General features: G+C 38.6%; 9 protein-coding genes across 14 annotated transcripts; 6 read left to right on the top strand and 3 right to left on the bottom strand.

The window, feature by feature from the left end:
* Positions 1–478: 478 nt before the first annotated feature.
* dnmbp (dynamin binding protein) lies at positions 479–22,322 on the top strand. Of its 2 annotated transcripts, none has more exons than XM_062442057.1 (14): positions 479–2,464; positions 13,028–13,236; positions 14,279–14,378; positions 14,711–14,858; positions 16,110–16,127; positions 17,260–17,459; positions 17,572–17,702; positions 17,793–17,897; positions 18,080–18,208; positions 18,293–18,625; positions 18,782–18,970; positions 19,059–19,257; positions 19,361–20,028; positions 20,922–22,322. In XM_062442057.1, the coding sequence occupies exons 1-14, from the start codon at positions 658–660 to the stop codon at positions 21,105–21,107; spliced, it is 4,422 nt and encodes a 1,473-aa protein (XP_062298041.1). In that variant the 5' UTR covers positions 479–657; the 3' UTR covers positions 21,108–22,322. The 2 variants fall into 2 exon arrangements, with proteins under 2 accessions (XP_062298041.1, XP_062298040.1); XM_062442056.1 differs by having other exon boundaries at positions 18,293–18,628.
* A 924-nt stretch (positions 22,323–23,246) lies between these two features.
* Positions 23,247–28,735, top strand: LOC134003109 (hyaluronan-binding protein 2-like). Its single transcript, XM_062442241.1, has 13 exons — positions 23,247–23,333; positions 23,621–23,645; positions 23,729–23,821; positions 24,069–24,176; positions 24,662–24,778; positions 24,906–25,022; positions 25,158–25,329; positions 25,940–26,031; positions 26,119–26,380; positions 26,501–26,643; positions 26,788–26,925; positions 27,709–27,854; positions 27,958–28,735. The coding sequence occupies exons 1-13, from the start codon at positions 23,247–23,249 to the stop codon at positions 28,114–28,116; spliced, it is 1,659 nt and encodes a 552-aa protein (XP_062298225.1). The 3' UTR covers positions 28,117–28,735.
* A 1,130-nt stretch (positions 28,736–29,865) lies between these two features.
* LOC134002984 (hyaluronan-binding protein 2-like) lies at positions 29,866–35,696 on the top strand. The gene is made up of 13 exons (XM_062442062.1): positions 29,866–30,011; positions 30,131–30,143; positions 30,828–30,917; positions 31,032–31,142; positions 31,423–31,542; positions 31,948–32,064; positions 32,371–32,542; positions 32,934–33,025; positions 33,445–33,691; positions 33,781–33,923; positions 34,299–34,436; positions 34,649–34,791; positions 34,903–35,696. Exons 1-13 carry the CDS (start codon positions 29,946–29,948, stop codon positions 35,056–35,058), a joined length of 1,608 nt encoding a protein of 535 aa, XP_062298046.1. The 5' UTR covers positions 29,866–29,945; the 3' UTR covers positions 35,059–35,696.
* Positions 35,616–54,010, bottom strand: nrap (nebulin-related anchoring protein). Of its 3 annotated transcripts, none has more exons than XM_062442054.1 (43): positions 53,945–54,010; positions 53,071–53,165; positions 52,867–52,954; positions 51,583–51,687; positions 51,014–51,121; positions 50,743–50,850; positions 50,470–50,574; positions 50,246–50,353; positions 50,037–50,144; positions 49,748–49,855; positions 49,180–49,296; positions 48,274–48,378; positions 47,922–48,029; positions 47,594–47,698; positions 47,409–47,507; positions 47,151–47,255; positions 46,908–47,015; positions 46,655–46,762; positions 46,359–46,556; positions 46,090–46,194; positions 45,898–45,996; positions 45,706–45,810; positions 44,741–44,848; positions 44,474–44,631; positions 43,559–43,712; positions 43,354–43,458; positions 41,971–42,069; positions 41,748–41,852; positions 41,511–41,618; positions 41,177–41,290; positions 40,796–40,993; positions 40,218–40,322; positions 39,840–39,938; positions 39,533–39,637; positions 39,329–39,436; positions 38,707–39,018; positions 38,495–38,599; positions 37,743–37,841; positions 37,473–37,577; positions 37,264–37,371; positions 36,650–36,961; positions 36,393–36,548; positions 35,616–36,297 (listed from the first exon to the last, which is right to left on the bottom strand). In XM_062442054.1, the coding sequence occupies exons 1-43, from the start codon at positions 54,008–54,010 to the stop codon at positions 35,995–35,997; spliced, it is 5,427 nt and encodes a 1,808-aa protein (XP_062298038.1). In that variant the 3' UTR covers positions 35,616–35,994. The 3 variants fall into 3 exon arrangements, with proteins under 3 accessions (XP_062298038.1, XP_062298039.1, XP_062298037.1); XM_062442055.1 differs by having other exon boundaries at positions 35,616–36,228; XM_062442053.1 differs by having other exon boundaries at positions 51,014–51,144; positions 51,588–51,687.
* A 2,398-nt stretch (positions 54,011–56,408) lies between these two features.
* Positions 56,409–66,498, top strand: casp7 (caspase 7, apoptosis-related cysteine peptidase). Of its 3 annotated transcripts, none has more exons than XM_062442386.1 (7): positions 56,409–56,529; positions 56,841–56,967; positions 60,833–60,984; positions 61,089–61,217; positions 62,373–62,548; positions 62,877–63,075; positions 63,228–66,498. In XM_062442386.1, exons 2-7 carry the CDS (start codon positions 56,852–56,854, stop codon positions 63,452–63,454), a joined length of 999 nt encoding a protein of 332 aa, XP_062298370.1. In that variant the 5' UTR covers positions 56,409–56,529; positions 56,841–56,851; the 3' UTR covers positions 63,455–66,498. The 3 variants fall into 3 exon arrangements, with proteins under 3 accessions (XP_062298370.1, XP_062298372.1, XP_062298371.1); XM_062442388.1 differs by having other exon boundaries at positions 62,937–63,075; positions 63,228–66,497; XM_062442387.1 differs by having other exon boundaries at positions 56,427–56,529; positions 56,858–56,967; positions 63,228–66,497.
* An 817-nt stretch (positions 66,499–67,315) lies between these two features.
* Positions 67,316–70,305, bottom strand: si:ch211-28p3.4 (E3 ubiquitin-protein ligase TRIM39). The gene is made up of 4 exons (XM_062442240.1): positions 70,213–70,305; positions 69,010–69,243; positions 68,091–68,223; positions 67,316–67,893 (listed from the first exon to the last, which is right to left on the bottom strand). Exons 1-4 carry the CDS (start codon positions 70,303–70,305, stop codon positions 67,316–67,318), a joined length of 1,038 nt encoding a protein of 345 aa, XP_062298224.1.
* A 2,828-nt stretch (positions 70,306–73,133) lies between these two features.
* On the top strand, positions 73,134–81,544 carry LOC134003107 (pleckstrin homology domain-containing family S member 1-like). Its single transcript, XM_062442239.1, has 14 exons — positions 73,134–73,158; positions 73,428–73,522; positions 73,618–73,736; positions 73,943–74,077; positions 75,191–75,266; positions 75,917–75,970; positions 76,503–76,586; positions 77,119–77,165; positions 77,362–77,412; positions 77,510–77,635; positions 79,101–79,220; positions 80,001–80,096; positions 81,261–81,387; positions 81,473–81,544. The coding sequence occupies exons 1-14, from the start codon at positions 73,134–73,136 to the stop codon at positions 81,542–81,544; spliced, it is 1,227 nt and encodes a 408-aa protein (XP_062298223.1).
* Positions 81,545–84,674: 3,130 nt separating this feature from the next.
* dclre1a (DNA cross-link repair 1A (PSO2 homolog, S. cerevisiae)) lies at positions 84,675–96,604 on the bottom strand. Its single transcript, XM_062442733.1, has 9 exons — positions 95,987–96,604; positions 93,489–94,868; positions 93,272–93,405; positions 91,843–91,961; positions 90,322–90,465; positions 89,800–89,945; positions 87,790–87,944; positions 86,678–86,819; positions 84,675–85,232 (listed from the first exon to the last, which is right to left on the bottom strand). The coding sequence occupies exons 1-9, from the start codon at positions 96,411–96,413 to the stop codon at positions 85,066–85,068; spliced, it is 2,814 nt and encodes a 937-aa protein (XP_062298717.1). The 5' UTR covers positions 96,414–96,604; the 3' UTR covers positions 84,675–85,065.
* Positions 96,605–97,124: 520 nt separating this feature from the next.
* nhlrc2 (NHL repeat containing 2) lies at positions 97,125–119,351 on the top strand. The gene is made up of 12 exons (XM_062443014.1): positions 97,125–97,287; positions 99,870–100,022; positions 103,821–103,870; positions 104,823–105,228; positions 106,588–106,709; positions 106,825–106,954; positions 109,603–109,696; positions 109,966–110,197; positions 113,608–113,730; positions 113,926–114,135; positions 114,442–114,655; positions 116,777–119,351. The coding sequence occupies exons 1-12, from the start codon at positions 97,125–97,127 to the stop codon at positions 117,037–117,039; spliced, it is 2,160 nt and encodes a 719-aa protein (XP_062298998.1). The 3' UTR covers positions 117,040–119,351.
* Positions 119,352–121,055: the final 1,704 nt, after the last annotated feature.

Here is a 121,055-nt window from a genome sequence, read left to right as displayed (position 1 = left end):
CGTTGAAAGTTAGAATACCAAAGTTACAGCTGGCTGTATACACAGACAGGAATGGGTTGCATTATTGCTTCAGCCACTGCAGCGAGCATAATTGACCTGTTGAACATGGCAGTGAACACTACAGGAAATAGCAAAAACAGAGGAAACAGGATACAAGGAAGGATGGAGGATTGTTCATAGCAATGAAAATGCTTTGGTGCCAAAGTCTGTAGCCCCTCAAAGGCAGATTTTAGTCTCCATCTTCCATCAAAGAAATATTTCCAGGCAGACTGTTTTCCTGCAAACAGAGCTACTAGCCAGTTGAAACAATGGGAGGGGCTGTTGGGCTAATCCTCCACTCATGTGACTCCACTGAATCATTAACCCAAGGAGGCCCCTCCCTACCCCCCCCTCCTTCCACGATTCGCTGAGATGGCTGCGGGGAGGGTACGATTCAGTTACACTGAGGTCTGGGAGGTGCTTGGGCCAGGCAGTCCTGCTGAGGCAGTGGAGAGGAGACAGAGAAAACAAGTGGGAGAGTTACAGGCAATATGCCTGACAGGTGGGGTCTCCCACAGCGCTTTGTAATGGAATGCAGTACTTTGGAGAGAGAGAATAAGCCACGTTGAACAAGAAACTGTATCAGCTCCGGGAAGGCTGATTTAAACAGCAAGGACCATGAGGAGCCCGGTGGTTTATGGCAACCCAGTCATGTTTGGACCCGTGGATTGGAACTATGCAGCTGGCGCCCCGGTAAGGAGAGGGAAGAGTGTGGAGGAGTTGGGGGATGCTGGTTGGGTCAAAGAGAGGGAGAGGATGGCTCATCTTCAACAGCTACAGCAACTGCACCAACTGCAACTTCAGCAGCAACAGGTTGGATATCCTGGGTATGCAGCAGTTCCTCCTGGCCAGCCACAGGGACCAGTGATGGTAGCAAGTCCTGGTCACTCAATTCCAGCTTCAGGCTGCCCTATGCCAGTACATGGCAGCATGATGCCTGTTCAGAGACAAGCAATGGTGGCTGTAGGGGGACCAATGCCACCTCCTGTGCATATGCCACCCCCATGGCCAGTACAATGGGAGAACCAACCTCAAATTATACAGGGCAATATCTGCCCCCAACCCAGCTGGGAGAACAATGAGCAGCACAAGGCAGCATTAAAAGAAAAGAGGCATCAAGGTCAGGACATTTACTTCCACCCGGCTTCAGAAGATGGTCACCTAAACTTGAGGATATCTGAATGGAAAGGCAAACATTGTTTTTACCAGGGCCCAGAGGATAACAGCCACCAGGACTACAGCCGAGTGCCACAAGAAAAGGACAACACTGACTACAGAAGTCAAGAAGGACCTGGTCATTTTGATGACGATAGAAGAAGAAGGGACAATTACGTCAGAGAAAATGACCATAATGCTGAGCGTTATGGTCATAGGAGTCACAGAGACTACACAGAGTATGACCATAAGGACAAATACAGATATAGGGATCATTATGACAGGAAATATGATCAACGCTATGATGACAGAGAGAAGCAAAATCATGACAACCAGAAACACCGGAAGCATGATCTCAGAGAACATGACAGCTACAACAGTGAGTATGAAGACTACTATGATCATAAGGACACATATACTCGCCGAGACAGGTACAGGGACAGTGATCACTCCTATGACCAAGATAGGGATTATTATGACTCTAAAGAGCGTAATCGCTTCAGAGAGAAGGACCACTACCAATGTAGAGAGGAGGACCGCTACTATGATGAGCGAAAACATAAGGACCGTTACTATGACCAGAATGCAGAAGATCGGAATGACCGCAGAGAACATTTGTACAGAGACAGGGATGTTTATAATCGAAGAGGTGAGGAAACCTACTCCAGTAAAGGAAGAAGCCAGTATGACTCTGACCTGGATGAGAACTATGGTTATAAGGAGAAGGACCACTACAGCCACAACAGATACAAGGATACAGGTGATGACAGAGGAGATGAGCAATACAACCACAGAAGGAGGGACAACTACAAAGCAAAGGAACACTATGAGCAGAGGAGCCTGGATCACTACGACCATGAAAGTGAAGACCGCCACAATCCAACAGACACTGAGCCCTATGAATCCAGGGAAGGGGGACGTTCCCACTACAAACCCAGAGACAGATATCGAGATTTACGTTCAATATCCAGTGATCCGCGATATGAGGAATACCCTAAAAAAGATAGCAAGACACACTGTGAGGAGTGGGTTGAGCAGCAGAACCAGAAGCTGGCATTAAGGGAAATGCGCTCCTTTGAGGATCCCGGTATATATAGGCGCAGCGACGAGCAGGAAAAAGGATATGAGTCCAGTACTGGGAGTACGGGTACAAAACGTGGTCGCAAGCCTGTTTATGTTGGCTCACTAGATCGCAACAGCTTCTACAGGAAGACTGCTCCAAGCGCCCTGCGAAAGTCACAGTTCGCCACTAACAGGAAGCAGAATCCAGGTAAACAGTGAGATTGTGTCATGTGAGACAAGGTACTCTACATTTTGTTTTCCCAAAGCATGAGGTTCTTACATCTGTGGGATCAATCCTAAATCTTATTTTTGGAGGGTTTACACCAGCCTTTAATCAGTAAGATGAAAGGCTTAGGTCGAATTTCACTTTGCTGAATAGATCTTGAAATTAAAAGAGGACATATGGTTCGAAAGAGTCGTGGTCATTTGCGACCCTAGAAGATAAAACAGGATAGCCACAGTCTTTGGTGTCTCTTATCATTGTTGACCTCCAGAGCTACTCTTCTAATCAATGCTGGGGGCTTCAAAGTGCTGACTAGCCAGACTATCACTCCCCTCCTTAGAAAGTGTGTGTGTGTTTGTGTCAGTATCACCTATCTCACAGGAAGGTGAACTGTCAGGTATTTGTAGGCTTAAGAACCTGCAGGACAGGTCTTGTGGGTTTTTGTTTTTCTCTGTCATTTTCTCTGTCTGCAGTTCTCCTGTTTGCTGCCATACTCTGCATCACTGATGCTTTGCTTTCCCATAACTTGTCTGTTCAGTTTCTACGTAATTGAAAGTCTTTCACAGTCTTGGCTGTTTCCTTCAGAAAGGCAAACACTTTAATGCTTACACAAAATACATCTACACCAAAGACTGAAGTTAAAAAGTTAAGGATCTAAACTTAGAAATTAGCTGATAGTGTACTTCATATACAGATCTTATCTTTATTTAATATATACAATTCAATGTTACTCTTCAAGTTCACTTGGAAAACTTAGATCTATTATTTTAACCTAAGTTTGGACTTTGTGATTATGAGGCATGTTTTAAAAAGCAGAGGATAAAAGCAAAACTTTACCAAAGTGTGAAATCTAGAGCTGCGCACTGTGTAAAATTTGTTGACTCCAAGTTTGGTCTTTTTTCCAATATCTATGTTTTGGGGAACATAAACATATTTGAACCCTTTATTTAAATAAAAAAAATACTCCTTGCTCAGTGCATCAATGCCTTTTAGACAACTTTGGCCAAGTTAAGTACAGTTTAAAGACGTTCTGTAGGCCAAGAAACTTCTTATCAAATTTGAGCCTAATAATCTGAACAAACCCTCAATTCGAGCTTCCAGTACTTGCCACAGACACATTTTATTCATTACTCAGTGTTAAGCCTCAGTAAAATCCTGATATCTCCTCTAATCGGAAATGGTCCAAAAGTTTGGACAAAATGCTTGAATGAATAGTAAACATGGGGTGATGGGATGATTAGGGGTTCATCTAGTACAACGTCTGAAAATAGGTGCGTGCATGTGTGCGTGTGTGTGTGTATGTCTTCATGTGTCTTCATAAGGAATCGAAAAAAGAGAGAGCACTACTCAGGCTGAGTTCATTGTGTCTGAGAAGAAGCAGGTGGCGCCCCATGACCCCTCCCCCAGTCAACTAAACACACACATACACACAAGCCACACACACACACACACACACTCACGGTCCACCTCGGCCCCCACCACACAACCAATTTCGGGAGTCCAAGTATTAATCCCTAGCGTCAGCATGGTGAGTGGATGGTGGGGGTCTGTCTGGTGCCAGGCGGTGGACAGCACTGCCCTGACTCCTTCACTCTGCAAGACTAGACTGATAATGTGTGTGTGTGTGTGTGTGTGTGTATTAGAGTGACCCTTGGAGGCTTATTTTGAGAGATGACGCCATTTTTCAAAAAACACACACACACACACATACATACTCACTTACTTCTGCAGTGTCTTGTCATCCTTTAATCGCGTTAAACTGTTTCAGCTCGGTCAGGGTTTTGCCCTGAGTAAATCATTTGATTGCACGGCTAAAAACATTAGGCCATACTGTTGCAGCGCTTATTGGGCTTACGCAGTGATTCAGTGACATTGAGGTGATGGTTGAGGTTTTTTGAAATGGGTCTTAAAGTGTGTATAAAGGTCTTTGTCCTCACTAATCCTGTATTAGATAGAGGAGCTCTCTGGACCTGAAAAATCTATAGAAGCTAGTAAACAGCAGCTGCTGATCAATGTTTTAGCTGACATGTAACTATTACAGGTGATATAATTATGTGCGTATGTGCTGCTGTCACAGACTAACATGTTATATGTCTGATATCAAGAGCAAAATGTATTTTTTGCATAAAAAGATAGCTGAACAGTCTGTGTTGAATCTATTTAATGTTTCAGACAAACACAACACTGGTTATGGTCTTTATAAGTCTTAAACTTCTAAAAAAAAGTCTTCCGCTTCAGTGTTTGAATGTGTGTGTGTGTGTGTGTGTGTGTGTGAGTAAAGTGTCGTCATCCAGCTATGATCTGTAGGCAGCGTATGCTGTGTTGTCCCCTGTAATCCTTGAGCAGTCATTGCTATTGGTGGGCAGCATGGATGGAGGTGGGGTTGGGGGGGGGGTTAGGAGTTAAGACAGGAAATCTTGGACCAGATCTCAAAACGTCTGACAGCATTGCTCTAAAGAATCTTATCTCACTGCTGGCAAGGAAATCAGTCATTTGGCAAAAAATGATTCAGCTTGTAAGTCCAAAAGTCTGCATGAGTCACTGATGGTCAGACTGACAAGTGTGAGATGTGAGTCCTTGTAGTTTGTTACACCTGCTAAGTTATGTATTTGAGGGTTTATAGATAATTTTCTACAATGGTGCAAATGTCATCTACATGTATTACATGAATACTGTTAAAATTCAATGCTAATCTGGTACATGGTAAATGATATTTCTCAGGTTAATGTCGAGTTTCACAAAAAGCTCTGTTCTATCATAGTGGAAGCTAATAATGTAAATAGGGCGTGGGTTTTGGCGAAAGTGTGGGTGTGTGCGCATGTGTACTGAAGCACAAATGTTAAGTCAACTCCATACGAAAGAGATAGAGAAATGCGGATAATATTCAGATATGATCAACTCAAATAGTTGAGTTTGGTTCATCAATCGGGTGTTACGCTTATATTTGAAATTCTTGTGATAGGTATACTGAAATGCAATTTGAATATAACCCCCTCTAAATCTAATATGTTTTTTTCATATTTACCACAGTCAGCTTGTCAGCAAGTCTTATGTCTGAAAATGGGAACATTATTGATGCAAACACAGTAACACTAAGGGTTAGGTGAGGCTGCTGGCACCTGCATAAATAACAAGACTGCTCTTATCTGTGTTTTTTCTTTAGATAGAAGTGTGAGAAAAGCCTTTTGATCTTTAACCTTTCCCATCAGAACTAGTTTCTTATAAGACATAAATAGGTGTTGGTCATATAGCCGGTTTGTGTATGGTTGTGGCTCCTTACTGTATTTGAATGTGAAATATAGATATGTTTCGATGCAGTTTAACTATAAATGAGGCTCACAATCAAATTCCATAAACAATGTCACTTGCTATGTTTTTTTTTATTGTTGTTGTCTAATTGTGCTGACCACACTGAACAACTAGTTGCTAATTACGTCACTGTATGTACGACAGTCTCTCTTCTTTATGCTGGCTGCCTGTCAGATAAGTGTGTTTTGTTTTTCTGTTGTGGTAAAACTCTATTGCCTCACCAGAGTTGTTTTCCCCCAGTTTCATCAGTATCAAACGCCTGTGTCAGATACAGGTATCAAACACCAGTGTATCAGTTGGTGTATCATAGATAAACAAAGTTAAGCCTTCAGTTGTTTTAATGTTAATGTGTGGTAACGACTGCCATCACTGTGGTTGCGAATGTTGATCCTGGCTATCATGAGATTATTTTAGGGAAGAAATGTATTTACATGTTCATACACACAATGATCATGTCACTGTCCTCTGCGGTCAATCTTAAACACTAGTAGAATAAAGCTAGTGTTGATCCATTTCAGTTTATTGAATATTACAGTTGCACAGGGCAATAAAACAGGAGGTTACACTCTAAACAAAGTCACCTCCTATCGTGGCTCATAGTCTTGTTAAAGCGTGTTTAAGATTTTATCAACAATAAAATGAATTTGATATGGGGTTGTATTTTTGAGGAATATAAATAAGTCTTTTTTTTTGTAACACTCAAACTCATGTCTCAGTCTTATTTCGTTATGGGAAAACACAAAAAGCCCCTAGGCAGATTTTTGTTGTAACCTGTCCTTAATTAACATGACAACAGATGTGGTTTCAAGGCAGTTCTCACCCACAGGTTTTACTCAAGGAACAAGTATTTTCCCACATCAGGAACCAAAGCCTCGTAGGCAATAGTTAAAATTTATAAAAAGAGATGTTATTCATTTACATTTACATAATCTGCAGTATTTTATAAATATGGATCTGTGACCATTTTAAGTATTAAAGTCTTTATTTAATACTATGTTTTTGCACCACTGTGTATCTCTGATGCACGTTACCAATAGCCCCATTGTCCTCCCCTTCTCCATCAACTTAAAGACTGTGCAGATTTTTCGGTGAACAGGCCTCTCACTAAGTGATTCCTCCTCCTCTGTGCACATATGCAAAACTGATGGCCTCTTGAAGTAATTACACATTGTTCGTCACTAAAATGAGAAATTCCAAAGAAGCTGGAGATCACAGTGTACCTTCCGTTTGGTACATTGTTGCATCTTATTTATCCAACTAGTTAATTAAATTGTAGCCTTACCCACCTGGAAACAAGTAAAGCTGTATCTCCTGGTGTCCAGCAGTGGACACTAAACACATGATTAGAGCAGGAGAAGTTTAGGGCCTGCTTTTCTTAATGACTCGTGTTGTTTAATTAGAGAACTGTAATTAGCAGAAATACTCAACAACATTACATGGAGTTACTGTGAGATTCTGCCAGAAGCTGGAATGTGACCTTTTGACATTTGTCCCTCAGAGATAAACAGGATGGTATGTTACTGAACAAGCTTCCCTATGTCTGACGCTGTGGTGGTGGTACAAAACAAAGAAAAAGACAAGAATATAGCCAAATAAAAGTCCCTATGTGCGTATTTAAATGGATATTTTAGTTGCTTGTAAATGTCAGATGTTTTTGGCGTGTGCAGAGAAATGTATTTAGAGATTAAAAAAACACCAAGCTATCATGTTTAAGTGCCACAGCCTTTATGAGTCTTGCTAATATTTACTCTGCTTGTGCTGACATTGTTTTCTTAAGCCAGTTACCAGCATTGTGGACTTTTTTATATAACCAGTATTAATTGCATGCCTTGACTTGCAGGTTGTCATGTAAATATTGTCGCAAGTGTTGGCATTTTCAGCTTTCAGCTTTTACTGCATGAACTTATTTTCAAGTAGCTTCATGTTCCAACTGAAAAGACACACACACACACACACACACACACACACACACACACACACACACACACACACACACACACACACACACACAGTTACCCATGTGATCATTTCAGTAAAGTCACTCCCTGCTCTCCAGAACTTGGCTTGATATGAGGAGGGCCCCCGCTATTCTTGTTGCCAGGGCGACTGTGCAGTCTGCTGTGAACTTTGGAGCAGAGCGCACACAGCGTTGATTGTGTCTGACCTTACAGCGCTGTGTGCAGGGCAAACTTTTGACTTTGTGTGGCTATTAATGCAGCATTCAAACTAGAGAACGTGAGAAGTTGTATTTGAAAGCTGGTTTTGCTGCAGCTGTGCGACAAAGCAACAGATCTTTTAAAGAAAGAACATGTATTAGGTTTTCTTGAATGGTTTTGTGGATTATAAGAGAGTTAAAAAAGTGGGAAAAGTGCAAGTTAACTGGGGAGGTTTGAGGGCTAGATATTGAATCTAGGCGTGATTATTTTGATAGAGTTCAGCCTGTTAGGGGTGGAGCCTAGTCAGGTGTCAGTAGATTGTGAAACATGAGGCAGATTCATCACAAAACTGGACTAGACTGAACTGGACTTAGCCCTTCCTACTGCATTCAGCACAACCTTCACTCAGCGTTACTGTAGCCAAATGGGAGCTCATGTCTCAAAAATGATTCTTTGTATTAGAAAAGCAGCACTAGAGGAAAGCTGGGCGGATAAAACATATTTTCCTCCACAGAAAGTGCATTTCTGCAGTATGAAATTGCAATTGGATGTCTTTTAAACTAACCGCAACAAATTCAGCGAAAATCATATGACATTTCACTTGGGACACACACACACACACACAGAAATTCAACATGTATAGTTGCTCACAATGTAACTGTGAAATAGGCTAACATACAACTGCATTTGGGCAACAAGCAGCGGTAGTCCAGCTCCAGGTTTTATTGTCTGTCTAAGTGGTCATCCTCAATGGTGTGTGTGCCTGTGTGACTGTGTGTTTGTGTGTAATCATGGTGGGTTCCCATCCTTTCTCATGGTAATTGGAGCTGTGGAATGGAGTTTTTGCAGCGGGACGCACAGTCCTCCACAAGGCTCAGGAGCTGAACTTTAGATTGACAATGGACTATCTTAGAATGGCTGTTGTTGGTTGAACTTCTGTGTATGTATGTGTGTGTGTGTGTGTGTGTGTGTGTGTGAGGGGTGGAGTGGGGGGGGGTGGTGCTTCTTTTTGAAGTGGTTTGAAGAAAGTCGCTAGCAGCAGGTGGGTGAAGCCTCATCATCTTCTCCTTTCTCCCTCTTGCTCTCGTTTTATCTATAAAACAATGTGAAAATTGTATTATACATTTCTCATGTTTTTTTTATGTTTCTACAGATGAAATTTCAGGTGCATTTACAGTAATTTCCATAAAAGACAAAAAAAATTGTCTGTAGTTATGAATGTGACCTCTTCCAATTTAAAAATAGAGCTGCAATGATTCCTAGTGTATTGGCAGAAAATGAAATGGCGTCTAAATTTGTTGTTTTTAGCTTCTCAAATGTGATGATTTAATGATTTTTTTCTTTATCATGCTTGATAGTAAACTGAATATCTTTGGGTTTTAGACTGTTTTTCAGATATTACATTTCAAGACCTTGGACTCTTGGAAATTATATTTTCACTATTTTCAGACAATAATTTCTCAGATAATCGAAGGAAAAAAATCTGCAGATGAATACATAATGATATGAGACCACAGTTCAATTGAAATTATTCTATATTTATGTCTATTATGTATAATATCATAGCATGCGTTAAGGTGGGCCAAGCAAAAGAAAGTATGGTCAAAACCTGAGCTGTAAAACACTGGATATAATACAAATTAAATAATGCATAAAAAAACATAAATCATATAGTGGGAATATGTGATATTCAGGAATATATCAACGATAATCACAGTCTAACTAATCTAATTCATTGTGAAATCTTCACACATTCTCTGAGCTGTCATTTGTTTGTTCCACCTGATGATAACACCTTGTCTTATGTGAAATCTTTGATGACCTGTGCCAATGTATGTGTGGTGAGAAATGAGGCTTGTTTATAGGGTATATAGTCATTTTATAGTGCTATAATACACTCCTTGTTGCGATTGATACAGAAATGTTGAACTACAAGCTTACTGTTGAACATGATTCATAAGGTGAAGGGGAATCAGGAAGTAATTCCTCCTTTTTTTTGAAAATCATTTACAAATGTTTCCCTAAATGTCAAGGATCCTGTTCTAAAAAGCAGGTTTGAATTTTCTTTGAGTAGCTTCGCCAAGAAAAGCACATAACCTCCCAAAATCTAAATCTAGAGCAAGGACTGGTGCAAAAAAAAAAAGAAAAAAGAACTGTTTCAGGGTTTACTCTGCAAAGGTTTCCAGATGACTCAGGGAAACCTGTTTTTTTGGGACAGGCCCCAGCTCCACACGAGACTATTTATTCCACCTGTTGAAGCCTGTGCCTTACAAACGTGACTTAGTGAAGAAAGAAAAAGCATTCAGTGTTTTAATCTTTTTTTTTTTTACCATCATGAACAAAAAACTCTCCCAGCGTTGGCAAAGCATGTGTTAGAGAAATGTTGTACTTTTGATAACCTTTGTACAATGCAACATTACCTCAAGATAGTGTGAGAACATTATGGCCTAATGTTAACACCAGAGCCTCACAGAAAGCCCTAACGTTTTACTCCCTGTGAGAAATGTTGTCAAAGTTACAGTATCCCTTTTTAAAATATTGTTTACCTTACGTTATTTCACTTCCTGTATATGCTGTTTGGTTCTTTTCAATAAGGCAGCTCAATTTTCAGTAAAAAAAAAATGGATAAAGAATGTAACAGAGTAGTGGCATTAGAATAATTAAAATCATTCTGCAAGTCCCATCCTTAATGGGTGAATAGAGAGAAAAGAGGTCTGTATCCTTTATTCTCTGTATTCATTAGACCATGTACATTTCCAGGGACATCAATTTGATATGTATTAACATTGTGGGAGGTTCCAATCTACCCTCCCCTGCAAATAACATTATACAAAGTCTCCCTGTTTTATTTTACAAGTTCTCTAATATGTGTAACCAGGTCAGCGTTTGAATGTAACTCATTTATTTACCCTCAAACCCCCTGCAGAGTTATGATCCCTGCCTCGCTATGTCTATGTGTTTGCTTCCCATAAAAAGTAGATCACGCCATAAACAAGTACTTTGTGTATTTAAACATTGTGTATAGGCCTTAGGCTTATTGTATGCTGTAGCACTTTATGTTTTCAAGGGCCAACACATGACAAACACACCTGTATTTATTTAAACTTGTTGAATGTTTTTGTGTTGAGTAGAGATTACAAGAAGATTTGTTGGCAAAAAGAAGGTGATGAATTACAGCTATTGAACGTATACTGGTTAACAATCAACAAGTGTTTACAGTCAGAGCACAGCTGTAAACAGTAATGAAATAGCAGCAGATTGAAATCATATGACTCTATATGATACCTGCTGGGATGGATAGAAAACTGAGCAGGTCCTAGTTCATCTCTGTGATACTCTGACTTTCTGTATCAGACTTCAGCAAGCATTTTTTTTCTGTGCTGGAGATGTACAAAAATAGTGTGTGTGTGTTTAAAAGACCTACATGTTTGCACTTCATACAACAAAGAAAAATGGAATTCCAATAGAAGTGGGTCAAAATCTGGTCATGCAGTTTCACAGGTTGCCTATGATGGAAATGGCTGCGCATTAAACCATGAGAATTGGAGCATATGATGTGGTTGTGTGTATGTGTGTGTATGTGTGTAGACTGTAGAGGATCAAACGTGGGAATGAGCCGATTGATTCTAATTAAAAGCAGAGTCTTTTGTTTTCCATCTCTCTTTTGTTTTGCATTGTGTGACTTTTAAAACCCATTAGTTGAACTACTTTTTCATCAGTGGGCAAAGGCTAGAGCGCTAGCAGTTGGAAGAGAAATATTGGTGCAGGAAAATATGGTGCAAGCGATGAGAAAAGCTCCTTTGAGTCGAGCTTTAGCCAAGTCACGTGAAGAGAGACAGAGAGAGGGTTGAAGTCAGGGTGGGCAGGAGACAAAAGGCAGGTGGCTCAAGGATCAGACACACACTTTTTCAAAATGTTAAAAAGCTGTGGTTTTAATTTTGGTCATGTTTTAATATTATTGTGAAAGTCTTGTATTTTAAACGGTTATTGTGGCATGAAATACGTAAGAAAAAACTGCTTTATGTAATTTACCTAAAACTGTAACTGTAAATTTCGTAGCATTGTGTTTGTGTGTGTGTGTGTGTGTGTGTGTGTGTGTGTGTGTGTGTGTGTGTGTGTGTGTGTGTGGGCATGTTTGCAAGTTCCTGGAGGGGGGTTACATGAGGGTAAGCAGAGTTAACTTGGTTAGCCTCTGACAGCATCTGTTCAAGAAGCGAGGGTGACGTCAGCCTCATCAGTCACTACAGCACAGTGTAGACTGCTAAAATATTACAGTTACCTTTTATACATTGAAATAAACACAAAATACCAAAGCAAAAAAACACTGCTTTATTTGTGGTACCACCTGTTAGCACCACAAATAACCTAAAATCTTGTTAGACCCACTGAGAACTAAAGGATCCACTCACAGATACAGCAGCAGTAGTGTTTTTTATAGTCCAGCTGTCTTTACGTTACATTTTATACAACATGTATGTGCTGCACACATTGGTCCTGGTTCTTTCTCATCACTCTCCAATACCGTTATCTCTCATCCCCTCTGTCCCTCTCTCTTACTGCCTCTTATTTAATGTCTGCCTGTCCCCTGAGAGCCTCTATGTCTGTAGTTGCTGTCACAGGCCATTGTGCCACACACAAAGAGCCTGAGTCCACTCCAGTTTTGGGTCCATTCATAAAAAGCACTGGTGCGTGAACCAGGCTCTCCCTCTAGCCCCAGGCATCCCCAGAGATCAGCCCTCTGCGAGTGATAGCAGAGACATTGATCAAAAGCTAGCCAGACAAGACGAGGAGTAAAGGCTGGACCAGGGTGGGTGGGCAAGAGTGTGTTCTGTTACAAATGAATGGAGATGTGGGCTGGCTTTTTTTATTTAACTCTCTCCTGTTTTAGACATTATCTTTATAATAACCACTTTTTCTGTCACTTCTTTGCTACAACAAGCTTCATATTTATGCCAGTATTTGGCAACTAATGAAAAGATATTGATAAGTTTGAGAGGAAACTGATACATTTGACATTTGACATTGACTTTTGGGGAGATCTGTTAAAGCTAAATCTTTCTCCTTTCCTGATATTTTTTTCCAGAGATGACGCTCCTGTCGTCCCAACCCAAACCATTGGAGCCGGCCTCAGTCTCGGACGAGACCCCCGCCGCCGGCACAGAGGACCCTGAGCTAAGGATGCTGGAGAAGAGGGCCAAGGTTATCGAGGAGCTGCTGCAGACTGAGAAGGACTACATCAAAGACCTGCAGATGTGTGTGGAGGAGATCATCGAGCCAATGCAGAAGAAGCAGGTGAGGACATGTTGTGAACATGATGTGGCTGAATTAAAACATGCAAGGGCCTCAAGAGAAATTAGTCAAAATGGATGAGCAAGAAAGGAGATGAGTGTATATATATATATATATATGTATATATATATATATATATATATATATATATATATATATATATATATATATATATATATATATATATATATATATATATATATATATATATATATATATATATATATAAAAAAACATGTGTATATATATATATATATATATATATATATATATATATATATATATATATATATATATATATATATGTATGTATATGTATATGTATATGTATATGTATATATATATATATATATATATATATGTATGTATATGTATATGTATATGTATATATATATGTATGTATGTATGTATGTATGTATGTATGTATGTATGTATGTATGTATGTATGTATATATATATATATATATATATATATATATATATGTATGTATGTATGTATATATATATATATATATATATATATATATATATATATATATATATATATGTGTATGTATGTATGTATGTATGTATGTATGTATGTATGTATGTATGTATATATATATATATATATATATATATATATATATATATATATATATATATATATATATATATGTGTATGTATGTATGTATGTATGTATGTATGTATGTATATATATATATATATATATATATATATATATATATATATATAGTGTATTTATAACTTATTTTAAAATAGAACAAACTGAAAATAAGATAAACTCCACCTATCATTAAAATATGAACATGGCAGAGACTTATCTCAAATCTGTTGAATCTTACAATCCCTACTCCAGCTAGCTTGACCAAGTTTCTGAAACCAGGAAACCAAGTTTCTTCACATGCACAAAACATAACAGGATACACCAAAAATAACATAATCATAACATTGATATGAGATGTTTTTGGCTTTGTCTGTATCAGCTCGCATAGAATAAATGTTAACACCATTTTAACACTTTAATATCTGTCTTTTCAAAAGGTGAATAATGTGGACTTTGATGGACTCTTCGGCAACATCAACTCTGTGATTGACCTGTCGCAACGCCTCTTTGATACACTGCAGGACACAGACTCTATTGGTAAGGAGCATGTTTTTTTTTTAAAGTGGATGTCCCGTGATGCAATTGTTTCACCTACAGTCCAGTCACTGACTGATTAAACATTTTATTGGTTGAGTAAAACTTTGAACGCAGATTGAAATGAGCTGTCGTTACAGGAAGCAGACTGAGGGGTTAATTATTTGAAGAAATGTTTGATTTATTGTAGTGTTTAGTGGAAATTTGAAAAAGAAATATGAAATAGTTTTGTTGATACTAATTGGTCTGACTTGGTCTATCTGATTAATTTTTGTATTAGTAAAACATCTTTAATTAAACACATGACATCACCTTTCTGTACCCTGTGCTCTTAGGAAAGGTATTTCTGGACTTCAAAGTAGAGCTGGAGGAGGTGTACAAGATCTACTGCCAGAACCACGATGATGCCATCTCTCTGCTGGAGAGCTATGAGAAAGATGAAAACATCCAGCGTCATGTGTTGGAGTGCTTGGAGAGGCTGAGGTGAGTCACTATGGAGAGAAAATGTATGAACAAGGGTTAGTCAGTAGTTTTAGATTTCAGCATTGTGACCCTTATAACAAAAAAAACCCCCAGATCATTCACCTTGTTGCATGTGAGTGACGAGAAATGTGCATGTTTGTGTGTGTAATAGCATGAAAACAACCCCAGGAGTGACTGCTAATACAAATATAAGTAAAATGTTAACTGTAAAGAGCTGTTGATCATTTGGTTTGTAAGTTTTAAAATGTAACTGAGTCAGCAGACTTTGGACTTTGACTTCTAAGACATTTAGTTTCATTCTGTCGTCACAATATATGTTTTGAAATAATCTTGTTGTTATGGAGTTCAAGCAACAGCTTGGTTTCCTGTTAGCTTGTATTCACTTAGCTCATATTAATTTATGACAGGGTTTTTTGGACTTTGAAGCGGATGCGTAGGCATGTTATGAGAGACAGAGTCAATCTTTAGACAAAAGAAATACTTTGTCTGAAACATATTAGCACTTAAAATGGTCCATTTTCCTTTAAAGGCATCTTACTACTTTTTACTTCTACATTATATGTGTATTTCATCTCATGTTTTTTCTGTAGACTTCAGTAATGTCAAGCAGTTAGAGAATGTGCCCTGCCTGGTTTCACCTGTCTGGTTTCACTGCCATTGACTCAGACACTTGAGTTGACACTGCTGTGTTGCTGTGAAATAAAGTCATCAATTCATGTTTGAAGATAAACACAGGTTTTGTTTGACTGATAGCTTTAGGAAAAAATCGTGCTAGTTCCAGGAACAAATTTTCGTAAACAAAAGGAAAAGGATGACAAAGTTTGCACACTGCCAATCCCTTGTTGACAAGAAGTTGAAAGTTAAATTTTTTCTCTCTGAAATACAGCTTTTCTATTCACTTTGTAAGTTTTCAAGAGTTTTTAGCCTCATCTGTTGCAGCCTATTCAGCTTTTAAAAGGTCATGTGTGCCTGTTGAAACTGTTAAGAAAAGTTTTACTGCTACTCTGGGTGTCCATCCAGGTTTAAGAGCAAATTTACAAAACAAAAAACTTTAACCGCAAGTGTAGTTGTCTCAACTGTTTTATTGACTCTGCAAAGTCAAATTTCTGTGTTGGCGGACAATTAAACGCTCCCTGCATCTTTTTTAATTACTGCAGAATTGAAGACTTCATTCAAGTTGTCATCAGATCATAGGCTTATAAATCCTGTTTTTGTTATCTTTCTATCTCTCTCCATCCGTTCCTTCAACAGGGCCATATATCGAGAGTGGTAAGTCTCCATAAAGAGTGTCGCCATGATTTCCAGCATGAGACTCATCTTGACCGCATGCCTCTTGCTCACTAACACCCCTTGAAAAGACCTCTGTCTGTGTGTGTGTGTGTGTGTGTGTTTTACTATGTGTGACATCTAAAAAACTGTGTGCGGACTCTAAAATACTCTAAAAACTGGTGCTGTCATATAAGGCCATTTTACTTTCCTCCCCTGGATTGAGATGGACTCATATTCATATTCTGTTGTTTGTGGTTGCATGTGCATGTGTGAATTGTATGCTGTTGTTGTGAGGAGAAATATTCAATAAGTCAATGACCCCTTCCTCTTCCCCTCTTGTACTGTATGGATAAGTAAAGAATTGGTTGATCCTGGAAAACACATCTAATGCCATCTTCTGGACAAAAACAGCAACAGCAGTTTAACAGTGACAGGTGTTTCAATATTATTCAAAAATCATCAGTAAAGGGATCTTTTCTCAATATTACGAGTTGATTTTTTGTTGGTGTTGCAAAGATTTGCAGATACTTACTTGCAGACCTGGAGAAAATGAGGGAAATTAAAATCCACCTCAAACTCCTTAAACATGTAGATTTTCCACTATGTGAAAACTGTCTGTACAGACATGTTTTAATGTTTAGACTTGGAAATGAGTTTCCCTAAACAGGGAAACTAATTTAAAATTGGCAAATAAATATCTCAAATCAAAAAGTTTGTTTTCATTCAGGATTTATCTTTTTGAGGTGGAGTTGATGCTGAGATGCATCATGTGTCATATTAAGCAGTTGTATGTGTATCAGTTTAGGGTTAAGCTGTGTGAGCTGTTTGTCCTCCCAGATTGCATTAGAACTAAGCAAATCAATATTGTTTTACATATTGTGCCTTCCCTGTTCTTTGTTGTATCCCTGAAATGTATGTGTCATCAGCAGAATATGTATGTGTACACATACAATGATGGCTACATATCATTTCAGTCCACATAATAGAAACATGTTTGATGAACATGGGAAGAAACATTTCATGTCAACATAAGTGACTATAATGCTCCGACACAGAAAACCTCTCTCATATGTCACATGCTTTTGTTTGCCTCTCATCAAAACATTACCTGCCATCTCTGTCACTTTTTCAGGGGGAAAACAAATTACATCAACCTTGGCTCTTTCTTGATCAAGCCAGTGCAGCGGGTGATGCGTTACCCGCTGCTGCTGATGGAGCTGCTGGGGGCCACGCCAGAGAGCCACCATGACCGGCCCCAGCTGACTCGGGCTCTGCAGGCCGTCAAGGAGATAAACGTAAACATCAACGAGTACAAGCGCAGGAAGGACCTCGGTAAAACCCCCTCACAGTCTGATTAACTTTATCTCTCTTTGTTTATGATTACTACTTAGTCAATACAATCTCTGGATCGAATTTCTTATCTGCTCTCCTCTGCTGTCCACAGTGGTTAAGTACAGGAAAGGGGACGAAGACACATTCATTGACAAGATCTCCAAGCTGAGCATGCACTCCATTATCAAAAAATCCAACCGAGTCAGCAGCCACCTCAAGCACCTCACAGGAATTTCACCACAGGTACATTTTTGCTCCAAGATGAGTTCATATTAAGGTTAAGAGTGTTCTGAATGGAAACACGTTTGAATCTAACAAATATCTTTTTCTCAGATTAAAGATGAAGCATTTGATGAGACTGAAAAGCGATTCAGGCTGCAGGAGAGACTCATCAAGTCTTTTATCAGAGATATTTCCTTGTACCTGCAACACATCAGGGTAGGAGAACTCTATCATTTGAAAAGCTCCACAAATCCATGACTTTGCATTTTTGACTGTGGTATAAAATACTTTATACATTACAATACATTAATTGTATATGAGGTATTGGTGCACTGCGTTTATGAACATTGTTATATTTTGTATGGAAGGATTTTAATTGTTAAAATATCTATCTTCAGGAATCTGCATCCGTGAAGGTCCTGGCAGCCATCAGTTTCTGTGATATCTACACTGAGCGAAGTATCCTGGACCCCGAGCGTTTCCAGAGGGCTCACCGCAGCATCAGCGACAAACAATTCACAGAATTTGTAAGTTCTTCTTAACCTCAGTCAGTTGCTGTAGAAGTGTGTTTTACATGACCTCTGATCACCTTCCTCTCCTCCCCTGAGTAGAAGGAACGCACAGAGGCCTTAGTCATCAACCCACTCACCCAGCTGCTCCTCATGTTTGCGGGGCCTCACAAACTCATCCAAAAACGCTTTGACAAGCTGTTGGACTATGACAACTGCAAGGAGCGCGCTGACCGCCTTAAGGATCGTCGTGTCCAGGATGAGCTGCAGGTGGCACGCAACAACTATGAGGCGCTCAACGCCCAACTTCTGGACGAGCTCCCCAAGTTCCACACTGCAGCAGAGGAGCTTTTCACTGGCTGTGTGAGGGCTTTCGCTCAATCCCAGAAGGACTTCATGAAGACAACACTTGGAGAGCTGAAGCCCCTCCTTCAGGTTGTGAGTTTGTCTTTGTTTATTGGTTTTTGAAGACCGTTGGTTGCTTAAATCTCATCTTTTTCATGCTAACAATATTACACCTCCCTTCCAAATGTATTAGTAACTGTAATCTGTTATTAACCCAGACTTTTTCTTTTTTACATCTGTCTCCAGTTTTCTCGCAAAGTTGGCACAGAGGGCAACCTGATCTCGCAGTTCCAAGAGGAGTATGGCCATGTTCTCCAACTTCTACAGAGTTTTAGTTTCTGTCCGGAGAACCTGCCTCCAGCCACCACCACGAAAAAAACCTTTGAGAAGAAGACTCTGGAGAAGCAGACCTCCAAAAAGCAACTGCAAGGGCCTGTGAGTTGAACTGAAATCACACCTCCCCCCTATCATATTTTAATGCTTGAGAAGAATAATTCAGTAACTATGAGTCTTGTCCTTTCAGCCCAACCACATCCTGCAGACAGATGAGCACCGTGCAGGGCTTCTGGTACGCTATGGCCCTGAGAAACTCTTCCAGGCTGAGAGGAACTTCAATGCTGCCCAGGATCTGGATGTGTCTATACTAGAGGGGGACCTTGTGGGTGTAATCAAGCAACAGGACCCCATGGGTAGCCACAATCGCTGGCTTATTGATACTGGGGGTAAGTAGTAATTTAATATCTTCACCCTCTAACAACATTGGAAAAAATTGTTGCAGTAATATAATTCATTTCCATGTCTTATCTTGCTTTTCTTGATTTGCAGTCAACAAGGGTTTTGTGTACAGCTCCTTCCTCAAAGCTTACAACCCACGCAGGAGCCAGTCAGATGTGTCCATCGAGAGTCAGTCGTCCAATGAGTCTGGCTACGGTGGCTCCTCCCCTGTTTTTTCCCGCCAGAACAGCAACAGCACACTGACCTTTAACCAGGAAACAGCCACCGTCAGCTTTTCAACTTCACAGCCCCAAAGTCAATCATCGCCACACCCTTCGCTGGACTCCGCCTCCTCTCGTAGGAGTCACCACAGAGATCCACCGAACCCCGACACTGTCAGTCAGAGCAACTCCATAAACTCATCACCCCGAAATCCTTCAAACCGCAGGGACTTCTCAGACCAAACGCACCGAAGTTCCACCAGTCACAGAGACACAGAGCCCTCCTACCGGCACTCTGGCAGTCAAAGAGACTCATATGACATGACTCATGCGAGTCAGAGCAGCCACAAGGAGACGTCAGACTTCAACGACACAGACTCTTGTTCTTCACTCAGAAACAACCGCTCGCAGCGGTATGGACACACAGAAAAAGCCAACAGTTCATACCAGTGGAGAAACGGAGATAACGGTGGCCAGAAGAAGTCTGCGTACTCCCAAGATGAGTACATTGAGCCGGATCCTGAACCAGAAAATGAGAGTGAATTAGATGGTCATCAGGTAAGCTTTTGTTTGAGTAATATAATGTATTTGTGTTTATAATCAGAAATACATTTACCATACCACAACAAGGGCAGACAGTTTATTTTCAAGTGATTAACTTTTAATAATAACATTTTTATTCTGATTTTTGTTAGTAGAAAAATTAATTCAGGTATAAATTGGTGCAGTTTGGGGTAGCATACATTGCTGTCTATAATATGTCATTGTTGATTCTACCACCCGATGGCAAAGAGAGGACTTTTCAAATCATACACACATTGACAAAAAATCTATTAAATTAATGTTACACTAATCAATATTTTTACACTAGCAATAGGTTAAATTACTATGTAAATGTTTATGAGGTTGTTTTAAATAACAAACCTATAAATAATTTCACCCAATTCTATACAGTAGTTTCTCTCAGCTCAAATAAGTGTCTTAGCTTCCTTTTAGCTCATTGTTTGCATTTTACAGCCCTCAAACAACTGTTTAGTTTACTGTCATCAATGTCATCAACCAGCCACAGCAGGCAGCTGTTTCAACAAAAACTGTACTGTGAAACTGTACTCTACCTGCTCAGCACCAAACAGCTGACAAACAAAGTTAGCGACTTGCTAGAGTGGAACATTTAGCAGCTAAAGACCCAAATATTTTCCACAGTTACAGAGCTAAAACAAGCATGAACTTATTGAAAAATTATCTTATGTGAGCAGAAACACAACTCCAAATGAGTGCTAATTGCTCCATGTCTGCTGGGTGTGCAGTGTATAGGCATCTCCTTGCTAACATGTTAGCCCTAGCAACTGTATGTTCCAGTGTACCCAAGCAGCAAAAAAAGGTCATTCTGATTGAAATGTTTTAAAACACAAAGTAATCATTACTGTGTCTTTCTTTCTCTTTTTTTCCAGATATACTATGCCCTCTATTCCTTCAATGCACGTTGCGCCAATGAACTGAGCATCTCAGCCAACCAGCGACTGCGTATAGTTGAGTTCCAGGACATGAACGGCAACAGTGACTGGTGGCTGGGGGAGGCCGGAGGCCGACGAGGCTACGTGCCTTCCAACTATATTCGCAAATCAGAATATACATGAACAATTTGAACCAAGTGCTCATACATGAGACTGTACTGCAATCAGACTGCGAGCACACAGAACAAAAAGACAAATGAGCATCTGGACACATGGTGACTTATTTTTTGATCTGTTGTCATGGAGTTTGAAAGTGAGAAAGACTGACTAGTGCTGCTGACTCCTCAAAGTTAGCATTATATGCCTATATTTATAGACCTTTTTATATTATTTTTACTTACTGGAAACTGCACCCTACCCCCTCTCGTTTCCAGTGAAAAACCTGTGAATTGCACCAGGATTTTGCCATATTCTCTGGGGCTGAAGACAATGAATGGTATGCTTAAAGGCAGAATGAGTAAGATTTGTCAGTTGCAGTTTGTAAACACAACATTCAAAGTTGGCCCCTCCTTCCTAGCTTGACGACACCTGAAGTGCTATGCTGCAGTGCAACGCTATGTTGCTACGTTTTCCGGCCCTCACACCCTGTGTGCTCTTGGCCATAGGTTGGCGCTTATAAATGTCACAAACACGGCAAAATAATAAGAAAATACAGGCAGAGGGCAGGGTCTCTGCAGATACACACACCGCCACACTCCTGTAGTGGGTCATAAGTGATGATTGTTATACATTGTTATTTTAGGAAAATCATGCTCATTCTGCCTTTAAAGAATAGTCTTAAAGGTTAGCACATTGGGAGATTGCAATGGAAATGTGAATGTTTTGGGTTCAAACTGGTTCTTCTAAACTGATATCACTTAGTATGCCGACAGACTGACCTAAACACTGTGTTAATGACATTTTCTGCATGTGGAATGCATACATTTATACTCAACAATCAAAGTGTGAAGCACTTAATTATGAATCAATGGTTGCAGGTTTGAAGTGTCTGTGGGGCCGTCAACAAGAGTTTGGAGTGTTGTATGACATTGATAACAACCATATGAATTAAAAACACATAACAAAGTTGAATGGCATATGACTTATGGTTTACAAGCACTCCCCTTGACCTTTCTGTCAGTAACCTGAAAACTTTTTTTTACTGGTTTGACACTGAGCAAACAGGTGATGACCTGTAAGAAGACGTTAACGAACAGGGAAAGCGAGATTGTAGTCTGATCTCAACTCTACATGCTCCCCATGTACATTATATATAGTGATGTATATTGAGAACATGCTATTGCACCCACTGTAAAGTGATCACTGTTTGAATAAAAAAACAGCTCTGCTGACAAATTAGACCAGTGTTCAAAAGATTTTTTTGTTTGTTTGTTTTCCCTTCTGTCATGTGGACAATCAATGTTTGCATTCTTGTAAACACTCTTGTCTCTGTGCTACATATTTTAGGGGGTTTTGTAGGTCTATTAATCAACAGATATCAGAAATTCCCACCAGTGCATGAACACACAACAGATAGACTTTTCAAATAAATCTACACTTTCAGCTGTTTTACCACAGGACAATGATGCAACTTTGACTGTAATGGATTGTTCCTTTCTAGCAGGTTTAAAAATCGCATGCTCATTTTTATGTGTGATTTTATTTGCTGTATATTGGTGGAAACCAATGAATCCATGGAAGATGGAGAAAAAAACAATCCGATAATCTAAAAATGACATGTATTGCACAATGTTAAACAGTAACGTAAAGTGTTCACAAATTGAGCTATTAATATACAAAAACATATGTATGGACATTTAACTACAGTAGCAATTTCAATCACCTTTCAGTGTTTTCAGAGATTTTATTTCAGCCATACACAACACAGCATTATAGCAACATGTATAAAAACTGTTGTCTAGATTATGTGATGCTGTATCAGCTGCTCTTGTTAGCAAAGCAAATCTTGCATGTTGAGAAATTTCAGGCCACTCTTTTGACATTTGACCATACTTTCAAAGATTTTCGAGTCAATTCCAAACAGTCTGCATATATATATGCTCATCAAGATCTGGGTTATTTAAGTTGCCTTCAACTTTTTTACTTTTGGTGACCTCTTCAAAAGATAAAATTCACAGGGCAAAAAAGACAACGTTTTCAATCACATGTAACTTCTGTCAAATCAATGCAGGGTCCTAATGATTAACAGGTGGGTGGAGTACATTGGGAATATTTAACAAAATCTCTGCAAAAAGCAAATCACAAACATCCACTGGTACCATCATGGCCAGGATATGCATCACCACGGTCTACTTAATAGCTTTACTTGTGCATCTCGGAGCCCCTACTGTGTTTGGACAGGAGTTGTATGTAAGTATGTATATAATAGCATAGGATGAGTGCTATTTGTTAGAAACATCTTTAAACAGGCAGACCTTTTTAGGAATCCATGCAATTATTAAATATTTGGGACAAAAAAAAAAAACAGGCATGGAGGATATTAACATTGCTTGACCAGAGTTGATCAAAGGAAGACTTGAAGCGTGCATGATTGTTGTCATCTCACAACCAGTTACTATCCATGTTAATTTAGAAACTGTCCAGCAACCAACTGTAAAAATTTGAGACAGAACTAGTGTATTTTGTTTTTGTTACAGATAATCACAGAAGAGGACACTGATGGTAATTCAATTTTAACTGCTAGTAACTACATTTGACTTTATTGGTTTTTCATGTTGGAATGCTACAATGTCTTTTCCTCGTAGATTATTATTATTATGACTTTGCCACTGAAATCCCAGCCCAAGATGTTGATTTGACTCTGGATGACTGGTTGTACGAACTCATGGATGTCAAAGGTAAATGACCTCTGACCCCTCCAATAGGAAAAATTGATGTGATAGCCAGTTTTTGCTGAGGCGCATGCAGCAGTGTAACATAAGTATCTGCTCTGTCTCAACATCTACTAACCGAGAACTGATAGCGAAAATCAATTGTGCTCTGACCCAGAGTGGCCCAATTTTTTTTTGTTTTATGTTAACTGCACGTAAAACTTCACATAAGGTGTTCATGCTATCAACCATTTATGATTCTGTCTTCATGTAGATACATGTGAACCCAATCCATGTTTGAATGGAGGTCTCTGTGACACTACTCTTGATGGCTTTGTGTGTTCGTGCCCTGAGCCTTACACAGGAAAGACATGTCAGACAGGTAGGACTGTGTGCCAGTACTCACTGATGTGGATCAAAGGAGAAAAACAGTGAAACAGTTAAGACAGTAATGAATGTTATTTTTTAACTCTTTTTGAACATCTCCATTTTCATTTTCACTGCCGGTTGACTGAATCTGGAATCAGCCACAGTTTTTATTACATTTTATAACATCAAGTATATCAGTGCTTTCATTACAATAAAGAAAACAGTTTCCTTTACAATATGTTTTTTATAAGTAAAAAGTAAAAGCATAATAATGCATAAAATAATCAGAGTTAAAAAAAAAAGTGTATTTTTTCATCTTTCAATTTAAAGACCTTATTTGTAGGATTTGAACAATTCCTACTTTAGCATTTCCAGTGGTGTTTAAGTAGTAGTGGTGAAAATTCTGCACATAGTGAAGATACTAGATTTCAAGCTTGATTTTGTAATGTGTCACATGCGAGGAATTTTCCCTGAATTAATCCATCAAATGTTTTTCAGTGAAAGATGTTTGCCACAGTGCCAGATGTGGCCAAGGAACCTGTGTTTTCAAATCTACCGCACCATTCTATGAGTGCAAGTGCCAGCCTCCCTTCAAACCACCCCACTGCAGAAAAGGTCTGTTTTTATTAGGGAATTGTGTTATGAAATACATCTAAGTCTTGTTTTTTCATAGTTTACCTTTATTTTATTTCACAAAGTTTTTATTGCATCAGACATTTATCTTCCTGACCTGCGTTCACAGCTTCAGCCTGCAGACCCAGTCCATGTCAGAATGGAGGCACCTGCACAAAGGGACCCAAACGTTCCTCCTTCCAGTGTTCTTGTCCTGTAGGATATAGTGGGAAGTTCTGTGAAGTTCGTAAGTACGACTGTCTGTCTTGAATCGAAACCCAGACTTTAAAAACAACTTTTTCTTCATTATAAGACCTCATATATTACCTGAGAACAAGGAGCTTAAGAGTCAACTGCCGTCTGTGTTGTTTCATGTTTCCAGGCCCGAACGACTGTTACCAAGAGGATGGAGAGTTGTATCGGGGCATGGTGAGTGTAACAGTTGATGGGGAAGACTGCCTGGACTGGAATTCCTATTTTATCCTGCAGAAAGGTGGCGATCCTTTCAGAGAGTATGCAGGCTTTGATGGAATTGGACCACACAATTATTGCAGGTAAGGAGTCCTTGTGTGTAAATATTGCATATGTTTGTTGTTGATATAACCTTGTGCATAGAGTACATGTGAGGTACAGTACACTTAAACAAAACCTTTTTGTTGTTTGTTTCTGCTCATGTGTATTTGTAAAACTCTGCAGCATATGTTTGTTCTCATAATCTTTATAGATTGAGAGATTAGATTAGAATCACTTATAAATCATTCCAAATGCTTTACGAAAACAACCTTTGGGTTGTCAGGTTGTGAGATAACTTTGTGTAGGAGCCGTTTTCAGTTTACATGTTTGCGTTTATGTGCACACCTCTGACCAGCAGGTGGCGCTTCCTTGGTTTTGGTAGAATGATAGTTGTACTTCAAGGACTAGTGTGACGGAATTAGTAGTATCTACTGGTGAGCTTGCACATTGCAACCAAGTGAATTCTCCTCCCCTTCCAAGCGTGTAGGAGAACCCACAGTGTCTGTGAAACTCATGAAAAACACAAAAGGTCCTCTCTACGTCACAACATCTCACAACAGCAGCACCTCTGTGGCTGTTTAAGGGTAGTGAATAGTCCCTACACATTATGTTAAAATAAAGAGCTTGTATTAAAATCTCTCTTTATCAAAGGAACCCTGATGGAGATGATCAGCCCTGGTGTTATATCAACAAAAATGGCACACTGAGGTGGAGCTATTGTAATGTCAACAAATGCTCTGGAGGTAAAATACATGCACACATACAGTACACACATAAATCCTGGCCTTCTGATATCTCTTCTGCTCATTTTGATCTTCTGTCCCTGCCAGCTCCAGCCACCCCACCAACCATCCATGAAACAGATCCAACTCCCGCTAAGCCGAATGTGGCCGCTGCCCAGTTCTCCCAGTGTGGGAGTCCACAGCCTGGCCGCTCAGCCAGGATCTTTGGAGGGAAAAAGTCTCTGCCTGGTGCTCATCCATGGCAGGTTTCCCTGCAGACCAGACCCAAGCACTCCTCCGGGCCCTTTAACCACATCTGTGGAGGCATACTTCTTGAGTCCTGCTGGGTTCTCACTGCTGCACACTGCATGTAAGCTTTGTGTTGTTTTAGGATATGCACACTGTTTCAGCCCTGTTTGAGTAGCTTTATACATGGACACACTCAAATGACTCATATTTAACTCTCTTGGGGGATATGCTGTGTGTCCAGTAAAGCTGAAATGGAAATGCAAGTGGTGCTGGGAGGAGTGGACATAGGGAAGGATGAAGTATATGACCAGGTGATTCCTGTGGAGAAAGCTGTTGTGCATGAGGATTATAAGGAGAGCCCCTTTGCTCTTCATAATGATGTTGGTAAGATGAAAAGATTTCAGTTAAACATTTGATAATTCAGTTAAAGAGTCTCCACTCTTAAATAGAAACGTATTATGTTTGTCGGAACCTGTATTTTAGTATTGTCAATGACGGAGACAACATTCTTTGCTCTTTCCTGTGCAGCCATGCTTCAGCTGAGAGCCATCAACAAGCCGTACTGTGCTAAAGAAACACGCTTTGTAAAGACAGCCTGCCTGCCAAACCAGCCCTTCGACAGCGGGACGGAGTGTGTGATCTCAGGATGGGGTGTGACTGAAACACGTGAGTATCATTTGAATCTAAACTTTCATCGACAGCCTGCAGGACAACCATTGTAACATAATGATCAGTGTGAAGCTGAAAACTGGAGTTGCACCTGAATTATGTAGAGTGACAAAACAAAAAGATCAACCCAGAAACCAATACAATGAAAAATGTTTTAAACTTTGGCAGCTCATGGATATTCATCCAATTCACCTAGACCTATATCACGCATTTACATCGGAAAACAGGGTAATGTATTTTCTACTTTCTCATTTCACAGGAATTAATTTCAAGTATGGTATCATTCAGTTCATTTTATAGATGAAAACACATTTCTGCAAGAGAACTGTGACTGCAATACATACTAAACAGCCACAAATGTTAAAACATAAATTAGTTATTAATTAAAATTAAAATCTTTTATCCATAGCCTTTTAACTTTTTTATTTACTATTGATTCTGATTGATTCAGATTTTGTTCCGAAAATGATTTTTTTTACTACCAGCAATGCATACAGACCCTGTAATATTTGTCAGCCTTGTTTATGTGAGAAAAGTAAGCACAAGTTGATCAAACCTTTATGTTTAAACTGCAGCAAACAGGAATAAAACATAATGTATATGGAATTATGCAACAGATGTCACCAGTTTTGTTACCCCTGAAATTACAATATTGACATAAAAAACAAGAAAATGAAAGCTTTGAGTAAGCTTCTTTATCTTGTACCATTAAGACTTAAAATGTCATGGGGCCAGTTTGAACATCAGTTCATCTATTTGTTGTCTTTCTTTGGCACTTAGAGAAGTATGGTACCAACCAGCTGCTGGATGCTCGTGTTCTCCTGATCTCCCAGGAGAAATGTAAAGCTCCCCATGTCTACGGAGAGTCACTGGATGACAGCATGTTCTGTGCAGGCAACATGAAAGGAGGTGTCGACTCCTGCCAGGTCTGTTCACATGGATCAGTTCATGAGTACATGAATGTGTGAGAGGTATGACGTAATAGCATTCAAGTCTATAAAAAGTAAAAATACTTCTCTGTCCCTACAGGGAGACTCTGGTGGTCCTCTGGTGTGTGAGCGTAATGGGACTCACTATGTCGTTGGAGTGGTGAGCTGGGGCGACGGATGTGGCAAGAAGTACAAACCTGGTGTCTATGCCAACGTCAGGAGATTTATTGACTGGATTAGTTATTATTTAATGCAATAAGCATGAATGTGGCCTAACTGATGCTGTATACGATAGTTACAGACTTGTCGCCACTGACTCTGACTCTCATTCCATCCAGAATGGGTGAGCATTAAACTTGTGACACATCACCTCATTATGTATTGTTATAACTCATCTATATCTCACTGTGTGTTCAAATTCTATAGGATAGGTAAACACAATGGTGAAGGAGAGGAATTATACACACATCATGTAGGCACACGTAATAAGAGAGCAGCATAAGTGAGTATGCAGAACACCTGCATACTCACTCCAAGCCACAAAATTTAATCAGGATGTTTCAGTTCCTTACATAGATTTGAGTTGGATTGAAATGTTTTCCTCTGCCTAAAATTTTGTGGCCTGGATCAATGTGCAGGTGTTACTTTTATTATAGGTATGCATCATGATAATTATAATTATAATTGATTTTAAGTTGAAGTGCAATGACTTGCATTATTTAAGCACATAGCATGCATTTTCATACAATGTTGTCTTTTTTCATTTAAGTTTTTGATCATTTTAAAACGTGGAAATTGTACAATATTCAGTAATATGGACCATCATTATCAGTGTAGTTATTATTCAGGTTTGGTTTTTTTTTAAAGAAAAGAAAAAATAAAAGACAAGAATATCATCTCCATGGACGATCACTGTTTTTTCATTTATTCCTGCATGGTCTTAAGTGGTCTACATATGAAAAAAACTGTGAAATGTGCCTTTATTGCATTTTCACAAATAGAATAAAGCTTTCACAATTCTGAAACTGTGTTTTAAAGAGACTTTTGCCTCTCTGAGAAAATCCAGTCCAGATTTGACCAGTGTAGGTAGGTGTTACTATACTTTTTGGCAGAATATATCATTATGGCCAACTTAATTATTTCCTCGATTTTGTATCACCATAGTCCCTAAATGTATGTCTACAATGCAGAAAATGGGATTGAAATCGAAACAGTTTAGGTATCACATTAAAGAGAAAAAAAATTGGACCAGGATGAGTCAACCCTTTCCTCAGGGTGTAGTTGTTACTCACCAGAAATCCGGTCTCTCACACACACACACACACACACACACACCCACACACACCCACACCCACACACACGCACACACACGCACACACACGCACACACATGCACACACATGCACACAGACTGTCGCTGTATAGATATATGTAATGTATTATGGTGATGATAATGGTTTGGTATGGAGTTTGTTGGATTTTTGGTTTGATTTAAAAAACTTTTGTGTGTGTGTGTCGTTGTTATTGTTTTGTGCATGTCTTACAGGCCCTCGGTTTTGCCCACTGTCTGCTCATCAGTCTAAACTTTGTGTTTGTGCTTCTTGTCCCCTTTGTTTCCATTAAATACGTTGTGTTACTTGGTAATAGCTTTTTTTTATTGGTTTGCACTTTTTCTTTGCCCCCACTTGTATCCACCTTTTCTTCTGCACAATAAAAAAAAGATTGGACATAATTATAAAAATCATAGAAATGGACACTTAAGATTTAACCTCCAATTTCTTGCCATGTCTTGGCTATTTTAATTTCTATTCACTGAATGGATTCATAGTCAAAGTTTGATAGATTTTAAAGGTTAAATTTACAAGCGTTATAGTATATACAATATGTCAATAAAGCAAGGTTGAATGAATAACTCCCTGTTGCAAAACAGCAAGGTCTAAAACACACAAACTCCCCCAGAATCAATGCAGCTAGCTAAAGATTGACAAAGTATAAAGCAGTGAGTGGGACATCAATAAAGTCTGAGATATTAAAGTCAAAAAGTGGATCTTCTGCCCTCCAAACTGAGCTGAGAGTTGCAAACAGCACCATGTTGACCGCAGGATTCCTCCTCATTGGCCTCAGTGTACTGAGTGTTCATGGAATTGATACGATTGTAAGTATCTCAATATCATATGAATTGACATGCAGGTTGATGATTTTTGAGTGGAAGGAGAGATTTCCTTAAAAAGAAAGCTCACTGTTAAGTTCTCTTCTGTGGTTGTGTCGTTTCAGCTGGACGCCACGTGTAAGAACCTTTTTTACAGATGAATTATGTAGTGACACACTTTTCTTCATCGTCACGTTTCTGAAGTTTCATTTAATGATTCATATTTCTAGAAGCCAAGCAGCTAAAAAAAACCTGCATTATCAACTATCATCAAATCTTGGAATGTGTTCTGTAATTGTTTTGCTTCTGACTTTATTGTGTCTCATTTAATCCTATTTTAAAATAAAGAATATAATTTAATCCTCAAGGGAGATCAAATAATGGATGCATGTCTATAATTTGCCAGATGTGGTTTTAATGCAGTGTAGCAATTCATTTTTCCTTTATTCTTATGAGTCTTGTTTTTGTTAATTGCTTTAAAGTTTTGTTGCTCTTTTGTGATTACATATCTGTAATATCTTTATTTCACTCTGCATTTTATCCAGCTACAGTGTATGATTGTACTGTATTAGCGCCTCCAGTAATCACTTGGGATATTAATCGAACCCCAACAGATTTAAGACTGACTTTGGTTTTGCTTCTTTTTTTCTAATAATTGATATAGAAACTAGGTTTGCTCTATTTCGATATTTATCTCGGTGTCTGGATCAGGATCTGGGTCAAGACAGCGTTTCAATAGAAAGGATTTGTTTGATTAATGTCTGTACAGAGTGCTTTTTGTTGCGACATTCCTGTGTTTAAACAGCTTTCTGTTCCTGGCAGACATTGATTATGGAGATGACTACACCACAGACTCACCTAGCCTTAATGTTGAATTATCTGACTGGTTGTTTGAACTCCTGGATGAGCCCAGTAAGTGGCCCTGGACACTATGTGATACTAGATTGTGTTTTCAATCTAACCTCAGCACTGAGATTTGTGTTTTATCCCTCTGAAGTGTCACTTTTGTGCCTTTTTTCCCCCTAGATGTTTGTGATCCAAATCCTTGCTTCTCTGGTGGCTCGTGCCAAAGTAAATCCGATACAAATTTCACATGTTTATGTCCTGAACCTTACATGGGCAAGAGGTGTCAAAAAGGTAGGTAGGAATTCTCAGTTTGGCTTCAGGATGATTTGATAGATTTGTAAAGGGTTAAAACTGCAAATTCTGGTTTCTAATTTATGTTTCATAAGAATTCTCAGTCACTGTTCTGTTTGGGATTTTTTTGGATAAAATATTTTCACCCTATATCTTCTACTATCATTAAATGTTATAGCAATATCTTGATGATTGTGCTCAAAGCTCACATGTGGTGAATTTGAAGTTTTGGTGGCTAACTTTTACTTTTTTATATTTATATATTTTTAAAAACATTTAGTGAGAAACGTTTGTGAGAATATCAGATGTGGTCATGGTACCTGTGTCGTCAACCTAAAGAAGCCCCCGTTTTATGAGTGCAAGTGCAAACCTCCCTACCAAGGCGCCGACTGCAAGACATGTAAGTATTTCAGACCCCATTTTTCGAAGTTTTAGACTCAATTTTTGACATATTGCTTGAACAGGACATTACATTTAGAAACTGGACCTTTTCCAGACAGGAAACACATACCAACACATAATGAAGTCTGTACATTGTTCATATTAACTTTTAATTGGTCCAACACATACTTTTGCCTTCCTGTCCAAATTTCAAACAACTGACATGGAAAAATGACCAATAATTATGTTGTCTAACAAAATTTAATCCTAAAATGAGCCCATCATGCCCATAAGTTTAAGTCATCAGTGTCGAGTATTATTCCACACAATATACTCCACACAGACATTAATTTGACCACTGGAGATTCCCCTGTTACAACCCTGCCACACTTTGCTATTGAATTGTTTATCTCATCTGTATCAGTGCCGACGTCTCCCTGTGAACCCAATCCTTGCCAGAATGGAGGCTCTTGCATTTGTGGAAACCGCAGATTCCGCTGTGCTTGCATAAATGGATACACTGGGAAATTCTGTGAAACTGGTAAAGACTTGATACAGGGCAGAGCATCCCTTTTACATTAACCCATTCATGTCCCTAGTCCTTTATTTGCAGTTATTTACTTTTAAAATTCACAAAACTGCATGCAGACAGTGTTAGATCATGTGTTATCAAGTCCATAGCAATATATTTGTCAGCACACCATATTTAAAGTACTACACTGTATCTGTTAGTTCCACTGCAAGTAACACTGGTTGGCTTTGAGGTTTTCTGTGTTTATCTGCATGTTGTACTTGTGTTTATTTTGAGCTTTTAAATTCACTTGGATATTTTCTATTGTTTGTCTAGCGTCCACTGACTGTTATGTGGGAAATGGAGAGACTTACAGAGGTATGGTCAGTACAACAGATGATGGGTTGGAGTGTCTGGACTGGCATTCCAATTTCATTTTGATGAATGGGGATGATCCTTTCACCATGTATTCCTCCTTCACTGGACTGGAATATAACAACCACTGCAGGTATTTGAATGTTCAGTTATCAAATTTCATTGTCTCTCATTTAAAGTTTTAGTTCAAATTTAAGTCAAATGAATGATGTTTTTGGATTATTCTGATGGCATAATGCTACAACGTGTTACTTTCTAATCTCAGGTGGGATTGGTGTACAGGTAGAGGGAAACTGGAACGCATGTACATATGTGTCCAAAATTAATGAAAGAATTAACCGTAACACAAATTACCATCAATTAAGAAAATGCCTTTAGATAAATTAAATTGGGGTTAAGGAAGATATTTAAAAAAGGATACTGAGTTATGAAAGTAACTTAAAATAACTCATTTTTAAAGATTTTTTTTAATTAAAAAAACAAATTTTCACTGATGTATTATTTTCATTTATTCTACATTCTAGGAACCCAGATGGGGATGAGAAGCCCTGGTGTTTCTTTAAAAATAAAAAAGGCAGACTGAGCTGGGAGTACTGCAAAGTCAAGAAGTGTTCTGGTGATGATCTTGATGACACACACACACACACACACACACACACACACACACACACACACACACACACACACACACACACACACACACACACACACACACACACACACACACACACACACACACTCATTCACTTTAGGAGACATAACATGGACTTACATTAATTTCCTGGAGACTTACCCTAACCCTACAATAACCACTACTATTTGCGTAACTCAAACTCTCACCCTGACCTCAACCACTGAAATCCAGCTATTTCCCACTTAGGGACATGGCTTGTATCCCCTGTTGGACAAGCCATCCCCAATTAACTAGTTCTAAGACTGAAATGTGTTCCCAAAAGTAGCCTTTGACAGACCACACACAAACACACATGCTCTATACTGTATGCCCACACTGTATTCATTCTTTTCATCTTACAGCTCCAGTCACTCCACCCACGCCTGTCAAGCCAGATCCTGCAGGCCCTGCCCAGTTCTCCCAGTGTGGGATAACAACCTTTCCTACTCGCACTAGTAGAATTTTTGGTGGTAGCAAAGTTTTCCCCGGTAGCCACCCCTGGCAGGTGTCCGTGCAGGTCAAATCTACTGGCTTCAACACTGAGTTTTACCACTACTGTGGTGGCATCCTCCTAACATCCTGCTGGGTCCTAACTGCTGCTCACTGCATGTAGGTTCTGTGTATCACTTGTGGGCCATTTTCACTTGATTAAGTCTTCTACTGTGAAGCTAACATGCTTTTTCCCCCTTTTTTTTCAGTCAACCGCTTTATGAATACCAAGTGGTGTTGGGAGGAGTGAACATTCAGAAAGATGAGGTGATGGACCAGACCATCCCAGTGGTACAAAAAATTGTCCACGAGGACTATAGGGATGCTGCCTCTGCTCTCTTTAATGATATTGGTTGGTCAAATGTATTGTTTCAGTACAGTAAAAACTAATTTGGCAACAATTACTTGTGCCAGATATATGAGGTGTGTCTAAGCATCTATCACACACAAAAGCTAATTTAATACAAAATGAACAGTATAACCAATGCACAGTTTATAGTTAAACCAAAATTACTTTAATACATTTAATACAAACCATCAAATCATTCAATCATTGGTTTTACTGTATTTATTTTGTTTATTTCACCCAGAATGTCACAATATGATCATTACTTTCATTCATTATGCACTGGTAATCATGCTTTGGGGCTTGTTTCTCAGAAAAGTGGTTTAAATTATAAATCGAGGGATTAATTTCACTTTCTGTGTGTGCTAATTCCCTGTGTAGCTCTGCTTAAACTCAAAGTTATCGACAGCCCTTACTGTGCCAAGGAAACCCCCTTTGTGAGGGCTGCATGTCTACCAGATGGGCCCTTCCCAGCCGGAAAGGAGTGTGTGATCTCTGGATGGGGAGCCACTGAAACAAGTAATAAGTGATTTAAGTCCTTTCAGGTCATATAAAAAGATTATTTTGTTAAACAACACCAAAGCTTGAATTTGCTACTTTCACAAAAACTAAAAAAAGCTACAACAGATTATATATTGTTTTAATGCTCTCATTTTCATCAATATTTCTCAGGCAATTGAATTCTTGGTGTTTATTTTTCATTCATATTCACTTTGATTCTCACTTTGCAGGCAGCCACAGCAGCCAGCTGTTGAAAGCTCGTGTTCTCCTGATCTCTCAAGAGCGATGCAATGCTCCTCATGTCTACAGTAAAAGACTGGACAGCAGTATGATGTGTGCAGGGACTTTGCAGGGCGGCATCGACTCCTGTCAGGTATGTATATTTATGAATGTGTTATATGAATGTCAGGGGTTCCTGCAAATACTGTTTCTGGCCCTCAAAAGAAAATATCATGTCCTCAACTTGCCCTCTCTAACTCTGCAGGGTGACTCAGGCGGCCCATTGGTGTGTGAGCAAAATGGCACAAACTACATCGCTGGTGTGGTGAGCTGGGGCGATGGCTGTGGCGAGAAGAACAAGCCTGGTGTCTACGCCAACGTCAACACATTTATCGACTGGATTAAAAGCAAGATCAACTGAAGATTAATGAGCTGAACTGTGAAACCCTGCCCTATCCTGTTATTTCAGGAAAGAAAAGTGACTACAGATTAGGTTGCCTGAAAAAAACTGTTTATTATATCAGCAATAAAACCAAGCATTTACTCCCAGCCCAGCTTTGAGTTAAAACAGGCACTGTTACAAACTCACAAAGCTGAACCTGCCAGACAAAATGTTGTTCACACATCATTTCAGTAAGCCTTTACCCCTCACTGAGCCTAGCTCAAAGTGCACTAGTTTATTAGACCTGGAAAGAAAACTGCTTTTTTAGCATAGTTTGTCTGTGCCTTGTTCATATGAACTTACAGGATGTGTTCTTCACTAAAGATAAAAAACAAACAATTAAAAAAAATCCTCTGCTCTTCTCAGTGTTGGCCATAAAGCAATATCTGCTCCAGCTCCCAATCTTCTGAACACTCAATTTACAAAAGCAAAATGCTTTCCATTTAATCTTTCATGCAGTCCTGAACCAACCTAAATTCAGATATGCCAATATTTATGTTTTTGATTGAACTGATGTTGAACATGGTCCTTTAGAGGTAGTTTTATGATCTATGTATCCCATTCATGTCAAAAAATGCACTGCATTCAATCCCAAAATAAAGTTTCTTTCTAAATTCCTTTTTGTTCACCACATACTGTATGTCTACAATCCCTTTAACAAACATGACAAATCTTGCCCCCATTCAACATGCTTAAGTCCCTTATTAATCGTTTAAACTCAATATTACAGTTCATTGTTGCACCTACTGTGCTCTGCATGCTACATACTGTATCTCTCATCTCATGTAACTGTCATTCCATCAAAGTAGATTCCACAAATACCATCTGTAAAGTTCTCCACTCAGTAAAAGTTCAATGTACATCCTGAAAGTGCCTCTCTTTAACATTCTCAAAACACTATTATCTATAAAAACTCTATGCATCTTCTATCGCAGCTGCTTTACTAGACATTGATGTCTTGATTGTGTTCTGGAGGGCAGAAGAGGAGGATGAGGTGGTGCTGCTAGACTTCTTCTCCATGGATTTGAATGAGGTGGTGGTGGAAGTGGACTTTTTCTGGACCATCTGGGTGGTCTTCTTCCTCTTGACGTGAAGGACCTCCATGGCATCCATGTTAACGCCTTGCTGAATCTCTTCGCTGGTCTCTACCTGCTCTGACATCTGCTGCTGTTGCTGCTGTTGTTGCTGCTGCTGCTCCATCTGCTGCTGGCGATACACCTGAAAGATGAAGAAGTTAATAAGAGTGTTATATCTAACATTCAAAAAGCTGATTTACAGTGATTTAACAGAATTCAGCTTCCATGTTCTCTCACCATCATCATGTTCTGGTACTTTGCGATAGCCTCATCAGTGCTAACTCCCTCAGCCAGCCCCAGCTCTGCAGCCCGTCGGGCGAGCTCGGCCTTGTGGGAGCCGGGAGGGGTCCAGCCCACTCCCCTGGTCCAGTTCAAGTCAGACTTGTAGTTCACCTGCAATAATAAATATGAGCACCAATTAGAGCAACACGTACTGGAAAATATAAGTGAAAAGGAAAAGTGAAGATGCATGCAGTACAAGCATCATGACTTACATCACTCTGCAGCTTGTAGGCCTGCTTGGCATGCTTGAGATTGAGCTGTTCGGGGTCACAGGTGTAGTCGTGGAGCTTGTGGCGGTAGCTGAGGTTACTGGCCTGCGCTTGACTCTTCTTGGCCTGCAGGAACTCGGGCTGGTCAGCATGGATTTTGAAGTTGGAGCGCTCCTCCTTGGACTGGCGTTTATACTCCAGGTTGCTCTGGAGCTTGCTGGCAGCCAGAGAATGCACCATCTTAGGGTCATCCTCCACACAGCGCAGCCCCACCTGCTGGCCCTTCTCCTTCAGATGGGACGCCTTGTAGCGGAACTGTTGGAGGGAGAAAGCAACAGTTTTACGTTTGCAGACAGTTTTTACAGCAGCAATACAGTAGTTGTGACTAATTTAAAGTTGCAGTGGATTAAAATTGCATGCACCAACTACAGAATGCTCCAACTTTGTAAGATGAATTTAATACTTTAATTATACTAATTGACTACTCCCTACTACACTGCTGAAATTCATAATTTGTGATATCTAAAAAGAAAAGTTTAAAGAAAGACTGATGGGACTCAAATCTTCTGACACACTGAATTATCTCTTTCTGTGGTCTTGCGATCACAATTACTCACATCACTGGCAATTTGTCTGGAGGCCTTGGCAGTTTGGAAGGGAATAGCATCCAGCCTCAAGTCACAGCCCAGTGTCTTCACCTGCTCCCCAGACGCCTTGTAGACTTTCTTCATGGGAAAAGAATGATGAAGAATTTTTTTTTTTTAATGTCACAAAGATGCATTTTTTCAGATGAATTTTAAATCATGTGTTTTGCAGAGTGCCTTACATCACTTATCTGCTGGGCGTTAATCTTGGCTCTGATGAAGTCTGGATCATCTGAGTGTAAGGTGTACTTATGCATGTCGTCGTTCTTTCCTGATTTGTACAGTCTCTGGATTGTAAGAATGAGTGAGAATGATGTTAGAGTTTTTTATGAGCAGCCTTTATGAGTTTTAATTTTGCATCAGAGTTTTTCCAGTTAGAACAACAGAAAATCATTAGAATTGAAGGTGATGTTGTAATTATTCCTTAAATCATGTTTCTCTTGTTACCCTACCTCACTGCACTGCTGATAGCTTGTCTTAGCGTGAACAATATCAGGAGAATCAGTCACCGAGGTAAACTTCAGGCTGTCAGGCAGCTGACGATACTTCTTCTACAAGAAGGAAGACCACACACACACACACATACACTTTAACACTGGGAAATATAGACAGCTGGGACAGATATAAGAACATATACTGCAATCTTAAATCATCCGGTTTTAGTATAGTAAACAAAATACATTACAAAATAGTAATGTCTGGTAAAATAGCTCTTTAGAGGTCAAATTTCTTGTCTGTTATAGTCTTACTTTGGTCACACTTTGTTTTCAAAAATGTGTTTTTTTCTTTGTTTCTTTCACTCCAATGTTTGAACTTCACTGTGCAGAATGTTGTATGTGCAGAGTTCGAATCTGTTTTCACATTCATCTGCCTAAAATGTAAAGTTTCTTTGTTTACTCTTACAAATATGATTTCTGACATCACAACTGTTTTAGGGCCATTTGTGGTCAAGTATGTAACTTACACAAGTGTGATGTAAACATACACTGAGAACTTTTTAAATGAAAAATATTTACATTTTCATAGAGTCTGGATTTTTCAATGAGGGAGATGGGGGAGGTCATTTCTGAGATTTTTAAGGAAGCAATTGTACTTTTTGCAGAAAAAACATCAGGCAGAAATTATTAGAGAGCTGAGAATTTGTGTGTCTTTAAGCATGTCTTATGGGGATATTTAATTAATACCATTTGACATGTGTACTCACATCACTTAAAAGTGCTCCAGCCTTCTTAGCCGACTCCAGCTGAGGTGCACCCACTCCATCCCAGGCCACTCCTTTCATGAAGTTGAGGTCTGACTTGTACAGTTTCTGGGCAGAAAGCAATGCAATATGTCAGTAAAGTTGCATCCTTTTAGTATTGTCCTACCCTCTTCCCTTCATTTCTCGCCGATCACTCCATCATCTCCTCTGCTTACCTCGCTCTGCAGATCGTAAGCCTTTTTGGCCCACTTGACTTTCATGTCATCAGGTAGCACGGTGTACTCGTGCAGCTTCTTCCTGTAGTCCTGATCGCTTGCGAGAGCCTGAGCGTTCTTGGCAGTCACCAGATGAATCATGTCTTGGGTGAGGTGGTACTGCCCGCTGGCTGTCAGCGCATCCTTGCGGTACTCCTGGTCACTGGCCAGTCGACCCGCCTGCAGGCAGTGCAGCAGACGTGGGTCATCCAGGACGCTTTTGGCTCCGATGTGCTTCCCTTTTTCCAGCAGATGGTTGTGTTTATACATGTACTGCAGAGTGGGAAAATAAATAATTATAGGACTACTTATTCAAACATAAAATGTGGCTCCATATCATTTTTTGCATTATAATCTTATAGCACATAATATGCTGAAGATTATTTCAGATGGATATTTTATTGAACATGACTCTATACTATGCTCAAAGACTTGTGTGTTCTTTCCCTTAATCCATAATCTTTTTGAGACTGGTATGAGGTGAAACATTTGGTGAATGTAAATTCTTTGTTGTAAAGCACTCTGAGCTGCATTTCCTGTATGAAAAGTGCTATACAAATAAAGTGTATTATTATGATCTTACATCACTGGCGATGCCGGTGGAACTCTTGGCAGCCTGGAAAGGGATGTCCTGCATGGTCAGTTTGTAGCCCTGAGCCCTCAGAGTGTGCCAGGACTCTTTGTACTTGGTCTGAAGCAAAAAGGACACAAACCAAATTATCATTATCCTTGAAATAACAGTCGCTATGTAAAAAAGAAAAGAAATTGTTTGGTGCAGTAATATTACCTCACTAAAGTTGGCTGCATTGATCTTTGCTTGAGTCATCTCTGGTTGTTCAGTTGTGATAGTATAGTTGTGTTGATCATTCACCCCTTTTTCTTTGTATAAACGCTGGGAGAGAGGGATAGATATATAAATATACATTTTATCTCATTAAGTCTTTCCAAACTAATATTTCCATGAATTTCATGGTGACGGTAACATTCACATAGAGAACAATGTGCATATTAATTCAGCAAATTAAAAACACAGAATTAAAAATGTGGGTGAAGTTTACTACAACAGAACTTAAACATTAAGCTTATTGTCTCACTTCATTTGTAATCTGTCCACTGAGTTTAGCATGGATGATATCTGGGGAGTCTGCCACAGAGGTGTGCTTGAAGTGGTATGGTTGCTGGCGGTACTTTTTCTGTTGCGGAGGAAACATCAGCGTTAGTCTCAGTTAAGTTTCAGTAGCTTCCAATAAGATGTTTTGTATTCTTAACAAAGAAATTCAAAATTAATCCAGAAAATTACAATGATTTCATATTGTATGTCAACTAACACAACATTCACTGTCAGACATAATATCTCAGCTTTGGGAGGAAGTTGATATTCAACAAAACTGATTGGACTTTCATGTACAGTCGGCATTTACAGTTTCCACTACTGTGCCTGCATAAATGAACACAAAAAGAATACATCTTACATCACTAATAAGGTCTGTGGCCTTCTTGGAGCCTTCAATCTGCAGAGCTCCAGTTGCTATCCAGGCTGCACCACGCAGGTAGTTCAGGTCGGAGCGATACACTTTCTGCAGAGAAGACAAACGTACACATTGAATAAAACAGTATAATGTAAAGAAAAATGACCTGTCAAACCGGTAGTTTGAATAGTATTGTATAAAACTTTTCTATTATAAACAGGGGTCTGCAACATTTTATTGCTGTGAAGAATGTATATTGTGTTTTATTTAAGTTTGTGATACCTCATTAGAAATTCAGCCAGTACATGGCAGTGTCAACTCTACTGCACAACTGCAACTGCATCCCTGAATGTACTTTTTTGAATATTTAAAGTTAATGTTGGCAAAACTTTTAAGTTAACTTTAAATTAAAAAATATCTGACTATCATATAAGAACAATAGAAGGATTACTATTCTGCAACATATTGCAAACATGTTTAAATATGCATACAGCTTTATGCCCTATACATTAAACATGTTTTTAAAAAGTTGTAAGTTACAAAACATTTTGACAGCTGCAATCTTCTGCTATCCCTCTCACCTCGCTCTGCAGAGCGTACGCTCTCTTAGCTGCCTGGACCTTCATGTCATCAGGCAGTGTAGTGTACTCATGCAGGGTGAGCCTGTAGTCCTGATCACTGACCAGCGACTGTGCCTTTTTGGCATGGGCAACCTCCAACATGTCCATGGACAGGTTGAACTTTGAGAGCTCCTTTGCCGAGTCTTTTTTGTACTTAACCTGGAAAGGGACAAATGATAAGAGAGAGAGAGAGAGAGAGAGAGAGAGAGAGAGAGAGAGAGAGAGAGAGAGAGAGAGAGAGAGAGAGAGAGAGAGAGAGAGAGAGAGAGAGAAAGAGCTTCTAATATACTGTAGTCTAGTATTTGCAAACATTTTATTATTTTTGCTAGATAAAAAACCCACATCGCTTTGTAGCGTGCTGGCGTAAACTGAGTGAGACATGTTCAAGTCGTCCTGCAGTCCCTTCAGTCCAATCATCTTCCCTTTGGTCTTCTCAAAATCTTCTCTGTATTTTTGCTGAAAAGATAAAGCATTCCCTTTCAAGACATTATAGCAAGATGAGTAAAGATGAGTATTTAAAATTCTTTGACTGATCTGCTTGTACTACCATTATTAATTAGACAGAATATAAACTATGATAGAAAGCTCTGTCAGGAAGTTTAAAAACAGATTTCTAAGCCATTGTGAAAACAATAAGATATGATAACAAGGAGTGTAAATTTGATTGCAAGCTCACATCACTGAGGATTTCTGCAGATGCTTTGGCGGACTGGAAAGGAATGGCATCCAGACGCAGCTTGTAACCACCATCACGTATCTTAGTCCAAGATTCTTTATAACGGCTCTGAAAATGCATATTGCAGATGTATAAACTGACATCTATGAGCTTAAATTCAGACAAAGGCTGCTGATTGAATGGATTGATGGATTTCATGTTTCCACTATATGTGTGTTCTTGTGAGTGTGGTTTTACCTCGCTGATGTTCATAGCATTGAGCTTTGCCTGCACAAATTCAGGCATCTCCTCACTGACTGTGTAGTTGTGCTTCAAGTTTTCACCCTTCTCCCTGTACAACCTCTGTATGGAAGAAAACACAACATTACTGAACATCCACTTTAGCACATTCACATGCTATTACTCAGTCAAAACTCTTCATTCATATTTTTATAAGATGCCAATCAGCAGCTGAACTTACATCAATGGCAAGCTTGTTGCTAAGTTTGGCCTGAACCATCTCTGGAGTGTTTTCAACACTGGTGAACTTCAGACCACTCACATCCTGACGATACTTTTTCTAGAGAAAGAAATACATAAAAATGGCAGAATGATGAATGTCAGACTCACAGTAAGAAAAATACGAGGTGCACATGCATGTTATGAACAATAGAGGGCCCAATAACACCAAAAACTACTGTATACACTGGCAAAAATGAAATAAGAATAAAGGAAAAGCAGAGCAATTATCAAGTTATCAAAAAGCATAGACAGATAGATACAGTACATAACTAGTTACATAAGTAGTTAGCTGGATAGATACTGTACATAGACAGATAGAGGCCTGTTAGTAAGGAGGAACTAGAAGCTCTACTCTATTTGTATGCAGTATGTCATATCATGGTCTAATATTGGCAACCCCGACTGGAATGACCCTTAAAATAAGTAGCTGCTTATGAATAGAGTCTTGTGCTGCCAGTCAGCACTAGACTTATCACAGATATTTCTTTATTTACCATTTGCTGGCGTTTACAAAAGGGCATTTTATAAAAATAAGCCTATGAATAACAAGGGTCATTGAGTTTAAAACATATTCTTATTTTTTTTAGATAATAGATATAACTGAAATAATCAAGATTTATTTTTGTGTTTGGTTTTGTTTGTTTAAGATAAGACTTTAGTGTCCAAAATGTGCGAAAACTGAACTGGAATTATCTGTGCATCGGGAAGTTTTTAGGAAACCGGACACTTGGTGGGGGATGTGCCACGCCTTTTCTGGATAGCACATTTTGGCAAAAGAATGTAATGTAATATTGCAATGTACTAAACCACATCCACTGGGCAAAGAGACAGAAACAGGGAAAGAGGAAGAAACTGTCTAACATGAATTTGAGCCCTAATTAGTGAGGTGGAATCTCTGTCATATGTAATAGCTTCAGTCAGCTCTCCTGTTAAAGCCGGGTGCAGTCTATGTATTTAACCCAGTTTCTAGAGAACAGGAATGGTTCACGTCTCTTAAAATACATTCTGACCTCAGCCATAAACCTAGATATGTGCCTTCCAGTCACACGTTACACAATCATGCTTATCACTTTCTCTGTGCTAATTTACCTACATAGCTCTTATAGTTATTAATAGGTAAGTGTGATTAATAATACACTGCAAGATTGTTGGTTTAAATTACATTTGACCCCCACTATAATTACCATAAAAGATGGAAAAGTTAATGAGGGTTAAGGGCTGAAACACATTAATTTCCATATCTTTTGTTGTAGGTTTAATAACCATTTTAACATGTTTTATAAATGTGGACTTTTTTTTTCTTGATTACATCCTCTATCCTGCAGCTGATATCAGCAGTTACCTCACTGACGAGCTCTCCTGCTTTCTTCGCCTGCTGGACATCCAGAGATTTTGAGCCCTCCCAGGCGGCACCCTTCATCCAGTTCAGATCGGACCTGTACTGTTTCTAAAGGCACAGACACAGAAATTTCACTTTCAAATGCCAAATTCTTGCATTGCAATTAAGTCTTGTAGTTAATGAATCATTTGTGGTTTGAGTTACTTACATCACTCTGTAATCCATAGACCTTCTTTGCCCAGGTGACATTCATATCAGTTGATGGCGTAGTGTACTCGTGGAGGATAGTCCTGTAATTGGTATCAGTTGCCAGGTCTTGAGCCTTTTTGGCATGGCTGATGTTCAGCATATCCAGAGAAACACTGAGGGACAAGATTCATTTAGGTAAAATGAGGAGTTTTGTTCCAAAATGACACAAGATTTAAGTCCAGCTTTCTTGGTATTATAGCGAATCAGCGCTATTTGGTTATTGGAGTCATCCCCAAAAGAAGGATACCGATACACTTGGCTTTGGACAGTGTGGGATAACAGAAGGGGCTTTGCATCAGCAAATTACTACTTTATCTGAGAGTCAAAATTAGATGTTCATAAAAGACAGAAAGTCTGCTTGAAAATATCTCCTGACATTAAAGTAAAGCAGGTTGTCAGCCACAATGTAAGCACAAGTGTATAACTGATATTAAATGTTGAATTGGAACATGGTCATCAACAACAACAACAACAACAACAACAACAACAACAACAACAACAACAACATCTTTTAGGGATTTTAGTGCTCTTAAATCATCACAGCACTCCCCAGAGGTCAAGTACACTTACAACAGGGACAGAAAATGAGGTCTTAATGCTTGCTGTTTAAGGGGATTTTACATGATCTGTCACTAATTCAATGAAGAGGAAAATGTGAGTGAGATAAATCAGTGGCAAAGGCAGCTTCTTTGCATTTTTATCTTTATTAATGTCACTTTAAATCAGAGGTTCGGATATTTATGGTGAAGCTGGGTTTTTTTTACTAGCCAGTTATGGTGAACTGCATTAACCTCAGGTGTAAAATGATGGCTGATTAAGAATATAGGTCCAAGGAACTAGGATTCAAGATCACCATCAAAGTAAAGGGTCTCACCTGACATTGGTCTTTGTGTCCTCATAACTCTTCTTGTAGTTGCGGTCACTCTGTAGTTTAGTGGCCAGAGCAGAGTGGGCCATCTGAGAGTCATCACTGACTGACTTAATGCCGATCACCTTGCCTTTGTTTCTCTCATACTGCTCCCTGTATTTGACCTGCAAAGAGACAAGATGACAGCAGTGTCACCAGAAAAAATACATACTTTACTGCAATCAAATTTCTACTCTTCTGATGGACTTCATAAACAGTATTAGAATAACTCACATCACTGGCCAGATCTCTCTTCGCTTTGGCAGTGAGTATAGAAAGTGAGTCCAAATGCAGCTCGAAGCCCTTTTCCCTCTGCTTCTCCCAGTTGCTCTTGTACACTTTCTAGAAAAAAGCACATAGAGAGAAGATGCAAAGTGAGGGACCAACATGCACCAACAGTCCCCAGCAAGACTCAAAACAGGCATGTTGCAGTTCATGGTTGGCTTCTCAATCCCTAAATCAAAGGGGTCGCCAATCAAAACACAGAAAGATTTCAGAGTTAAGAAATGCATTTTTGGTCAGCAATTGGGTCACTAAAGTAAATACATTTTTTCAGGTATGTAAACATCAAGACTCTAGCATAGCTATTGTGGATTTTCACTTTTACTCTGTGATCTATGCTTTGTAAAAACTGTAGTTTTGAATTAAGATATTTTTCTCAACTTCTAAATCACAAAAGACTTGTTTAAAAACAGAATGTAAAGCTGCAAAGTCTTTCTTAAGCAATAAATGAACAGTTTTGCTTTGTATTTGTGCCACATGCAAAGCAAATTGACCATGAATCACCTTGTTGTCTCCATCATTGCGTGGGTCTAATGCCAATTAAAGTTTTGAACAGTTAGCGTGCTTTGCATGAGTTAGGATTTCCATTCTAATCTAATGTTCCTTAGTTTTAATTAATGGACTGAGTCTTTAGTTTATTCAATTGATTTGGGGGCGCATGGGAACACTAAAAACAGATCCTGATTTGAGGATTTTAACTTGGGTTCAAAAATTATTTGAACAAATTAATCTCTGAGATAACAGGAGCCTGTTGAACCACCAGCCAGGTCACACACAATAAAACCCTTCTTATCTCATAATTCTCAGACAAATACAGTCTAATGAAGCAGGTATAGCTCACATCATTGGAAGAAAACTACATTATATTATTATCATATTTGTATACAATACATTGCTGTGACGGTCATTGAACTTACCCCACTGAGAAGATCAGCATTAGCTTTTGCTTGTCGGAAAAGGGGTTCGTCCTTTGTCATGGTGTACTGGTGAATAATCTGTTCTGTGTCTGCTTTGTATGCCAGCTGAGAAACAGAATCAAATAGAGGTATGACGTGAGAGTGAACAGTAATAAAATGTGCATGATTACAGCTTTGAAGTGGAGACCTTACATCGCTCTGTAGTTCCTGGCTTTTCTTGGCGTGTTTGATGGAGAGGTCGTCTGCCACCTGGGTGAACTTGATGCTGTCTGCCTTCTGACGGTATTTGTTCTACATGAAGAACAAAAAAAAGACAGCACATAAATAGTGTGTCTCATACAATCTGAAGTTTGTTAACAGATTCAAACTCATCACTCTACTGACATCGCTAAGCATTTCTCCAGCTTTCTTGGCCTGAGTCATGTTGAGACATCCGTCAGCCTCCCAGCCCACTCCTTTCATCCAGCTCAGGTCTGAACGATACTGGTTCTGTGGAGCAAATTAGAAAATCAACCAAGAGAGTTTATTTTTTTATTTTTTCTTCCTTTCTTTGCATATGAAATAAAACCAAATCCCTTCACTGACCACAAAGAAATAGTACATCCTATTATGTACAGAATCTTCACATTTGCCTGAGTACTCCTGTTTCCTACCTCGCTTTGCAGGGAATAAGCCTTTTTGGCCTGCTGGACCTTGATGTCATCAGGCATGACAGTGTAGTCATGCAGCTTTGTGCGATATTCCAGGTCACTAGCGAGGGCTTGGGCCTTTTTGGCATGGCTCAGGTTGATCATATCCTTAGGAAGGCTGTACTGGGACTGGCTCTCCTTGGAGCCCTTCCTGTACTCAATCTAAAGTCAAAGAATTTATCAATTTTGTGAGTGACAGCATACAAATGTATATTTGCTGGACATGATTTTGAATTCTTGTAATTAGTGGTTCTACTTACATCACTGTTCATCTTGGCCACTTGAAGAGAGTGCAGAGTCCTGGAGTCGCTCATGTTGACCCCCACTGCTGTTTCCTTGTTCTTCATATAGGCTTCTTTGTATTTAATCTGAAACACATGTCCGTCTGACTTAATTTCATTTGCCAGCTATTATATCAGATCAGACCCATTTATGTTTTTGCTCCAGCATTTGGTCAGTCTTGTTTAGATTGCATCTTCTTGTATTGGAGAAGAATGTGTGTTGTTTGCTTACATCACTGGCGAGGTCTCGAGAAGCCTTTGCTGCTTTGACACTCAGGCCGTCCAAACCGATGTCGCAGGCTTTAGACTTTGTCTTCTCCCACTCCTCCTTATATTTAATCTGGAGTGACAATGGAGGATTATCAAATTGTCATAAGGATTTCTTGTAACTGTGTGAGTGAGTTTGTGAACATGTGCAAAATGCAAAACGCAGGCTTGTGCATTCACGAGAGAGGACGTCTGTGTGTTAACTTACATCACTGCTCAAGGCGGCATTGGCTTTGGCTTTTTTGATTTGAAGCAGGTCCTTGGACAGTGTGTACTGATGCTTAGTCTTTTCATAGTCTGCCTTGTAATTCCGCTAAGGGACACATGAATTACACATTTAAACACTACAGTCAGTCCAGTGCTCTTACAGTAAGTACAGTGTGCAGCTGATAAATGCTAATAAAGCTGGTGTTAATAAAAGTGCTCAATATTTATCATGTGAGTTGTGTTTATGCTATTTACTTACATTGCTGACAAGATCAGCATTTTTCTTTGCTAGAATAATCTCAGGTGTGTCTGCCACTGCATTGTACTTGACCTGGTCAATATGTTGCCTGTAGTTCTTCTGCAATCATGAAGGAAAATATTTAAAGAAAAAAAAAAATTGTACAAGATAAAATTTGAGATCAGATTAGATTTGAATAAACTCACATCTTTTAGTATGTCCAGTTTCCTTTGGCTCTTGTAGCCTGGTGTGAGGGTGGCTTGGTAGGTGTATTCACCCTGCTCTTGTTCAGTGCCTTGTTTGTAAGAAATCTGGAAGAGCGGCATATCAGCTTTGTTCAAACACATTTCATGATTTCATCCTTATCAACCATACAAAACAGTACACCTTTATAGGTTATATTGTATATAAAGTTTTCATCAATCATCTTTTTTTGTCTGCAAACAAAACCAAATTCACAGCCTATTTTGGGAAATCTAAAACTATTTATGACATTTTTGTGTTATCGTTAATACAATTAATAAAGAGGCTTACATTACTCGCCAAATTCCTGACTTTCATGGCATGCGTGGTCCTCTTATCGATTCCAGAGTCTTTATAGTTGCCCTTCATATCACTGGTGTACTTCTGTTTGTACTTGTTCTTTTAAAAAAGTACATAGACAAAGAAAAATCATTCTCCAATATACCCACAATATTTGATCTTCTTCCCAGATGACATCTTTGAGCAAATATGTAAATTTGTTAAATTTAAAATGATTTGCTATTAAAGGATCATGGGTATGTGTAATATGTAATGAGTCAAAAATAGTGGGAAATAAATAACATTGGTTGAAATGCTGTTCTCGTGCTGCATTATTGTAAAAAAAGATGTGTCATATACTTACATCACTTGTGAACTTGGCAACTTTGGCTGCATTTAGAAACTGTGGTGTTTCACAGAAATTGATGCTGTGACCTTTGGTATTCTCCAGATCCTTTTTGTACTCCACCTGTTAGTGAATGTGCATAATTAAAGCAGCTGTTTTGTAACATATGCGCCTTTTTGTTTTTGGACAGTTGGAGCTGATCCTATAAGGCACCAGGGTGCCAACCATTCTTCCATGTTATGTGCTAAATATAAAGCACCTAATCAGTCACCATCACTGACACTCCATCATAATGCAAGAGTCACTGAGATAAACCTTTAATCTTAAATATGCTTTGCTAAGCTTCAGTGTGACACCTTTTGACTTTTCACCCTTGCAGGAGGAATTTTGTCACTTTTCTACAAATATACTAACAGCTAACATGTAAATGGCATTTTTGTTGAGGTTCTAGATGCAGTGCGACCCTGTGTGTGTGTGTGTGTGTGTGTGTGTGTGTGTGTGTGTGTGTGTGTGTGTGTGTGTGTGTGTGTGTGTGTGTGTGTGTGTGTGGGGTAACATTAGTTCAATGGGATGTCCTGTGGCCTTGGAGGTGAGCTGTAACCCCACCGGACAAGCATGTCAAAGATGCTGAACATGCAGGTTGGTAGGCTTCATGTCTGCTGGACAGTGACACAGTACGCCCAGTATTTCCATCTATTTAACAAACGCACACACACACACACTGAGCACTTGCAGTATATTTATCTGGAAGCGCTTTGTCATAGACCTTACCGGAGATAAATAAAACCAACCACAGAGACATATGCCACTTAAAAGTTTGCACCCCTCCCCCACAATATCCTATTTGTTCTTTCTCAAATGTCCTACATAAAGCTATAAATAAAAGTTAAAAAGCACTGCTTGAGTGTTGTATGACTACCTCACCTCACTGACAATTTTGTTGATTTTTCGGGCGTTCATCAAGGCCAGATTGTCCTCGGAGGTCAGACTGTGGTAGTGCGATGTGCCCTTCATTTTTTTAAAGTCCTTTCTGTATTTTAGCTGCAGAGGGATAAAGGATGATTTAGTGCATTTTGGATGACAACACAGTGTATTTCTGTAGGATCGGGAGATTAGTTGCACACACTCTAATTCAGTCAGTGTGGAGAGTTGAGAGTTTAGAGAATGACGACATAGTAAGGCATTCTCATTGTAGACTCCTATCTATTCTGCACAGTGATGACAAGGTCAGATGATGGATGTAGCTGTTGTTTTACAGTCTACATTCTGTAATGTTTTGACAGAATTTACTGTACATCCAGCTCACATGGTTACACAAGTGAGACAGTCATTGTTTTTAACTGCACAACTTGCAAGATAAACTTTTAAACTTCTTTACAGCAATACAAAATGCAGACAAGTCTCATTTAAGATCTACTCTATTATTACATTTACAGCATTCAATCACTTCAAAAGGGTTAAATTTGGAATTTCATGCTGCACTGATACTCACATCACTTGCATTTTCTTGAGCCTTCTTTGCATGACAATAACCGGGAGTGATCATTGCTGGGAAACTTCCTTTGCCTCGTTGTTGTTCGTACTCTTCAGTATAGGCAATCTGCGAACAGAGGAGCACATAATCCATTAATTAATGAACACACAAATAATCTGTAAAGCACAACATATTTTTACAAGGAGGCTGGAATTAAATTTTATGGTGCAAACCATATAAATGCAACATCCTGCATCTGAATCTGATACCTAACTATGAAAATTCTGAAATTAAATAACTTCCTTACCTGGCTGAAATTCTCAGCATTTTCTTTGGCATGGACTGCTTCAGCTAATGCAACCTCAGTGCTGGCTTTACCTTTCATCTCCTGTTCATACATCTGACGATATTTGATCTGGTAGGACATAAAAAAACATTAGCAACCAACTAATCAAGGCTCTTTAAAAAATGTTTGGATGCATGCAGTATATGTACATTTTTGTGTTGTGTACTCACATCACTGGCCTGCTCAGTAGCCTTCTTTGACATCATGTATCCAGGTGTGAGATGTGCAGGGAAACTGCCTTTGCCTCTTTGCTGCTCATACTCTTCTGTATAAGCGTACTAGAGAAAAAAAAATGATGGTTCAGGCTGATCAGTTCACAGAGTAAAAAAAAGACAATAGAACCTGATGTCTATGAACATAGTAAGATATAATTTGGTCATCATTAAACACTTACATCACTGGCAATTTGTCCTTGTTTCTTGGCCAAAAGCACCTCTGGGGGGTCAACAAAGGTGGTGTACTTTGAAAGTCTCTCCTCATGTCCTTTTTTATACTCCACCTGCAGAGAGAGAAAACAATTCACTTGATGTGGCTTCTTAGACTCATGATAAAGTCACATCAGTCACTGGCATGGCAGAGATGCATATTCATTTAAAAGAAATTGTTAATGTGAATAATGATTGCTTCTATTTCAGCTATCTGTAATGTTAGCAAAACATCCACTTACGCTACTGGCCAAAGTACTAGCATTTTTTGCAGTCTGGTATCCTGGTGTGATCATGGCAGGAAAGCTGCCTTTTCCTTTTGACTGTTCATACTCCTCCGTGTACTTCACCTGTTAAGAAAGCACAGAATAAGTCAAGATATCTGAACTATGCTGATGCAAAACAGATATACAATCTGCACAAGCAACCATGCCATTTAATATATGTAAAGATAAACAATATTTCAAATTCAAGTAATATAAAACAAGAGAAATCCCTAAAAAGTGCACTCACATCACTGATGGTCTTCTGGGCCTGAGATACTGTTACTATCTCCTGGTTGGTCACCATGCCTGAGTACCACGTCTGCTGTTGTGAGAACTCAGACTGAGACTGAAAGGCCTGTTTGAACATGGAAGACAAACCTGATCATTTCCAGACATTCATAAGACAAACAGTACTTTACCTGTCATGCTTAGTAGCATGATCAATCTGGTCTACTCATTTAGTAAAGTGCAAATAAACCTTTGTCTACACAGCACAGATGACCAAATTCAAATTCTTAACCAAATAGAGGAGAGAGGTGATAAGATTTCATGCATTTACAATTACGGGCTTGTAAAATAAATTACTTCACTATTCTCCTCCATGATTACTGACACCATACAGTTTTCAATATTTTTCTAAAGAAATTTTTTTTATATCGATCATTTGGGATCAGTGCACAGAATGATTTCGAAAAGAAAGCTGAGTGTCCTTGGCAAAAAAAAAAGTTGTGAGGATGAATTAATATATTAAGACCAAAATTGAAGCTGGAATTCCCTAACTATGGTTGAAGGCCAGTTGCTCTACCGGGAGCTCACCTGACTGGCCATCTGATTGGCTAGACGAGCCTTCTCCAGCTCCATGGACCTCATGTCAAGGTGGAAGGTAGACATAAAGCGATCGCCATCTTCGCGATACTTCAGCTACAAATGCACATGGACGACAAGCATTCAGCCAAGGCAGGCACATTTTGCACAAGCGCACACTAGACATTGTGCTTGAAACATTCACTTTGGTAGCTTGATGCATGACATGAACACATTCAACAACAACATTATAAACCACTCCTCACTGACTTTAGATCCACAGTACCAAACATCACTTTATTCTTATGCTGTCAACTTCAAACCAGACAACCTGAGCTCACATGCTTACTCATGAAGGGATAATATTAGTGTGCTATTATTAATAATAAGATGTTCCAGTCAAGATAAAGAAGGGCCTGCCAGGAAAGATCCTGAATGACCACTGAGTGATGAAACTGTGAGCTGTTTGCTGATGATCCCACATCTCACTAGTGGCATACACTGCAGACACTGATGAGCTTCCTGGCCTACTGCTAATATAAGCAAGGAGCACTGCATGAACTCGTAGACGCAGACAGACTCAGACAGACATTAACAGGTGGCATGGCAGAGGAGAGGAAGGATGTGAGGCTGTTTTTCCTGATGTGTAATTTTAGCCCCTTGAAGCATTAAAGCGGGCTAAGCAAAGGAGGGGGTGTCTCGCCTCAGTCACAGGCACGGAAATAACCTGAGCCATACTATCCATTCCACACCACTGCCGTCACCACGGACTCAGAACAGCCGTCCACCTGTCTCTCTAATTATTAATAATAAGATGTAAATGTATTAATCACTAATACACCTTCTTAGAGTTGGGTCTCAAACTTTTTTTAAGCTTTTTTTTATGTTTGTAGGTAAACAGATCTCAGTGCTGATTAACCTCCTATTGAGGTGTTTTTTATTTGAGTATAATTTGTGCTCAAAAGAGTCTATTTTCACTTTGTGATTAAATAATGTGGCCATCAGAAACGTGGGATGAGATTAACAATAGAGGTCTATTGAAATTAAATTGTAATACAAGCATTAGTCTCTTTTTTTTTACAATGAAGATGATCTAAACCAGAGGAATGACCACCATGCATAGTGATCACCTCTGTACACTCAGGCGTGCCAAACCCATGATAGACGATCATTTCCTCCCTCACATAGACAGTGACTTATGTCAGCTTGTCAACAATACATCTTGACTCAGATCAAGGATGAAATATTTTGTCTCGTGTTGCTGCTGGTTTGTTTTTGCGAGTGACATCATCCTACCTCACTGCTCGCTTTGCTTTGTTTCTTTGCATTGATGTTGATGGGGGTTTCGTAGACACTGGTGAATGTATTGTTCCTTGGGTTGTGTCTGCAGGGATAAGATTTTGTTTTATTTCATTTCAATTCCACCCATTTTGAGTTTTTCCACGCCAAAATGGTGCCTAAAGATAGATTTTGAATCAGTGTTAGGAGCTTGGTACTCACACAGAGCAGTATGGCCTCTTCTTGTGGCTGACAAAGTTGTTGGCGGTCAGCACCATCTTGCAGACATCACAGTGAAAACATGCTTTGTGCCAATTCTGAAAAGACAAATGACATTATTTTAGAGGACATTTACAGCTGAATTCTTATATCTAACTCACAGTAGGAAACATGACTTCAATCTAGTTTAGCATGTGGGGATAAAAAGTGTGGGCAGGTCATTTCTGATAGATAACATGAGATTATGAAACTATTATGATAACATCAGATTATGAAACAGATTATTAAACCATATACTTCTTTTTCTCACAAGTAAGTTTGTATTTCATAATAGCAACCAGTCAGAGCTGCATGTTTTTCATGCTGCAGGAGTTACATCATAGCACTCAGTTCATGGTATTTGCAATATTTCTTTGGTATTTTAAGGAAAACATATGAACAGATCCATGATGATGTTACACAAAATGACTTATTTGAGCTAAACATATACTTTTTTTGTACTTTAAAAATCAGTTCATAGGCCAATGTTTCATTTCACTACATTCACCTGTTTGCACAATGAGCTATGTGTTGTATTTGATGCACAGAAATACTTGGAATAGCTGTGGTGCTATATTTATATTGTTTGTGTTTTTCTGATATGAGTCAGGTGCCTTTCACCAACAATTTGAGGCTTTGACAAATGTGTTCTGTAAAAGATTGATTGAAAAATATAAAATACAGCTCCTTATAAGTTTATACCATACTTTGATGTGAGTTCTGACTTTCTTATTAATGTTACAGCTGCTTTAAGTATTTTAGAATTACTGTTTAAGATTAATGGGTTCACACAAAGATTGACAGAAACTTTTTTGCAATCACAAAATGTCTGTGTTACCTGGTCAATGCAGTTGATCTTCTCGGCCGGGTAGACCACAAACCCACAACGTGCACAGGACTGCATGGTGAATTCTTGTCCTTTTCTCAGAAAATCTTTTGGAAGAACAGCAGAAGCGGGGAACTAGTGTGAACAGTTGCCCAAAACCAAGGCAGGCAGTCAGTAGTTTAGTGGAGGAAATGTCAGCGACTCCCAAACAGTCGTGATGGTGTGTCTCTGGTGGTGGTAAACTTAGCTCTGTGACTGTGAAACTTTGAAACTACTCTTACTTGACACCATGTCCCATGTTAGACCAACCCCCTTCTATGTGGCGCGAAAGAAGACTGGCTGAGTCCAGCTGTCTGTCTGCAGGAGGTGAAAGCTTGAGAGCTGGAGGGACAAAGAGTGACAGAGAGTTCAGATGGCACTGCATATGTGTAATGATCCTGAGTTGGACTGCTAGTTCAACTTTAGGCACCTTGGTATGGCACTCAAAAGCAAATAGCACAGTGTAATAGATGGTGTCACAGCTATAGATAGACAGATGGTCATTGCATATTATCAGCACAAATAATCACAATATGCATAAGAATCAACATTATTATAATTTTGTCACATATAAGGAATATAAAGTCCAGGCTTATAACTAACAATTATTTTCTTTACTGCTCAACCTGACACAATTTTGTGATTAATCAATTGGTCAGAATGTCAGAAAATGTCATAAAACAAATGTCATAAAAATACCAGTAATACTTTATTAACAAGCTGACATCTTCAAATGTCTTGTTTTGTCCAATCAACAGTACAAAATCCAAAGATATTGTTTAGTTTATTTTCATAATGACACATACGCACTTAAAATTATCATATTTGAGAAGCCTCAAACAGCATTATTTCTCCTTTAAAAAATGATTTTTTTTTTTTTGGTCAACTGACTAATTACTGAATCAACTTATTATTACAACTGCCAACAAAGTGTTACTGAATACTATGTTAGGTATGTTAGGTTTATATACAAGTAGTGCAAGAGAGAATAACAGCAAAAAATGCTGGAATATTGTACTGCTTGGACATTCATACTCCTGTATTTTGTAACTTGTAAGAACAGTACAGCATACATGTGATGAGACATCACATCATCAAATTATGACTGAATGAATGTTAAGAAGTGTATTGACAATTATTTCTTATCAAATAAGACAATACTCTTTTTCTCTTGGTGTACAGTTTAGTGACTTGATTTTGGTTGTCAGCCAACAATGAGGATATGATATACAGTATTTTGATGTGTTTTGATATTTTATTTATGTCTATAGGTTTAATTTTACACATATACAAAAGAAGTCTATATTCTGGGTTTTTTGTTTGTTTGTTTGTTAGACAGACTGTGACTGGTCTTTACATGTTAATACACATAGTCATATATACGGTATTCAGATCCTTCACTTGAGTAAAAGTACCAATACAGCAGTGTAAAAATACTCCTTTACAAGCCAAAGTCCTGCATGAAAAATAATACTGAAGTAAATGTACATTTACAGCAAAATGTATTTAAAGTATTAAAGTAAAGTAGTGGTTTGGTCCCTCTGACTGATATATTATTATATATGACACCATGAGATTACTATTAGTGAAGCATCAGTGTGTCAGAATGTTACTGTTGTAGCTGCTGGAGGTGAAGCTAGTTTCAACTACTTTATACTCAGTTAAAGTTCTGATACATTAATCTGTTGTTAGTTTTTGGACTTTTTGTTTTAGAGAAATATTGGATCATTTGAACATTTGAATTATTGAAATTAAACTATGTGAAAGGTTTATAAGGAAAAATCACTATTTGGTGGAGCTGTTAACAGCTCATAGACATCTGAAATGTAGCCATGACTACAACCCCCCCTTTTTTTATAAGACAAAAAGGTTAAAAAACCACTGGTGTCATCTTTACTGATATGTTGTATTTTAAAAGCTTGTTATATTATGTCAAATCTCCATCTGATAGTTATCGAAGCCCATTTCCACCAATGTGATGGGGAAAAAAGATCCTGTAGGTCAATATAATGAGAAACTTTCTTGAAATAATGACTTTTTATCTAAAATGACTTAGTATCTCACATTTGACAGTAAGAATTGGAAAAAAAAACATCAATACATACAAGTAAGAATAAATATAGTAATAATTGTAACAATTGGAAACATTAAAACATACAATTAAAAACAAAAACCCCAGTACCGAAAAATAGAAAGAGAGAAAAATAAAATGAAAAACTAGACTAGAATAGAGCATCAAATATAGGTATAAGTACCTCAATAGTGTACCTAAGTACTACCTGAATAAATATACTGAGTAACTCTCTACCTCTGTATACTGTCTATGAAGTTTTGGCTGTTGTATAAACTTTTTGAATATCAAGCAGACCTGAGTGACGCACGGCTGTGACGTAGTGACGCAGCACAGACATCCAAGCTGAGTGTACTTTCGTTTTCTGAAGATTTCTAAGGAACAGAAAGTTGGTATAAAGACAAACTGCGGAGAAGAAAAACCGACACACGCTCAATTTTTGTGCAGTCAACCAAGCTGACTTAAAGAAATACACGAATAACAGAGTGTAAGTTCATGCTAACGTAGCCGCTGATAAGTTTTAACAGTTTTTTATTCTGTTAGCGTTATAGCAAGAGTTGGCATAAATGTGTTTTATGCTAATCAGGCAAAAAGCTAACTAGGTTGAAGTGATGATTTAAAAAACTAATTAGTATAGCTCATAGCTTATTATAACTGTGGTTGTTTATTATTATTTTAAACCTTTTGAGCAGTGTTGATGTTAGCAGTGATGGGCAATAAGGAAATGAAAATGAAGTCGACGTTCGTGAAACTGGAGTTGTTAAGTTAATGTATAGTAAACCATGTGATGAAATGTAGAATATGTGTTGATGCAGATGGCTGGAGAACCTGCAAACCCAACTGAACTTGAAGATGAGGAGGGGAAGCTGAGTGGAGACGAAATAGACGCCAAACCTGACCGCAGAGGGAGATTTTTACTGTTTGGGTGACTTCCTCTTTTCCTATACTTTATCCATTAACCTATAAACCCACATATTCGTGGGAGAAATGAACATAGTTTGGACCATAAGGAATTAAATTCACTTAACATTCACTTCAATAGATTATGTACAAGACTGTGCATGGAGCTTTCACTTCCATTATTACTCATTCCTCAGTTATCAATAGTCTATGAGAGTTGGATTGTTTCAGTAGTAGAGTTATAGTGCAGCAGGATTATTATCCTTTATTAAACTACTACTCATTTGTGGACTAATATGTGCCTTTTTAGGTTGTTGATACTTTGCAAGTGATTCATACCGTCTGTTATATTTAATTTCTGTGGCATTGCGTAACCTGAAAGGCATGACTAGACTATTTTGTGGTCGCAGTCCTGTTCCTTTTTCTTCAGAGTGTGGTTCTTTTTGAAATGTCTGTGTAGATTGTTTTGTTTTTTGCCCCGGCCTCTCCCTCAGTAGTTACTCATCTTTAGTGGCAGTGGTGCTGGGCAGGCAAGGTGTATTTGTTATTGTCTATTTGTCCCTGTTTTCACCCCTGGTTGTTCCTGTGCTGGTAACTTTTTAAATTCTACTTAATGTAGAAAGAAAAATATGTTTTTGTGTTAAATTAGTAATGTTTCTAAGGTATTGATTTCACATGTTCCTTATAAATGTAGAAATGATTTTGCAATGGTTGTACGTCACCAAATACCTCAACACATAGCATTCAAATTTAGCCCCTCCTCTACAACGAGTCAGCATGAGAGTGTAAGCAGCAGTGGTTAAGCAAGCTATAACATGAATGAACAGAGCGAGCGGCGCTGGTAAGAACAAAGCCGTGAAACAGTGATAAGATTTTTAAGCACAAATAAACATGTCCACACTTCCACACAACCCTGCAGGAAGGTGCTGCATTGCCAGATTTTGTGTGAATGCAGAGCTTCATCGTGTCCACTGTGGCCTCTCTGCGCTGCGTGCTGCAGCTCATATACAACCATGACACATAGACAGAAAGCAGAGTGCAGCAGAGGAGAAAGACGGAGACAGCAATGTAACCTGGTCGCTACGCTAAAAGTTCCAACCTCACACCTGCACACCGTTATTGGCTGAGGGCTCCACACCCACTGCCCAAAAATTGACAACGCAACACACTTCTAGTGCATCATAAGTGATGATTGAGAGTCATTACTTTTGTATGAGTTTATATGTTGTTTTTTTAGGAAAATCCTGTATAGTATACCTTTAAAGTGTGCAACAACTTTATAGAAGAATAGAAAACACAAATATTCTGAGACTAGGAATTTACCGGAGGTGTATTCAGAAGATAATGTATTCTTTAAACATGGAGGTAGCATATTTCCTTTTAGCACCCAACTACTTAAACCATTAAAAATTAAAAAAAACTATATCCTTGATTTGACCCAACAACCCAGTTTTGTATGATCTAATTTGTGTAATGGGGCAAAGGGGCGTGAAAACAGATTTTTCACACTGTGATCAAAGGCCAAAATCATGGATGATATATAAATTCAGTGTGATTGACACAATAAAAGTTGATAGCATAGAACTGCATCACAGACATTACATGAGCGTTACAGAGAGTAGCCTCTGTTTATTCCAGTCTGACTCACAAGGTGGCACTACAAACCTTTGTAGTGGAGCAGGTTTCTCCCAGACACTGATAATCAAACACTAATTCTGTGTGTTCTGTGTGGCATTTTGACTTTTATCCAAAATGTCAGGATAACAGTGGAGGATTTGTTTTTAAATAAAGCTAGTTTCTAAAAAACAACAACAACAACAAAAAAAGAAGAAAAAACATAAAATAACAAAATGAGGCATATTGGGTCTTTGAAATATGCTGAATTATTTGTAATTATAATTATAACATGACAAGCGTAAAACATGACAAGCGTATTTGAGAAGTGAGCATTTATTTAATGTTTAAATGACGTATACCTAATCTGCATAGTCGCTTAGTCATGTCTACCTAACAGGAAACGTGTGTGCCATATTTAGAAATATTACACGAAACTGACACCAGCTTATCTACAGTACTTCGGTGGCGTCCTTCAGAGGAAGAAGGCATGACCAACCAATAGATCAACATGTGAGGCCTGTTGAGTCATGCCTATCTGTGAGGAGCTGTTTATAAGGTCATAAAGATGATAATTACCGTCTCTTAGTCTACATTTCTTGATTTTTATTTAAAACAAAGAATTGAAATGACTAATAACGTGTATGTTCTTAGTAATTTGTAGTGGAGCTGAGACGATTATTTCATCAAAGTATCAAAGTTTAAGATGTTTAGCAAAATGGTTGCTTTTTGTCTTCCTTCTTGTGCCTCTTGTGTAAAGGCTGAGATGGTTAGGCACTCACAGTATGTATATCGGTACAGGTGGATTATGTGCCTGTCAGCAGAGGAGCAACTTGTTGCCCTTTCTGACCTCAGCAGGGAGCGAGGCACAGGGGCCATGTGTGAATAGGCCTTTAGAAATCACTGGTGTGGTGGCAAGGCTGCTGACTCAGGGGGCTCACAGTGCGCCGCCCCTGTCCTCAGCACCCGCTGGCCCAGTCAGGTCTCCATCCAGTACAGAGAGCATGTCAGTATCCTAGTACACAGCCAAAAATTAAGCTGCCAGGTCTGGAGAAACGTACTCTTTTGGGGGAAAAAAAGAAACGAGACAAAACCAACGCATTTCAGATGCAGAGTGGCGTAGCGCTTAATGACGAACCCAGGTAAGTCTGACACAGCCGCCTCATATTCCTCTTCTCCCTCCTCTTACCTGCTCCTCTTTCTGGCATGCCCAGCCCACAGCAAAACAGAGTTGCAGCTCTTTGCCCACCCTCACGCAATTGTTTGGTAGGGTATGTTGGCACAGTTTGGAGGTGGGAGGGAGGCGTCAAAAGTTCTGGATCACATGTTTATTCGAATATGGCTGGGTTGCCTGTGAGTGTGTTTGCATGAGGTGGCTGGTGCGCGTTGCTGTGTATTGTTCGCGTGCTTGAGTAACCTGATGACTAGGCTCTTCTGGAACAAGCCTGGATTTTGTAAGCCCCCAATGGGCCAGTGTTGGCTAAGCTATCTGGATGGATCTTTTCAAGAATGGAAATATGACAGGTCTGTGAGAATTGCCACTCGTGGAAGATTTCCTCTCGCTCTATCTACATTGATACGCTACTGCTTTTTTTTTTATATCTTAGCTTAACAAAAATGTTCTAGTTTCCTCTTTAACCAGACGGTGGATTACTGCGACCAAATTTGGCCGTGAAGTTAATGCCTTATTTGAAAATGTATGTACACTTTAGGTTCTGAGTAAGTGGTTCATAGCGTTTTCAGTTTCATGTGAGTTTTTCTTGCACTTGAGGTCTTGACGTTGACTTATCTTATAGTAACCATTATTTGTAGAAACTGTTTGGGCTTAAAAGTGATTATAATGTTCTGTAAGAGTCCAGGACATTATTTTGAAAACTTTTGGCTTCTAAGACGCCCTAATGTTGGGTAAGAGTCAAGTTTAATAGCGCTTATGGACATTGTTGAAGATAAGAACTTTTTCACTTGTTGCATCACAGAAGTTAGGTTTGTTGGGTTAAAATTCATTTTTTGAAATGGCCCCTGTGTTTATTTTAGTTATTTTCATCCATATTTCTGTTCCTTTGGGTTTTTATTTTATTTTGTGTTATTGCGGTGTAAAAAAAGTAATAGTAGTAATAATATTACTATAGATGTGTTCTTTCATATTGTATATTTTTCCAATGATCAGCTGATCTTAAGAAATGTTTTGCATTAGGTACAGCTCGAAAGTAATGAATGTTGTTGGAGTGTAGTGATGTAACTCTCCTTAATTTTCTTTTTCTCTCTGACTCCGTTAGTAAGAAGAATAAGGATGGCCAGACGCGTGAGCAGGACTACTCTTCTGAAAGCCATTACAGAATTGTTTCACCAACATTCCAGTATAAGATGAGCCACCAACGAGTGGGAAAGTGCATCATCATCAATAATAAAAACTTTGATGAAAAGACAGGTACAGCAAACATGTTTCATACACATTGTACACCTCCTATTTGAATGTCAACACTCAGCATTATTGCATAAAGAGTGTGTATTCTAAGCAGATTGTCTCCACAGGGATGAATGTACGCAATGGGACGGACCGAGACGCGGGTGAGCTGTTCAAGTGTTTCAAGAGCCTGGGCTTTGACGTCTTCATTTACAATGATCAGACATGTGAGAAGATGGAGCGTCTTCTCAAAGAGGGTGAGTAGTGAAGTCTTCTGCTATTCCGCTTTGGTGCCCAAATCATTTTTTACTTTTTACTTTTTCTCTTAAATTGGACAAAATACATAACAATGCTGAACTGACTGGATTCCTGGTTAAGGTGATACCTAAATTGAGGCTGAGTTGTATGCCTCAACTTAAAAGATGTTTTGAATGTTGACAAAATTATAAAGTAAAATCACATTTCTTGTAATAGCATCTTGGTTACATTATTGTGTGTGAAAATGTGAAAAGAATTGGATTTTCAGGTACTGGCAGCACAGATGTCCCCTGACTTTGGAAGTTAATAGTTTTAAAGTATATAATAGATCCTTATTTATACATGCATTATAGTACAGTTACCTGCCTTAAGTGCACATTTAAGAAACTTAACGACTCTATTATGTGTGTTTATTTAAACCACTGGGCAAAACAGCAGGTGGTGCTGTTGTAAAAGTAATTTCATACACTACTGAAGTTGTTACCCATCTTGGAAAAGGTTCAACTTTTGGTATCATCAATCAGACTTGCAGGTCGACTGGCCAGATTTCATCATGTCAAAATGTCTGCTAGTACACAAAAGCTGTAAAAATCTAATGGACATATTGTGATGAAGTTTAATGAGCAAAGTTGTGTTCTCTTGAGGATGAATGCTTTCCTCTCGTGTAACCCGCTGGCTAAAATATCAACTTTAAACACAAAACAACTCATCGTCTTAAATGGCAGCCGGAAGATTGCAGTTGAATTAGCTCAGCACTTTCATGCTCCTTAGGGGACAAATACCATTGTGTGTTAGGGTCTAGCAATATGCTGAGTCGCAACATTTGATTACAAGTTTATAAAATTGTAACCTAATTGAAATTGAAATACACAAAAGTCATTTATATATAAAAAGAACCTTACATTTTAAATCTTTTTATAGTGTTGCAAGATTCATCCAAGGAAACATTGATATTTCAACTGTTACAGTAATATTTTAAGATATTTAATGTCACATCCACAACCGCAACAACATATTCTTCAAGTATCTGAAATGAGTAAAGGGCTTAATACGTCCCAGAATGGATTACGTTACTGAGATCATTAATTCATTAATTAATCTAAAGTTTAATGAGGCCTAAGAGCTGAGTGTTTGTCTGTGTGTGTATGGGTCAGCCTCGGAGGAAGACCATAGTGACAGCTCGTGTTTCGCCTGTATCCTGCTAAGCCACGGTGAGGAAGGCATGATCTACGGCACAGACGGAGCCATGCCCATCAAGTCCATGACCTCGCTGTTCAGGGGGGACATGTGCAAAAGCTTAGTCGGAAAGCCAAAACTCTTCTTCATCCAGGTATGCAATTCTGAAGACTTCATTTTTTACAAATGAGAGTGTGATGAGAAAAATATGGTGTGATATGGTGGTTGTGAAGTAACAATAATGTTACAGTTGTATGACAGGTTGTAGTGTTCACCCCTTTTGACCCAAGTAGTTAACAGAGGGGTTTAATTTAGTTTTTAAAACATTTAAAAAAAAAAAGTAACTTTAGATCTAACAGTGTTGAGTAGATAGATGGATATGACTTTCAGTGGCTCCCCAAAAGGACGGTGGATAATAATTGTTTAAAAAGTGTTTCCTAAACCAGCTTTTAAAAACAGTTAATTTTTAATTGCTTCACCAGGTCATCGTTGAGAATGCTACTCAGGATCACAATGAAATGTCATTTCATTTACTTCACCAGGCTTGTCGGGGTTCTGAATTTGATGATGGTATACAGACAGATTCGGGTCCGCCAAACGATACCCTGGAGACTGATGCTAATCCAAGACATAAGATCCCTGTAGAGGCAGATTTCCTCTTTGCCTACTCCACTGTGCCAGGTAAACAGGTTTGAATTGAAGTCTCATTTTAAAGTAAATATTTGTACTGGCAAATGTATGAATGCTTGAAGTAAGAGTATTTTAAGAATCTTTAACATCTATGCTGGGATATCAGTTAGCAGTTTCATTGCTGATCCATGATGACTTTGCAGGGTATTACTCATGGAGGAACCCTGGGCGTGGCTCCTGGTTTGTCCAGGCGCTCTGCAATGTCCTCAACGAGTTTGGCAAGCAGCTGGAAATAATGCAGATCCTGACACGTGTCAACTACATGGTGGCCACCAGCTTTGAGTCCTGGTCTGAAGACCCACGCTTCAGTGAGAAGAAGCAGATTCCTTGCGTGGTCTCTATGCTGACGAAAGAACTGTATTTTAACTGACCGCCACTCTGACTGACTGTACTGTATGACACCACAGACTGACCGATTGACTGACTGGACTGACCAGACTGACTGTATCAGGCACCGACTTAGCGGTCAAAGCATTCAGGGATGATTCAGGCCCAGCAGGACACTGCACATTTAGAGCACGTATGACATTTTGCACGTGTAGCTGGGCCTGAAAATGAGCACTCCGTGAGAAGAGAAAAACATTTACAGTGACACTCCGCGTTCATGTGTTGATGGTGAAACTTCCTCTTCAGGTTATTCTTCAGAATAATGGCGTCACATTGATCTGATCTTTGTCGACAGGCACTGTGAAATATCCATGTTATTCTACCAACCCAGAAAATTTGCTGCCAGTTTTTTGTGGGTTTGGGGAATCATATCTGAATATGTGTTTCACCATTTTCCAGCATTTGAAACAGATGTTGAAAGGAACTGTACCTAGTGGACAGGACTGTTCAAGGCAAAGCTTGTTTTCATTGCCTAGATCAGGGTTTCTGATTGACTGAGAGTAATATCTCCAGAAACAGATAACAGGCAGTCCTATGTCCTTTGTACAGTGTACAATACAATAACTAACTATTAACCAAAATTAAATTAGAAAACAAAGGACAGTTAAATGTTTTAAATGAATAGTTTGACATTTTGTAAAATGTGCTTATTCCCTTTATTGCAGAGAGTTCGAGAAGATTGATGCCACTTTCATGTTTGTACAGTAAATATGAATCTAAAGTCAGCAGCCTATTAGCTTAGCTTAGCAAAAAGACTGGAAACAGGGAAACAGCTAGCCTGGCAATTTCCGGGGGTTACAAAGCCTTCCAGCACTTCTAAAAGTTCACTAATCAACATGTTATATCTTATATTTATACCTATATTTAATCTGGACAAAACCTGACAGCAAGTTGTTGATTTGATGTGATAATTAGTAAGGTTTAGAGGTGTGTTTCCAGTCTTTGTGCTACACTGTTGGTTGTAGCTTCATATCCCTTAATGCATGAGAGTTATCTTGCATCTTTTCTTTCCAACTCAGGGGAAATAAGCGTACTTCCAAAAATGTCAAACTATTCTTTTAAAAGCCTTTGTGAATGAATGCTGTCCTTATGTTTTATCTCAGGTCAGTCTATAGAAATCTCTACTAGGAAACAAATTAGAGTGATTACGAATCCTACGTTTGCCATATGAGAAATGAGGGACCTGCTTTGATTAACAGCCCTGTCTGATGTGGAGGCAAAAACAAAAAACGCATCTGGAAAATGGATCAGATCATTTTCAGCTATCTGTGTTTTAATGTTTTCAGCTGTCAATCGTCCAGAAAAGAGGCAAAAGAAAAAGACAACACTCCTCTGAGCACAAACTTCATGATGCTCTTGCCAAAGGCGCAGTGTTTCAGCCTTCCTAGCAAGTTTAAGTTGGTAGCAGCATGCTGGCATCCTCAGGTTCTTTAATGTCCCATTAAGTGGGTAAATGTAATGTTAAAGAATTTCATATATGTATGGCTAGGAAGGTCCAATCTTTTGCTTTGTAATGCTTAGTTCTATGAGATCTTGGGTCAAGTGCATAGTATAGTCCACCTCCATAAAAGCAAGGATCATTTGCAAACTTTGCCAGTTTTCTCAGCGTGATGTTGACAACTTCACTCGCTTGTTGTTCAAGCCTGCATAAGTGAAGTTCATGTAATTGCATATGATCAAAACTACGCATTTGTCTTATTAATAGTCAGGGTCCAACAAATCAGTTTTATGAATTTCCCTTTTTTGAATCCTTAAATTAACAACTGTATCTTTAGCAAAGAATATGATACAGATTTTAGGATTTTTACTCCAGATAGAAAACTTGAGAATGTCTAAAGCTGTGTCATAAATTTGGGAAATATCATTATGTAAAACTGGACAGGAGCCCAAAGCACAAATGCCACATCATTTCACTGTATATTAGTGTTGTACATTGTCACACTTTAACACACACTACACTGTAACACACAGTAACAGGTACTAAGCAATGTCTTCCTACTTAATTTAAAAATTGAGCTTTGATTTTGATTAAAGTAAAAACAAAAAACAATTAGATTGCTTTGATTTATTATTTTTAAACATATTGCCAAATATTTCTTAAAATAACATTGTATTATTTAGTGAATGATTTATTGTCATTGAGTTATTTGATAAAAACTAACAATATATTTTTTCCAAATGAAAGACATTTGCCATTTTGTCATTACAGCTTACACAAAGTTTGTTTCTTCAGATACGCCGTATCATTGTCCTTAAGTGTGTCAATCACAGAGGCAGCTATTACTGGTGGTGACAAGTCTGAACATACACAATCCACATGTCTACAATACACACTCTCACTGTTGCTGCAATGTTTTTACATTATTCACATGACTGCATACGTCAGGAACTTTGGGGAAAAGTTCAGCAATAGCTTTAATTTGTCATTATATTTTCCCCTTTTCACTAATTGTATTTTTTATCAGTCACTTTTTTATTTCATAGCACACTTATATAATATTTATTGGAGCCAGAGGTGTGATCAATACTGGCATTTCCCATTTTAACCAGTGCACTTGTCCAATACAGACACAACTCTCGAATCCTCTCAACACATGGATCTCTGATCAGTGATGTGGTGCCCAACCTGTGCTGAAAGTAGTGTTTGCTCCACTTGTTTTGGAATGGAATTGAAGGAGGGAAAAAATTATTTTTAGAGGGTAAAATTTTAAATGCTTTCCGGTGTTAAATGCTGTTGTCCTCAGGAATATATTTGAAAAGATTTGGAAAAATGAATGAATGCATTAAATAGAAAAGTATAATCTGGCCCAATTTTTCATTTTGGGGCAATAATACCTTGTTTAAATAATTTTTCGAAACAGAGGAATGCTTATGTAAACATTTTATTGTATTAAACATAAAGAATTTATTGTGTAATGAGTTGTGTAATTCTTTTTATCTCCTCCCCTAGCATATATGTGATCAAAGATCACATTGAAAGGCTGATATGATGCTTGACATATGGTAAATGAATACACTGAATATTACAATCAAATATTGAAGACATTAAAAATGTAATAAAAATGTTTTTGAACAAAACCCTGAAGTCATACTCACTATTGTTTTATATTTGCATCTGTCCATGTTTCTAATGATAATAGACAATAAACATCTTTAGCTTTCTGTTCAAACAAAAAAGGTAAGGCTTGTGATATTGTATATATTTTTTGTCATCAAATCTAAATGAAATGACCAAAACCGACAATGAATTGAATCTATTAATAGGTTTTGCCTTGTTGTCAAAGCCTGATATAGATGGTTCCTCTGTGCTATGGAACTGTTGTCCACAAAACTATTAAAAACACACGTATGAGCCACAGTGTTGCAATGGGTGACAGGTTTATTCAATACTAAGAAGATGATTAGTCTCAGATACACTTCTGTTGCCATAAATACTGGCAAGCACTCCAAATGTGTATTAATCCGCAACAGAAAATAGTCTAGATCAATGTCTTCAGTAGGAATCAATGGTCTGAGATGTTAAAAAGTACTTAGATATGTACTATCATATCATCAGTTGAGGAAATAACCATTTTGCCAGAACATGATGAGCAGCTTTGGCATGTCCACTGTGAAGAAACGCATGAATTACTGAAAATGAACCCAATCACTGGTGAATCTAAAGTAGAGATACTCTTCAGCTATTCCTGTAAATATATTTAGACTAGCCTGACACGCACAGTATCCAAGGCTGATGCAGCCAGGAATGTCTGATCAGGCAGCTGATGCGCATACCCCACAGCACAACACATTCCTGACCATCTCTGCTCCTTCCCTTCTACCCTGGACGCATTCCTGCCCCACCTCAAAGAACAGGAGCTGATCGGGAAGCATCACAAATCTTTAGGGACTTCCAGTTTGTGCCTCCATTGTCGTGACCAGTACATACGGCTTGATATAGGGTGTCAGTGAATGTCCCAGTGCAGAAGCAGTGGAGGGGGGTCATGGTATCAGCTCCTATAAAGCACACTAAGCCCCCAGGGATGCTGCAGAATACCCCAATGCGGGTGAACTGTCTTCCTGCCAGCAGGGGCAGCTCATACTGAACACCATCATGCCAGGCTGTGTAGTCTCCATTAAAGTATTCCACACACCAAGAATCCCTGCCACGGCCAAGCCAGCAGACCTCCTCTCGGCCTGTGCGTGGAATGCTCGGGTAGGTGAGACCCAGTTCCCAGTAGGTCTTCTCACTCACATCCACCTCCCAGTACTGGCAGCCCTTGTTGAAGCCTTGCTCACTGATTACATTTAGGGTGGTGTCAAAGCGAGAGGGTGTCTCTGGGACATCCTGCCAGGTGTCTGTGTAGGTGGCTGAGTCACCGTTTGAAGAGATAATCAGCTTGGGGTGGGCAGTGTCGGCATCGAGGACAACATCTGCAGCATCTGCAGAACACACAACAAATCAGTCCAGTGTTTTGTACAAAAGATGGTGCAGATAAGTTGTCACGTTCTTCTTACAACTGAGACAAAGATTTGATAACAGTGGCATGTCCTAATTAATGGTAATTGTAACCTTTGAAAAAAGCCTGGAGTAAGATTCCTTCATGTTTCAATCTACCTGTGGTTCTAGGTTAACTCACAGCTCTGAAACAGTTTCTGGGTGACTGGGATCTGGGATCTGATGATCAACTGCAAGTTGATGGTTATACTCAAAAGTTGTGCATTCTTGAACTCATCTATCTTAATCAGGTCAGGGTCAGTCAACTTCAGTGTCTCAGAAATTCTGATTTCAAACAAAGAACAAGACAGAAAACAATGAAAGGTTAATTGTCAAGCTTTTTTCTTTCTTTTTTTTTTAGAAACAATAAGCTATGTGACAAATCTATTTTAAACCACAAGTATAAACACATATAATCAAATACAAATAAAACATGGAAGAACTACGACCATATTAAAGTTGACATTAACAAATATTAATCGTAGTAATAGTACATTTGTAAAACAAACATTACCCAAAAATATGTAAGGAAGTATCCTAGAATGAGCATCGGATTTAATTTGGTACTCTTGGTATGAGCATGATGTCATGTTTGTATCACGTTTTGTCTACACAGTGTTTGATAGTGTGTGAATAAATTGTCCCTGAGACTAACAAGGAAGTGTGGTTGATTAAAATGACGTGTATTTTCAGTAAGTGAGACAAGTAATTGGCGGTAAATAAACAAATCCAGATACTAGGTCAATTACGCATCTTTTCCGTCATTGAATGGAACTGGTATTTCCCGTTTGTCAAAAGAGAACAAATTTAATGTTTTGTAGCCACTGAGTTAGTTTCCTATGCCTCATTTAGCAAATGTAACCATGCAAAAGATTTTGTAGCAGAGAAGACTGTTACTTTCTGTCATGTAGACATACCTTTTTTCAGTTTCAGCATTCTGTAGAAAGTATAAAAACAACATATTTATAGCATTAAGAACTTGACACAAAAAGTAAAATAGACATGCCCCATAAATTGGAAATGGCATCACAATTAAATCACCATTTTGGATTTGTATTCACCTTCATGTGAACTTCTTGTGTATCCTTTTCCATCTGGGCACTGATGTTGGCCAGTTCCTGGTCCAGTTCCTGGGTGAGGAGGTAGCAGTACTCTACTCTGTCCTCCACTAACTTCTCTGTGGCCTCAAGCTCCGTGTCCAGCTGGGTCAGTGTGATCCGAAGATCCTCATCCAGAACCCGCTTCATATCCTCATATCTCTTTTTGATTTTCTCTTTCAATGCGTTGGTCTTTTTCTGAGGAACCATGGGGGGTAAGAAGGAACAGAACAAATACAGTTATAGTATTTTTCATCTCAAATAGTCAAACACATAGCCATGCATTTGGCTATTTTATTTGATAATGACCCACCCTTGATATTGATCCCGTTTTTTTAATATAGTGTTGAGAACACTTGATATAATCACCTTTGTTCACAGTATGATAATTAGGACCATATGCAACACTTCCAGTATCTAAGAAAATATTCTTTTATACAGAACAGAGAGCAATAAATGACAGCAAGGCACATTTATGGGAGACATGCCCCATTGATTGTAGAGCACAGAAAAATGGCAATCTAGGACAATGCAAAAAGAAAAAGAAAAAAGACAGAAATGTGCAAGTGCGTTTCAGAATAAAAAACTAATTTAACCTTGAAATGAATTTCCTACAGCAGCACAAGGGCAGACTCCATGTTCCAGTGCTGTCAGCAAAAATAAAAACGAAGAGACTATGTGGGCACTTGATCACTTAACTCTCTGGAAAAAAAAGAGTAGGCCCACAAATCATATCACGCTAGGTGACAAAGCATGCATCATGAATTCAGGGTACATAACAATGGCTCTGTTGACTCTTGCACCCTTGGCTTATTTTCGAACATGATGTTCACTTCACTGACACTTACACAGCATGGACAAATTTTCCTGTTTGCTGTTTTTAAACCCCTAAATGATTCAGAGTGTTCCCACATCAACCATGAATGACTTTAACAATATCTCTGACTTTTAAGAGGTATAGAAACACATCACAAAGTCAATATTTCCATCATACTGTATGGTACCACCTTGTGTGATTTTGCAGGTGTTTACTATTAGCTAGCAGGCTATAACAAAAAAGGAGGTGAGAATAAATCAACTAATGACTGACTGACTGAATGTCAGCAAGCGATCTGTATTGTATTGTATTTCTACTCATAACAGAGTTAAGAAATATAACAGACTTACTGTTATCTCCGCCTCCTTTGCTGCTAGCTTCTTCATTCTGTGGGCAATGGCAGCTCTTTGTTTCTGCAGGTGCTGCTGATGTTTGAAAAGCATTTCCTTAGAAATACACAGAGGCAGGAAACAAATCAACCAAGAAATGCAGGTAAAAGGAACTTCAAGGGTAGCGGGTCAATATTGTCATTGACATTTCTTCTGAAAAAGAAACCAAAGTTGAAGTGCTTACTTTATTTGTGGCCTTCGCTCCTACCTTACTGTTCATTTTCTGTACAGTAGTGCGGATAAAACTCCACTAACCACCAGCGACAAGACGACCACAAGGGCTTTTATAGGTCTGTCATTGATGTGACAGCCTTGTCATAGGGGAGGGTCAGGGACAGGGTGTCCACCTGTCAACTCCAAAGTTCTGATGCTCTGGTAAGCACGTGCAGAAGGTGAATCTGAACTGTAGTAGGACTGTAATGCAGATATTTAAACTGCTGTTCAGTGTCCTACTAAACAAGAACATGAGCTTTATTTATACTGACCTGACACTGACCTTGATGTAAGTATGTGAGTGTTTGTGTTCTTGTGTCCTTTATGAGAGTGCTTTTACACAAAATCTATCTAAGTAGACAGAGTGATGAAGTGCATCTTTACCCTGAGAAAGTTAAATTAAGTGTCAGACAGTGCCTGTTTAAAATGCTTTCCATAACCAATGACCTTTAACATGCATAGCACAAATGAGCCATCCATATGTACAAGCAGGGAGATGTCAAATCTGACAAAAGCAGCTGCTGGATTGATGTCCCTCTGCGTAATGGTTAACAGTGCTAAAGTCAAATTTTAGTCATGCCCACATCACAGTACGTGCACAGAATATCTTCTGAAATGTGCTACTATAGTATCTGACCGACCCGTCTCTTCTTCCCCGTTATCCTGACATATTTCTCATCAGATGACATGGAGAAACTGGCACGGCAAAGCGAGGCCATACACCTCCTTCTCAGAGTTACATCGACCGCGATCTCTCAGACTGACATGCCATTTTGTGAGATAAATTTAAGATCAGGGATAGACGAACAAGCCACTTTCGGGAGAAATTTGCTTGTCATCTTAGATTATGGACTACACATGGCAGTGACTCTGCTGATAAATCAACCTTGAATCAGTGCAGAGTTTTATCGTCTGCATTTCACCTTGGAAATGTCTCCTCTCTTACTACTTACTTACTACTGCCCCCTCCTCTACTTCTACCAAACATGTTTGTGTTTTTTAAGTCTTTACTCTTCTTCACCTATATGCTGGATTTGCCATAGTGCAACTGCCTCTGACACAAGAAACTTTTGAATGTCAGCATTGCTATAAACACATCACCACACATTGTTTAGGGTCTTTCACAGAAGTGTTCATTATATTTTATGGTCATTTTTGAGGTTGTTGTCCACACATGCGGACTTTGACTTGTGTCCAATGTGAACACTCTATTGCAGTCACACTGGTGGTGTGGGTGTAGAAATGGTATCTTCTGTTTGTTGGTTAATGGGCCTACCACTTTGGTCCAGACTTAAATATCTTAACAATTTGGATTGGATTTGCTTGAAATTTACAAACATCCAAGGTGCTGAGCTGGTGTTATAGTTTTAAAGTCCTGTTAATCTGTGTGTCCATTATTGGTGGTGTATTAGCACATTTGCCAAGGCTGATTAGATTTATATAAATAAATTGATGATTATTAATGAGTAGTTACTTAGCTTGTTTACTGGCTTTTAAAACTGGTGCAACCAACTTAACCTATTTTGACTCACTTGTGTGTTTTTTGGACACCAGTCCCTGTTTATGTAGTTTTGCTATTATTTAGACCACACTTAAAGGAAACTACAGTCATCAGTGTTCACGAGATATCTACATAAGAAATCTGATGTTAAAAAGTTGACATCAATCTTTTCTTTTATCTGCAGAGCTCTTGAATGTAGTGCCTTAAATGTTCATTGGCTTGTTGGACCTCAGCCAAACTAACTTTAAAACAATCCAGTCCAGTAACACTGAAAAAAGTTTTCTTCACTCATCATTTTGAAAAAGTGTCATATGAACACAGGGGTTAAATGCATCATCCTTCAATTAAATCATGAAAACATATTTGACACAACATTTGTGTCAGTAAAGCAAATTGTGCATTTTTTCTTATTTCCTAAAATCTTATTTCCTAAAATGCCATAAAAAGTGATGTTCTCCGTTGTTATTCAAGTTGAACAAGGTTCTTAATTAATTCTGAATGGGACAACACCGCGGTTAGACCTTAAAAAGCCACTGAAGCAAAGAACCAGAAACTCAAGTTCTCAGTAAGTAGCTTGTTCGCCAGCTATGAGGAAACACTCAGCCTCCTCACGCAGCAGTGCTTGTTGTCAAAGAGAGAGAGGTAAGCAGGATTTCTGTACAGGTGCTCCACAGGTAAGTGTTTTTCTCCATGCAAAGAACCAGTATTTTCACTGATTATGTGTTGAAATTATTAGTTTTTCCTGTTTAATTGCTCTGTGATATAAAATTTAACATGCATCCACTAGCCAACACTTGATTGGTTCTGGTTTAGACAAGTGTTTAATTGTGTAAATGTTAATGGTGTGGAACATATTCTTGAGTTACAACAATAGAGATATTGTATTTTCATATGTATGTGTTTCAATTAAAAACACAGTGCAGTTATGCCTTTTCAGGGAATTGTTTTAATCATAACATTTTCAATTTTTTCCCCATAATATTTACATCTTCTGTTTGTTAATAGAGCTCTATTTCACGCTCTGCTTTCGCATAGGCGTTTGTCTACTTGTAAATCCTACATTGTCTGTTAAAAGGTTAACTATTTCCCCATGCATATTTTTATGCTGTTTCAAAGAGACATAGACTGTTAAACTCTTGTGTTATTTTTGTTTAGGTGTGGTGTCACAATGAACAAGATCCAGAAGAGCCCAGGTGTTGTGTCACATCAGTTTTAATGTCTAATTTGGGTGTTTATTTACTGGTATTTTGCAGCTTTTTACAGTGTAGACAACTTGCTTTTATGGCTTGTCTTGTCAAAAAAGATTCATTTGACAAGGAAACCTGGAATGTGCTAATGTACTAACATAATACATGTAAACGCAGTCAACTGTTTGGATTATAGCCACTTAGTAATGTCCTTTGTTTTATCTACTGCACCAATCAAAAGATCACAAAACAATTGGCTTTTCTTTTGCCCTCAGGCGGAGCAGTGTTCTACAGACCAGCCAAAGATGTGACAGAAATCAGATCTGGTTATCTGTTCAAGTCTCCTCCCTCGAAACGGTTGAAGGCAGAGGTACTGTAACAGAGCTGGCACAATGGATGCTAGATATTAATCTTCATTTGGGTGCTTTTTTTTTTAATTCACTTTGTTTCATGTTTCTCCAACAGAAATCATGGAAGAAGAGATATTTTGTACTGTTCAAAGTCAGTGAGCAAGAACATCAACTCAAGTACTTCAGGGATCATGAGGAAATGGACAGGCCACTTGGAGGGATAGACTTATCACAGTATGTTATCAAAGAGCCCATTTTTTCTACAGTGGGTCACCTTAGAACATAAAGAATAAAACATTGAAAACATGCTTTTCAATTTTCCCCAAATCTATTTATTCCTCTTTCATTTAACTGAGCGATTTTTAATACTGTCCACCGAATGCATGAAAAATTCCCCTCTACTGCATTTTAATAAACATCTTTTTGTGTCCCTTTATCAGAATCTCACTGCTGTATGTGAGCCCTCAGAACCACCAGAGATGGAGTTGGATCCAGAAGAGCTTCAAGTGCTCACCGTCCTGTGTGCTCTACATTAGGGCTGCTGACCGGGACTACTTCCTCGTCGGGGAGAGCAGGTTGGTTCAGCTGGTTGTAGCAGTCCAAAGCAGTGAGGTAGAATTTAAAGCTTCTTTAACAACTTCCATGCATTTTACTGCACCGTAATGTGAAAAGTCCCTACAATACATACCAAACTGGAGACAGACACATAGGAATTTCTTTTCACTACTCTACTGTGTTAGGGATTTGTGGGAATGATGAGTGGCTGGATGAGCAACCAGCAACCTAAAATATAAACCTAATCTTAATCATAAAACCTGTTGCAATGCATCTGTGTTATTTGATAACAGTTTATCTTTAAAAAAAAAAAAAAAAAAGCATTTCAATCACTTTTTATTTTGTCCTAGCGTTATCAAATTTATATGGATTTTCCATAAATGCAGTAGGGCTGCAACTAATGATTATTTTTTATTATCAATTGATATATTAGTTGTTTGGTCAAAAAAAATGTCAGAAAATCTTTCCCAAAGCCCAAGATTTCATCTTGTAATGTCTTGTTTTATCCAGCAGTCCACAACCCAAAGATATGCAATTTACTTTCATAGAAGACTAAATAAACCAGAAAATCCATTCATATTATATTAAATACATTTAAGAGACTGGAACCAGATAATTTTGGTATTTTTTCTGTAAAAATGACTATGTACAATGAAAAGATGAACAGATTAGTAAGCAAATAATCTGATTGTTCCAGCTCCAAAATGCAAAAATTGCAAATATGTTTTTTTTTTTTTTTAAAGAGACTGGTATTCTATTTTATAATGGAAATGTGCAGTGCAGATAAACGGTCAGTCAGTCAGCAATTCAGGCCACAGTTGGGTTGGCCAATCGCACCCACAAGGCCCTCACTGACACTTTCATAGTGCCTCATAAAACACCCCCCCCGCCAGTTACACCTTCTGCTATTCTGAGAGTTCCAACAATTGAAATGAAATTATGTCGTGGCTTTGTTTAGTAACAGACAATCAGCTGATAATGGCTTTGGTTTCCACTCTGCTCACACCAAATTGTTGCTAAATGTCGCTTCTTTCCACATTATATTTGACTTTGGAATTGCATTTTGAATTGAATGTAATAGCCATAATTCATGTAGTCCATAAATGATTTTCATGTGCCCTTCTTGCTTTTAGCGAGTACGTGGACGGCTGGTTCTCTGAGATTTATAACGCCCTGATAAACAGGCCACATAAATTCGTCAGTCCAGAGGTACATTTAGACTTTAATTCTTTATCATATAACAACATAAGGAGACCAAGTATCTCTGTATCTATCATGTTTGTTTACCTGCTGTGTTACTGTCACTGACAATAATTTTGTATATTTTTTCTGCTAAAGGAAATGAAAAACAGACAGCAAACAATCGAGGTAAATATGAAGAAAATTTGTACGTGTTCCTCATCTGTTCACCACAAACATCATTAGTTCTTCATTATGTTTCTTTCAAAAAGAAATGCATTACACATTACTCACTGGCTGAAATGAAACCAAACAAGCTTCATCCAATATCCAATAAATGAAGCTTTAAAGTTAATTTTCGATAGTTTAGAAACAGTAGATTGACCCAAAAAAGCGATCTTAACTCGAAGTCCACGTAAGTTAGTAAGTGGACCTTTAGGTAAGAGCTTGTTAAATCCAACACGTTTCTTTCATTTACTCAAAATCCACAATACTGACATTAATATTCCTTTATTTCCCAATATCAGCTTTTTTCCTCCGTTTTCACAGCACTTTGGATGCTCAGTCTAAATTCTCAGTGTTCCTGACGATTCCTACAAATCTTCACCATATAGTTTTATTAGTCATCTATTAATTGTACTTATCCACCAGCTCTTTGACATTTCCTTTTGCTTTGACAGGTTATTTCAAACCCTCTGTTACGGAAAAAGAGTTCTGCAATAGGGACTGACAAGGTTAGTTCATACTGTAATGTTGCAACCTGAGATCTTCATGAATCATTTTAGAGAAATCCAGTTGTCTCCAACTCATAATGACACTCAAACTACACAGAAACAAAACAGTATGCTGTTGCAATCTACTTGTTATGTTAGTTAGTTTAAAGCTAATTATCAACCCACATGAATTTATGGCAGTTGGATCACTGTTTTTTTATTTGGGTGAAATTCTGATCATTTTTAGTGAAATGCCAGAACTCTTATTGTTCTTTCTCTTCTCACAGTAACATTATCCTTTTAGGTATATTCTTGGGTTGTTCTTATATAGGAAAAGAAATTACTTGGGCATACGTAAAAGTATAAACAATGGATTTGACACAAATATTAAGAGGAATGGGTTAAAAGCAACACACTGCACATTTTCATCAGGATTGTCTCATTTCTTTACGAACAAAACCTTCTGCTCTCAGAATAATGTCAAAGATAATCTTATCATTTAAATATTGAACATGTAGATGCTTTAACCTGCCTGTGTTATTTTGTCTTTTAGGTAGCCTTTGGGCCAATGATGAAAACACGGTCCAAGTCTGATCCATTCCCAAACGCTTTGGACATCATCACTGAAAAAGAAAAGGTATCTTCTCTTGACTGTTTTTCTAATTTGAAAACACAAATTGAATTCAAATGATGACTCTTTAAGGCATTAGTTAGGTTAATCGGAGGTGGCTTTTCTTTTGCTTTCTGATTGGCCGGCAGGATGAAGATCATGTGAGAAGACGAGCATCGGAGCCTGTGCATCCAATCTATGACTATCCGAGATCCTATTTAAGACAAACAAAAGTAGGCCTGCAACTGACGATTATTTTCATTAACTGTCTAATTATTTATCTTGATTTTGTTTATAAAATGGCAGAAAGTATTTTGTCAGAGTCCAAGTTGATGTCTAAAAATGTATTATTTTGTCTGAGCAAAAAAAAAAAGACATCGATTGTCATAGTTTCAGATTTATTATTTCAGCTCTAAATACAAGTTAAGACTGTTGAATCGAAACATAACTTCGACTTCAACAGAGGCAGAAATTATGTAATTGATTAATGTAACTCATAAATTGTGATGGACTGTAACTTAAAGTGGTTTGTTGTTTTTTTTGTCTCACCGTGAATAAGGTCAGGGAAAATGGTGAGACAGCTAGCTGGAGCAGTATGGACTCAGTGTGAGTTTCCCTTCCTCGTGTGTACATGTGTGACAATGTATTATTTTGATTGATAATTTGCACACAAAAAAAAAAATCACATTTATAATCACTAATTTACCTTCATTCATCAAGTAACACATGCTTGAGTTGTGAGTTTGATTATTTGAGTATAAGTGTTTTTGCCTGTTGATGTGAATGTATGTGTGTTTTGTAGATATGAAACAATGACAGAGCTTAAACAGGATGAACAGCTGGCCCACGCAGCGTAAGTTTGATGTATAATGTGCCAGATAACTGAGGAAAAAAATAATTGCTGATTATTACTGAAATCAATAGCAGTTAATTGTGACAAATGCTTCCAGGGATTGTGAAGTCGAAGCGGTTAATACTGGGACTCTGTTGAGATCTGTCACTCAGGTCTTTGACAAGCTGAAGACCCAGATCTCTCCACTGCCCACATGCGATGAGGACACAGGCGCTGAAGACAGGTAGATCTCAGATTAATCGCTGGGTCTTTTCCTCTTTTTGGGCTGTGTGTATTTTTGACTTTTCACTTTGTCTTCAGTGTCAGTACCCTACCCTGTGCTCTTTGTGTAACGTGTTTAGTCAGTGCCCTAGATACCAAAATAGCTCTCTGATCGGAAGTAACCATGGCGTCACTGGCTCAAACACCTAGACTGACAACAACAAGGGTGTTATTTTTACAGCACAAAACTGTTGACACTAGAAAGGCAGCGCCTCAGAGCCTGTTAAGCAACTCATTGACTTGGCTATTTGAAAAGAATCTTTTCCTCTTGTGAAAGAGCTCTTGAACACACAGCATGGCACAGATTATCGTCACTGATTCATACCCAACAAGCCATGAAATTGTGTGTCTGTCTATGACATCTTTACCTTTTATTTGACCGTGATGAGTGAAGATGCAGATAAGAAATACTGTCAGAGAAATGGGTATGAAATGTAACAAAGGTCCCTTGCTGGAATCTAACAAGTGTGTGTTTTGATGCAGATTTTAAGCCTTTGTATAAGCTGAAATTGATTGCATGGGTGTATAACTTTTCTTTTACATGTTAGCTGTTTTTTTTATACTGTTGTCCCAAATGAAACACTCAGTAATTACCTCTATGATGAGCTACATTGCTTGCTGCAGTCACAGTTGACTGCTTAGTTAAGATAGTAATCAGATCCATAATGTAAAGTGTGTACATCTGATATCTAAAGGAGGGAAAGTCTTCAGCTAATCAGATTTAACCTTCCTGTTTAGATTGCATTAATCACCAGATACACCAGCTAGACAATCAGTTAACGACATCCTCATTGCCTTTCCCAGCTGTTCCATGCCATCGTTTCCTGTATGGAAAATACTCTGTTTGACTGAATTTGCTATAATAACAAACTGTGTGTACATTTTGCACGTATCACACTGATATCTGATTTCTTTCTAAGTGGCCAACTGCTGTGCTGTGCATACTGAAGAATATCTTCGCTCTATATTTGGCATTAGGGTCAAGAAACTTATTTCTAAAGTACCTTTTAATTAGGAGTCATCTTGCGCCTCCACAGTGATTTGGGAGTTATTTGCTTCTCCCATGCTGCTTTTATTAACTATTTAAAAAATATAAAGACATCTGGTTGTCTTTTGTATAACTGAGACAAAATGTTATTGTACCTCTTTCAACATTCAAGCCCCTTTATTGTTGTAATTCTCTGCCACAAGGGCAAATACGGTCTTCTGTCCATCAAAGGTTTGCAAATGAGTGCCAGAATGTGTTTTCGCTATCTGCCTGAGTCACCCAGCCTGTGACTATTTTCCAACCATCTCTCCAAGCTGTCTCAAGCAGTCTTTTGTCATTTGTCAACCAAGAATACATCAGTGACTACAAGATGAATGTAACTGAGATGTGTATCAAGATCTGATCTCATAATCCCTCATGCTATTACTTGCTTTTACAGAGAAGAAACACGTCTTTCAGACTTCAGCAGCAGCTCCAGTGAAACCGGTGCCATCTCTCCTGTGGAGATGTTGGAAAGACCAAACGTGAAGACACTGCAAAAACAAGGCTCTACTGAGAGGTGATACAGAAGTAATTGAATCATGAATTTAAAAAAAACAAATCTACAAAGTGTTTGAATTCAGGAGCCTCTCTTGCAATAAAGGAACTGTAACTTTTATGTCGGTTTTCTATCAGCAGTGATAGAGACAATTCTGTGGGATATGATGATAAACTGAAGCATGAACACTCGTTCAACAGTTGCTCGACTTGTAAATAGCACAAAGAGACATTTGAAACACACTGTGGAACCGTCTGTGCTGCTGCCAATCAAACAGTCAGAAACTGCTTTGTAATGTTTACAGAGCACATATTAAAAAGGCACATTTATGCTTTGGCTACATTTAAGATGACTCAGTGAAATAAATAACCTGAAAGGAATGCTGTGACCACAGACATGTTGCTTGACTGGTTTCAGGGGTTTCTGTAGGTTTCTGCAGGCGGTGTACTAATAGTAGAATAATGATACAAGCAGCACTACACATTAAACATTATTAACTCAGCTGCAAGAATTTGAATGAGTGGTTCAAAGAAATGTAAGTCATTATCTGTACAGACACTCGTGCCACTGTAATGAAGGAGGGAGATGATAATAAGCACATACTTTTGTAACTTTGTGCACATTTCCCGTTATGAAAAAATTGAATCTGGAGGCTGCAAATGCCAGCATTGTTTATACTAACACACCTGTGTGCTTTGAAAGCTTGATCTTGGGAAATGTCAGGATTTTTATATTTCTATACAACATAGATATACAGTACTATAAAATAAGATTTTATTTGTCTTTTATTTTTTATTCAAGCCTTGACCCCATCAGCCCAGAGGAGAGAGACATTGAGGTGAAGCAGGCAGACTTGAAAAAACACCTGACACTAACAGAAGTGGACGGGAAACCAAGGTATGTTTTGTATAAGTAAGGAGGACCACTGACTTCATTATCAGTTCTTCATTGTTAATTTCTCCATATCCATTAATATTGATGTAAACACTTAAACTGTTCATGTCCCAGAAATTACACGCCCATATAGTTAAAAACATCAGGCAATGCTGGCGATGATACTGCACATCTTTATTGGCTGTTTTTGCATTTGAGCTATGGCTTTGTGCTGCGTTGCAGGAGCATGCATATTAATTAGTTTAATTGTGAAAAATCTAAATCCTCAATCCATTTGAAGATTGAGAAGACACAGGTTTACTTCTCAGCTGCTACATAAATCCGTTTATATAAATTTGGGCTTTTTCTCAAGTCAAACTCAGTTAAGTTGTTATAGACTGGATTTTAATATTAACCCAGTTGAGATTGTGTGTTTGGTTCAGGATTAACTTTTTGAAACCATTTAGAAACCTGTTAATAGATTTGATTCATCCATCAAGGCAGCAGTAACTGTAGGGCTCTGAGCTGCTTTTAATAGATTCAGAGTCAGAGTCTATGGCATCAGACAGCAGTCGCTATGTATTTAATGTGAACTGATTTACATCACCCGACTTTTCACATAGAGCAGGTCTATACTCTACTCTTTATTTTACAGAAGCCCAACTCGTTCAAAATAGAAAGACTAAGCATATGGCGAAAGCTGAAAGGAAAACTCCCCCTTAATGGGAAGAAACCTCAAGCAGAACCGGGCTCTAAGTCTGCAGCCATCTGCCTTAACCGGTTGGGTTGAGAGAGAAAGAAGGAGTGGGAGAGAGACACAGAGTATCCTAATAGTATACTAATAGTATGCATAATAACAACAATAATGACATTAACAACAATAATAACAATAGACTTACGACTAATAATAATGATAGGTGTGGTAATAATAGCAAAGGTATAGTCTGATGAGGCCTCTTGATGTGAAGTGATGAAACATCTTCAAAACTAAACACCGAATCTAGTTTACTTTGTCTGAGCACTTCTACGTATCACAGTACATGGACGACAAATGCAAACAACTGTATGACATAGAGCTACAGAATGAATGTAAAAAGCAGCTAATGTTTGTGTGTGTGTGTGTGTGTGTGTGTGTGTGTGTGTGTGTGTGTGTGTGTGTGTTTGTATGTGTGTGTGTGTTTGGGTCAGTGTGTCTGGATGGACAGGTCAGCTACATCTGTTCCACAAAGGAGACCAAATTCTGGCAATTAACGACTTGCACACTGTCAGTGCGGAGGAGTTTAACATGTATGTCAGCAAATCACTCAAGAATGAGGTATGTTCATGAGGTGAAATGTCAAAACACAAACATGTAGTGGCGTTTTTAGTCCATTTGAGAGGCAAATTGTTTGTCTTTTCAGGTGAGAGTGACCATCCTGCGTCTACCTGGATGCCTGCCTCTGCATTCATCCAGCTGTCTCTGCAGTGACTGACTGCACCCTGACCTTTAGACATGAGACAGCTACTTCTCTTACATGTCTTGGTGTGTTCAAATGACTTTTTGAGGCACTTCCTGCAGCACAGATGTTGGGTTTATACCATGTATTGCCAGTTTCTATTGATCTGTCACTCTACCAGTTTACTTGATATAAACATTAAGCAGAGTTTAAAGAGTTTAAAGTGAAGTTAAAGGTTAAAAATGAAGGATATTAAATGAATGATATTAAAAGTTATCAATAATGTCTTACATTATATGTAAAAACATTAAATGCATTTTACTTGTCAAGTGCTTGCAGCATTAACAGTGACTTGCATGCATTTTCAACTGAGCAGGAATGGGCTTAGTTAATTGTGTATTGTATTGACCGTAAACTGCATGATGTTTGTTATCAAAAGTTGTACCCAGAAGGAAACAAAGGGAAATGTTTCACTGAAACATATTTCCTCATACCGCCAGTATGATGCCAAAAAAAGGTTATCTCATCATCACACAAGCTCTTTGAACCAGCACAAGCATGTCTATGAGATAGATTAAAAAGTGCACACACGAAGATGTGTGAACAACCTACTATGTGGCTTAAACAATTTTACACTGATTTATTTTTAATCAGAACATTTTTATGCTTCAAGAGCTCACAAAGTAGAGAACCAACAGAACATTTTCTCAAATCTTTTCTCAACACTGAATCTCTAACGTGACTTCTGTATGAACACTAATTTTTAGTTTTTACTAATAAAGTGTAGGTAAGTAGTTTATACCCTGAATGAATATTTGTGTTTTATGATTCCAATACTATGATTATGCGTCAGAAAGATTGCTGTAAATATTTCAATCTTATTTGTATCTTACGACTATAACTTGAGCAGGAACATCTGAGTTGCATGACTAGTGCATGTTATCACCTAACAGTGCTGATTCATTTCCAGTGAGCTCAGTGTGCATCTGAGCTTTCTTGGTACATCACGTTACATGAAATTCCCTGCATAGATTCATATTTTTACTTTACCTTCTCTTTTATTGTTTGAAAATGCTTTGACATTAATTAGGGGTTGATGAACGATTTAGGCAGAGATAAGTATTTCTTGTTATATACACCTCCAGGAGAGTCTCGTGAATGAATCTGCAGACAGAATGGTGTTATGTCTCGCTGATTTAAAAACAGAATTGGTGACTCCAGGACGCTTGGCTGAAATGTAATTGTAATACAAATCGAGAAGATGGTTTTAATCCCTTGTAAATGGTGTCTAGTGACCAATGCCATTCACAGACGAAGACAACATCGAATAGGAATTATCTGAAATGCCTGTTCACTTGAAGTGCTACAAACCACTTTGAGCTTTTAAAAAAAGTCCACAAAACAAAAGAGAAAACCTGCCTTTTAGCTTCAGACAACACATAACAATATTATCTGATATTGTTAATATTCAGAAAAGGTATTTTCCCATGATGCTGTATGAGCCAGTCAAAGTTTCCTGTTTCATGTTTCAGTGGAGCTATTCAAAAGATTTCTGACAAAGAAACTATACAAGACTCTCAATTTTAAGACTTTCTTCAAGTGTGATGCTCAAGCTGAACTTTGTTATAAATATGCTCTATTATTAAATAAATGTATCCTTTGCAAGGGTATAGCAAATTCAGGTTGCATTGGAACACTGAATCTGTTTTATTTCTAAAATGATTATGAATACATTTTACCAGACACTGACCATTTGCATGTCTTCAACTGTTCTTTTTTCCTGTGAGGGATCATAAATATTACAAATAGTTTCAAATAGTTCACAATATTTGTCTTTTACTTACAGGGTATGTGCAGGAAATCATGTAGGAAATTTTATGTTTAATCATTTTACCAGTTTGATAAGAGCTCTTGTCGTCTTGTCTCTTTTTCAAGGATTAGTTCAGTTCATTATTGTATTTATTGATGCATACACTAAGAGACAAAGGTTATCGAATTATAAAAAGTTGGCACTAAGGTGAATGCTTGCTGGTGCAAGAACCTGAACTACAAATGTTCTTTCTTATTTCCTATCTCTGCAGGCCTGAATGTATGGGGTGATGAATATCATAATCCCCAAAGAATAGTACAGGTGTATTCTACTCAAAGATATTCTCTTACTTGTTCCTTGTTATGTGGATATAAACAATTCCCTTCTAAAGTCAGACACCACCAAGAAACAAACAGACAGAGATATAGATATGTATACACACATATACACACACACAGTGACTAAAATAGAAAAGACATTTCAACCAGCGCCCCAGTCAAACTTCAATCCAATTTCAGGTTGGCCAGACTTAATACATATCATTCATGCCTGAAGGAATACAATATTCCATTATTATTAGAATTGGCTTACTGGAAATGGCTTGCTGTGGGCATAGATAGTCATACAGTGATTATAACTACAGTGTCCAAGTTAAGTGTGTGATGACACAAGTATGATGTATAAAATACGATGAGAAGAGGTGTAATGAAATGTCTGGAACGGGTCAAAACTGCTATTTTGAGAGCACCCTTTTATGATGAACACTTTATTTTAAAATCATACCTCTAATTTGCAAAAAATGGTATACTCATTAAATCGAAATTTATAGGAATATTCCATTATCAGAAATACAGCCAGGCAGCTGTTATGGTCCTCTTATGAAGGTTTAATACATCAAAATGTAAAGTGTATTGAATAAAACACAGGCTGTGTGCCCCAGGATATATTGTGAGGATCTACAGTGCAAACATTTTCAATGTTTATATTTCGTTGTAGACAGAAGTAATAAATTGTTCATCTGCATGAAAAGCGAAGTCAAGCAGCGACTGTGAAAAGGCTGTTTTACAGAGGCTGAGATTATGAAACTGCATGTCTCTGCTGTCTCAGAGATAAACTGGTGAAAGATATGGCTGCACCTCTCTTCAAAACAAGTTTGTATTTCCAAAGCCAGAACACAACAATGGCATTTCCCTCTTTACATCATATTTATGTGACGTGGCATTGATGGGGGATGTGGGTGAAAAGGAAAAGAAAAGAAGGAAGAAAATTGTTAGAATATTTAAAAACATTTATTTTTTTCAGTGTGAAAAGTTTGAACAGAAAAAAATAGACATTAAAATAAGAATTGCACAGTTTCAAAGCAGCACTTTCAGTATACATGAGATGTAACAGTGGTAAAAGTGGTTAACATGTCAATTTAATTTTGCAATACTTCTGGATGACACAATTCAAATTGTTGTCATGATGAATGTAAAACAGAGACATTTATTTTGGTGCAGTATGCATCAAAGGACCTTTATATTCAACTGTTTCGATCTTTTCATCAACGTGAATAATCAGGGGTCTATTTCATGTTCACCTACTTCATTACATCCCCTGCACTGCGATTAAATGCTATTGTTACAAAATGAACAGAGCAGACTGAGGTGAGCAACCTCAATACAAATAATAAAATGTGTAGTGTTGAATATGTTATTGCCATGTTGATGAATGTTTTGTTTTTGCTGTTATGAACGACAGACATAAGTTACAGTTTAGCTTTAGTTTCCATGAGCCACTCACTAAAACACTTCTCCATAGATTTCCTGCTAGCCCAGCTGCCGTTATTGACTGTAGGGATGATCTTGAGGGGCTGGAGCCACTGGACGAAACGCTTCAACTCCAGAAAGCTGCTGTGTTCGCTGTACGGAATTCCTGGAAAGAAATTTTTAAAAAAAGGGTCAAACTTGCCACTAAGCCTTAAAAGTTGCATTTAAATAAAAAAGCCTAAGGATTATTAATTTTGCTGCACTGTGTTTTGCTCTCGCAGGGTTGTTTCAGGTGTAGGTGGTAATTATCACAACATCCTATTTTTCAAGAAGACGAGTCCTGTAGGGAAAGATGCCAGCAGTGGTTTGAAACTGCAGGGACTTTTACGACATCAGAATTCTTCCTACTGCCTCAATTAAGAAACGTCAAGCCCAGTGAGCACAGAGGAGATTTGGTTCGAGGTAAAAACTTGTCAAGGGGCCAGATGTCTAAAAGGGTGGGGACGTTAGTGTGACAAGCAGTGGGGCAAAATCTTACAAGAAACACCAGCTGCTCATCCCAGTCACCCAGAGGCCCAGACTGTTCTGAAGAGGAACAAGGCAGCTTTCCGATACAGGGACATCATTTCCTGTATTTCGGGTTAAGAATAAAAAGACAGCTTCAGACTGCTTCAACAAAAGCTGCTTTCTCTTGTTTGTCCTCACTTGGCTCTCACAGGTCTGATGTGCTTCTTGGCTGCTTTAAAACACATCTACCTGGAACTAAGCCTACTCAAGTGTACAGCCAATCTTCCCACATGCAGAGAACACTATTAGAAGGACTAGTAGCATGTGTGTGAGAGTGAGTGAGTGAGTGAGTGAGTGAGTGAGTGAGTGAGTGAGTGAGTGAGTGAGTGAGTGAGTGAGTGAGTGAGTGAGTGAGTGAGTGAATGAGTGAAAAAATTGGCTTCCGCCTGTCTGACACACAAACTGCTGAGGGGGAAGAAATTATGTGCGAGTGTGTGTTGAAAAAGCCTCTAGCTGGTGATTACAGGTTACAGGCTAGATGGCTGATGCTATTGATGGATCTATTCTGCAAATTAAACAAGGCATGGAAGAAAAACACAAGTCATGACCAAACTAGGGAGAACTATGGTTTAATGCTGTCCATGACTAAAGACACAAGTGACTAGAAGGTAGAAATTTCCCAGCATTCTTTTGATTTTATACTCTCTCTGTAACCTGAAACTGAGTCATGGTCCGAGTCTCCCTCCCTTTTCTACCCCTTTCGTCTCTTCTCCAAAAGAGGGAGCTGTATGCTTAACATGTGAGAAACATCAGATTTCTGGCTGGGGAAAAATGCTGCTCTTGTGATTACATCTTAGCAGTGTGTGGCATGATGACAATTAAGATTACTTGCCATTATTAAGGTTCTGATTTTGGCCTTTGACTTCACAAAACACAGAAGGGCATTCTGTGAGAGCATTAAATACTCCTATACTCGCCAAATACTTGAAGTTGCTTTGTTTATTAATCCCTTTTAGAACTTACATATTCCAATGTGAATCAAATCTTTCTGACAAATAACCGTGCAAAGATACAAAGTTAAAATTAAAAAAGAGCAGTATGTACCATAGATAGAGATGTTGCCACTTCTCTGAGGCTGAATATCTTGCACTGATTCCACCTGCTGGCTGAAGGTCCAGCCTGTGGGTTTGAAGGCCACCAGCTGATCATACTGTCCTGTAAAGCGTGCCAGGTGATCCTGCAGTTTCTGGAGATAAGATGAGGGTGACAAGGCGCACGGAAATTTCACATTCAAACATTCTAAAACTGAGGAAAGAAATATTCCTTAAAAAAAACAACGACTAAACCTCTGAGAATTTATTATTATTGTAACATCTCGTCATGGTAAGTTCTCTTCCAAAATGTATATATATATTTGTGTAGCTTGACTACTAAATTTGGCAGGTTAGATCAACAATGAAGCATCATTCTCAAACATCCACAAGCATTGCTGCTTTTTTAGTGCAGTACACTAAAAAAGACGACAACTGCCACCTCTTATAATTCACAACTAATTTTAGGCGTTATAATGATTGTCTATAAAAACATTCATAACATACTGTCAATTACAATATCATGAAGGTCACTCTGCCCAAGTTATTGTAACTCTTCTAGAGAGTCTCTGCTGAAAAGTCTCACATGCAATCCTACACCGCATCTTTTCCCTTCCAAGTCAGCCTTTCTGTGCCCAGTGATGCTTGAATTATACCAGCTCTCAGAATAATCTTTAGTTATAGCAAATTTAAATTCCATTGCCCTTTTAGAGATGTGCTCGGTTATCATAATTAGCATTCCACAATTATTTTAACTCCTGTCCTTGACTCTTGCATATGAATAGACCATAAACAGGAGTGTAAGGGAGTGTTTGCAGACCATAATAAACTGTCTAGATATAAACTGCAACAGTCATCGGTTAAACGAGAGAAATGTTAATACACAAAAATGTCTGCGGGCCATTTAAGCCATTGCTCTATTTTAATTTGAGTAAACTTGCAATGAACAGAAAGAAACTCAAGGACATCTTGCATGTTTGATGTGATTTATTTTCTAGTTATATTATTCAAATTACTGATAGTTTTGAAAAAATGCTCCTAAAATAATTTTTTTTTTGTACTGCTTAAGTCCCACCATAATCACCATGCTTTTCAGGTCAATTGATGGAAAACTGCTGCACCTACTTTGAAGGAGAGCTGCATCATGGGCAGCACGTGGACCTGAGCTGCCTTCCAATCGGTGGTTATTCGTTGTTTGACTTGTTCTGACTCCAGACAGCACATGGTGTTGTATTTGTCCCGGGAAAGGCACACTTTAGACCCCAGGACCTCTGCCAACGCTACAAATGAAGCAGAACAAAGTCTGTGTAAGAAGCAAGAATGTGCACTATTCAGGCGTTTTCTTTTTAAGACCTGGTATGCACATGCTCGCGTTAAAGAACCAGCTGTAGTTAGACCCCGTTGGCAATGGATACATTGTATTTCAGGATAAAGATTACTTGCTCCAGTATTTTACATTACAGTAACTTCAACACATGTTTGAAACTTTTTACTGTGTGTATGGTTAAGAGCACAAATATTAGTGCAGACAGTGGCTGGATACTCTCTGGACACTCTACAATAAATTGAATTAGCTATTTTTTCCCAATTCCAATTTCACACAGAGCTCGTTGTAGCAAAAGGTGATTGCAGGATGAATACACGCTGTTCAATTTCTGCAAGGACAACATCGGTTTTTCAGTACTTCACTCTATCAAAGTAGAACGGACCATTATTCATATGTGTCACCAGAGGACTGTTTGCCTCCACATGAGGACAACACACATTGAGTAGCTGTTTTTCTCAAAACAGACTAAACCACAAATGCTCCACAGCGCTCTCACTTCAGTAAAAAGATGTAATCTCACACGACCTTTCAATAGGACAAATAGGTCATGCAGTGATAAAAGGTTATAGCAATATTCCACTCATCTTGCCATTATGTTATGAAACACATTCACTTTGTGTCTAACAGTTTGTGTTGATGGTAATGCCTTACTTTCTGATATCACAGTTATATCACTATTCTCAGAATGAAATGAATACATTACCATGTCATTTTCAGCAATATAATTAGCAATCCAAAAAAACATGTCACTCACCATCAACCTGTCTAATTATCAGGCTGATGTTGACATATGGGCAGCCTATATCATCCCCCATCTCCAAATGTATTTCCAGTATAATCAGTCACTGCCATGTGAGTTGAAATATGTACCTACAGGAAAAGGCTGGATATGAAATAGACTTCTTATTTTCACTGCTTAGATTTTTGTCAAGACAAATGACAACAAGAACATTTATATTATGTTTCTGTTTGTGACGATCCACACATAGGCCCGGACTGAGTTTTGGAGGTATGGAATCAAGAACAGCAAAACAAGCTGATACTTTCTCATAGTAACATGACTAATAATTTGTTGAAATTAATAAAAAGTGCAATTACTTTTGAATGATAAGCCTAAAAGTGCCTACAGTCTTTATAGTATCAATAAGGGTATAACTATGAGCATGTTGAAGTCTGTTTTTAAATGCTTCACTTCAATGATATCATGCTCCTCATAGGCTTGAGACAACCTTGCTTCCCTTCTTTACTAAACCTAATTGAAAATATGTGGTGGTCAAGCTGACAAGATGCCTCCAATGATCCCTTCATGTGAAGTCTGACAGCAGCAAGGATTCGTCATTATTAAAATCTTAAGTTTAGACTAAGTCTTCAATTCAATGTAATTAATAGAATTGTTTGAAGTTATGAATCTGCCAGGACTGCATATTGGGCCTTCTAATAAATGGGCTTTACTTATATAGCACAAATCTAGTCTTTTGTGACCACTCAAAGCACTTTCACACTACATGTCAGATTCACCCATTCACACACACACATTCATACACTGATGAGAGGGGCTACCACATAGGGTGCCAACCTGCTCATCAGATGGAGGCTAACCATTCACACACCATTAGCACAGCCAGCGGGAGCAATTTGGAGTTAAGTATCTTGCCCAAGGATACATTGGCATGTGGACTGGAGGAGGTGGGAATTGAACTGACAATCTTCCGACTGGCGGACGACCGCTCTACCTCCTGAGCGACAGCTGCCCCTAGTAGCAGACATCTAGTCAGATAATATGAACTGCATATCCTGCAATCACTTACCCAAAAAGACCTTCTCTTTTCCCACAGAGTAGGATCCGCACACTACGAGGGTACGTGGGTGGAGAGTCACCAACTCAAAGGCTGTGCTCGCTGCAAAGTTGATGACCTCTTGCTGTTTAGGGAAGGTATACTCAGGGCTGCAATACCTACAGGGAGAAGATAAGTCACCTTGTATACCATACCTGAGTTGTGCTTGAGTAGATTAAGGACATGTACTGTAGCCCTTTCAGACAAAAATCTCCAGAAACCGAAGAAACAGGGGAAATAAACTAGGACTTCAAAGTGCAGAGAGAAATCTCAACTTGAGAACAAATTCAGAGTTGCTGTAGCTGTATTATATGTGCATGTTTTAGCCATAATTCAGCTAAGCTGACTGAGTATTTTTATTTGCAATAGCAACCCAGGGAAGCACAGTGATAAAACAGTGCAATCACAGTCCTCTGTCTCTCCTTTGCAATCAGCAACTGGACTGGTACATTCAGCGCATGCATGCATGCATGGGAGGAGGGACGAGGTACTAACGTGGTGTCCAGGTAAAGAGTCTGCACCCTGCAGCTGAGTAACTCAGGGTACATCTCCATTGAGGAATCAGCCCTGAAATCTCCAGTGTGGAGGACTGTCTGTCCATCAGGCAGGAAGAACAGCAACATGGCAGCTCCTGGACAACTAAAAGAAGAAAAAAAAAATCAGATGAGGTGAAGTTGGAGACAGTAGAGAAAAGCTATTAAAACATCAGTTGAGGTCACTGGTGATCTGGGGAAAGATATTTCACAAATATGGGAAAACTGAAGGAGATTAGTGTCTTATCAGATGTTTTGGCAAATACTGCAGGTATTTAATTTAAAGTAAGGAAAGGTCATGCATCAGATTGAACATCAAGTCTGAATTACATGTTGTTAAAGTTATGTTTGTCTCCAGTAAACTGTTTTTCATACAGTACAGAAATAATTGATACGTAAAAATAAGTTAAAAAAACATTTTTGAAAGTAGGTACAGGTCATTACAAATGTTGGTATAATTAGGCCTGAATTCAAATGCTGATTAAAGAAAATCATGGTTCAACAATAAGGCTTGCCTGATTGCCTGGGTCAAGTAAAATGCCATGTCAAGCTAGTAAATCTAGCAATTTACTCAATTGATAGGCCAAAAAACGTTTCAATCATTTTCTTTCAAAGATCATGGTATCATAAATTATACTCTCTGGCACACAGAACAGCCTCCTCCCCCGGCACGCATCAGACAATCCTGGCAATCAAGAATTGATTAGGCTCTTAGTGTGATGCATGAAATAATCTCTTAGGCTTATGTGAGCACTGTCAAATAGAGGAATCAGTGGAGTATGTGATTTTTCATTGCCATAAATACTCTTGAGAATGAGAAACATCAAAGAGGGAAATCAGGAAGCTTGGAGTGGAAGAAATGAGTCTGAAAAATGTATTTGCCATTGGATTAGGGAGTCTATTTTATTATTTGAAAAGAAATTGGGCTGATCAAAGGAATTTAGTGTTCAGTGAAATACCAAGGATGGGTCATTTCATTTTCTATATGTGAGAATGTTTTTTGCTTTGCATCTATGACAACCTGTCCGTGTTTTGTTTCGTTTACTTAAAAGATAAGACACTAGTCTTTGCTGTTATTTGATAACTGCAAATAAAAAAAAATTGAAGAAGTAAGAAACATTAACTTTGAACCCTGAATGTCATATAGAGTTAAAGTCTCCCTAATATGCCTATTAGTTTTCCTCAGTGACAAAATAATAAAATTTGATAGACTGAATTTGAAATAAGGCCTTCAACTCAAATTCAAAAAGCCTCAGTATTCTCCTTTAAAATGCTCATTTTCAAGTTTTATGCTGATATGTTGGCTTCAGTATCAACTTATTTTATGGATCAGTTGTCATCCATAAACACAGATTATTGATTTTTTTTTTTAGGTTGTGACTATTAGTGTCTCTTTGCAAAGTGTCTCTTTTGAGCCATCCAGACAGCTGAACCTGATACCAACATGAACACATCAGTGATTGACGTCAGGTGGAAGACTTACTGGTTGGCTTCCAGGAGAATGACCGTGACTCCCTCTACAGTGACCTGAGTGTTCATGGGAAGGATGTGGACATATTGCTCTGCCACTCTCAGTTTGCTCTTCACCAGATTCCCTGTGATCTGAGCAGGAAAGGCAGCTGTTAGTGTGTTTACATACATATAGTGATTCAGTTGCACCTACTAAAGCTAAAAAAACATGAACACTACATTATATTTTGCTAAATCCCCTGAAATCTTCCATCAACGTTTTCCCAAAAACCTACTTGGAAATCTCCTCAGTGATTCTGATCAAACTTTTCTACGGTATGACCTGGCATCCAAGCTGATTTTCTGTGACATACCAAATAAACAAAACCCCAGCAGAGTCCCAATAGGGTTTTGGTGCCCATAAGTCTGTTTTTAGTCTGAATCCCCAGAGAACACATATTGCACTGTGATAAATCTTGACCCACTTGATAGCAGAACTGGCATCGAATCTGGCCTCTTTCACCAATATTGTATTCCAAATATCATCTAATGAGCTATTACACTGATATATTTTTTAATTTCCTAGCTAGATAAAGAAAACGTATATTTCCTGATAAGATAAGTTAAATACTCTGATGATATGACTAATTTGAACAAAATAAAATGAAATTTCTGAATTAAAAATGCACACCTCATTTAATCCAGTTTACTGCTCAATTCACACACCTTAACTGACAAATGACTTATTCATAATGTCAAAGACCATCCAGGGTATTAATTGAAGAATAGAAAACACAAAGGTTTTCAAATTTCAAATCAACTCCAATATGGACAGAGCCATTGTCAAATTGGTATTCATAGCTGCAACTGCAAGTAAATTTTCATTACTCGAATCAATGCATTGCAGGGAGATAAATGGATCAGATATTTACTCTATGAATTCAGTGGATGAGATGAGTCAGGAAGCTTTTTAATGAGGCTCAAACAAATACGTTTTTTTCAAAGAAAGTTCTTTATAGCACCTTCAAAGAAGTGAAGCAGGCCTTCAGAGGGGAGATTGCTGTTCATTTACTTTATAAAACTGCAGATGAATCTCAATTCTGTACTTTTGCATCACCAATTTCCAAAAGGTGGTGAGTCTTTATGGATTTCAGTTTCAGTAGTGGACTCAGAGTGAGGTTAAAAACTACCAATAGCCACTTTTTCTTGCCGAGAACTTGCTAATGCTAAAAATAAAAAGGGCATAGTCCTGTGCAGTTCAATTAATATGATTCATAATTAGAACAGTAACTGACTCCTGCTGGTAAACAGTGGTGTTGCTTTATATATGGCTCATCACTGCACAGCTACAACACTGTCAGGTAAAAATCACACCATTCACTTTGACAATACATAGTATAGGTGTCAATTTGTGCCATGAAATCACACCAGAAGTCCTTCACATTTTACAACACTTGACTTACTCTGTTACAGTAGATTGGATTTGTACACTTCTTTGTCAACCCTCCGTAATGGTCTGAGTGGAAATGGGTGAGGAAGTAGGCTGTGATGCCCTCAATCACTCCGTACTGAAAGGCATCTATGACAAACTTTGTGCCTGAAAATTTTCACAAACGCTTTTAGATTACAAAACACAAGGATTAATGCAGCGATATATATTATATACTGTCATTCACTGACCTGGAATCTTCTTGTAGAACGGACAACGTGGAAGGTCCCCTACTTCTCCATCACCTTTTCCTCTGTTCCATCTTCTTCTCCATCCTCTGTTCCCACCTCTTCCTGCTTCTCTGTGAGCATCCGTTGCATCACTGCTTGTAACAGTCACTGTGCTTTTTGAGGTATCTGCGGTTGTGTCAGTCTTTCTCTGTCTGTCTCTCCTCCTCTGTCCTGAGTTCTCACCAGGAGCTGCACTCGAGGTCCCATTGAGTTCACTTGGCCCACTGTTGTTCTCTTTCGCCTTCTCTTTGAGGGGTTTGAGCCCAAAAAACACTCCAATGTCCATCTGCTTCATACAGGAGGCCTGACCTGCCTTGCTCTGGCACTTCTGAGGCGCCATGTTTTGAGATCTTGGGACAACAGAGGTTTGAGATGAAGGAACTTGAGGAGAACCTGACTGAGGATGCTCTGATTGAATAATGCTGTCAGTAAAGTTATTGGAATGCAGGTTATCTGAGCTGAGAAGAGTTTCTCGCAGCCGCTCTAAAACAATACTCTGTGGAGACTGAATACTACTTTTACATGGACTGATTTCAAATTCACCCGTGGAATCAGCTCTGTTTTCAGCAACCGAAGAAGCAGCTAGCTGATTACTCGCTGCTAATGATGTAATTGGCTCCAGCTGGGTGTTTGAGAGAGCTACTAGCACCTTATTGCTTTCAAGATTATCTATAAATTCAGTGAAGAGCTCATCCTCACTTGAGAACTTGTCACTGAACAGAAGCATAGAGTCGTCATTGTCATTTTCAGATGCATCATTATCAAAAAGAGCTTTTCTAGGTCCACTGTTAATGACTTCGGTCTCAGCAGGGAACTCAGACAGAGGAGAGTAGGATATTGCCTCAATGTTGTCAGGAGAGGGTTCACTTCTGACAAAACCGTCACAAGCTTGCCCTCCACTCTCTGCCTTAAGAGGAGTAGATGAAAGCTCTGTTTTACTTTCTTGGGAAGAACTGATAGACTTCTGGCCTTTAGTAGAGGACGACCAGCCTTTCTTTTTCTTAAAAACTTCTGGACCAGGTGAGCGCAGTAACAGAAGGCCATTTGTACGTTTAGATGGAGGTGTTCCGGTGTGATCAGTGAGAGAGGAAGCACTATGATTAGAAAGGGCAGAGATACTGAAAGCACTGTCCTGTGATGTCTCTAAAGCAGAGTCATCTACCTCAGAGTCTTTCAGTCCTGGGAGACAACTGAGATTAGGCTCCCCGCTGGTCCCCGCCTGCTGGGACAGACTGAGGAAGCCTGTGTCGCTGTTTGCCCGACTGTGGGCCAGAAGTGTGTGGTTGAATTTCTTGTAATGGTTTGGAATGGTAGAGGAGCAGCGGAGGCCAGCTGGACACTCTGTATGAACATATAGACACCAGTCATCAGAGCAGTAGGATGGATAATAATCAGAATTCAAACCCCTAAAGACAAAATCTGAGTGCAGTTTGACAACATTTACACAGATGTTTGTTAATGGGCACGCCACCAATTTACTGTTTACTTGTTACAAAAACTAGAATCCAGTCTGTTGTGTAATGTCAAAAATGGCTCTCAAGGGAGCTTTCTAAAGTCTGAGAAAATAAGCATTGGAGTCCTTCCAGACTGAGGTTTAATTCGACTCTAATACAACCATCATAAACGTGGGAATCATTCCCGTTGCTACCGTCCATCCCACATGAATACACCGCAATGAAATACACTTTCAGGGTATATTATGGGATATGTAGGATTTGGTCCAGTTTAACAGAATATTTCACCTCTGCTGCGTCAGTTTTGACCATTGTGTTTTCTTTAATCTGCCTCTTTGTCAGTCCCACATCTTAACCCTCTATAGCATGATTTTTTTTATTTTTGAGGAAAACATTTCACCCCATTTTGAATTAATGAATGAATTTTGTTTTTTGGGAGGTTGGGGATCCCTGAAAATGTATCCATCATAAAATCTTCCCCCAACAAGATATTGTTTTGCCTCAGGGCAACAATGTGCTATAAGGGTAATGAAACGCCATGGTTTTCTATAGTACATTTGACAGGTGAAATGAGAAGAAAACAAGCGTTTTGACAAACATCCACCAGCAATGTATGTAAAGTTATTTGGATTTAAACATGTGAACCAATCGCTGGGACTGTGTCACATATGACGGAAAGGACTGCTCCACCCCCAAATAAAAGGTTAAACCCATAACCTATACAATGTTTCATTTTTTTTTTTAAAACATGAGATCTGAAAACATGGTTTGTTTGTCTTTAATGTATAAAATGACAATAATCATCATATTATCCATTAATAAAAATACCATGCATGAGTCTGAATACAAGATGACCTGTGTGGGGTAGAGGACTATAAATAAATACATGCATAGAGCTAGGTTGATGAGTTTCAGGTGTGAATTCTCAAATTCAGTTAATCAAAAACTGGTTGTGACTGTGTTATTTATGTTTAAGGAGAAGGATGGAAATGTATGGATATATACCTTTGCATGTGTCCCTGGGGGTGTCAAGACATTCAGCAACATGCCACCTTTGAGACTGTACCAACAGAATGGAAAAAGGCATCTGACAGATGGGACAAAAGTGTCCAGAGGATGGTCCCTCAGCTGTATTCAAGTCACGTGTGAGTGTGTCATGATTTTGAGAAGATGTTGAAGGTGTCACTGAGCTGGTGTGCTCTTCTTTATCAACATGAGCAGAACTGACATCGCCACTATCTGCAGCTTTGACTTTAACATCACTGCCAGGTGACTTGACTGAAGAAGGAATGTTTCTCTTTGATGTTTTTCTGGAGGTGCATCTTCTCTTGGCCACAGCACCAGTCACAGACGGCGATTCGCGTCTCTTCTGTTTCTTCTCGAGGGGTTTATACTCCCAAATGTCCTTTTCAGAGTGGTCCTTCTGCGACATTTGCAGCAAAAAGAAGGCGTCCTCCAGAAAGCCCTCGTTATTACACAAGACTCAATGTTTGATAACATCCCGTTACGGAAGACTAACTAAACTATCGACTACTAATACTGTGCGAATAGAAGTCTCTTCGAAAATAGTTTATCGTAACTGTTAATTACAATTTGTAGCTAACAATAAGCTTCAACTCATAACTGTCCGTTTGCAGCACTTACCGCCACAGTGCAACAATGAATCTAGTAAATGCAACTAGAGAAACAGAGCCGCACTTTCTATACATTTTGCAAAACTGTTGTATTTAAAGACTGAAAAAAAAAATCAAGAAGTAGTCATATGATGATTTATTCAGTAATATGAAACTATAATTGTGAAAAATATGATAATTATACCGATTATTATTTTGATTTACTATTGACGAAATCAGCGGTATCAATATATGTCTTGAGTTTACCTAGCAAGTAGTTTTTGCGAAATCCTCGCGAGATTTGAACGCGTTGTTCTTTCAATGTACGAATTGTTTGTCATTGTACAAAATAATTATATTTCATGGCGAGAAAACTGTCTAATTAACGTTTGTTTGGGTTGAGGCACAAAAAACACTTGCTTAGGGTTAGAGAAAAATCATGGATTGTGTTTAAATCTATGACACTCTCACGAGATCTTTCGCAAATCTAGGGTTACCGCCCATACACATCCCTGGTTGTTGTTGGAAACATGGCGTCTCAGTGCAGCCTCTCCACCCTGTTTCCTATACAAAGTCAGCTGGATTGCGCCCTAGATGACGCCACGACACAGCAAGAGAAAGAAAATCTTGTCTACCAGTACCTGAGAAAACTAGACGAGAGACACGATCTGAAGATACCCGATTTCCAGACAGGTTAGACCATCATAAGTTCAGTTTGCCAACAACTCCATTTATTGTTAATACCGGATACTCTGGGTTAGTTAATGAACACTTGTGCTCTTTTCACATTTAATGACTTTTAATATATTTATATACACTTCTTACAGTATCACATTCCTGCTACAATTTGTCAATACCCAGACCAGCTGATGTCACAGTCAGAGAAGTTGCAACAAAAAGGTTTCAAAACTATTTGTAAAATGTCACAAATCATTCTCGTCGGCCCACCCCTTAAACTTAGATTTCCACTGAGCACAGAGAAAGTTTCCACATTCAACAAATGTATGTGAGACAGCCTTCAAATGTCAAACTGTGCACATACATCATTCTGCACAGTGAAGCTGTGGAGTGGGACTTTCAAAAGGAGCAGTGCCTCCTATGGTGTGTTTTGTTGCATTATTATAGCAACTTTGCACCAACAGTTTTGTTCTCATCACTTCATCACATCACATCACTGGGAAGCTACAGATCCATGTGGCTTTAAAGAAAAATGGTTTTCTCCTCATTTAAATGGTAATGCCTCACCAAGATACTCCCTAACAGTATAATACCTCTTATAAGGGTTAGTGACAAATAAGGGTTGGCAAGACGAGCAATTCAAAAATAGGTTTTCTAAAATGTACATTTTGTATTTTTTTTTTTGGTTTTATGTAATCTGAAATTACATTTGCACCATTTTTTTTTTTACCAAAAGTAAAGTTTACTGTAAGTTCCTGAAAATGTCAAATGGTGTGACCACAAAAATAAATAATAAAATAATAATAAAAATAAATATTAAATATTTTATCCACCTCCAGTGTATTTAAGTGTACTTATAAAAACTAATTTCTTCCTTTTAACATTTTGAAATGGTTCCTGATTTACTTGATTCACAGTAGCTTATCATAATTTTAATTATTGATTAATTTGTCAATTATTTTCTCTATTAACTAGTTGTTTGGTCCATGAAATGCCAGAAAATGGTGAAAAATGTTGATCAAACTGTTTTGTTTTGTCCACAACTGAAAAATATTCACTGAACTGTCGTAGAGAACTAAAGAAACTGGAAAATATTCACATTTCAGAAATTAATATAATAATTACAGAAGAGCTGCAACTAATCATTGCAGGGTTAGTTTGTTCATCTTATTTGCAAAGCAACAGTAATAACACTAATGACTCTCTTTTACAGCAGCTATAATTATACCATGATATGAATAGCATCGGCCAGTAATAGAAAAATAAAATGTGTTGCTAATGCCGTTGGCTGTAAAAAAAATAAACGTAATCAGAAGATTCAAATAGAAGTGACAGATAATTGATGGGACCCTCTGTCCATAGCAACAGGTTGAATTTTCCGTTAGGTGCAACATGTAGGCAATATCCCATCACACCAGTAGATGGTGATCTACAGTAGAACATCCAACAGCAGAATAAACAGGCCTGTATGGGGACCAGAACTGGGCCCTCAACCCCACCATGGTCACAACTGTACAGCAGACGTATGGTTTTCTATTTATGGAGCCGGTTTTTGCATGTATAATTTCATCTTTATCATTGGCTTAACATGAAGTCATCTATACTGTTTAACAGACTGAGGCACGACAGCAAAAAGGTATCTTGCCTTGATCAATGTATGTCTTTTGAAAGTTTTAAATTCTCCAGAACAGCAACAGGAGTGGTCAAAAAATGGGATTTTCCCTAAAGTATCCAATAGCTATCTCTTTTTTGAATAGTCAAAGAAACCTTTGACATGTCAAATATTTTAGATTTTTCCAGGTGCAATAATGTCCTCTACTCATAGACCTTAAATCAATCCCAGCCTTTTTTGAGGCCACACTAATAAGAAAGGGGTTGTGAGATGATTTGGGTGAGCATTACCTTATTTACGAATAAAACTTAATAAAACCATTTCACATAGCACATGCATCTTTTCATACACCAGACAAGACCTGTTAACATTCTCGGAACTCTTTTTATCATTTAACCTTTATTTAAACCAGGTCAAGTGATATCAAGATTAAGAATTTGTTTTTCAAAGGAGACGTTGCTGACCTCGGAAGCAGCACAAGTAAAGCAAAGAGTTTCAAACAGGCAGTAGAATATTCAGAATTAATAATAGGAATGCCATCTAAGAGATGTTTATCTGGAGGGAAGGGTATTATACTAAGCACTACATGCTGGATTTTGGTGCCCAGTGTACTGTAAAATATTGACGATGTGACAAACCTTATCAGAAACAATCTAGAGTTCATGTGAGGTAACCATGGAAAAACCCATCAGCCACGATGTTGATCTACAAAATTCATTTACGGCATTTAATAGCTTCATAACACTTCTGAAGCTGTGAGCGTTTCCAAATCATTGATTTGATCCATCAACTTTTCCAACTTTTTACCCTTTGTGACATGAACACAGTGTCAGGCTAGACGGGTACACCCTTCAGGCATTTTTGTGACTATTAACATCACCTTCCTATAGGACAGTGATGACCACTGTAAAGCATTTGCCGACACTATGGCTTCACATGATCAATAAGATGACAGTATCATTTTCCCCTGTGTGATTTTCTCCAGGCTTGGAATGGCTCAACACAGAGGGACCGCTGTCTTTGAACAAGGAGCTGGCCTGTAAAGTGGTGCTGCTGGACTTCTTTACTTACTGCTGCATCAACTGCATGCACATCCTGCCTGACCTGCATCAGCTTGAAGAGAAACGCTCTGTCAAAGGTATGGACATCTGCTTGTAAAGGAACAGTTCATGTCTGTGTTGGTTTTAAAGTGGTTGAGATGGTGCAATGCAAGTCAGAGAATCTTATATAGATCATTTAATATACATGAAGAAACTCCTACTGTATGTGAGATAATTATCGATTTACACAGTAGTGAACCTCCATCAAGTGGGTAAAAACTGCACCATTTCCCATCACCCTTCCAACTATTCGAATAAAGCAAAAGCAAAGCATTATGATAATACAGAATAACTTGATTTGTATTATGTTGTTAGAAAGCATCTGGGAAAACACAATTATCAGACCGATCCGAGCCAAGTGGCAGAAAGGAAAACTGGTGAACCTCATGTTTGTCTTTTATTTATTGGGTTGTGAATATTTCTCACATGATCAGTTGTGCTTTTTACTGTAAAATAATTTCACCGGATAGCCGAGAAAAATCAGGGTAAAATTAAATTGTCAAGTGTATATTTTCAAGCCTTAACCTCCTATGAAATACACCCTGCCTGTCAGTGGATTGGCTGTATCTACACAGAGCTATGACACATTGAAATGAAGTAGAGTAAAGCTGGCAGGTTGAGTTATGAATCAATCCCTATTTGCTATATTGTGCATAATATTCACTGCTATCATGTTTATGCCTCACTTTTTAATGTGTAATGTATCAACTTCATAAAACCATCAAAAATGTCAACAATGGAACAAAAACAAGTAGTGTCCAATGTATGTACCCTCATGCCTGTTTACTGCTCACTATAGAAAACATTCAGTGTATTACACAGGAAGTAGTGACTGAGAGAAAGAGAGAGTGATTTTAGACACAGTTTAACTGTACCCAGTGTCTGACTGCAAGGAAGAGAACGGTTTTCATTATCAATGTAGAATAGGTGGATTATGGTATGAAATAGCTAAAATAAGTAAGAAAAAGCTGATATTAGTGCTTGTGCTGAATTTCTTTACATCTGTAGGATTCAGGCACATCAGGCCTTCAAAAAGGCAGCAGCCTGTCAGGCCTAACTGAGGGAACAAATGTCCAGTGGTACCTTATTGTGTGTCATGCTGCGTCACAGAAACGTGTAAGTTCACTGGGCCAGAGAAGCTGTAATACATCAAGTTGTTGTGTTCTAAGTGCATGACGGCCCTTATCTCAGCTGTTAAGGGACGGGAACCAAAAATATGTCCAAGCTGCAGTGTCATTTAGTATGGGGCCCATAATTGTACCCTGTCGTACTTCACTGTATTGCTCTTTATATAGCATCTCCATGTAGAGCGTAATCACATCCGACTGACTCTGGCATCCTGCTGGCCCTTCAGGGGATCATCTGAGGAAGCTGTGCTGCTTGAAATTCTGTTGTGAGCCAGACAGGCCGCTGGGCACCCCGTGTGCACAGAACACACACGCTGCAGTTCCACCACACATTTATCGTACTTGCCTTATCTTTGGCACTGCTATGGGTACATTCTGTTTGCTGCTCTGGTCAGTGAGGTGTGGGAGCCACCCTGTCCAGTCACTCCCACAGTCCCCCCTCCCCCACTCCCCCACACCCACCTATCGTCACTGCAATCTGTGCCCGTACTCCTTGGCAGAGGCCATGGATGACGAAATCCGCTGCAGATTGTGTTTGAGGGCTTGGAATTATGTGTTTTTTTTTACTTCTGTTGAGGCTGGCTCATTGATGTAGTGTCCAATTGAGTCCATTTATGGAGGACAGAAGACTTTTTGTGTGCTTTATTGTCACCTGAAGTGGTCTGTGATGTTGCATAACAAAATGTGCATCATAAATCTAAATTGAAATGTGGACACTTTGACTGTTTTTGTGTGTGTGTGTGTGTGTGTGTGTGTGTGTGTGTGTGTGTGTGTGTGTGTGTGTGTGTGTGTGTGTGTGTGTGTGTGTGTGTGTGTGTGTGTGTGTGTGTGTGTGTGTGTGTGTGTGTGTGTGTGTGTGTGTGTGTGTGTGTGTGTGAGGGGGGTGCAGGATGTATAAACCTTAATTATAAAGTTGTTTTTCACAACCAGAGATTGGCTTCTGTTCTGTTAGTTTTACTGAGTATACTGCAGTTTCAGACTGGATCTAATTTCTTTGTAATCGCATATTTGTCTTGTATTTTAACGTCTTACCACCCAGTGTTTACCCACAGGATTATGGCACTAAACATTCTTGAACCACTTGTACTGTGAAAAGTGAGCTGAATATGAACATCTAATGTATGTGACAATAGATTTTTAAAAATCAGGTCTTTTTTGGTGAATGTGGTCATGCTCAAAAAGAACACCCGTCTGATCCGTTGTACAATGCATGAGAGAGTGTGCAATCAAAACCATCTTAAAGGATAGATTCACAATTTCTTAAGTCTGTCTTAAAACAATAGTCAGGGGACCAAAACAATATTAATACATGTCTGTCTTGCTGTAATTATTCCTCCTGTTCATGCTGGCCATAAAGAGATCCCTTCACAATGCATAAAATATATTTAAAAGTTCATTTGAAGCAGCTTGAGGCTTCAGGATCCAAATTAGTCAAATCAATCAATCAAATACAGTCTTTTTTAGTGACATTCAATCTTTTTGTTACAATCCTTCCACACAGCTGATCAGGGAAACACTGTTGAGTTACAAAGGGGTGGAAGAGGTTCACTTTATTTGTCTGACAAAGCTGAAGCCTCATCTCATCTTCAAATAAACTTTGAAATACATTTTTGCTCAAAACTGGGACTGTGGATTATGTCTCTCCCCTCACATACATTGTACGCACATTTGGAGGAAATCTTCCACGAACAGGAGGAATCATTACAACGAGCAAAACTGATGCTTCAGTGTTCATTTGGGCCCCTAAGTGTTGTTTCAAGACAGACTTGAAGAAATTGTGAACCTATCCTTTTAAACCATCTTATCTTTAAAGAAGTCTGGCAGTCCTACAATATAAGAAATCCTTGAAAACTTGAAATCTGACTGGTTTGGTGTTAAAACTTTAAAAACCCTGCGCAATCGAATCTAAATGGAGGTTGATGGATTCCATGCGAATGAAGTATTCCCAGAATGACGAGGTAGTTTGGACATTCCTGTCGCTCTACTCTGGCTCTGTTTACATACGGTATTGTGGAGCTTTTCATAGAAGGAATCACATGAGTACAAAAGTGACTGTGTTTCAATAGAAAGTCCTGTATTGGAAACACTGGCAGAGGAAACAGGAAAGAATACTTATCAGGATATCTGCTATGTTAGGCTGCTTAACACCACAAAAAAGTCATCTGAGCAGAGCATGCTGATCAACAATGTGTATTTTCGGCAGTTTTTAGGCCATCCAGTTGCATAACCTTGTTGAAAATCACAAATTGTAGCCAACGGCTCTCATTGTCTGCACAATAAGCGTAGTGTGAGGGATGCTCATGTACTCTCTTTGACATGACTGAGGCACTAATACATTTCTGAGAACATGGCTAAACTTTGTGTGTTGCTTTTGAGTCAAAGATCTGATAACTCAAGAATTTCCGTTTCTCAGTTGAAGATCACTTCCGTCTTCCTTCTGCTCCTTTTTACCAAATCCTCTGTGACATCTGTGTGTGTGATTGTGTGTGTGATGTTTGTGAACGTTATTGATCGAGCTTATGCAACTTGTTGACAATTACCATCACACATTTACTCAAAGTATAGGTTAGTGGAATAAATAGCAATATATTCGGTCATCATATAACCAAATTAACACACACATTTCTTCTTAATTGAGGGAATAAAGCTCAGAGCAAAATCATGTATTTACATTTTTTTGACTCCCTATCTTTTGCATCTCTCTCTTAGATGGACTGGTTATTGTTGGTGTGCATTCTGCTAAATTCCCCAATGAGAAGGTAAGCGTTTTCATCATCACTTGGCGCATGCTTCACCACATAATGTCCTTGCTGAATTTCTGTAACAGCCAAGTATCTACAAACATGTGTAACACTGTTACAATAAAGTATGATGCAGTCCTTTGCCAGTATAAACTGCTCTCTTTCCCAACGTGAGAAATCAAAGAGCGAAAGCATACACTAGTAAACCATCATGGCAATCTGATTTTAGCAGGTCAGACTATATTTTTCATGTCTAGAATGATTTTTGTTATCATTTTAAAACATGTGCTCCAATCTTTAGATAATCCTCTTGATGCTGTCAGTCTCTCTTTTCTCTCCTCTCTGTTTCATTCTTTATGAAGCCAGTGTGACTTAATACACCATGGCAGACTCATTTCCATTTTCCTATTGCTGTCTGTGGGGGAAAAGAATGCTTGATACACAAAGTCATGTCCCTTAGTTGTTGGACAGTGTTTTTTAAGGTGTTTTTTAAGGCACATTTCCAGCTAAGATCAAGTTATCTGCTGTAAAATTAAATGAATTTGGAAAGTTGTTGGCTCATTAGTTACATAAGCTTTTGTGTCTTGGTGAAATGATGACACATTATAATTTGTGCGGCTCTGTCTTTGGGCTTTCCATGTCCGCAAATAGTATTTGTAGTAGAGAAGGAAGAATGTGATTTCGCTAATATAATGACTGATTTTCATAATTGTTTTATACAATATGATGTGCAGTTATTTCTTTTAAAAAATGGGAAATCCGCACATAACACTGCACTACTTATTTATTTCATTTATCAACAAATGAAGATTTTGGTAAACAGCCTTCTCCAGGGTAAAAAAAAAGGAAAAGTCAGTTGTTACTATTGCTGACCCAACAGTAAGTATGCAGGGTTTCATTGAATAATAACACTTCAGCAGATTCACACACTTTTACTCATAGGTCCAAATTTGTCGCTTACTCTTTTAAGGTCCTGGACAATGTTCGCAGCGCCGTGCTTCGCTATGACATTTGCCACCCAGTGGTGAATGACAGCGAGGCGCGTCTCTGGCATGACCTGGAGGTGTCCTGCTGGCCCACGCTGGTCCTCGTGGGCCCGCGTGGAAACCTGCTCTTCTTCCTGGTGGGCGAAGGCCACCGCGACAGGCTGGTGCTTTTCACCGACTGCGCCCTCCGTCACTACGGGGAGCAGGGCCTGCTGAAGGAGCACACAGTGGGCATCAAGCTGTACCGAGACTCCCTGCCACCCAGCATCCTGTCCTTCCCTGGGAAGGTGGCTGTAGACAACACCAACAAGAGACTGGCCATAGCGGACACTGGGCATCACAGAATACTGGTGGTGTCTTTCACTGGGCAGCTGTTACACAGTGTAGGAGGTAAGAAAACCTTAATGCCTTTCATGTTTTAGTAAGCATAGAGTCATTATTTCTGAGTTGGTGGACATTTAACACCTTCAATTCTGAAACAATGTATTGCGATGTTCCAACCTCACTTCTAATCTATGCCATTTGAAAGAAAGAATGTACAGAACATACAGTACCAGTCAAAAGTTTGGACACACTTTCATATTCAAGGGAATTTGTATCATAGTATGTGACAATTTAGATGGATTGTGGATAAAAATGTTATTTTTGTTGTAATAATCTGTGAGAATCTTACAATATTTTACAAATATTGATATTTTTAGATAAGTCACATGCCTCAAAAACCCTCAGAGGAGCCACATGGTAGTCTGTGCTGTCCCCAGACCAACAGAGAGGTTGGCAGCAGCAGGGACTTGTACACACTGGGAACTGGCACTGACCTGAGTGTGGACAAGATGAGGGGGGAAAGTAATGCATGTATTTTTGTAGGTTGACCTCATCCCACGACACTTGTACTGTATAAGAAATTAAGACATTTATGTTTGCTTTAGAATTTCAAAACATGAAGCGCATCTTAAAATGGGAGTTATTATAAGAAATCGTTAAAAGAAATGTCATTATTTAACAGCGCATACATTTTTTTCTCTTTCTGTATTGACAAATGATGAGCAGTGGTTTACAAGGTTAAGTCCTCCATTTAACTCCTGAAACAGATCAAACCTCTCAGATATCCAGCATTCAGAATAAGCTCATGAGATTACATCGTCTACTGTCATACAATTAAATAATCAATCCACTTACAAAAATGAAAGTGCACCAGCTGTAAGCAGGGCTGGGCGATAGGGACAAAATCAAATATCATAATATTTTTGACCAATTACCTCAATATCAATATTGCAATAACATTGTAAGGATGTCTTTTGAAAAGATTTTTTGAAGAGATTTTTGATAAATAATTATCAGTAATGTGTGAATGAAAGATAAATACTTTTTAAAATAGAGTATGTGAGTTACAGTTGGAACTGCTGTTCCTTAGTAACTTTCAATGTCCAAAACTCACTTCATTAGGCAATTACCACAAGTAATTGTTTGAGTATTTTGGATATGCCTCACAACATCATTGATAAATACCTGAACATGCTGAATATGAATATACACATATTTCCCTGCAAAGCTCTAATCTGACAGCTCAGCAGAGTTGGTGATCTACTAGAATTGTAGTCAGTTTATTTGTCGTGTTCACATCCTTCAAAACCAGCCGACCAATAAGCTTTGATCCATTTACTTAGTATGGAAAAATGATGAATATCTGGAGTTAAGACGACCTACAAAACTTTTATAATATTAATGGGGCTCTCACTACTTTCACAGGGCCTGAAAGTGGGAGACAAGATGGCGACCTGTCTGAAGCGTCCTTTAATTCCCCTCAAGGATTGGCCATTAAAGGGGACACGGTGTACGTGGCTGACACAGAAAACCACCTGATCCGAAAGGTTGCGCTCTACGCTTGCTGTTAAAATGGTCATATTTTTGTAATTAAAATGTATCTCTTTCTGTGTATGTCTTTATATTTTCACCTTCCTGTTTGTGCTTGTATCTGTCTGTCAGATTGACCTATTAGAGGGACGAGTCAGCACCCTTGCTGGAGTAGGTGTTCAAGGCACAGACAAAGAGGGTGGAGCCATGGGACCTCAACAGCCAATCAGCTCTCCTTGGGATCTAACATTTGGCTCTGCCGGTGAGTCCTGTAGCGAGGTCCAACAGGGATTTGAAGGTCCACGTTTATATTATCGTTTATATTAAGGTCGACACTATATTGTCTTAAGCCTCGATGCCTGTTCTTGCTGATGGAGTCCCTGCTAATCCGCTGTTTGTATTCTTTCCACATTGCACCTTTTTAGATAAGAATACAAACAATGTATACATTCCTTAGAGAGAGGTCAGTCCCATCCTTCCCTCAGGCATAGTCTCACTGCTTTGCAGGTCAGAGTTCAGTCAGATTGAGCTGCACAACAGGAAATTACTCAACCCCCGTCTTCCTTTGAAAAGACGAGGGTGTGGATTCTGGTGTGATCACACCTTTTAGAGGGATTATTTGCACCTTGCATAATCGGTGCAAGTCCAGTGTACACCAAAAATGTACACAGACCATTAAAGGTTTTTTTTAGGTGGGTTGGATTTGTTTTTCAGATGATATTTCTGAACCTAATGACCTAGAAGAAGTGCACAAATAAAACAATATGTTTGGGGGTACTCAGAGGCGTATAGAAAATTGAATGAGTTTAGTGAGTCATTGTGAGAGACTTTTTAATCTGTAAGATTTAAATCATGGGGGGAAACTCAAAAGGCCTCATGTTAGTTCTACAGAAGCAGCTTGAGGATAAAAATCAACAATCATAAATGGAAACTTTGCAAGTCACAAACTTGCCGACAAGGTCTTTAATATTCTCACAAAGTAATCTCCACTTAAAAATCAAAGCTCAATCCATCCTAACGATTTGCTTTATTATTTTGCCAGAGGCATTCAGAGTTCTTCTATTATTAATCTTTTTGTACCTTGCAGAGCCTTTTTTTTATCAAAGTAGAAAGCTTTTTCAAACTCATCTTTTTAAATCTCTTAGACTTTTTATCACTAAATATTACTGTATTGCTATCTGTGGACATTTTAGTCTGTAAAGATTTGTTGTCATACATACAGATGCGTCACCTGCAGAGCTCAGACAACAAAGGCTATTTTTTGGTTGAGAAGAGCACAGTGACAGACACAGTCTTTAACAAGTCTTGTAGGTTCTTGTTAATTTTCTTACTCTGCAGTTAAGGGTGGTATCTAATAGAAATGCAAGTTAATTATGCAATATACCAGCCTAATTGTTTTTTGGCTTTTTTTTCTTTGCATTTTGCACTTCAGAAGTGTCCTAGGATCAGACCTTTAGGGGGGCTCAGCTCCTAATGAGAATTTTACATACAATGCGCTGCAAGTGTTCAAACCCCCTGCTAACTTACACACTTTCAGTGGATAACGTAAATTACAACAAGAAATATAAATACATAGTACTAGTCTACTATAATGTATGATAATAATGAAAAATAAATTAATTTTTAGGTTAAAAAATACAATAATTTATTTATTTTTAGGGGTGCTGGGATTCAATTTAGGGGTACTTGAGCACCCATAAAAAGGGTCTAAAATCGCCCCTGATACAAGCCATTCTCAGTGAATTATGTATTTGTTAAAGATGCAATATTACAGATTCAAGACTTCTCACTATTTCACAATAGAAAGATTGCAAACAAACTCTTAGTTTAAGTTATTAAGTCATGGTCATATATTTTTCTTGCTGTGAGTTAAAATTGTTTACTATTAGGCTTGTAATACTTGAGCACGTGTTGGACTGTTCGTCTGACATTGTGTACTTCTTTAAAGCAAACAAAAGATGAAAGTTTGCATCTAGACTAGGTGGTTTACTCTCCCTACTGTACTCATCAGCAGTTTACATTTTAGAACAGGTGTGGTGATTGAATGATCGATCATAGTCAATCATAGTGAATTTAAAGTACAGACATTACGTGGGCCATTAGCGCCATTATTTGGCTGTTGCACTCGGCCTAGAAGCAGGAGGTAATCAGTCCTCGTCAGAGATTTTGCACAGATATGATGGATGATGCAACCTGCTGTTTTGAAACATCACCACATGGTCTGAGGATGTGCTATCAGACCTTTAACTCCACTAACATTATCCTCTGAGAGTACATCCAAACACTCATTGCATATGCATGTTTTATTCACCATGTTGCATGAATAATTAAGCTCACCCAATAAAGAGCAGCCCTGCACCTTTTGAACTGTAAAATATTACAGTTGACATTGAGGCACTGAGTCAGGTGTTGGAGTTGTCAAATGTTTCTGACAGTCCAGCAGATGTGATGAAGAAGGGCTGAGCTCAGTGCTGCATTAAAAATACAACTGAGATACTGTACGTCTGTAAGGGTTGTGTATATGTCATGATGTCAGGCTTGTCTCTGCTGTGTGCATCTGAGGTGGCACATGGCCTTTGTCAAACAGACTGCCTTCACTTAAACCTGCATAGTGGCATTTCTCACTCATAAAAACTGCTTTGCCTTCACCAAACAATCACAGCAAAGTGATATGCTTTCAGATATAAACAGATATCTCATTTTAATAGTATAAAAATGATGAATATATTCATTTTGCTGTTATAAAAATGTAATTAAAACTTTCCAAAAATGACTTTTCCCCCCTTCAGAACAAATAGTAACACAACATCTGGTTGATATTGAGGGTGACTGGTAGACAGCCAAAAGCAGGGACAAAAGTGTCCTGGTTCTTAACTCAAAGTGTGTTTTTATGTGTAATTGCATGTATAGGTGGTGTTGAGGAGAATTTGCTGTGGATAGCCATGGCAGGGACCCACCAGATCTGGGGTTTGTTCCTAGCAGATGGGAAACTGCCAAAAGGAAGGTGAGAGACTGCTACATGACCACCATGGCCACTTTGCAACTGCCAACCTTCAAAGCCATTAATAACTCTTCTTTAAGAATATAAGCACATGCTTTTAATGCCAGTTTTATAGCGAAGATTATATGAGTAATCGCCTGTGGTTATGTAAGAACATATCCATGTTAACCACAAATACATATTTTCAGGAGAGGGGAACTCCATCATGATATCATCTAACTAATATCCCTAACATTTGCTGTGTCATTATTGAATATTTGCAACATAAACAGTGAGTCCAAGGCTGGAACGTGTGTGCGATGGGCAGGCAGCGGCAATGAGGAGAACCGAAACAATGCCTATCCACACAAAGCAGGCTTTGCACAACCTTCAGGCCTGGCCTTAGCCCCAGAGGAGCCCTGGAGCTGCCTGTATGTGGCCGACAGTGAAAGCAGCACCATCCGCACGGTGGCACTGAAAGATGGAGCCGTCAAGTTGCTGGTCGGGGGAGAGAGAGACCCACTGGTGAGTGTACAACAGTTGATGGTGGATGAGTTTATGGTTGGAATTACTTGTTTATCAGAACTAATTTACTGCTTTCTATCTCTTGTATCTGATTCTTTAAGTGTATTTCCTTCTTCCAAAGTGGTTTATAACAATTACAAGAAGAAGAAAGGACAAGCGCTAAGTGAATCACACATGGCTATCCCTCATTGGTTGATTTTAAGGCTCACTAACTCTCCCATACCTAGCAGTTACTGACAATATTTGCTATTTGTTTTTACTTTCATTTTTAATGTTTATGTAATAGGATAATTCCTTATCTAATAACATTGAAGAAAAGATCAAAGTCTTGGTAGGGAAAGTGAAAAGGCAGCTACTTGCTCCTCCCTCATTAACACCACTGAGGTACCCTTTAGCAAGGTCCTTAACCCCAATCAGTTTGTGGTTGTACTGGGCAGCTTCCAGGTGTCAATGTGTTCCTGCAAAAGAGAGGCTTCCTCTCAGTGAAAGTTCCCTAAATTAATAAAGGTAAAAACAAAAAGAAACAATGCAGTGAACATCAGCTTGTAAAGATGTTGGAGAAAATCAAAAGACATATGTGTACATGCAGTCCAAATCTCCTCAAGCATTACCTTCAATAACAATCTGTTTTGTGCCTCTGCCACTATTCATCAGCAGCAGACACACACTGTAAAACCTGCACATTAATCTACCCGCTTGGACAATTATGAAGAAAAATGTTGCACAAAGCTTTGGATAACTCTTCGGCAATCACAAGGTTTCAGGGCTGTGTTTCTATAGATAGAAGATATTGATTTAAAGCCATAAATAAACACAGTGTCTCTTGTTTGTTGCTGAGCCTGAAACAATTTTTGATAGTTTTTTTATGTCTTAACAGCCTTTCTGCTGTAGTTTTTTCCCCTGCCACATTGGTGTATTTTTGGAAAGTCCCAAGTGCTCAAAGCTCATAGTCACCCATGAGAATGGAGAGTAATTAACTGGCCAGTCATATACAGTTTATGCAACATGGCTGTGAGCCAGCAAAAATCATTATTAGAAAGTCTAACGCCTGTAGACCCATAAGTTATTAATGACAGTGAATTTAAAAAAAACTAATACGATTGAAGCTGTTACAACTAAATCCCCGTCTGAGGTGTCATTCATATATTTACAGTGTTATTAGCAACATTTGCATCAGTATATGTTGTGTCTATCCATTGATGCACCAAACCCCTCCTCGATTACTGGCCTCGTACAAGTCTTTTTTTATACTGTAAAGTCTTCTATTCATTACAACCTCTCCATTGATTTCCAATTGTCTGCCATGCTCTAGAAGAGTGTAGAATTTGATTAATGATAAACTGTTAAAAGGCCATTTGTAAAGACCATGAATCATTTGTACTTGTAAAGATAGAGCTCTATCCACTGTTTATCACAGTGTTTTAGTCAAATTAGTGGCTCCATGAATGACAATGCTGTAAAGTCAGATGGTATGTCTGTTGGGCGGGTTCATTACTTTTGTCCTGACTGAAATATCTCAACAATTACTGTGGATGGATTGCCATGAAATTTGGTTCAGACAGTCATGGTCCCAAGTCCTGGTCCCTGTTAGTTTTTCTTTAGTGTCATCACGAGGTTAGCATTTTTAGCAGGTTTGTAGTGATGGATAGTGATGAATTTGGTACAGATGTCTTTGGTGCCTAGAGGATGAAACTTAACGACTTTGGTGATCGCCTGATTTTTCTTCTAGTGTTGCCAGCTGTTTGGCTTATCTATTGAAATATCTCAACATCTGCTGTACAAATTTTGTACAGATATCTATGGTTCCTAATGCCTTTTGGTGAACCTCTGGCTTTTCCTCTAGTGCCACCATCAGATTGACATTTGTGGTTTAGAGTCATAAGTTTCAACAACGTTTGAATGGATCACCATGACATTTTGTAGACATACATTCACACCCCATTTGAATGAATTGTAATAACATTGGTGATCCCCTGACTTCTTATCCAGCACCATCATCTGGTCCAAATTTGACTTTGTCCAATATTTGGCTTTATGACCAAATCAATGCAAAACTAATGACATTCCCTTCAGCCTCAGCTCGACATTGTGCTTGGTGCTAAATAGCAAATATGAGCAAACTTAGCGTGCTAAGCAAAAATGGTCATCATTGTAAATATTATACCTGCTAAACATCAGCATGTATTCATTGATATTGTGATATTGTTAGCATGCTGATGTTAGCATTTAGCTCGAAGCACCACTCACAGGGCTGCTAACATGGCTGTCAAATCTTGATCTTGTTTTTATCAGTTTTTTTCAATAAAGCCTTTAAAATACCTGTTTACCAAATAAAAAGCTGAGAGGCAATAGGTCAGGATCAGTAGGTAACAGTGTAGAGGCAGTGCGTGTTATGTTTCAGGACCACCAAATACATTCTTCTGCCTTCATAGTGTAAGCATTTAATTTCCTCTGAGGAGAGAATTCACTTTTCTGCTAATAAATGCATCCCAATCAGAAACTAGGATCGCATTCCTGCAGCAAAGGTGAACATTTGAGCACAAGTGAACCCTCTGGGATTCACTTTCAGCTGCTGTTGTTGAGTGAACTCTGCAGCTGTGGTGAGTTATTGAGCCATAGAGAATCATGAGACCCTTAATAAGATTGTTATCTAGGTTTTTTTGTTGTTGTTTATTGAGCTGAGTGATACAGAGAGTAAAGCTACTTATTTCAATTCTTCCCAATTTCTCACAAATTGGTTGAAGATTGGCTGTTATAGTAATTTATCAATTTGGGACATGTTGGCCTGAAACAAACTGTAGCTCTAAAAATATATTTTAACTCTATTTGCTAAATTTGGCTTCTGTCACTTTTGTGGAAAACATTTAGAGATGTTGTTTTTAAAAGAATTTCTCTCACATAATCAGAATGTGTTCCACTTTGTAGTATTTCATTGACATTTGCCATTAATGTACTTTTCCTAGAAACTTCTTGAGAATGACACATCCAGCTATTTTTGCTACAGCTCCTCTGTGATTCAGAAACTGGTGTGATTCAAAGATATTGTCGTATTTCTGGTGTCTCGTATAAATGTGGAACATTAATTCTTGTGTTCTGGTTCTTGTGTGAATTATTCAGAAACGCTTCAGATAATGAACCCCAATGTCGCTTTCATGTTCTTATTTCAAGTTTAATGCTGCTGGAAACTGATCCTTTTCAGTATATGTGAATGGCCTCAGTTTGTAATTTCAGAAGAAAGCCATTTAACTTGATGATGGATAAAGAGCCTTTTCTCAGTCCAAAAATGCTTTAAGTGTTGTTAGAGGTGTTTCACAAATTTGGATGGGACCTTAAAAGGGTCACAAGTTAGAGTTAGGCCTTTTTATATCTCCATTTGATCTGCTCTGAACATTTTGTCTTTTTCGAACCAGAACCTCTTTGCTTTCGGGGATGTGGATGGAAAGGGGGTGGACGCAAAGCTGCAGCATCCGCTCGGTGTTGCCTGGGCTCCCGAACAAAGCCTGCTCTATGTTGCCGACTCCTACAACCACAAGGTAATGGCTGTATGTCACAAGGCTGTGGTTCAAAGCTGAAGCGATGCTTCTGTCGTTATAATGAGTTCCTTTAGGTTGTTGAGTGGACACACAAAGCTTTTATCTCCTTTTGATCACACAGGGGAACATACAGGAGTTGACCATCTTTTAAATAACCCCAGTTATGTTTTTTTTGTTTTGTTTGATTGTGTTCAGATTAAGGTGTTGGATCCAAAGACAAAGCAGTGTATCACAGTAGCGGGGACCGGTGAGGCTGCAGATACACTGGGTCCTGAATTCAACAAGTCCTGCTTTAATGAACCTGGAGGAATCTGTGTCGGTGCCGGTGGAAAGCTTCTCTATGTTGCTGATACCAACAACCACCAAGTTAAAGTGCTCGACCTGGACTCCAAGACTGTCTCACTGGTCAGACCTGTGTGTGTGTGTGTGTGTGTGTGTGTGTGTGTGTGTGTGTGTGTGTGTGTGTGTGTGTGTGTGTGTGTGTGTGTGTGTGTGTGTGTGTGTGTGTGTGTGTGTGTGTGTGTGTGTGTGTGTGTGTGTGTGTGTGTGTGTGTGTTCATATTTTGTGCGTGTCTGTAATTAATCTATTCTAAAAGCTTTTTTACTAGAAATGGATAAAAGAATAGAAGGAAAGGACATTTTCCTTGATGTGACCATAGCTTTCTCCTTGCTCCTCATGAATCCAAACACCCAAATCTTTCTCCTTTCCAGTTCCCCATTTCCACGGTCTGCACAGACTCAGCACCTACAAAGCCCTCAGGTCCTGCCAAAGCCCCCACGTTGCCTAAGTCGGCTGCCAAGAAAGAGATGCCACCAGTAGCAGTGTCTGTGGGCCAGACTCTCGCTATGTCACTCACGCTGTTGCTTCCAGAAGGAACCAGACTCACTGACGAGGCCCCCAGCTTCTGGGCTCTCTCTGCTGAGGGTGAGAGGACGTTCAATCATTGTCACAAAATGTTTTACGCAGATTTATCCTCTAAGTACATTTGACTTCATACCCATGAAAGGCATCTTCAGGTATCGGGTAATCATTTTGTCAAAAGATCGTACACTCGTCACATGAAACTTGAAAAACATCAGCTGGCAGACGTTGATTTCTTTCCCCTGGTGAAGTTTACAAAGCAGAGGGATTTAAGTGAGATGACAGGCAGGAAGTTACAGTGAAATCAGACAAATCCTATTTCCACACTTAAGGAATTGGCTGCTTTAGTGAATGTGCTGTCAGCTGCCAAAACTCAAGGCAGGGGTCTGCTGGGAAAAAACTATTTGTGAGAAGTGACGTCTGACAACATCAGAAGGCCGTTCCATGTGGCCACACTTGAAGGCAGTGTGAAGGGCCACAGAGAGGGGCATGCGATAATCATTTAAATGCAGCGATAACAGTGTACACTTTGGGGAAATCTTTCCTGAAAAGCATTCATAGTGCTGAGTTACAGAAATAGTGGAAGGAGTGAAAGCTTAAGAGAGAACCTCAAACCAAGCTTACTTTATCACCTGCACACATCCAACCAGTCGCAGCTTGGAGTTCCCTTAAATTCTAGCATTATGAAGGTCTGCAGGGCGGGGTTTCAAATGCCATTCGACTGTTTTCTTTCATGACAATGCACATTAATCAACATTTCTGACTTCCAGAAGTCAGAAATTCAGACCTTTAGCAAACTGTTCTGAAACCAATGAAGTGCCATAAAGCTAGCAATAGCAACAATATCAGCATTCTCAAGACAGTGCACAAGCCAACAGGAAACAGTAAAACATTACTACAATAATAACTTTTGACATATGCAGAGCAGCAGAAAACAACAAAAGATACTGATAAAAGTGATAACGAGTGCCTTCATGCTAAGCAAACAATGATATCATGAAAATCATATTTAGGAAATACATCCGTTGATAAATTGTTTGTTTGTTTTTTCAAATCAATTGCATGCTTTGCAGAAGTTATGTTTCACCTGTTTGTGTAGCCAGAATCCCATTTGTAGTCACTGTACAGCCGAGTACATTCTCCCCCTGAGGGCCCACGCCTGGGATTTATAGTACTCAGCTGGAGGATGTAGGAATACTTACATCAGTCAGGGACTCCTAAAGGCACCATTTAGGTAATATATGGTCTATATGATTGAATATATGAGTTATTTACAATTCAGAAATCTTTGTTCAGTGACAGTATAACAGTAGTCTGTCCCTAAGGTAGAGTGTGAAGAGATTGGAGATGATGTGCTAGTGAGGGTTGATGGTCTGTTCATTAGGTTTGGAACAAAAGTGTTTCCATCATTCTGAGCGATGCAGCATGCAGTCAGCGGTATCAGTGAGCTATTTTTAGAACATTTTGATAAGAGGACATGCCTTGGTTCACATAATTAGCTACCAGGCTATGTTACGTGATCCACCACTGTCCGATTAAAACCAGTCTAGACTTAGGTTGATCGGATCAGTGCAGAGGCAGGAATTTTAATGGATCAAGTTAGAAGTGCACGCCAGATCTTAATTTTTTTTAGTGGCTTTTTAGAAATGGCTTCCCTGGGACCTCATGTTAGGCATCGGCTTCATTAATCACCACTGGCATGAAACTGACAGTCTCGCTGGTTTAATATTTTCTCACAGCTGAAGTTCCAACCTTTTCTTTTTCAGCTTTCGTTTATCTTTCACCGCTCCCGTCTTTTAAGATGTGTATTTGTTTCTATAAATATCCTCTGTGATGCAGAGAATTCATGCCCTCACCTCACTGTATCTGATTCAGTGGGGTTCTTTGGGTGAGGGATATTTTAGAGCACTCCATTTAGCTTTGCTGTGTAACGACCTAGTGCACTGGGTACACCATGCCATGCTCAACAATACATTCAGATAGCAGACAGACATTCTTATACAGACTCATTCAGAATACGGCACATTGTGACTGCTGCATTTGTGAATCACCACATTGCAAAAGCATTTTTCATCTTAGCTTTTAGGGTAAAACTTGAAATTCCTGTGTTATCCAGATTGCATCAGACATTTTGTCCCTTTGACACTGTTAACACGACGCATTTCTGCTTCCTCTTTTTCACAGGTAACGAGTGGCTGCTAGACAGTCAGGTAGTCACTGGTGACATTGCGGATCTGTCGAAGCCACTCTACATCTCAACCAAACTCCCAGCAGCTGTAAAGGACTCAAACAACTCCCCATGCCTAACTTTGAGTGTGTGGGTGTACTACTGTATGGAAGCAGGTAAAGCCTGTATGATGAAGGCAGCCTCCTTCACCCAGCCTCTTCAAATAAGTACCAGCCCCGGAGAGAAAGAAGTCACTGTAGCATTGGCTCATGCCTTCTAAAGCCCCATCTCTGTATTAGTCACAACAGCCACAGAAATCAACACCCTCTGTAGCATTGACACGTCACTTTTCCTTCAGGCTCAGCTAGCTCAGACCCCTGTTGTGTGCACACCTCTGGAAGAAGAAAGCATAGATTGTTTCTGACGGAGCTGTCACTTTCGAGAAAAAAAGCAATTCTTACAAGCCTGATTTTCGGGGGAATATCAGTTTAAAAGGCGCTCTATGAAAAAGTGCACATCAAAGCTGTAATGTCATTGACCTTGTGTGACAGTTATTGATAAGAACGCAAACATCTCCTGGCATGCAGCAAACATTACTGCAGCCTAAAAAATACATCTATATAATATATGATTTATGCAAAAAAAAATTAAAAGGACAAGCTGCACTGACTAATTGTGTGTTTATGGAAAGTCTTGTTAAAAAAAACTGATTACATACTAAAAATAAAAAAGCAACTTTGTAGATTTAATGAGGAACTAAGAAATTATGATAATCGAATCAGCAGGTGGTGATGATGGCGTCAGTGATGATAAGAGGAATAGGAGTAGGAACAGGTTTTCTGTCATTTAATGATGTTGCGGTTGATTCCAGATATATAAATATATAAAAAGCGAAGCCTATGATTAGCTTCACATTTTCACCTGAACCACCAGCTGGATGTGAATTTCAAAGACTATTTACATTCAGATGCTGTCAACAAATTATTATCGAAAGATTCCTGCTTTTTAAAAATTAGTGGAAGCTTTCTGTTTACGATTGAAACTATTTTTCAACCTAAATTAAATGTCCATGAATGCCAGGAATAAATAAACAGTAGGAATAAAAAGGGGGCATGTCTAATGGAGCTGATAAGTAATTCAAACTTAAAGAAAGAACATTTTATTCTGCCTCTGCTCACACAAGCGTTGTTTATGAATGCTAATATCAGGTTGCTGCCATTTTCTCAAACATATGATTTTGAAAATCCGTCTCGAATCATGTCTTTGATCTCCGTCCAGGGAAAAACTGTAGAAGTGAGGAAATGACATGAAACTTGAGTCCTTATACCATTATCTATGCAGAGACTCTTGTCTCTCTTATTCTCGTTAATATATATTCATGTCTATATGTCTTACTTGTTTCATTCACATCTTCAATTTTTTTAAATAATATATTTCATATATATGTGTGGGGTTGTTTAGTTTGCACTCTGGTTCAACGGTGCCTTCAGGCACACTAACCAAGCTTACATAAATATTTGTCTGCGTACAGTATGTGTCACCACAGACCAAGCAGTGTAGTTTACGAAGTTCACAGTCTCTGTATAACTGATTATACTTTTGATTATTATTATTCATGACACAATGAGCCCTTTTGACCATAAAATACGACTGTTATCTAAGTAATGAATAAAGTGCCTGTTTTTCTAACCTCTTGTGAACTGATGACACCGACTGACTGCTGCTTGTTCCACACACTGTGGGTTATTGTATTAAAAAGTATTTTAATGTTTCCTGTTATTAGAATCTCTCCATCGGGCATTTATAGACTTCATCTTCACTCCACAAAGGGAACATAATATAAAAGAGATGCTCTGACAATGAGTTACTGTAATATGTTGTCTGTTTTCTTGTGTATGATTCTGTTATAATGTGGAAGTCATTTCCCCTGATTGGTTTTCAGAGTTATGAGTTGTTGTCCGAAAATGGGCCTGAGACTACTTTGATTATCATTGCTGTCATCACGTCTGATAACGTAATTGTGCCTGTCAGACTGTTTTTATTTGGTTTCACTCGGCCCAAGTGCCTTGCAAAAGGGGTATTATGGTGTGACACTTTAACAATATCAAAAGCAATAACAACATGTTTCCATAATGGGAGTAATGTTTTATTCCCACAAGTTATTTATTTCAGATGAACTATGTAAGTTTAGCGCGTGTGTTTTCTTAGCTCTGTTATCCCTCTGGCATGTTTTCAATTACTTGTAATGAGCTTGAACGATTGCTTGTGGCCATTAAGACATTTTGTTCTACCAACCCTCATTTGATTTCTTCTCACTCTGCCACCTTTTTAGGCACACCTTGGCATGCGTTTAACTTCAGTGGTACCTTGTTAACGCTTTAAGAAAAGGAAAACCAATAAAACATTTTTATTTAGTCTATTTTGTATGTGTGTGTGTTAAAGGTTAGGTTTCCTACAAAGATCTGTGTGACTACCGTTCCATAAAATTCTTAAGTTTCCTGTTGCGTATTTCCAGAATTTGAGAATCAGGACACTTACATTTTTATCATATCTTACATAGCATACAGAACTGCATTCTTTCAATTTAATTGAATTATGCTTAGCTAATGAGCTAGCTGCTTCATAGATTTGTCACCAAACCAGGTTACGTGTGAGCTGACCTTAGATGATAGACTCCAGAACATGCAATAAGTATCTCTCATTAGTCTTATTCCCTTTTACCAGAAGCTGCACATTAGCCTCATTTTTACAATGGAAGTTTTGGTCCTAAATAATGGGGACGCTGAGTTAGTTCGATTCCCGGCTCCTCCGATCCGTATATCAAGGTGTCCTTGAGCAAGATACTGAACCCAAAATTGCTTCTCATAGCTGTGCCAGCAATGTGTGAATGTATGTGCATTAGATTACATCCTGATGAGCAGGTTGGCACCTTGATTGGCAGCCTCTGCCATCAGCATATGCATGTGTGCGAATTTTTGCATGTATTATAAAAGCATTTTGAGTGGTCGGAGGACTAGAAAGGTGATATAAAAATGCAGTCCATTTACCAAGTGCAGTCCAAACTAAATCACAGATAATAGCCCTACATAAGCAATTCTGCATTTTTATGATGAAGAGAAGCCAAGTAGATTGAAATCTGATGTTTTTTGGTACTTAAAGCCCCTTTGGCAAATTTGTGATATCAGGCAATATAAATAAAAATTGACTTGACTAAGTGAACTATGAATTGTGTGTCAGAAAGAGTGACTGTGTGATGCCTTTATACTCCACAACTGTCATTTGTTTTTTTCACCCAACACTTTCTATACTGTGAGGTATTATGAGTACTACAGCCTGAATTTAGTTTTGCCTCTAAAATAAAACATGAATTGAATGTAAAACATTGCCCCAGCTAGGCAAGCTGAACCACAAGAGAAAAAGAAAACGAATCAGGTTGGTGTTTTTTTTTTATTATGGTTTATGAGCCATAGGTTTTATTGAAAAGTAACCTCAAATTACTACAAGTCAAAAAGGTGCTGCATCCCAAAAAATAGTTTAAGAAATCAAACATCCTGTTTATTGGTTCCTTTTATCGGCACATAAAACACACAGGGGAAAAAAGTCTCCCATGAATGAGGTGATGGAGGACAATACACTTTTTATGGTGCAATACACTTAGAGGTTAAAGCTGGTGATATTTTGTGGTTTTTTATGCTCTTGTCTCTCAGTGCTCAGTGCAGTCAGCCCTAAGCTCATTTGTTACTCCTGAAGATGTGGACTAAATCCTTAAAAACAGGTCACAAATATATAATTTGGTTCACTTAAAAGGTTCAATAATTTCCTATAACTGCTGAGGACTGTCGGTTTTAGCAAATGTTACTCAAACATAAGTAAAGTGCATTTGTATGATATTGCTTTCAGCTGCAGGTATAATTGAATACAGAGTTTTTATAACAGCAGGACGTGTGTGAGACTGATTTCAGATAAAATTCAGTGCCTGTGTTCATTATAATGAAGGAACATGTCACCCAGTGCAACATTGTGACTCACTAAGGGTTTTTAATAGATTTAGGACAGTATTCTGTTGCTCTATGACACAGTGGAGTAATCTGTATCAGGTTTTATATGCACAGATAATACCTGTTAGTAGGATTAATTCATTGTTAGTTTTGATTTTAAAAAATTTGAATATCATCAGACTATCGTCTTGGAAATTGGATATTGTTATATTATGATATGGCATTAATGTTGTGTTAAAGGCTGCTTTACAGTCAATTTGAATTTACCAGACTGTTTTATCTGTTCTATTATTTGTGT

The sequence above is a fragment of the Scomber scombrus genome, chromosome 21 (genome assembly GCF_963691925.1).
Source record: "Scomber scombrus chromosome 21, fScoSco1.1, whole genome shotgun sequence".
In the NCBI taxonomy this organism is placed as follows: domain Eukaryota; kingdom Metazoa; phylum Chordata; class Actinopteri; order Scombriformes; family Scombridae; genus Scomber; species Scomber scombrus.
Note: the sequence above shows the minus strand (reverse complement) of the source record. Positions and strands in the feature narration are given on the sequence as shown.

Coding starts and splice junctions, on each gene's coding strand:
- LOC134002984 (XM_062442062.1), top strand. CDS start 29,946: ATGTTGACCGCAGGATTCCTCCTCATTGGCCTCAGTGTACTGAGTGTT. Junction 31,143..31,422: donor GGGCAAGAGGTGTCAAAAAG/GTAGGTAGGAAT, acceptor AAAAACATTTAG/TGAGAAACGTTTGTGAGAAT. Junction 34,792..34,902: donor GCGGCATCGACTCCTGTCAG/GTATGTATATTT, acceptor CTAACTCTGCAG/GGTGACTCAGGCGGCCCATT.
- nhlrc2 (XM_062443014.1), top strand. CDS start 97,125: ATGGCGTCTCAGTGCAGCCTCTCCACCCTGTTTCCTATACAAAGTCAG. Junction 105,229..106,587: donor GCTGTTACACAGTGTAGGAG/GTAAGAAAACCT, acceptor CTACTTTCACAG/GGCCTGAAAGTGGGAGACAA. Junction 106,955..109,602: donor TCTAACATTTGGCTCTGCCG/GTGAGTCCTGTA, acceptor TTGCATGTATAG/GTGGTGTTGAGGAGAATTTG.
- si:ch211-28p3.4 (XM_062442240.1), bottom strand. CDS start 70,305: ATGCTTTTCAAACATCAGCAGCACCTGCAGAAACAAAGAGCTGCCATT. Junction 69,244..70,212: donor CAAAGGAGGCGGAGATAACA/GTAAGTCTGTTA, acceptor ATGGTTCCTCAG/AAAAAGACCAACGCATTGAA. Junction 68,224..69,009: donor CACAAGAAGTTCACATGAAG/GTGAATACAAAT, acceptor AGAATTTCTGAG/ACACTGAAGTTGACTGACCC.
- dclre1a (XM_062442733.1), bottom strand. CDS start 96,413: ATGTCGCAGAAGGACCACTCTGAAAAGGACATTTGGGAGTATAAACCC. Junction 91,962..93,271: donor ATCCAATCTACTGTAACAGA/GTAAGTCAAGTG, acceptor TTTCCTGCTCAG/ATCACAGGGAATCTGGTGAA. Junction 86,820..87,789: donor TGATGCAGCTCTCCTTCAAA/GTAGGTGCAGCA, acceptor TCTTATCTCCAG/AAACTGCAGGATCACCTGGC.
- LOC134003109 (XM_062442241.1), top strand. CDS start 23,247: ATGGCCAGGATATGCATCACCACGGTCTACTTAATAGCTTTACTTGTG. Junction 23,822..24,068: donor CGAACTCATGGATGTCAAAG/GTAAATGACCTC, acceptor GTCTTCATGTAG/ATACATGTGAACCCAATCCA. Junction 27,855..27,957: donor GAGGTGTCGACTCCTGCCAG/GTCTGTTCACAT, acceptor CTGTCCCTACAG/GGAGACTCTGGTGGTCCTCT.
- dnmbp (XM_062442056.1), top strand. CDS start 658: ATGAGGAGCCCGGTGGTTTATGGCAACCCAGTCATGTTTGGACCCGTG. Junction 18,971..19,058: donor AAAAGCAACTGCAAGGGCCT/GTGAGTTGAACT, acceptor TTGTCCTTTCAG/CCCAACCACATCCTGCAGAC. Junction 19,258..19,360: donor CTGGCTTATTGATACTGGGG/GTAAGTAGTAAT, acceptor CTTGATTTGCAG/TCAACAAGGGTTTTGTGTAC.
- nrap (XM_062442053.1), bottom strand. CDS start 54,010: ATGCAGTCCTGTGCACGTTGTGGGTTTGTGGTCTACCCGGCCGAGAAG. Junction 46,763..46,907: donor CTCGAGACCTCGCCAGTGAT/GTAAGCAAACAA, acceptor CATGTGTTTCAG/ATTAAATACAAAGAAGCCTA. Junction 37,578..37,742: donor GCTATCAGCAGTGCAGTGAG/GTAGGGTAACAA, acceptor CTTACAATCCAG/AGACTGTACAAATCAGGAAA.
- LOC134003107 (XM_062442239.1), top strand. CDS start 73,134: ATGAACAAGATCCAGAAGAGCCCAG. Junction 79,221..80,000: donor AAACAAGGCTCTACTGAGAG/GTGATACAGAAG, acceptor TTTTTATTCAAG/CCTTGACCCCATCAGCCCAG. Junction 81,388..81,472: donor GCAAATCACTCAAGAATGAG/GTATGTTCATGA, acceptor TTGTCTTTTCAG/GTGAGAGTGACCATCCTGCG.
- casp7 (XM_062442386.1), top strand. CDS start 56,852: ATGCAGATGGCTGGAGAACCTGCAAACCCAACTGAACTTGAAGATGAG. Junction 56,968..60,832: donor GGGAGATTTTTACTGTTTGG/GTGACTTCCTCT, acceptor TGACTCCGTTAG/TAAGAAGAATAAGGATGGCC. Junction 61,218..62,372: donor GGAGCGTCTTCTCAAAGAGG/GTGAGTAGTGAA, acceptor TGTATGGGTCAG/CCTCGGAGGAAGACCATAGT.